Source organism: Nannobrachium achirus (assembly GCF_963921795.1).
Source record: "Nannobrachium achirus genome assembly, chromosome: 18".
Taxonomy (NCBI): Eukaryota; Metazoa; Chordata; class Actinopteri; order Myctophiformes; family Myctophidae; genus Nannobrachium; species Nannobrachium achirus.
Genome location: NC_137825.1, coordinates 54,195,574 through 54,310,583, shown reverse-complemented (window position 1 = coordinate 54,310,583; position 115,010 = coordinate 54,195,574). Strand labels below are relative to the sequence as shown.

At 40.8% G+C, this 115,010-nt stretch overlaps 3 protein-coding genes and 1 long non-coding RNA gene across 4 annotated transcripts; 3 read left to right on the top strand and 1 right to left on the bottom strand.

Annotated features, from left to right (window-relative positions):
- Positions 1–41,983: 41,983 nt before the first annotated feature.
- Positions 41,984–70,685, top strand: LOC308303185 (uncharacterized protein; the record flags this gene model as incomplete). The annotated part of the gene is made up of 7 exons (XM_080747509.1): positions 41,984–42,044; positions 43,951–44,070; positions 44,202–44,270; positions 67,661–67,768; positions 67,918–68,001; positions 70,160–70,273; positions 70,423–70,685. The coding sequence occupies exons 1-7, from the start codon at positions 41,999–42,001 to the stop codon at positions 70,683–70,685; spliced, it is 804 nt and encodes a 267-aa protein (XP_080603635.1). The 5' UTR covers positions 41,984–41,998.
- An 8,060-nt stretch (positions 70,686–78,745) lies between these two features.
- Positions 78,746–85,715, top strand: LOC308302791. The gene is made up of 5 exons (XR_013962967.1): positions 78,746–78,837; positions 80,637–80,756; positions 80,887–81,018; positions 81,802–81,915; positions 83,068–85,715. It is a non-coding gene; the product is annotated as an uncharacterized lncRNA (long non-coding RNA).
- A 610-nt stretch (positions 85,716–86,325) lies between these two features.
- mfsd1l (major facilitator superfamily domain containing 1-like) lies at positions 86,326–100,403 on the bottom strand. Its single transcript, XM_080747748.1, has 13 exons — positions 100,153–100,403; positions 99,508–99,608; positions 97,917–98,026; positions 97,226–97,281; positions 96,312–96,455; positions 96,061–96,219; positions 95,542–95,657; positions 94,899–94,999; positions 93,777–93,888; positions 92,498–92,635; positions 91,583–91,722; positions 88,831–88,942; positions 86,326–87,953 (listed from the first exon to the last, which is right to left on the bottom strand). The coding sequence occupies exons 1-13, from the start codon at positions 100,172–100,174 to the stop codon at positions 87,801–87,803; spliced, it is 1,464 nt and encodes a 487-aa protein (XP_080603874.1). The 5' UTR covers positions 100,175–100,403; the 3' UTR covers positions 86,326–87,800.
- A 702-nt stretch (positions 100,404–101,105) lies between these two features.
- Positions 101,106–112,710, top strand: eme2 (essential meiotic structure-specific endonuclease subunit 2). The gene is made up of 9 exons (XM_080746988.1): positions 101,106–101,380; positions 101,982–102,257; positions 103,418–103,539; positions 104,080–104,175; positions 104,921–105,045; positions 106,462–106,534; positions 106,711–106,826; positions 111,676–111,865; positions 112,489–112,710. The coding sequence occupies exons 1-9, from the start codon at positions 101,170–101,172 to the stop codon at positions 112,642–112,644; spliced, it is 1,365 nt and encodes a 454-aa protein (XP_080603114.1). The 5' UTR covers positions 101,106–101,169; the 3' UTR covers positions 112,645–112,710.
- The last annotated feature ends 2,300 nt before the right edge of the window (positions 112,711–115,010 follow it).

Here is a 115,010-nt window from a genome sequence, read left to right as displayed (position 1 = left end):
TGTGTGTGTGTGTGTGTGTGTGTGTGTGTGTGTGTGTGTGTGTGTGTGTGTGTGTGCGCGCACGCGTGCGCGTGCGTGTGTGTAGGCATGATTCTACTTGCATGCATGTGTGTGTGCCTCTTTGTCTTTTCGAGTGGGTCTGTGGGTGTGTACATATTTTTCTTTGCAGATATCAGTGATTCTACAGAGACCTTTTGGAACAGAACAGCTTCCACTCCAGTACCAAAGCATGGTAAATATGTATTTATTTTTTGATGAACAACTTCACTGACATCTAAGACAAATGTCAGACGGACTACACTTTGGTGTCTCCTGATTGTTTCCAGTTTAGGCCACGCCTAGACCGGATCACACGGCCAGTGGTAAACAAATACCAGGCTTTCCTCCGAGGTGGAAAGACTGGTGACGCGAGTTTAATTGCGACCGTAGGTCGCATTTACTATCAAACCCTGCACAAAGTGTCAGTCCGTCCGTCAGTCCGTCCGTCAGTCAGTCTGTCTGTCACACCTCACACGTCACACTCTTGCCCTGCTCATATCTCCGCAACCGTTGCCCCGATCCATGCCAAATTTTGCACACACGTTCCTTACCTGCCAAACTACAACCTCCAAGGACCCCCGGAGCTCCAGGGACCCCCAGGTCCCTGGGGGACCCCCAGATGTAAAAAATGACCAAATGTGCTAAACTGACCAAATGACCACCCCAACGGGGCTGCTCACGGGGAATTCCCGGGGACCACCCACTCCTGGTGCTCCAGAACGGATGCAAAAGTGGTGGCGCCCCCAGTGGAGGACCCCCTACACTGCAGCTCACATAAAATGCCGTAACTCCGGCTAGGAGCGACCGGGACAGCCGGGGCCGGTACCTATTCGTCCGCCTTGCCGGCGCGGAGACCCCACCCCTCATTTCTCACATGGCCCTCTTCTAGCGCCACCATGAGGCCGATTCTTGCAAAACACATTTTTGGACACTGCTCCTACAATTTTTGCCCTAAAATCACGCAAATCGGTACACAGTATGTCTACACTCATCCCATCAACATGAATCTCTCCCATATAGCGCCACCTCCAGGCCGATTTTTAAAAACACATTTTTGGACACTGCTCCTACAGATTTCGCCCTAAAATCACGAAAATCACTACACAGTATGTCTACACTCATGTCATCAACATGGATCAGGAAGATTTTGGCAAAACACATTTTTGCCCTATTTGTGGAGATAAGTGACCTACGGTCGCTTATCTCCCGATTAGGGAGCCTTACTGGTAATTAAGTGTGTGTGTGTGTGTGTGTGTGTGTGTGTGTGTGTGTGTGTGTGTGTGTGTGTGTGTGTGTGTGTGTGTGTGTGTGTGCGTGCGTGCGTGCGTGTGTGCGTGCGTGTTTGTCTTAGATGTCAGCAAAGTTCCAGTAAACATTTCAACTTCCACTCCAGGACCAAAGCAAGGTAAAAACATCCATTTATTTCCGCTAGTTCTCCCACCGCCCGCCCTTTGTTGAGAGACGTCATCACGTTCACCCAAACATGGGTAAATGTGGAAATCATTGTGGGGCCACATTTCACACAATGCTGTCGTCACTGGTCACGTGAGCCCCAAATCATCACAACTCCGTTATTGGCTGAACAGAAGGGGCACTTATCAACATTAACATATATGTGACTGTTTGTGACTGAGGGGCAGTCATTTCGCATGCCTCAGCTTTTCACTAGAGCTGATATGTTTTTTTTCTCTCTAAAATGTCCTAAAGCCACACCAGAAATCTCATAATATCAGGCTACATTTCACTTAAACGCCAGAGCTTAACTCTGCATGTAAATAAGACAAAATTGAATTAATGTGAAGAGAAAGCAAAAATATTGTATTGGTCCTCCCGGAATTAGCCTAAAATGGTTAAATAATTAAGCTAATTTGTTACCCACTCTTTGTAGCCAAAATACGGAAATATCAGTGCTCCATTACTTAGCGACACAAGTCACATTATTATTCAGTTCATTTTAGTGCCACGTATGTTCCAAACAAACAATTATTAACCACGTTATGTTGTTATAATGACTTAATTTAAAACTAGCATTAAACACTGTTTTCTTCGGTGGTGTGGAAAAGCAGATCGTTTCCTGCATATTTCTTCTTCTGTGGTGTGAATAGTTGAATGCCGGTCTGAGATAAACGTCACATCCGCTTTTAGCGTGGGGGAAAACAAAGCGTTTTTCCCCATTGAGTTAGAACAGCGTACATCGTAAACTATCTTTTAAATCACGTTCAGAGCGCTTTTGTTGGACGATAGAAACATTGTAAGCCAAGCCAAGAATAATCCACCAGAAGGACATCTGGAATGCAATCGTTCACTCGCCGTCGGAAAGTTGACTTATTATTAAGCTAGGGTGACCAGACGTCCTGTTTTACCCGGGACAGTCCCGTTTTCAAGCTGCGTGTCCCGGTGTCCCGACAAATATCTCTAAAACACTAATATGTCCCGATTTTTTGCGCGTGAGCGGTAACGTGCGTATTGCTTTTAGGGTCCCAGTTTTAGGCAACAGTGTTTTGCGTCCCGGTTTGAGTGGCTGGAAATATGGTCACCCTATATTAAGCTAATGAGACTATTATGGATGGCTGGCTAACGCTAGCTGTAACCTCTGGAATAAAACGGGACCCAACTTTGCTCTTTACTTGGACCACCTATTCAGTCTACACCAAATCTATTTTTGCCAATCTTTGAGTGCCAAAAATCTACAAGCTCACAATGTGACGCTTTAAGCCTGTAGATTGTTTGTTTATGTTCCCCTTGGCTTAGAATATAGAAGAGTCCGATTATCCTTGAATCTTCTCCAAGTTACACAAAGCACTGAGATCGGAGATCTGTTTTTCTCTCTCCATCTACTCTACTACCTCTGTTACAAAACATGTTTGCATATGCACTGTTCAATCGCCTGGTAGACACACTATTACCAGTAAGACTCCCTAATCGGGAGATAAGCGACCATAGGTCGCTTATCTGCATTTTATGTGAGCTGCAGTGGAGGGGGTCCTCCACTGGGGGCGTCACCACTTTTGCATCCGTTCTGGAGCACGAGGAGTGGGTGGTCCCCGGGAATTCCCCGTGAGCAGCCCCGTTGGGGTGGTCATTTGGTCATTTTTGCACATTTGGTAATTTTTTACACTTGGGGGTCCCCCAGGGAGCTGGGGGTCCCTGGGGCTCGGGGGGTCCTTGGAGGTTGTAGTTTGGCAGGCAAGGAGTGTGTGTGCAAAATGTGGCATGGATCGGGTCAACGGTTGCGGAGATATGAGCAGGGAAAAAGTGTGACGTGTGACGTGTGACCACATTTGGTCATTTTTTACATCTGGGGGTCCCCCAGGGACCTGGGGGTCCCTGGGGCTCCGGGGGTCCTTGGAGGTTGTAGTTTGGCAGTCAAGGAGTTTGTGTGCAAAATTTGGCATGGATGGGGGCAACGGTTGTGGAGATATGAGCAGGGCAAAAGTGTGACGGACGGACGGACAGACTGACTGACTCACCCACGGACAGCCTGTGGAGGTTTTGGTAGTAAATGCGACCTACGGTCGCAACAAGATATGATCAATTAAACCAACAGCCATTAAGTCATCAATAAAGTTTCATACCGTAGTAGAGAATAGTAGTTTTAATACCGAGGACAGAACCCCTATTGTTTATTGATAATACCAGTGGTGGAAAAAGTACTCACATACTTTACTCAAGTAAAAGTATCAACACTGCAATATAGAAATACTCACAACGCATCGCGATGCGACGCATTGTGAGCTTGTAGATAAAATAGGGGCTAAAGTGGTTTATGTATATTTTATAATATTATATTTTTTATCCGCAAAGTAACTAGTAACTAAAGTTTTCAAATAAATGTAGTGGAGTAAAAGTACAATATTTGGAACCAAGGTGTAGTGTAAAGTAGAAGTAAAAGTATTGAAAATAGGAAACACTCAGGTAAAGTACAGTACATGTAAGTAAATGTAGTTAGGGTTAGGGTTTACACCACTGGATAATACTTACAAACTATGGTGTCCTCCTCCTAGTCAGTTTCATGACGGTACAGTACAGTTCACTGGTACAAGGTCAACTAAAAGGAGATCCTAGTACAAGTATGTAAAGTATGAAAAAACATGATTTGTGAACTGTTGTGATTTATGACAACTCCGTTAGACATACTAAAAAGCCTTTTATTTTAAATTGATCATTTCAACAATAAAGTCTATTAAATACTACGAAGAAAGGACTGTTACAAAGGCTTTCACATCCTCTGCTGGAATAACACATGGATTCCCATACTAATATTACCAGTAAGACTCCCTAATCGGGAGATAAGCGACCGTAGGTCTCGCTAGAAGAGGGCCATGTGAGAAATGAGGGGTGGGGTCTCCGCGTTGCCTTGGCGGACGAATAGGTACCGGCCCCGGCTCTCCCGGACGCTCCTAGGCCGAGTTAGGGCATTTTCGTTCTGGAGTAGCAGGAGTGGGTGGTCCCCGGGAATTCCCCGTGAGCAGCCCCGTGGGGGTGGTCATTTGGTCATTTTTGCACATTTGGTATTTTTTTTACACCTGGGGGTCCCCCAGGGACCTGGGGGTCCCTGGAACTCCGGGGGTCCTTGGAGGTTGTAGTTTGGCAGGTAAGGAGTGTGTGTGCAAAATCTGGCATGGATCGGGGCAACGGTTGCGGAGATATGAGCAGGGCAAAAGTGTGACGTCTGACGTGTGACGGACGGACTGACTGACTGACTGACGCACGGACACCTGGTGGAGCTTTCTGTAGTAAGTGCGACCTACGGTCGCAATTAGTTAAAAACACATCACAAAAAAGAGGAGGGGGACACAGGTTAAAAACAAAGAGTGAATAAACATAAAAGACATTAAAAAGTATTTAAAAGCAACCATGAGGATAATAAAAGTCCTTTGCATAGGCCCAGAAAAACACAATTAATAGTCCAGGTCTAGCGGCTGGCCGTCGAATTAAAAGGTCTAATGGCGCAGGGAATAAAATGTTCTTAAAACGATTATTTAGGGCCACAAACGGAACATGTCCTTACGGCTGCTTTTCTGACCTTGTAAGATGATGTGGAGAGGATGGCTAGCGTTGCTCATTATGGCCATGCTCTTGTTATTTGTGCATCTCTCCACAACCAATTCCAGCCTTCTTCACCAGCTTGTTCAGCCGCTTAGCATCCTTGTCCATCAGAGGCTGCCTCCCCAGCAGACTGCGACGTAGAACAGGACACTTGCCACAGCTGACTGGTAGAACATGTGCAGCATTCTGCTGCACACATCAAAAGAACGGAGCCTCCTTAGGAAGAACATCCTACACTGTGTCTTTTTATAGACTGCGTCAGTGTTCAGAGCCCAGTCCAGTTTCTCATCCAGGTGGACTCCAGTACTTATATGACTGTACCTGCTCGATGGCTGTCCCTTGGACTTCGACAGGCTGAAGAGGAGCAGGCTGTGTTCATTATTTGAGGCATTTTGTTCAAAACGGAACAATCCTGCAAACTTTGGAAGCCAATTGTAGCCAATCAGGATGGAATAAGGAAAGTCGGACTGATCCATGTTGATCACACGACTGTAGAGATGCTGTCTACCGATTTGTAGGATTTGTGGACAAAATCTCTAAGAGTAGTTAACAGAAATGTGTTTTGCAAACATCTGCCTCATGGTGGCGCTAGAACAGGGCCATTTAAAAAATGTGGGGCAGAGGTTCTGAATTGTGTGTGTGTGTGTGTGTGTGTGTGTGTGTGTGTGTGTGTGTGTGTGTGTGTGTGTGTGTGTGTGCGTGCGCGCGTGTGTGTGCATGTTTGTCTTAGATGTCAGCAAAGTTCCAGTAAACATTTCAACTTCCACTCCAGGACCAAAGCAAGGTAAAAACATCCATTTATTTCCGCTAGTTCTCCCACCGCCCACCCTTTGTTGAGAGACGTCATCACATTCACCCAAACATGGGTAAATGTGGAAATCATTGTGGGGCCACATTTCACACAATGCTGTCGTCACTGGTCACGTGAGCCCCAAATCATCACAACTCCGTTATTGGCTGAACAGAAGGGGCACTTATCAACATTAACATATATGTGACTGTTTGTGACTGAGGGGCAGTCATTTTGCATGCCTCAGCTTTTCACCAGAGCTGATATGTTTTTTTTTCTCTCTAAAATGTCCTAAAGCCACACCAGAAATCTCATAATATCAGGCTACATTTCACTTAAACGCCAGAGCTTAACTCTGCATGTAAATAAGACAAAAATGAATTAATGTGAAGAGAAAGCAAAAATATTGTGTTGGTCCTCCCGGAATTAGCCTAAAATGGTTAAATAATTAAGCTAATTTGTTACCCACTCTTTGTAGCCAAAATACGGAAATATCAGTGCTCCATTACTTAGCGACACAAGTCACATTATTATTCAGTTCATTTTAGTGCCACGTATGTTCCAAACAAACAATTATTAACCACGTTATGTTGTTATAATGACTTAATTTAAAACTAGCATTAAACACTGTTTTCTTTGGTGGTGTGGAAAAGCAGATCGTTTCCTGCATATTTCTTCTTCTGTGGTGTGAATAGTTGAATGCCGGTCTGAGATAAACGTCACATCCGCTTTTAGCGTAGGGGAAAACAAAGCGATTTTCCCCATTGAGTTAGAACAGCGTACATCGTAAACTATCTTTTAAATCACGTTCAGAACGCTTTTGTTGGACGATAGAAACATTGTAAGCCAAGAATAATCCACCAGAAGGACATCTGGAATGCAATCGTTCACTCGCCGTCGGAAAGTTGACTTATTATTAAGCTAGGGTGACCAGACGTCCCGTTTTACCCGGGACAGTCCTGTTTTCAAGCTGCGTGTCCCGGTGTCCCGACAAATATCTCTAAAACACTAATATGTCCCGATTTTTTGCGCGTGAGCGGTAACGTGCGCATTGCTTTTAGGGTCCCAGTTTTAGGCAACAGGCGTCCCAGTTTGAGTGGCTGGAAATATGGTCACCCTATATTAAGCTAATGAGACTATTATGGATGGCTGGCTAACGCTAGCTGCAACCTCTGGAATAAAACGGGACCCAACTTTGCTCTTCACTTGGACCACCTATTCAGTCTACACCAAATCTATTTTTGCCAATCTTTGAGTGCCAAAAATCTACAAGCTCACAATGTGACGCTTTAAGCCTGTAGATTGTTTGTTTATGTTCCCCTTGGCTTAGAATATAGAAGAGTCCGATTATCCTTGAATCTTCTCCAAGTTACACAAAGCACTGAGATCGGAGATCTGTTTTTCTCTCTCCATCTACTCTACTACCTCTGTTACAAAACATGTTTGCATATGCACTGTTCAATCGCCTGGTAGACACACTATTACAAGATATGATCAATTAAACCAACAGCCATTAAGTCATCAATAAAGTTTCATACCGTAGTAGAGAATAGTAGTTTTAATACCGAGGACAGAACGCCTATTGTTTATTGATAATACCAGTGGTGGAAAAAGTACTCACATACTTTACTCAAGTAAAAGTATCAACACTTCAATATAGAAATACTCACAACGCATCGCGATGCGACGCATTGTGAGCGATGTGACGCATTGTGAGCGTGTAGCTAAAATAGGGGCTAAAGTGGTTTATGTATATTTTATTTATTTATATTTTTTATCCGCAAAGTAACTAGTAACTAAAGTTTTCAAATAAATGTAGTGGAGTAAAAGTACAATATTTGGAACCGAGGTGTAGTGTGAAGTAGAAGTAAAAGTATTGAAAATAGGAAACACTCAGGTAAAGTACAGTACATGTAAGTAAATGTAGTTAGGGTTAGGGTTTACACCACTGGATAATACTTACAAACTATGGTGTCCTCCTCCTAGTACAGTTTCATGACGGTACAGTACAGTTCACTGGTACAAGGTCAACTAAAAGGAGATCCTAGAAAAGCACTTGGCTTATTTACAAGTATGTAAAGTATGAAAATACATGATTTGTGAACTGTTGTGATTTATGACAACTCCGTTAGACATACTAAAAAGCCTTTTATTTTAAATTGATCATTTCAACAATAAAGTCTATTAAATACTACGAAGAAAGGACTGTTACAAAGGCTTTCACATCCTCTGTTGGAATAACACATGGATTCCCATACTAATATTATTAGTTAAAAACACATCACAAAAAAGAGGAGGGGGACACAGGTTAAAAACAAAGAGTGAATAAACATAAAAGACATTAAAAAGTATTTAAAAGTAACCATGAGGATAATAAAAGTCCTTTGCATAGGCCCAGAAAAACACAATTAATAGTCCAGGTCTAGCGGCTGGCCGTCGAATTAAAAGGTCTAATGGCGCAGGGAATAAAATGTTCTTAAAACGATTATTTAGGGCCACAAACGGAACATGTCCTTACTGCTGCTTTTCTGACCTTGTAAGATGATGTGGAGAGGATGGCTAGCGTTGCTCATTATGGCCATGCTCTTGTTATTTGTGCATCTCTCCACAACCAATTCCAGCCTTCTTCACCAGCTTGTTCAGCCGCTTAGCATCCTTGTCCATCAGAGGCTGCCTCCCCAGCAGACTGCGACGTAGAACAGGACACTTGCCACAGCTGACTGGTAGAACATGTGCAGCATTCTGCTGCACACATCAAAAGAACGGAGCCTCCTTAGGAAGAACATCCTACACTGTGTATTTTTATAGACTGCCTCAGTGTTCAGAGCCCAGTCCAGTTTCTCATCCAGGTGGACTCCAGTACTTATATGACTGTACCTGCTTGATGGCTGTCCCTTGGACTTCGACAGGCTGAAGAGGAGCAGGCTGTGTTCATTATTTGAGGCATTTTGTTCAAAACGGAACAATCCTGCAAACTTTGGAAGCCAATTGTAGCCAATCAGGATGGAATAAGGAAAGTCGGACTGATCCATGTTGATCACACGACTGTAGTGATGCTGTCTACCCATTTGTAGGATTTGTGGACAAAATCTCTAAGAGTAGTTAACAGAAATGTGTTTTGCAAACATCTAACTCATGGTGGCGCTAGAACAGGGCCATTTAAAAAATGTGGGGCAGAGGTTCTGAATTTTGTGTGTGTGTGTGTGTGTGCGTGTGTGTGTGTGTGTGTGTGTGTGTGTGTGTGTGTGTGTGTGTGTGTGTGTGTGTGTGTGTGTGTGTGCGCGCGCGCGTGTGTGTGTGCATGTTTGTCTTAGATGTCAGCAAAGTTCCAGTAAACATTTCAACTTCCACTCCAGGACCAAAGCAAGGTAAAAACATCCATTTATTTCCGCTAGTTCTCCCACCGCCTGCCCTTTGTTGAGAGACGTCATCACGTTCACCCAAACATGGGTAAATGTGGAAATCATTGTGGGGCCACATTTCACACAATGCTGTCGTCACTGGTCACGTGAGCCCCAAATCATCACAACTCCGTTATTGGCTGAACAGAAGGGGCACTTATCAACATTAACATATATGTGACTGTTTGTGACTGAGGGGCAGTCATTTCGCATGCCTCAGCTTTTCACCAGAGCTGATATGTTTTTTTTTCTCTCTAAAATGTCCTAAAGCCACACCAGAAATCTCATAATATCAGGCTACATTTCACTTAAACGCCAGAGCTTAACTCTGCATGTAAATAAGACAAAAATTAATTAATGTGAAGAGAAAGCAAAAATATTGTGTTGGTCCTCCCGGAATTAGCCTAAAATGGTTAAATAATTAAGCTAATTTGTTACCCACTCTTTGTAGCCAAAATACGGAAATATCAGTGCTCCATTACTTAGCGACACAAGTCACATTATTATTCAGTTCATTTTAGTGCCACGTATGTTCCAAACAAACAATTATTAACCACGTTATGTTGTTATAATGACTTAATTTAAAACTAGCATTAAACACTGTTTTCTTTGGTGGTGTGGAAAAGCAGATCGTTTCCTGCATATTTCTTCTTCTGTGGTGTGAATAGTTGAATGCCGGTCTGAGATAAACGTCACATCCGCTTTTAGCGTGGGGGAAAACAAAGCGATTTCCCCCATTGAGTTAGAACAGCGTACATCGTAAACTATCTTTTAAATCACGTTCAGAGCGCTTTTGTTGGACGATAGAAACATTGTAAGCCAAGAATAATCCACCAGAAGGACATCTGGAATGCAATCGTTCACTCGCCGTCGGAAAGTTGACTTATTATTAAGCTAGGGTGACCAGACGTCCCGTTTTACCCGGGACAGTCCTGTTTTCAAGCTGCGTGTCCCGGTGTCCCGACAAATATCTCTAAAACACTAATATGTCCCGATTTTTTGTGCGTGAGCGGTAACATGCGCATTGCTTTTAGGGTCCCAGTTTTAGGCAACAGTGTTTTGCGTCCCAGTTTGAGTGGCTGGAAATATGGTCACCCTATATTAAGCTAATGAGACTATTATGGATGGCTGGCTAACGCTAGCTGCAACCTCTGGAATAAAACGGGACCCAACTTTGCTCTTTACTTGGACCACCTATTCAGTCTACACCAAATCTATTTTTGCCAATCTTTGAGTGGCAAAAATCTACAAGCTCACAATGTGACGCTTTAAGCCTGTAGATTGTTTGTTTATGTTCCCCTTGGCTTAGAATATAGAAGAGTACGATAATCCTTGAATCTTCTCCAAGTTACACAAAGCACTGAGATCGGAGATCTGTTTTTCTCTCTCCATCTACTCTACTACCTCTGTTACAAAACATTTTTGCATATGCACTGTTCAATCGCCTGGTAGACACACTATTACAAGATATGATCAATTAAACCAACAGCCATTAAGTCATCAATAAAGTTTCATACCGTAGTAGAGAATAGTAGTTTTAATACCGAGGACAGAACGCCTATTGTTTATTGATAATACCAGTGGTGGAAAAAGTACTCACATACTTTACTCAAGTAAAAGTATCAACACTGCAATATAGAAATACTCTCAACGCATCGCGATGCGACGCATTGTGAGCTTGTAGATAAAATAGGGGCTAAAGTGGTTTATGTATATTTTATAATATTATATTTTTTATCCGCAAAGTAACTAGTAACTAAAGTTTTCAAATAAATGTAGTGGAGTAAAAGTACAATATTTGGAACCGAGGTGTAGTGTAAAGTAGAAGTAAAAGTATTGAAAATAGGAAACACTCAGGTAAAGTACAGTACATGTAAGTAAATGTAGTTAGGGTTAGGGTTTACACCACTGGATAATACTTACAAACTATGGTGTCCTCCTCCTAGTACAGTTTCATGACGGTACAGTACAGTTCACTGGTACAAGGTCAACTAAAAGGAGATCCTAGAAAAGCACTTGGCTTATTTACAAGTATGTAAAGTATGAAAATACATGATTTGTGAACTGTTGTGATTTATGACAACTCCGTTAGACATACTAAAAAGCCTTTTATTTTAAATTGATCATTTCAACAATAAAGTCTATTAAATACTACGAAGAAAGGACTGTTACAAAGGCTTTCACATCCTCTGTTGGAATAACACATGGATTCCCATACTAATATTATTAGTTAAAAACACATCACAAAAAAGAGGAGGGGGACACAGGTTAAAAACAAAGAGTGAATAAACATAAAAGACATTAAAAAGTATTTAAAAGTAACCATGAGCATAATAAAAGTCCTTTGCATAGGCCCAGAAAAACACAATTAATAGTCCAGGTCTAGCGGCTGGCCGTCGAATTAAAAGGTCTAATGGCGCAGGGAATAAAATGTTCTTAAAACGATTATTTAGGGCCACAAACGGAACATGTCCTTACGGCTGCTTTTCTGACCTTGTAAGATGATGTGGAGAGGATGGCTAGCGTTGCTCATTATGGCCATGCTCTTGTTATTTGTGCATCTCTCCACAACCAATTCCAGCCTTCTTCACCAGCTTGTTCAGCCGCTTAGCATCCTTGTCCATCAGAGGCTGCCTCCCCAGCAGACTGCGACGTAGAACAGGACACTTGCCACAGCTGACTGGTAGAACATGTGCAGCATTCTGCTGCACACATCAAAAGAACAGAGCCTCCTTAGGAAGAACATCCTACACTGTGTCTTTTTATAGACTGCGTCAGTGTTCAGAGCCCAGTCCAGTTTCTCATCCAGGTGGACTCCAGTACTTATATGACTGTACCTGCTTGATGGCTGTCCCTTGGACTTCGACAGGCTGAAGTGGAGCAGGCTGTGTTCATTATTTGAGGCATTTTGTTCAAAACGGAACAATCCTGCAAACTTTGGAAGCCAATTGTAGCCAATCAGGATGGAATAAGGAAAGTCGGACTGATCCATGTTGATCACACGACTGTAGAGATGCTGTCTACCGATTTGTAGGATTTGTGGACAAAATCTCTAAGAGTAGTTAACAGAAATGTGTTTTGCAAACATCTGCCTCATGGTGGCGCTAGAACAGGGCCATTTAAAAAATGTGGGGCAGCGGTTCTGAATTGTGTGTGTGTGTGTGTGTGTGTGTGTGTGTGTGTGTGTGTGTGTGTGTGTGTGTGTGTGTGTGTGTGTGTGTGCATGTTTGTCTTAGATGTCAGCAAAGTTCCAGTAAACATTTCAACTTCCACTCCAGGACCAAAGCAAGGTAAAAACATCCATTTATTTCCGCTAGTTCTCCACGCCCGCCCTTTGTTGAGAGACGTCATCACGTTCACCCAAAAATGGGTAAATGTGGAAATCATTGTGGGGCCACATTTCACACAATGCTGTCGTCACTGGTCACGTGAGCCCCAAATCATCACAACTCCGTTATTGGCTGAACAGAAGGGGCACTTATCAACATTAACATATATGTGACTGTTTGTGACTGAGGGGCAGTCATTTCGCATGCCTCAGCTTTTCACCAGAGCTGATATGTTTTTTTTTCTCTCTAAAATGTCCTAAAGCCACACCAGAAATCTCATAATATCAGGCTACATTTCACTTAAACGCCAGAGCTTAACTCTGCATGTAAATAAGACAAAAATGAATTAATGTGAAGAGAAAGCAAAAATATTGTGTTGGTCCTCCCGGAATTAGCCTAAAATGGTTAAATAATTAAGCTAATTTGTTACCCACTCTTTGTAGCCAAAATACGGAAATATCAGTGCTCCATTACTTAGCGACACAAGTCACATTATTATTCAGTTCATTTTAGTGCCACGTATGTTCCAAACAAACAATTATTAACCACGTTATGTTGTTATAATGACTTAATTTAAAACTAGCATTAAACACTGTTTTCTTTGGTGGTGTGGAAAAGCAGATCGTTTCCTGCATATTTCTTCTTCTGTGGTGTGAATAGTTGAATGCCGGTCTGAGATAAACGTCACATCCGCTTTTAGCGTGGGGGAAAACAAAGCGTTTTTCCCCATTGAGTTAGAACAGCGTACATCGTAAACTATCTTTTAAATCACGTTCAGAGCGCTTTTGTTGGACGATAGAAACATTGTAAGCCAAGAATAATCCACCAGAAGGACATCTGGAATGCAATCGTTCACTCGCCGTCGGAAAGTTGACTTATTATTAAGCTAGGGTGACCGCAGACGTCCCGTTTTACCCGGGACAGTCCTGTTTTCAAGCTGCGTGTCCCGGTGTCCCGACAAATATCTCTAAAACACTAATATGTCCCGATTTTTTGTGCGTGAGCGGTAACATGCGCATTGCTTTTAGGGTCCCAGTTTTAGGCAACAGTGTTTTGCGTCCCAGTTTGAGTGGCTGGAAATATGGTCACCCTATATTAAGCTAATGAGACTATTATGGATGGCTGGCTAACGCTAGCTGCAACCTCTGGAATAAAACGGGACCCAACTTTGCTCTTTACTTGGACCACCTATTCAGTCTACACCAAATCTATTTTTGCCAATCTTTGAGTGCCAAAAATCTACAAGCTCACAATGTGACGCTTTAAGCCTGTAGATTGTTTGTTTATGTTCCCCTTGGCTTAGAATATAGAAGAGTACGATAATCCTTGAATCTTCTCCAAGTTACACAAAGCACTGAGATCGGAGATCTGTTTTTCTCTCTCCATCTACTCTACTACCTCTGTTACAAAACATTTTTGCATATGCACTGTTCAATCGCCTGGTAGACACACTATTACAAGATATGATCAATTAAACCAACAGCCATTAAGTCATCAATAAAGTTTCATACCGTAGTAGAGAATAGTAGTTTTAATACCGAGGACAGAACGCCTATTGTTTATTGATAATACCAGTGGTGGAAAAAGTACTCACATACTTTACTCAAGTAAAAGTATCAACACTGCAATATAGAAATACTCTCAACGCATCGCGATGCGACGCATTGTGAGCTTGTAGATAAAATAGGGGCTAAAGTGGTTTATGTATATTTTATAATATTATATTTTTTTTCCGCAAAGTAACTAGTAACTAAAGTTTTCAAATAAATGTAGTGGAGTAAAAGTACAATATTTGGAACCGAGGTGTAGTGTAAAGTAGAAGTAAAAGTATTGAAAATAGGAAACACTCAGGTAAAGTACAGTACATGTAAGTAAATGTAGTTAGGGTTAGGGTTTACACCACTGGATAATACTTACAAACTATGGTGTCCTCCTCCTAGTCAGTTTCATGACGGTACAGTACAGTTCACTGGTACAAGGTCAACTAAAAGGAGATCCTAGAAAAGCACTTGGCTTATTTACAAGTATGTAAAGTATGAAAATACATGATTTGTGAACTGTTGTGATTTATGACAACTCCGTTAGACATACTAAAAAGCCTTTTATTTTAAATTGATCATTTCAACAATAAAGTCTATTAAATACTACGAAGAAAGGACTGTTACAAAGGCTTTCACATCCTCTGTTGGAATAACACATGGATTCCCATACTAATATTATTAGTTAAAAACACATCACAAAAAAGAGGAGGGGGACACAGGTTAAAAACAAAGAGTGAATAAACATAAAAGACATTAAAAAGTATTTAAAAGTAACCATGAGGATAATAAAAGTCCTTTGCATAGGCCCAGAAAAACACAATTAATAGTCCAGGTCTAGCGGCTGGCCGTCGAATTAAAAGGTCTAATGGCGCAGGGAATAAAATGTTCTTAAAACGATTATTTAGGGCCACAAACGGAACATGTCCTTATGGCTGCTTTTCTGACCTTGTAAGATGATGTGGAGAGGATGGCTAGCGTTGCTCATTATGGCCATGCTCTTGTTATTTGTGCATCTCTCCACAACCAATTCCAGCCTTCTTCACCAGCTTGTTCAGCCGCTTAGCATCCTTGTCCATCAGAGGCTGCCTCCCCAGCAGACTGCGACGTAGAACAGGACACTTGCCACAGCTGACTGGTAGAACATGTGCAGCATTCTGCTGCACACATCAAAAGAACGGAGCCTCCTTAGGAAGAACATCCTACACTGTGTCTTTTTATAGACTGCGTCAGTGTTCAGAGCCCAGTCCAGTTTCTCATCCAGGTGGACTCCAGTACTTATATGACTGTACCTGCTCGATGGCTGTCCCTTGGACTTCGACAGGCTGAAGAGGAGCAGGCTGTGTTCATTATTTGAGGCATTTTGTTCAAAACGGAACAATCCTGCAAACTTTGGAGGCCAATTGTAGCCAATCAGGATGGAATAAGGAAAGTCGGACTGATCCATGTTGATCACACGACTGTAGAGATGCTGTCTACCGATTTGTAGGATTTGTGGACAAAATCTCTAAGAGTAGTTAACAGAAATGTGTTTTGCAAACATCTGCCTCATGGTGGCGCTAGAACAGGGCCATTTAAAAAATGTGGGGCAGAGGTTCTGAATTGTGTGTGTGTGTGTGTGTGTGTGTGTGTGTGTGTGTGTGTGTGTGTGTGTGTGTGTGTGTGTGTGTGTGTGTGTGTGTGTGTGTGTATGTTTGTCTTAGATGTCAGCAAAGTTCCAGTAAACATTTCAACTTCCACTCCAGGACCAAAGCAAGGTAAAAACATCCATTTATTTCCGCTAGTTCTCCCACCGCCCGCCCTTTGTTGAGAGACGTCATCACGTTCACCCAAACATGGGTAAATGTGGAAATCATTGTGGGGCCACATTTCACACAATGCTGTCGTCACTGGTCACGTGAGCCCCAAATCATCACAACTCCGTTATTGGCTGAACAGAAGGGGCACTTATCAACATTAACATATATGTGACTGTTTGTGACTGAGGGGCAGTCATTTCGCATGCCTCAGCTTTTCACCAGAGCTGATATGTTTTTTTTTCTCTCTAAAATGTCCTAAAGCCACACCAGAAATCTCATAATATCAGGCTACATTTCACTTAAACGCCAGAGCTTAACTCTGCATGTAAATAAGACAAAAATTAATTAATGTGAAGAGAAAGCAAAAATATTGTGTTGGTCCTCCCGGAATTAGCCTAAAATGGTTAAATAATTAAGCTAATTTGTTACCCACTCTTTGTAGCCAAAATACGGAAATATCAGTGCTCCATTACTTAGCGACACAAGTCACATTATTATTCAGTTCATTTTAGTGCCACGTATGTTCCAAACAAACAATTATTAACCACGTTATGTTGTTATAATGACTTAATTTAAAACTAGCATTAAACACTGTTTTCTTTGGTGGTGTGGAAAAGCAGATCGTTTCCTGCATATTTCTTCTTCTGTGGTGTGAATAGTTGAATGCCGGTCTGAGATAAACGTCACATCCGCTTTTAGCGTGGGGGAAACAAAGCGATTTTCCCCATTGAGTTAGAACAGTGTACATCGTAAACTATCTTTTAAATCACGTTCAGAGCGCTTTTGTTGGACGATAGAAACATTGTAAGCAAAGTATAATCCACCAGAAGGACATCTGGAATGCAATCGTTCACTCGCCGTCGGAAAGTTGACTTATTATTAAGCTAGGGTGACCAGACGTCCCGTTTTACCCGGGACAGTCCTGTTTTCAAGCTGCGTGTCCCGGTGTCCCGACAAATATCTCTAAAACACTAATGTGTCCCGATTTTTTGCGCATGAGCGGTAACGTGCGCATTGCTTTTAGGGTCCCAGTTTTAGGCAACAGTGTTTTGCGTCCCAGTTTGAGTGGCTGGAAATATGGTCACCCTATATTAAGCTAATGAGACTATTATGGATGGCTGGCTAACGCTAGCTGCAACCTCTGGAATAAAACGGGACCCAACTTTGCTCTTTACTTGGACCACCTATTCAGTCTACACCAAATCTATTTTTGCCAATCTTTGAGTGCCAAAAATCTACAAGCTCACAATGTGACGCTTTAAGCCTGTAGATTGTTTGTTTATGTTCCCCTTGGCTTAGAATATAGAAGAGTACGATAATCCTTGAATCTTCTCCAAGTTACACAAAGCACTGAGATCGGAGATCTGTTTTTCTCTCTCCATCTACTCTACTACCTCTGTTACAAAACATTTTTGCATATGCACTGTTCAATCGCCTGGTAGACACACTATTACAAGATATGATCAATTAAACCAACAGCCATTAAGTCATCAATAAAGTTTCATACCGTAGTAGAGAATAGTAGTTTTAATACCGAGGACAGAACGCCTATTGTTTATTGATAATACCAGTGGTGGAAAAAGTACTCACATACTTTACTCAAGTAAAAGTATCAACACTGCAATATAGAAATACTCACAACGCATCGCGATGCGACGCATTGTGAGCGTGTAGATAAAATAGGGGCTAAAGTGGTTTATGTATATTTTATAATATTATATTTTTTATCCGCAAAGTAACTAGTAACTAAAGTTTTCAAATAAATGTAGTGGAGTAAAAGTACAATATTTGGAACCGAGGTGTAGTGTAAAGTAGAAGTAAAAGTATTGAAAATAGGAAACACTCAGGTAAAGTACAGTACATGTAAGTAAATGTAGTTAGGGTTAGGATTTACACCACTGGATAATACTTACAAACTATGGTGTCCTCCTCCTAGTACAGTTTCATGACGGTACAGTACAGTTCACTGGTACAAGGTCAACTAAAAGGAGATCCTAGAAAAGCACTTGGCTTATTTACAAGTATGTAAAGTATGAAAATACATGATTTGTGAACTGTTGTGATTTATGACAACTCCGTTAGACATACTAAAAAGCCTTTTATTTTAAATTGATCATTTCAACAATAAAGTCTATTAAATACTACGAAGAAAGGACTGTTACAAAGGCTTTCACATCCTCTGTTGGAATAACACATGGATTCCCATACTAATATTATTAGTTAAAAACACATCACAAAAAAGAGGAGGGGGACACAGGTTAAAAACAAAGACTGAATAAACATAAAAGACATTAAAAAGTATTTAAAAGTAACCATGAGGATAATAAAAGTCCTTTGCATAGGCCCAGAAAAACACAATTAATAGTCCAGGTCTAGCGGCTGGCCGTCGAATTAAAAGGTCTAATGGCGCAGGGAATAAAATGTTCTTAAAACGATTATTTAGGGCCACAAACGGAACATGTCCTTACGGCTGCTTTTCTGACCTTGTAAGATGATGTGGAGAGGATGGCTAGCGTTGCTCATTATGGCCATGCTCTTGTTATTTGTGCATCTCTCCACAACCAATTCCAGCCTTCTTCACCAGCTTGTTCAGCCGCTTAGCATCCTTGTCCATCAGAGGCTGCCTCCCCAGCAGACTGCGACGTAGAACAGGACACTTGCCACAGCTGACTGGTAGAACATGTGCAGCATTCTGCTGCACACATCAAAAGAACAGAGCCTCCTTAGGAAGAACATCCTACACTGTGTCTTTTTATAGACTGCGTCAGTGTTCAGAGCCCAGTCCAGTTTCTCATCCAGGTGGACTCCAGTACTTATATGACTGTACCTGCTCGATGGCTGTCCCTTGGACTTCGACAGGCTGAAGAGGAGCAGGCTGTGTTCATTATTTGAGGCATTTTGTTCAAAACGGAACAATCCTGCAAACTTTGGAAGCCAATTGTAGCCAATCAGGATGGAATAAGGAAAGTCGGACTGATCCATGTTGATCACACGACTGTAGAGATGCTGTCTACCGATTTGTAGGATTTGTGGACAAAATCTCTAAGAGTAGTTAACAGAAATGTGTTTTGCAAACATCTGCCTCATGCTGGCGCTAGAACAGGGCCATTTAAAAAATGTGGGGCAGCGGTTCTGAATTGTGTGTGTGTGTGTGTGTGTGTGTGTGTGTGTGTGTGTGTGTGTGTGTGTGTGTGTGTGTGTGTGTGTGTGTGTGTGTGTGTGTGCATGTTTGTCTTAGATGTCAGCAAAGTTCCAGTAAACATTTCAACTTCCACTCCAGGACCAAAGCAAGGTAAAAACATCCATTTATTTCCGCTAGTTCTCCCACCGCCCGCCCTTTGTTGAGAGACGTCATCACGTTCACCCAAACATGGGTAAATGTGGAAATCATTGTGGGGCCACATTTCACACAATGCTGTCGTCACTGGTCACATGAGCCCCAAATCATCACAACTCCGTTATTGGCTGAACAGAAGGGGCACTTATCAACATTAACATATATGTGACTGTTTGTGACTGAGGGGCAGTCATTTCGCATGCCTCAGCTTTTCACCAGAGCTGATATGTTTTTTTTTTCTCTCTAAAATGTCCTAAAGCCACACCAGAAATCTCATAATATCAGGCTACATTTCACTTAAACGCCAGAGCTTAACTCTGCATGTAAATAAGACAAAAATGAATTAATGTGAAGAGAAAGCAAAAATATTGTGTTGGTCCTCCCGGAATTAGCCTAAAATGGTTAAATAATTAAGCTAATTTGTTACCCACTCTTTGTAGCCAAAATACGGAAATATCAGTGCTCCATTACTTAGCGACACAAGTCACATTATTATTCAGTTCATTTTAGTGCCACGTATGTTCCAAACAAAAAATGATTAACCACGTTATGTTGTTATAATGACTTAATTTAAAACTAGCATTAAACACTGTTTTCTTTGGTGGTGTGGAAAAGCAGATCGTTTCCTGCATATTTCTTCTTCTGTGGTGTGAATAGTTGAATGCCGGTCTGAGATAAACGTCACATCCGCTTTTAGCGTGGGGGAAAACAAAGCGATTTTCCCCATTGAGTTAGAACAGCGTACATCGTAAACTATCTTTTAAATCACGTTCAGAGCGCTTTTGTTGGACGATAGAAACATTGTAAGCCAAGAATAATCCACCAGAAGGACATCTGGAATGCAATCGTTCACTCGCCGTCGGAAAGTTGACTTATTATTAAGCTAGGGTGACCAGACGTCCCGTTTTACCCGGGACAGTCCTGTTTTCAAGCTGCGTGTCCCGGTGTCCCGACAAATATCTCTAAAACACTAATGTGTCCCGATTTTTTGCGCGTGAGCGGTAACGTGCGCATTGCTTTTAGGGTCCCAGTTTTAGGCAACAGTGTTTTGCGTCCCAGTTTGAGTGGCTGGAAATATGGTCACCCTATATTAAGCTAATGAGACTATTATGGATGGCTGGCTAACGCTAGCTGCAACCTCTGGAATAAAACGGGACCCAACTTTGCTCTTTACTTGGACCACCTATTCAGTCTACACCAAATCTATTTTTGCCAATCTTTGAGTGCCAAAAATCTACAAGCTCACAATGTGACGCTTTAAGCCTGTAGATTGTTTGTTTATGTTCCCCTTGGCTTAGAATATAGAAGAGTCTGATTATCCTTGAATCTTCTTCAAGTTACACAAAGCACTGAGATCGGAGATCTGTTTTTCTCTCTCCATCTACTCTACTACCTCTGTTACAAAACATGTTTGCATATGCACTGTTCAATCGCCTGGTAGACACACTATTACAAGATATGATCAATTAAACCAACAGCCATTAAGTCATCAATAAAGTTTCATACCGTAGTAGAGAATAGTAGTTTTAATACCGAGGACAGAACGCCTATTGTTTATTGATAATACCAGTGGTGGAAAAAGTACTCACATACTTTACTCAAGTAAAAGTATCAACACTGCAATATCGAAATACTCACAACGCATCGCGATCTGACGCATTGTGAGCGTGTAGATAAAATAGGGGCTAAAGTGGTTTATGTATATTTTATAATATTATATTTTTTATCCGCAAAGTAACTAGTAACTAAAGTTTTCAAATAAATGTAGTGGAGTAAAAGTACAATATTTGGAACCGAGGTGTAGTGTGATGTGTGAAGTAGAAGTAAAAGTATTGAAAATAGGAAACACTCAGGTAAAGTACAGTACATGTAAGTAAATGTAGTTAGGGTTAGGGTTTACACCACTGGATAATACTTACAAACTATGGTGTCCTCCTCCTAGTCAGTTTCATGACGGTACAGTACAGTTCACTGGTACAAGGTCAACTAAAAGGAGATCCTAGAAAAGCACTTGGCTTATTTACAAGTATGTAAAGTATGAAAATACATGATTTGTGAACTGTTGTGATTTATGACAACTCCGTTAGACATACTAAAAAGCCTTTTATTTTAAATTGATCATTTCAACAATAAAGTCTATTAAATACTACGAAGAAAGGACTGTTACAAATGCTTTCACATCCTCTGCTGGAATAACACATGGATTCCCATACTAATATTATTAGTTAAAAACACATCACAAAAAAGAGGAGGGGGACACAGGTTAAAAACAAAGAGTGAATAAACATAAAAGACATTAAAAAGTATTTAAAAGTAACCATGAGGATAATAAAAGTCCTTTGCATAGGCCCAGAAAAACACAATTAATAGTCCAGGTCTAGCGGCTGGCCGTCGAATTAAAAGGTCTAATGGTGCAGGGAATAAAATGTTCTTAAAACGATTATTTAGGGCCACAAACGGAACATGTCCTTACGGTTGCTTTTCTGACCTTGTAAGATGATGTGGAGAGGATGGCTAGCGTTGCTCATTATGGCCATGCTCTTGTTATTTGTGCATCTCTCCACAACCAATTCCAGCCTTCTTCACCAGCTTGTTCAGCCGCTTAGCTTCCTTGTCCATCAGGCTGCCTCCCCAGCAGACTGCGGCGTAGAACAGGACACTTGCCACAGCTGACTGGTAGAACATGTGCAGCATTCTGCTGCACACATCAAAAGAACAGAGCCTCCTTAGGAAGAACATCCTACACTGTGTCTTTTTGAGCGGTGGTCACACCGTCTCCATAGCGTGGCCGTGTGTGTATCCGTGCGTGTGTGTGTGTGTGTGTCTGTCTGTGTGTCTGTAGCCTCTGGTGTATGTAGCCTGAGTACCCTGGGTGACCAGAGAGGTGCTGTTGAGTCTAGCCTGGCCTGTGCATCAACTGCAACACACACACACACACACACACACACACACACACACACACACACACACACACACACACACACACACACACACACACACACACCCCCACCGCTCAGTTCACACGAGTGTGATTTTTATAGACTGCGTCAGTGTTCAGAGCCCAGTCCAGTTTCTCATCCAGGTGGACTCCCAGGTACTTATACCAGTAAGACTCCCTAATCGGGAGATAAGCGACCGTAGGTCACTTATCTCCACAAATAGAGCAAAAATGTGTTTTTCCAAAATCTTCCTGATCCATGTTGATGACATGAGTGTAGACATACTGTGTAGTGATTTTCGTGATTTTAGGGCAAAATCTGAATCGGCCTCATGGTGGCGCTAGAGGGCCATGTGAGAAATGAGGGGTGGGGTCTCCGCGCCGCCAAGGCGGACGAATAGGTACCGGCCCCGGCTCTCCCGGTCGCTCCTAGCCCGAGTTACGGCATTTTATGTGAGCTGCAGTGGCAGGGGGTCCTCCACTGGGGGCGCCACCACTTTTGCATCCGTTCTGGAGCACCAGGAGTGGGTGGTCCCCGGGAATGCCCCGTGAGCAGCCCCGTTGGGGTGGTCATTTGGTAATTTTTGCACATGTGCTCATTTTTTACACTTGGGGGTCCCCGAGGGAGCTGGGGGTCCCTGGAGCTCCGGGGGTCCTTGGAGGTTGTAGTTTGGCAGGTAAGGAGTGTGTGTGCAAAATCTGGCATGGATCGGGGCAACGGTTGCGGAGATATGAGCAGGGCAAAAGTGTGACGTGTGACGTGTGTGACGGACGGACGGACGGACGGACAGACGGACACCTCGAGCAGCTTTCTGTAGTAAGTGCGACCTACGGTCGCAATGACTGTACCTGCTCGATGGCTGTCCCTTGGACTTCGACAGGCTGAAGAGGAGCAGGCTGTGTTCATGATTTGAGGCATTTTGTTCAAAACGGAACAATCCTGCAAACTTTGGAAGCCAATTGTAGCCAATCAGGATGGAATAAGGAAAGTCGGACTGATCCATGTTGATCACACGACTGTAGAGATGCTGTCTACCGATTTGCATCTGCCTCATGGTGGCGCTAGAACAGGGCCATTTAAAAAATGTGGGGCAGAGGTTCTGAATTGGCATCCAGGGAGTGTGTGTGCTCATTTTGGTAGCGACCGGGCCAACGGCGCCGGAGATTAGCTGGTAACAGACGGACGGACGCACACACACACGGACGCACGGACGGACGGACGCATGGATGGACGGACAGGGGCGAAAACATGCCTTTGGCTGGTGGAGACAATAATAAAGTTATGGCTCCTGCTATATGTTATGAACAAATTCAGCATGACGACGAGTGGATATGACACGCAAAAAATAAACAAGGTAAATCAGAATATCTGTTTGGCTAATATTGTTGATGATGTCACAGCGTGCCTATAATGTACTTCACTGGACTGGCCTGTCTCCCCTTGGCTGCACTATGAAAACCAGTCACTTTTTATTACTAAATCTGTGTACATAAAAAGTATATTACCTCTCAGATATCTTAGTTTTAGCAACACACTGTAGTTCATGTCAAGTACTGTAGTTAGTTTATGCTTATTTGTTGAAATGATGGAAATTGCTATATGATGGTGGGTGGATTACCACCCCTGCTGCTGGGCCTGTTGAAGGCTGGATTTCAGCAGGGGAGGAGGAGGGAGCTAAAGATGGACACGTATAGTATAGTGGACTGGTGATGCTTGCTGACTGTGCAGTGCGGTGATAGCGATTTTGATAATTATAATGAATAATCATAACAAAACTAGTTCACATGAACGATATTGATGTAACTAAGATATTCAATTGGGTACCATAGACTGTAAAAAAATATGGACGGTGTTAAGCCATTGGTTTCTATGCTGCGAAAATTATGCTTTTTTGTCCCTTGTACGGGTGCCGCCAACATTGTAGAAATCAACGTTCATTGGTAGAAATGGTACCATCTTGAATGCTGCCAATGGTCACATGCAACTGCAGGGATACTTGGGAGAATGTGGTGTTGAGCTTTCAAAATAAAGCACACAAAGAAGAACCATCACAAGCCTATGATCACAAGCCCCTCCTACAGCATACCCTGCTATAACATCAAATATAACATAAATTGGACCATATTTTCACAAAACGCATATCATGGTGATTGAAACGAGGCTTTAAACTAGCGACAGAAACCGGCATAAAGTACTTATGACAATGTTTATTAAGGTAAGAAAATCAAATGTAAAGGTTTGGGGGAATAGAATGGAATTCTATGGAGAACATGTTGCTTCTGGTACCAGAACAGCGCAACTAGCGGCCAATCATAGGAACTTTCAGTTCCATGTTGTTTCATTTTAAATCCTGATGCCTGCCCCCCTGTTGGGTACATATATTTTCATATGCACAGAATTACGATTAATATACATTTTATGTGGAGGCCACTAGAGATCTCCGGTGCTGTGGGGTTATTCCTGCATGCATGGAGCTCTCCTTCGTTTCACCAGCACTACCTGTGACCCCCTCTTGCTTGATGTATTTTGGCCTTCTGTGTTCCTGCGGGTCTTTTCGCAGTGACACTTCACTTCCAATGCCTCCCTAGTTGATGTTGTTTGGATGACCGTTACTGTTATGTCTGTTATGTCTGACACTTTGTGTTACTTTCTATACTGTAGCTTGAGTTGGTGCCCTCTTGCGAGTGCTGTGCATGAGGTTGCTCCCCCAGAGTTAGTGGCGAAGTGTCCTTGAGCAAGACGCTGAACAACTAATTGCTCCCGATGAGCAGGTTGGTGCCTTGCATGGTTTCCTCTGCCATGGGAGCATGCATGTGTGTGTGAATGGGTGCATGTAAAGACACAATCTCAGTAAAGCGCCTTGGATTAAAGCGCTATATAAATGCACCATTTAATACACTTTCACCCACCTTCACCGACCTTCACCCACCATGAGGTTTAAGAATAAAGAGAATCAAGGTTTTATTGTCACCACTCACTACTCTACAGGGACAATAATAATTAATAATAATAATAAAACTGCCTTATTTCCCAAATGTTTTAAGCTATTGTATTCTACTGCATTTGTCGCGTAATGTTTTTTGCTCCTGTTATATGCAGTGTTTTTTATCTGCGAAGCACTTTGTAACACTGTTTTGAAAGGTTGAAAGGACTAGGTTCACTGATCAGAGCCATGGTCACTGTCTGAGTTATGGCCATTTGAAATGTTAAACACTGATTTAACACTGTTGTACCACCTATAGGCCTATGTGTGCAATTTGGCTTTTTTGCTGCAACTAATCTGTTGTGTGCATGTGGTGCCCAGGTGGGGACTGCCCATAGATCCTACATCTCATTAGTCCTACATCTCATTAGTCCTACTTTGGTTAGGGTTAGGTTTAAGCATAGTTTTACTGAGGTTAGGGTTAGGGTTAAGGTTAGGTTTAGGCATAGTTTTACTGAGGTTAGGGTCCCAGATTCGGACAAATGGGATGTACAGTAGGAACAATGAGCTGTCGGACCAATGCCATGGCACCGCCCAGGTGCCCCCTTTCTCTCAACCCACTCAACAGTGTTCTTGCCATGTTTAGTGCGTATTACATCCGTGGCAACCATTGGCCTCCCAGAGACCACGTCCCCTTCACGGTCAGTGAAGGGGGCGTGGTCAGGGTTCAGTGTTTCTGTGTTCAACAAGATGCATCTGATCACTCACCCTTGGGCTTTTGCTGTTACAAACAGGTAAACCATTTGAGTCTTTTAGCAAGCCTACTTGCACAGTAAATAAGTATATGTAACTTTTAAGTTGTTTTAACATGCAGCAGCATAAGGAAATGCACACATTTCTGACACATTGTGGCTGTGAAGCCTGGTTTAGAATCTACAGAAGGCTATATAGCAATGTTCCCCAAACTTTTTCAGGGTATCAATGTTTTTTTAGGTGACCCATATCTATATCTATTATGTACAGTATCTCTGTCTGTCTGTCTGTCTGTCTGTCTGTCTGTCTGTCTGTCTGTCTGTCTGTCTGTCTGTCTGTCTGTATTTCTGTATGTGTATCTGCCAGTGTGCCAGTGATCACTCCCCAGTGCCAACATGGGGTTGTCTAAGGTCGCCTACCCTTGAACTATACCATTATGGGCTCTAATAGGGGTGAAGCTATGTCACTCTCACCTGTTTAATGCCGATGCGGTAGGTGTATCTGTAGGCCTATGTATTGCGTATTTTTCTACATGGGTGGGTGGGGGGGAGCAAGAAGAAACAGACAAAATGTCTACATCTACACATTATTTACACATCTTAGGCTGGTTGCCGCTGCCCTCTTGTGGTTGAAACTATCAACAACTCCTACCAGTGTGGAAATGTTTATAATACTATCGAGCATCGCAGCGGAAGTGGTTTACTGGTGCCACTTAAAAATCATCATTCATTTTCCCCATAGACTTTTACAAAAATATTTATAACAATTATGTTAAGCCTAGAACCAAGCCATCCAGGATGGCAGTGAATCATGACCATACAACCTTTGATCCTATGTGAAAATATATTTTTATATTAAATGATTTGATATACTACATTTAATAACTACCCTTTGTTCCTGGATGGCTTGGTTATAGGCTTAATTGTTATAAATATTTTTGTAAAGGTCTATGGGGGAAATTAATGGCGATTTTTAAGTGGCACCAGTAAACCACTTCCGCTGCACTTGAGCTGCATGAAGATGTCACATCACACAGTGATTAGGCTATTAACCTTTTTCATTTAAACGACCTGCAATAATATGTATTTCTGGGACCCCATCTGAGTAGGCTACATTTGTATAATTGTTATATATGATTTGGTCTAGACTTCTTGAACTAAAGGTTATTATGTTATTTAAAAAAAAAATGTGTTTGATTTAAGATTAGTTTCAGTTCGTTTATGAGTGTCTGTGTTCTGCAGCAACCCACTGATGGCTGTGTTTATATGGTTACAATCTAGCCTATAAGCCAGTGCAAGGCAACATATGTCTTGTCTTGTCTTGTCTTGTCTTGTCTTGTCTTGTCTTGTTTTCTTTTGTTTCATATAGTATAACAGTATTGTTTTTATTATTGATTACCACAGGTGCAACACACCATGACGTAATGTGTACCCCATGCCAAGAGGGTTTCTTCTCCTCCGAGGCCTCTTCCACTAAACCCTGTCAGAAGATGAGAGAGTGCCAAGCAAACTCCACCACTATACCTGGTAACGCCATGCATGATGTCTTCTGCTCTCACTGCAAGAATGGAACCAAAACATATGCAGGTCAGAATGTAACCCACCCTTACAATATTAGATTTTTTTTGCATGTGTCCTTTGTCCTATACCAGTGGTTTTCAACCCTTTCCATATCAAGGTCCATTATTTATTCAGTAGGCCTATTTGAGCCACGGACCACCATTTGATGAGATTTATCCTCTCATACCCAAGACTTTGAATATTATCACTGGATAAGATTTTCTACACAATTCCACACTGTATTGATGTTGGTACCATAAAAATGTTGATCAAAATAACAGTTCTTCTACATTCTCTAATTGTGTATAGTAGACTTCTCGTAAATTAAGTAATGCTGATTTTAGTCACTCTTGAGAGCGTAAAATGAAACCATAATGGTCCATTTGGGTACCACTACCAACTCCATCATTTAGCTGGGGACCACCTGGAATCCCCTCAAGGACCACTGGTGGTCCCCGGACCACTGGTTGTAAACCACTGTCCTATACGATCCCATTCAAGCCGCTGAGCAAACATCAAATTTGCACAGATATGGAGAATTAGAAATCTTACCATTACTCTGATTTAATGTAATTCTCTATTATTGTTATTCTATACCTCATCTAAGTTAACAAATGTTTCCACATCTTTCCATGCAGAACGAGACTTGTGTGACAGGGAGTTAATGAAGTTCGTGGCCATGCAGATCTTGCCTCAAAGGAAGGAGAAAAGACTACACACGATCCTGAAGAGAAAGACGGGACTTCACAAACAAAATGTATCTACTCTGGACCTCTTGAGGAGCTTAAAAGAGTTGCCCAGAGATGTGTCTTTCTCTGATGATGTCCTCACCATCCTGGGGGATGTCATCCTTCCAGGTTTAGAGCGAAAAGTGAGACAGTGGTTTGTGTGACATTACACTCACTCAATGGTAACTAACTCTATGTTCAAACCTGGAGGGAAGAAAAGATGAATCACTCCATTCTCCTCTCCTGGAGTGGATGAGAGGAAAGTATAAATAGACTTCTTTTGTTACCACCATGCAGTGACTTTCTCTGGTGCGGTATCCTCTTAGATCATCAACATTTATAAAGGCGCACACAGTGGCAAACTCCATTGCCTACATAAAGGAAAGTAGAAACGGTACAAACCAAATGGACTCACTATACATTATTTATATTTTTGGAAAGAGAAGACTCAGGTCAAGAAGGAAGTCAGTCATGTGTCTTTTAGTCCTTGTAAACCTATTTCAGTTTGAAAGTATCATTTAACCAATGTTTGCTGTTCTTTTAAATGTATACTTTTTTATTTTATATATTCTTTTATTTTATGTATCCAATTTATTTGTCCTTTTCGTATGTACAGTATGTATAGAGATATAGGTATAGAAAAAAACACACACACACACACACACACACACACACACACACACACACACACACACACACACACACACACACACACACACACACACACTCTATATAGCTAGAGATACAGTATAGATATTATAGTGAAGAATGACAGGAAACATTCAGAGAGAGCTGTTGGCCTGGGGGAATCGAATCCAGTGTACCATTAACCGCTATACCACTATGTGGAATGCCCTACCGCAAGCCCTAAAGTAGTGTAAATCCCTAACCTCCTTCAAAATAGGTCTGAAAAGTCACCTACAGACGGCTGCTACTCGAAACTTGTAAATAGACTAAGCCTATACTCACCTCCCCTTTTCCTAAATATATGCTTCTTCTGTTTATTATATTTACCTTCTATTTGTATTTTTTCTGCTTTTGTAATTGATGTTATCCTATGCAAAGTACTGTGAGTGTGTTCTATCCGTCTGTCTTTCAATGTTATACAGTAGGAGATGCATAAAGTGGTTCCTGCGTGTAAATAAGCCAGAAAGCTTACTAGGATCTCCTTTTAGTTGAACTTGTACCAGTGATTTGTACTGTCATGAAACTGTACTTTTCCTATGCAACCTTCTAATAAATTCAATCAAACAAACAAAGTACCAAGTTGTTGAGTTTTAAGTCACCCGATATATCAAATATCAATACATTTATAAATTAGGGAAATCTACGTCTGTGTCTGCGCTGACGTCATCCAATGGGACCCTTGAAAAAAAACATGGTGAGCCAATCAGAGAGGGGTAAAGGGTGATGTCATAATATCTAGGCATATAAGAACCAACAGCAACAGAAGAATACATAACAGATATGGTTTCTATGAATTACCGAGAATGGGCTTCCATCTAAAGGCATGAGAGGGGCCGTCTATGCCCGTAGCATAGCATATGCCAGATGGGCATAGATAGGCATAAACGGGCATAAGGAGTAGTTCACCCCCAAAATGACTTTTTTTCTATTGATTAGTCACACCAAGGAGACTGGAGTTCAATAATATTTGTAGGTTTTTGTCGCATTCCTAAGACAAAAATGTGATAACAATAAATGTACCACCATTGATTCCGGATGGGGACCCAAATCGATTCGGGTCCCCATCCGGAATCAATGGGGGTAAATGTACGCAAATCTAATTTTTGTCTTAGGAATGCGACAAAAAAACAAAAAATATTATAGAACTCTAGTCTCCATGGACTGACTAATCAATAGAAAAAAAGTCATTTTGGGGGTGAACTACTCCTTTAATACTTGTCACATTAAACAGACTAGTAGTTTGTTGTAGCCACACAGACATAGAGCTATATTTTCGTTCATCCCTAAACTTCATGGATGAAAATAGGGCCCATAATGACATACTTCTGAGCATCACAAACTACTGAGTAATACTGGTATAATATGACTACTGCAGGCATCTCTGATATTATCACAGATCTTCACCTACAGTAATAGATCTAATTTCATCTAGTGGACAGTGTATCCAATCCTGTGCAGACATACCCATGCCTACACCACTCACCAGAACCAAGAACGGGTGTTTTTGATGAATCTATCATGGAGTATGAAGTGTATAGGAAGGGGCCGTATCTGATAAATGAATATAAATATCTAAATATTGAGTCTCGGGTGTTCCCAAAAGCAATAGAATGACCGATAAAATGACCTAAAGCTATTTTGGAAAGTGAAATATCCCTTTAAAATAATAATGCAGTAATGGGGTTAGGGTTAGAGGGTTAGAGTAAAGAAACAAATGATAAAGATAATATTTCTCAAAAGTCTTATTTCCATGCAAACACTTTTCAACACTATTCCTCAGTGAGGATCATAGCCTAAATCAAATGGTGGTAAAGGTATGAACAGTTAAACTAACACACTGCTCCTAATACACATGCATGATGGAATGTGTTTAATGGTTACATTAGTTTTCTATTGTAAACTGACTGTCTTCTACCTGTTGTCTCAGGATATGCTTTGAGATGTTACAAGTGCGACCCGAAAGGTGGAATAAACTGCACGGATCAAATAAAGAAATGTCCCAACAGCTCTGATAAATGTTTGGCTATAACAGTCAGAGTATATGCTGGTATGTAACAGAAACAGAGGTATAACCTCTGCATTTTATTTTTGTGAGGTAAAACTCTGTCGTAGATTACAGTATCTTTCTGGTATGATTAAGACATTATTTGGCAGAGATTTAAAAACTTGCTTGTTTTTTTTTTAGGTCCAGTTGACTACGTGGATGTTATTCCGAAGAAATGCTTGCCAGATGATGAGTGTGTTACTGGGTCAATGCGTTTCAAACAAGGAATGATTTTTTCCCAGTGTTGTAGCACTGACCTCTGCAACGTGATCAAACGTAAGTAACTACATTATAACCATCTGTTGAGTGTTTTAATCCACTGGTTCCCAAACTGTGGGTCGGGACCCATTTGTGGGTCGCAGACACTTTTTTATGGGTCTTTAAATTTTTTGTTCCCTAAATTTTGTCGACATTTTCAAAATAATATTCCCTCAAAATCTATCAAAAGATTTTCATGAGTTAAAAGATTTTACGAAGTAATAAATTAAATACATAAACAAAGAAATTCCATAAATTAGAAAACAAATCGAATGTTTAACTCAATTAGCGCCGATCCCGAGAATACTCGTGAAAAATACTCGAGTAGCACATGCTGCCGATCCCGAGTATACTCGTGAAAAGTACTCTATTACTGTAACGGCGGTACTCTATTACCTGTTGGTGCGCGGAAGGTCCTGACACGATCGCCCTCGCCGATTCATTGATTGATTGATTGAAGACTTTATCATCATCACGGATCCACGAGCACAAAATAGTAATCCCATAACATTGAGGCAGACAGGGAATCTCATCTTTAATGTCCATTATCTCAAAACAACACTTTCAAAGGGAGGATGGCAGTAGATTCTCGCTTATATAACACATGTTGAAAAGCACGATCCGCCATTACACAACAGTATGTTGATGACGAGCGATTCCGGTGAAGGACGTGATGACGTCAAACCGGAAGTGTTTAGGCTATGGACTTCTGGCCTTCAAAATAAGACAACGGTCGTGGATGCAGCCTGCGGGAGGCACGCTGGACATTTTAATCCGTTAATTTCAGGAGCACTAAATGAGTTAAGAAGTAGTGAAAATAGTCAATCTACAAGCTCATTTCGCAGCATGTTGTGAGCTTGTAGATCTGCTGTTTTCACTAGTTTGGGTCCCGGGCAAACGTCTAATTTCTCTCAACCTGAAAAGTTTGGGAACCACTGTTTTAATCTATGTTTGATAAACTCTATAACCACTGTACATATGAATGATAAACTCTATAACACTGTACATATGAATGATAAACTCTATAACACTGTACATATGAATGATAAACTCTATAACCACTGTAAATATAAATGATAAACTCTATAACACTGTACATATATGAATGAGGAAAAGTCAAGATATTCATGAAGACCCATAGTACCTCCAAGGTGTATTTACATTTTATACATTTAACCCTTACAGCTCCTGTCAACGCTACTCCCAACGGTTTGAAGTGCTACTCTTGTGACGACAGCTTTGACGACTGCTCCCACATTGTTCCATGTGTTGCTGATCAGGATCACTGCTACTCAAACACCGGTAATAAGATGATGAATTTATATGATGCTTGATCCTTTTCACCCAAATAGTTCACATTGTGTGTGTGAGTTTTCTATATCACTGGTTCTCAAACCTCCTTTAATAGTGGAGTATTAAGATGTGTGTGTGTGTGTGTGTGTGTGTGTGTGTGTGTGTGTGTGTGTGTGTGTGTGTGTGTGTGTGTGTGTGTGTGTGTGTGTGTATATATATATATATATGTCACCGGATGTTAGAGAAACAGGACGGCCGAGAAACGGAGCACTCGCGGTGCCGCACGGGGCGGAACAAGCGGTCGCCCACAACAACGTCCTCCAGGCGGAGCCCATCGATTGTCCACGACATTGCAAGCGGCGCGAAGGCCAGGGCCGCGCGGCCGGCGGAGCGCCGCGCGAGTTACGAAGCCGTGGTGAATGCAATCGTTATATTTATGCCCAGGCCGTAAGGCCTGGGCAAGCCCAAGATAAACGCTCATAGTAAGCTAATGGCTAAGCTAATGGCTAAGCTAATGGCTAAACACCGCCCAGCTAGGCTAGTAAATAAAGAAAGGGAGTCGCAAACGAGTGACGTCAGCGCCTGCACTAGTGAATGGCTGTCTATGGGCTGTCGTCGCCATCTGGTGGTGATTAGTGTGTGGTGAACGAAACAAGCGCTCTTACAATGAACGTCCTGAGTTACCCAAACATACTGTAACATATATATATATACTTTTTTTTCTTCCTTTTTTTGTCACAGAGAAGAGCAGCAAAGGAAAGGTGCCGATCCGTGTGGGCTGCATCTCAAAGAGCATTTGTGGAGTAGATGGTTTTAGTTGCTGTGAAGGTGACTTGTGCAACGATGCTGATTTTCGGGCTAAACATTCTTGAAGCACTGCTGTTACCGCTATAGTCATTGTTGTCGATAACATTTTTCATTTATTTTTAATAATTATTGTTTTGTATTTCATTGTTCCACTGTCTCCCTGTTGAAAGTGGAATATCCCTTTAATGCTTTTACTTTTTAATATTTCTGTAGAGACCTGCTTACATTTGGTCATGTGGACAAAATACCATTTATTGGTCTTTAAATATAACATCAATACAATGTATAATATCAATACAGTGTAAATATAATATCAATACAGTGCATTCATGCGATTTTGTTTTGTTCACAGCACAGATGGGCTTACTGTACATTTGGATTCACTATTGGCTATATACTGTATTGTAGTTAGCGCACACACACACACACACACACACACGTGCGCACACACACACACACACGCGCGCGCACACACACACACACACACACACACACACACACACACACACACACACACACACACACACACACACACACACACTTATATAATGTGATGCATTTATGTGACTTTTTATGGTCACAATGACAGGAGATGCCGTCGGCTCTCACACACTTATATAATGTGATGCATTTATGTGACTTTTTATGGTCACAATGACAGGAGATGCAGTCGGCTCTCAGATATGTTCATATTTTCTATTTTCCTTTGATAAACGTTGCCTGAGTGAAGGAATTGGAATTTCCAGTTTCAAGGAACTGAAATGTCAACCAGCATCATGACATCATGCACCTGCTCCTGTGTATATTAGCAGCTTTTGCTAAATCCTTTGTATTTACATTAGGCCTACATTATGTGTTTTGTTCATAAATACATGCTGTCCCTCACACATAAACAAAAAAATGAACGAAATATGTTCTTTTTTTTTTCAAACTTATTTAAATTAATTCTCATAAGACACACCAAGTCAGGGCTGAGACCTTCTTTTTGCAACAGTGCCTAGATTACAACAACGACAAGACAAAACACAAGAAAAAACAGAATACGTAAATTAATAAAATAACACGATTAAGAGAAAGTTTTGATCACATGATTTATCAACATTTAATTAAAACTATGTATATTTATTTTATTTGAACTGTATTTTTTTCTTCGTCTCTCGTCTGTCCTGCTCAACCCTACGTCCTCTCTACAAATGATGGAGCAAACAGTACTTGAAAATAATAATTTCCTCCACTCAACTCAACTCGACTTTATTTATATAGCACATTTACATGACAAGTCAACCAAAGTGCTGTACAGGTTAAAAACAAAAAGCAACATTGCAGTAGCATACAAGACAACAAGACAATAGCATACAGTAGAAAAATTATAATCAAACAGACATTTAGCAGCAATAAAGGAAATCAACTGTCACTAAAAGCCAGGGAGAAAAAATATGTTTTTAACAGGGATTTAAAAATGGCTATTGATTGGGCGGCTCTGATATATATGGGCAATTTGTTCCAGAGCCTAGGAGCTACCGCTGCGAAGGCCCGATCGCCCCTTGTTACTCTATTTGTGGGTAACTCCGACAACAGCAGCTGGTCGGCCGACCTTAAAGCTCTGGCTGGGGAGTAGTTAGAGATGAGATCAGCAAGTGAAGGGGGTGCCATCCCATTCCTAATTTTCGAGGCATACATTAAAATGTTAAAATCAATTCGGTAGCGGACAGCCACTGTTTTTACAACTGTAAACCACACGAAAACTATTCTGATTCTGACAGGCTGTTTTTACAAAGCCAATAAACATAATGTCTTCCTTTATTATCCAAATTAAATTATAGACATGTTACATGTTGAGTTTTAATAATACTAAATTATGTATTTATCCTATGTTTGCATTAAACCAATTAACAGCATAATTAGACAGTGTATGGTGAAGGTTTTCATGAATTATTAAGCCTATATGATTAGACAGAGTGTGGGAACCCTAAAGTACAATAATACACCATTCATGTTATGTCCCGGCCATTCTCTTGAGACAGAGTCTGATAGCTTAAGGAGAGGGACAAACCGAGTGGGCGTTCCCTTTTCTTTGACGATGGCTAGCCGGATTGTGCCCTACCCCGGCATCTAGGAGAATACAGAGCCTTCCTCAAACATAAATAGAGAAGCAGGTCTGTGGTTAACCTGCAGGGGGCAGTGTGGTTAAATACGCTAGTAGAGAAGGCCTGATCCCTTCATGTTAACCTGATCTAAGTTTGACCACATGAACCCTGTCCAGACCACAGCATCCCTATTCTGGAGCAAAACAATAGGCAAAAGTAGCTGATCTACAAGCTCTTGATGTGTTGCCACATGACACATTGTGAACATGTAGATCAGCTATTTCTGGTTAAGAATATGTGTATTTAGTGTAGAGGGAAAACAGGAAGCACAGAGCCCTGGGGTTCTACAGACTTCTTTTTATAGCTTCTCTGAGATGTAAGCAGCAGGAGCTACAAGCACAACCACTGACCACGGGGAGTTAAGTCATCATTATTGTAGTTTGCACCTACTGTCTGCCCCCCTATAAAATCGCCTACGATGGTCCATTTTGTTCCATTTGTAAACTCTCAGAGTAACACACCCGTAAGGGGACATTTGGAACCCACTCAAGGAACCATCAGTGTCCCTGGACCACACTTTAAGACCCACTGGTGTAGCAGAGTGTTTCCAGTGAGCCAACATGCAATAAAATATAAGTTATGTGCGAGTGCGAGTGCGAGTTGCGACCGAGTGCGGGAGGTGGTCGAGTCCAAGTCGAGACTGAGACCGACGCTAGTCTGGGATCACTTCACTTTTCAGGGTTGTATCCGGTCGGGAGCGGAAACCACAACATGTCATGTTGTAGTACCCAAAGAATACAATTTGGCCGGAACTATCCAACCGGAAACAGTTTTAACCCAAAATAATTCCCCTGCGCTCAAGGCCATACTTTTAGGGCCTACCTAATAAACTCCTTGATGTGGAGTAGTTTTGCTTTTCAAAAATGTGTTTGGTATATGCATATTTTAGTCCAACTCGTAGAGACTGGCAAGACTACACTAGGCTACTCGAGCATTTTAATAGGGATTGGGGAAACAAACGGGGAGAACTAAATCAAAGCGACGCCGCTTCTTCTAGTGGTTTCCGCATTAGGCAGAAACCAAGCGGCCTGTTGTGAACGAACACCAGTCTTTCCCCCAGAAAGCCTGGTGAGGCGAGGTTGGACCGACGGTGGTCGAGACCAAGTCAAGACCGAGACCAGATAAAAACAAATAAAACATAAATAGAAAATCCTCATTTGATAGGTACTGAGGTGTGTCAGTGTGGGTATTATCCTGGCCTTTTCATGTTAAATGTATTGCTCTGGTGCACTTTGAGAGCAAACTGAAGAAGTTGGTTCGTCATATAACATCATGGAACCCTCAGGACATAATCTTGAAAAGTTTATAGTTCCTGTTATTATTTGCACTTTCTGACTCATTTTCCAGACTATGGGGTTTCTTGCTAAACCACATCATTTAATACAGGGGTTCCCAATTTCTTTTGGCTCAGGGCGCCCCTATAAATATTATTTTCATCCGAGGCACCCCTACATTTTATTCATAATTTTCACTCCCAACACCTTATATTTGTCATATTTTAGCGACTGAAAACTGACTGAAAATAACTTTTGTACTTCAAGTTTAAAATGATACTAAATAATGTTTTAAGTGTCCAAATTAATTCAAAATATTATCAAATTATCTCGCGGCACCCCAGGGTGCCCCGTCACCCCCTGATCTAGTAATTCATCAATGAAAAGCACCAGACAGCTCTCTTATAATGTTAATACGAATGGGCTCCTCATAATATGGGTAAACAATTATTTCATTGCATTGTCTTAACTCTTGACTCGAATGGACTCGGTGGGGGAATAGTCCCGTGTCCGTTAGTCTGAGACCGAGTCAAGAATCATGGGCGAGACTGAGATGAGTCAATGGAAATTTGGTCATTGACTTGAGTACTACAACTACTACACATAATATCAGATGCAGAGAGACAGTTTAGTGCTGTAATACAGTATATCCATAGCATCAGTCTACTAAACAGTATATAAAACATAAATCTAATCTGGACATTGAAACTATACAAATTATAGGATGGCAGGTCAACAAATGAAGCTGGCATGTCTAAATAACATGCTAGCCTTTGCATAAGCCTGCATGTTCGTCAAGGCTAGGTCAAGTGTTACCGGCTAAGGTGGAGTCTGAAGAAGTGATGAGTCTTTAGGTTAAAGGCCAAGTGGAGTGCTGTCACCCTGCAGGACTTTCTTAATGTTAGAATTAGGATCATACAGTAACTACACCAGTATGTGGCATAAGATTATAGGTTTAGGTCTTCACCACACCAGTATTTGACATACTGTAAGGTTAGGTGTAGGTTCTTCACCACAGCATTGAGGAATATTTTCATACCTTTTTACACAGATTTTTACGCAAAACAAATCTATATAATAGGTGTGTAACGATAAATGTTAACAACGATACGCATCACGATACATGGTTGACGATACGATACATGGACGATATTGGTTAATTCATGGTGATACGATACGATTCGATTCAATGATTTAAAATCGATATAGTAACCATTTAGCAAATAAATTAAATCTGTGTGAAATGTGTCAATAGTGCATGTTTTAAAGGGAAAATCTATTATTATGGATATAAATAAGTAAACACTGATTTTCTAGCAAATACATGGACATTAAACATATGGAAAACCTGTACCTTGACCTGAACACAGAGATTACACACATTTATCGATAGACCAAGAGTAGCTATATGGAATTAAAAAGTAATTAAACACTTCTTTTAAATTTTCCTTCTTGCTAATAAATACAAGGCACAAATACTTAGTTTCCATGCAATCAATTATTTGCACTGCAAAACGATTCGATAACGATTCTGCATCGTAAAACGATACGATGCGATACAAAGCCAAAGTGGTAGAATATTTTGCTTTTGCTAACGATATAGTAGATCATTGCAAATTAAAATTGATTTTTTGATTCAGTTACTTTATCGTTACACCCCTAGTATATAATTATCTACTGGAATGGACTCATTTGGTTATAGTTTGCTCAGATCTGTATAGCTACAGGGTCTTCAGGCCTGTGCATTCTTTTAGTCTCACCTGGGCTATTTTGTGTTTGTCTCTAACCCCGCTGACAGAGGGCTACGGAGAAGAGTTGAGCAGATAAACAGCTGTGAGACAGCAGTTGTTGATTTTATTACCCAAATTGACATTCTTTCACAGTAAAATGTGTGCTTTGGGCCATTTGCTCAAGTAAAGGTTGCACTCTCTGACCCACACACCCAAAGCTATCTGTGGTTTTCCTCAGACACACCTTCAAAGATGGATCCGTTTGCCTGTGGTTCTGGTTTACAGATACACACGTACATACACATTAACCTTATTTTTGCACATTCATTCAATTCATAGATCATCATCCAGGACATTGTGAGTTAAAAATGGAACATCCTTTGTGATTGACACCTCAAATAAAGACTTTAAGTGATTAATCTTTCACTATTTTCTTTAGTTTCTAATAATAGTATGTTCTACTGCTACTTGCAAACAGCAACTCCTAGTCAAAGTTCTATGAAATGCATTGGAGTCAGCTGGACCAGTTTGTCAATATTTATTTTCTGAACGATTGTGTCCTTTGTCAGTTAATCGAACCGTTCAGGAATATAAAAGAAGACCTATCACAGGTTGTTTTCCAATGTGTGTACAAATGGAACCAAACGGACCCTTACGGATCCATGTGATTCCATTTGTACACTCTCAGTGTTACATACCTGTTATGGTCATTCACGGCAATCTCTGTATGTGCTTCTGGTAATATTATCGTCTTGGTGACTGCTCTCCATTCCGACATGTCGCCACTCCGACAGTGACTTCTTATTGTCGGAGTGGCGACACTTCCATAGAGGTTAAGTTTAGGGTAAGGGTTAGAGATAGGGTTAGTGTCGGAATGGAGACATGTAACCTATTGTCTTCTCATTTTGTATCGAAGGGTTACCGGTATGTTGGATTATCACACAGTCAACAAAAATGAGGCAAAGAAATAATTTTAACGAAAAATGTCAGCATGGTGATGACCCCTGTTCCTGTGTTGGACCTTGGGGTCTTGAAGATTGACGTCTTATTGCATGTACAGCTTATGATTGAGATCCTTCCTGTCATTAGGGAAGCTCTTTCAAGTGCTCATCAAGAGCTTGCTTGTCTAAAGTAAAGTCGAGTTCTGTTTGGGACACTTGATAGCCGCCAATTAGGAACCTAAGTATTTTCTGACCCACCTCCACCCTACAAATCAACACTGAGCCCTAAACCCTGTGGACCTTTTTTGTGAACAATGAATGTGGTGTCCACGTCCAATACTTGGCACTACTAGTTGCTGACGGCCAGGCAAGTTTAGATGCATTTTCAGGTAAGGCATTTGAGAATTGTGTGGAGGCAAAAACAAATGACTGGGGTGACTCTTTGTAGCCTAATTACCTTGAGCAGTTTACTAGGGGACAGCCAAGAGACCTAGTACGCTCCATATGCCTCCTGAGAGAGGTTATGCTTCCGCTAAAGAGCTGCTAAAAGAACACTTTGGAAACACTTTGGAAAAGAGAGACGACAACGTTTTGGACATCAGTTTATTGAGCACACGTTTTAACATCAACCCTGGCCATCGGCATCCAGCAGCCAAGTATTGGACACATTGGGCACTACATTGAGGATAAGTCAAGCGAGCTGGCATAGATCTTGGCATAGAACTGTGGATTAATACAATGTGGGGTAGGTTACTTTCATTTTTATTTATTTATGTTTTATTTTTTGTCTTCGTTTTCAGTTTGGATGAGGGTAATGCCCACTATGAGAACACACTGGCAACAAATTATTTGAATTCTTCATTACAACTCTTGTGTTTCATAAGGTACATCAAATATCCACGACCTGAATATGTTTTTAAATGTTGCCACTGTTGACTTTATAGCACTTTTCTGAGTCCCCAAATTCGCTTTACATGTGTGAGGGGGGCTAAGGGGAGAGGGTAGGTAACTTTATGAGAAAAGAAAAAAAAGATAGGACATTGCAATAAGAGATAAAAACAATAAGACAATAAAAACAATTGATACAAGATCAACTGGGGAAGGCAATTGTAAACAGACGTGTTTCCAGGGTTTTGCAAGCATTTGTTTTGCACGAAAAACATTCCTTGATGAAAAGTGATGAGTCATCACTTTTCACACTTTTGTGGGGGTCGTTTTAGCCCAAGGAATGTTTTTCGTGCAAAACTGAACGTTTCCCCTTGGCCGCACTATGAAACCAGGAAGTCACCTTAAATTAAAATGTCTTTTATAAGTAAATCTGTGTATGTAAAAATGATATTACTTATTACTCAGATATCTTAGTTTTAGCAACATTGATGCTTGATGCCTCCCTAGTTGATGTTGTTTGTTCCTTATCTGTGATTAATTCCTGACCGTTACCGTTATGTCTGAGACTTTGGGTTACTGTCTATGTAGCTTGAGTTGGTGCCCTCTTGCGAGTGCTGTGCATGAGGTTGCTCCCCCAGAGTTAGTGTTGAAGTGTCCTTGAGCAAGACACTGAACAACTAATTGCTCCCGATGAGCAGGTTGGTGCCTTGCATGGTTTCCTCCGCCATCGGTGTATGAATGTGTGTGTGAATGGGTGAATGTAAAGACACAATCTCTGTAAAGCGCCTTAGATAAAGGCACTATATAAATGCACCATTTAATACACTTTCACGACCTCCACTCACTTTCCCCAACCTCCACCGACCTTCATCCACCATGAGGTTTAAGAATAAATATAATCAAGGTTTTATTGTCACTACTCTACAGAGACAATTATAATTCATAATAATAATGCTGCCTTATTTCCCAAATGTTTTAAGCTACTGTATTCTACTGCATTAGCTGTGTAATGTTTTATTGCTCCTGTCCTGTCTTATGTCGTGTTTTTATCTGCGAAGCACTTTGTAACACTGTTTTGAAAGGTTGAAAGGACTAGGTTCACTGATCAGAGCCATGGTCACTGTCTGAGTTATGGCCATTTGAAATGTTAAACACTGATTTAACACTACTGTTGTACCACCTGTCCCGCCCCTCTTCACACCCATTGGTTGCTGTGTCTTGGTGGGACACTCGGTGGGACACTCCATCCACTACCATTTTAATTCAGTGGATTTGTATTGTTATTCTGTGTGTTCAATTCTAATTTTAAACTTGGTTTCAGTAAAATGGAGCTGCTCAGTGGCATTATAGTGACTCAGCATGTTTTTAAATGTTTTAATTTCTCCAAAAATGATGTTTTAGCAAATTCAACACAAAAAAGGCGGAACCAGGGCGGGACAAGGCCGATAGAGCCTGCTGGTTGGTCAGTCATAGCCTAGTAAACTGAGTCCTTGGAGGAGGAGTCTGGTTTACGATGCTAGGTCAGTCAGGGACAATCAGAAGGCTAACAAAGGGTGATTTTTTTGCTGCGACTAATCTGTTGTGTGACCGTGGTGCGGTGCCCATGGGAGCCCCCACTCAACAGTGTTCTTGCCATATTTGGTACGTATTGCACCCATTGGCCACCTAGAGACCACTCCCCCTTCACTGACAACAGTCAGTAAAGGGGGCGTGGTCAGGGTCCATGTTTCTCTGTGTTCAACAAGATGCATCTGATCACACTCACCCTTGGGCTTATGCTGTTACAAACAGGTAAACCATTTTGAGTCTTTTAGCAAGCCTACTTGCACAGTAAATAAGTATGTAACTTTTAACATGCAGCAGCATAAGGAAATGCACACATTTCTGACACATTGTGGCTGTGAAGCCTGGTTTAGAATCTACAGAAGGCTATAGCAGTGTTTCCCAAACTTTTTCTGTCTCTCTGTCTCTCTGTGTATCTGCCAGTGTGCCAGTGATCACTCCCACCCCAGTGCCAACATGGGGTTGTCTAAGGTCGCCTACCCTTGGACTATACCATTATGGGATCTAATAGGGGTGAAGCTATGTCAAATATGTATCTGTAGGCCTATGTATTGCATCTGTAGGCCTATGTATTGCCTATTTTTCTACATGGGTTGTGGGGTGGGCAAGGGGCGGGGGAAAGGAGATCAAGCAAGAAGAAACAGACAAAATAGCCTATCTACATCAACACATTTTTACACATCTCAGGCTGGTTGTCGCTGGCCTCTTGTGGTTGAAAGTATCAACAACTCTTACCAGTGTGGAAATGAATTACATCTGCTTTAATTTCTACTCTTTTTCATAGTTTATAATACTATACAGTAAACTAAGTGCACAGAGTTGGGCAGGCAGGAGCATTAGAAAATTGTGGGAATCAAAACACAAGCATGTCTGTCTCGGGACACTAACTTAATACTTGTCACATTAAACAGACTAGTCTCTGCCTTTGATGTGTGTGAGGACCGACTGCTCAGTAGTTTGTTGTAGCCACACAGACATGGAGCTATATTTTCGTTCATCCCTAAACTTCATGGACGAAAATAGGGACCATAATGTCAAACTTCTGAGCATCACAAACTACTGAGTAATACTGGTATAACATGACTACTGCAGGTATCTCTGAATAATTATTATCACAGATCTTCACCTACACACAGTTGAGTAATAGAAGTAATAGATCTAATTTCATCTAGTGGACAGTGTATCCAATCTATAGCCTGGCGTTGCTCATACTAATTCCTCACTGCGTATCGGATATTAGTCTGGACTCGCGGGCAGAATTTTCATTTCCAAGGAGTGGGTTAAAAAAAAATGGCTCTGGACACGATTGGTTAGACCAGACCAATGCTGGGCCCTGATTGGTTCCCCCACATTGTGGGGGAGAGGAAATTGATTCACAATTGAGCATGGCCAGACCCATATTCGCCAAGGGCATGTTTCCCCCCCTATTCATGGGTTGCATTTGTAGTCCTACACCAGCCATTTTGAGGACCAACACAGGTGTTTTGATTAACGTAGAACATTAGTTCTATGCCAATCAGACAAATAGAACACCTGTGTTGGTCCTCAATATGGCCGGTTTAGGACTATTAACGTAGAACATTAGTTCTATGCCAATCAGACAAATAGAACACCTGTGTTGGTCCTCAATATGGCCGGTTTAGGACTACAAATGCAACCCATGAATAGGCGGATTGATCTGGTTCCAGGCTATATCCAATCCTGTGCAGACACACCCATGCCTACAGCCTTGAAGTAATGGTTAAAATGGTGTTTGAAGTGTATAGGAAGGGGCCGTATCTGATAAAATATTGTATCAAAATATTGAGTCTTGGGTGTTCCCAAAAGCCTGATTAGATGTTAAAATGACCAAAGGTTTTTTGGAAAGTGAAATATCCCTTTAAAATAATAATGCAGTAATTGACTGCAGCTGCAGGTAAAGAAACAATAATAAAGATAATACTTCTCAAAAGTCTTATTTCCACACCAACTCTTTTCAACACTATTCCTCAGTGAGGATCATAAATCAAAGGGTGGTAAAGGTATGAACAGTTAAACTAACACACTGCTCCTAATACACATGCATGATGGAATGTGTTTAATGGTTACATTAGTTTTCTATTGTAAACTGACTGTCTTCTACCTGTTGTCTCAGGATATGCTTTGAGATGTTACGTGTGCGACCTGGAAGGTGGAATAACCTGCACGGATCAAATAAAGAACTGTCCCAACAGCTCTGATAAATGTGTGGCAACAACAATCAGAGCCTATGTCGGTAAGTAACAGAAACAGAGGTATAACCTCTTTACTTTTGTGAGGTCGGTATATTACAGTATCTTTCTGGTATGATTAAGATAGTATTTGGTAGAGATTTAATATCTTGCTTGTTTTTCTTTTTTTTTTTAGAACATCGCCAAGTGGATGGTACTGAGAAGAAATGCGTGCCAGATGATAAGTGTGTTAATGGGTCAGTGGGTATGAAAGGAGTAATTGTGTTCAGCCAGTGTTGTATCACTGACCTCTGCAACGCGATCAAACGTAAGTAATTTGTGGGTCACGGACACATCTGGGTCCTTTGATTTATTTGGTCCCTACATTTTGTCAAGACATTTTCAAAAAAACATTCCCCCAAAATGAAATAAAAAAATCATGAATTAAAAAAAAAGAGAAGAAATTCCATAATAAGAAAACAAATGTTTAAGAAGTAGTGAAAATAGTCACTCTACATCTACAAGCTCATTTCGCAGCATGTTGTGAGCTTGTAGATCTGCTGTTTTCACTAGTTTGGGTCCCGGGCAAACGTCTAATCTCTCTTTTGGGTCTTGACCTGAAAAGTTTGAGAACCACTGTTTTAATCTATGTTTGATAAACTCTATAACCACTACATAAGAATGATAAACTCTACAACACTGTACATTATGAATGATAAACTCTATAACTCTGTATATATGAATGATAAACTCTATAACCACTACATATGAATGATAAACTCTATAACCACTACATAAGAATGATAAACTCTATAACTCTGTATATATGAATGATAAACTCTATAACCACTACATAAGAATGATAAACTCTACAACACTGTACATTATGAATGATAAACTCTATAACTCTGTATATATGAATGATAAACTCTATAACCACTACATATGAATGATAAACTCTATAACCACTACATAAGAATGATAAACTCTATAACTCTGTATATATGAATGATAAACTCTATAACCACTACATATGAATGATAAACTCTATAACCACTACATAAGAATGATAAACTCTATAACTCTGTATATATGAATGATAAACTCTATAACCACTACATATGAATGATAAACTCTATAACCACTACATAAGAATGATAAACTCTACAACACTGTACATTATGAATGATAAACCTATAACACTGTAGGCCTACATATGAATGATAACACTGTATATGAATGAGGAAAAGATATTCATGAAAACATATAGTCCAACTCCAAGGTGTATTTACATTTTATACTGTACATTTAACCCTTACAGCTCCTGTCAACGCTACTACCCAATGGTTTGAAGTGCTACGCTTGTGACGACAGTAACTACTGCTCCCACATTATTTCATGTGTTGCTGATCAGGATCACTGCTTCTCAAACACCGGTAATAAGATGATGAATTTATATGATGCGTCTCCTTTTCACCCAAATAGTTCACATTGTGTCTGTCAGTTTTCTATATCACTGGTTCTCAAACCTGCTTTAACTAGCCCTTACCCGTTCAAAGATATGAGCTCCGAAATGATGTGCAGTGTGTGGGTTATGGGACTGTGCACACAGTATATGAGGGATGGAAAGTAACTTTAACTGGTGTTTGCATGATAATATGTAGGCGCATCAATGTAAGAAATACCCGTTTCGTTTAATGGCTACAGAGATACTGTGTTCCACCCCCCCCCCCCCCCCCCCCCCCCCCCCCAATCGGTACACATCCCCCCAATCGGTACACCCCCCCCCCCAATCGGTACACATCTGTGTCATGTCCGGACTTACAAAAGATGTCCGAAACCAAACAGGAAGTCGGCCATTTTGACTTATTTGTGGCGTTTTCACACATCGTACTTTAACGAATCCCTCTTAGGGGGTTAATCGGATCAACCTCAAATTCACTCAGCATACACAAGACACATTAATGATAAGAAGTTGTGCGAGTTTTCGCAAAACAGTGTGACCATAGCGAAGCGTCAAACAGGGGGTGCCCCCTCTTCTGATTGGTCGATACTTGATTGTTCCCTTTTTTGGCTATAATTCATAAACCGTTTGTCGTAGTAACTTGTGGGTGGTGTCATTTGACTTGTTTCAGAGTCCTCGTCCTTAATTGGTTTAACTTAGCCCTGCCCCCTCTACTGATTGTTCAACAGTTGATAGTTCCTATTTGCTATATCTTTTCAATGGTTTGTATAGTGTAATAAGTGTGATAGTGTAATAACGCAATAAGTATACGAGTGTAATATTGTAACAGCCTATTGTAATATTTTAAAGTGTAATAGTACAATAAGTGTAATGGTGTAATATTGCGTGGGTATAGCTGTGAGGCCCGGTAATCGCTGCTTGCAGCTTTCATTTTTTATTAATTAATTTATGTATTTATTTATTTATGTCACAGAGACAGACAGCGAAGGAAAGGTGGAGAACCATGTGGGCTGCATCTCAAAGAGCATTTGTGATCATGACGGAGATGATAGCTGCTGTGAAGGTGACTTGTGCAACAATGCTGATTTTAGGGCTAAAAGGTCTGGAAGCACTGCTGTCACCCCTATAATCACTGCTATCCTGGCATCACTGCTATTGGTCCTTTAAAGAGGTGGTGTCATTATAGTTTTGTTTCTGGTTTTCATGTGTCTAGGACAGGGGTTCCCAAACTTTTTTGTCTCAGGGCACCCCATAAATATATTTTGTTTTAATCCGAGGCATCCCAACATTATAATTTTCACTCCCAGCACCTTATATTTATAGAATATCGTCGTTGTCGGGTGGAAACCTTGTATGTCCAAAACCGTTCGTTTTGTATGTATCATCTATAATGTACTAAACTAGGGAAAACAGCAGATCTACAAGCACACAGTGTGCTTGTAGATCGGCTGTTTTCACTAGTTTTGTGCGACAGTCTTGTATGATGAAGCAGGGCTTTGCTTTATCAAAAGACGTACACATTTGAAACTTGGAGATACAAGGTTTCTGCCCGACAGTGACGATATTTAAAGGACAACTTTAGTTTTTTACAACAAGGGTTCATATTTTAGATTGTAATTAAAGAATATATAAGATGAGTGTTAAAATTATTTCATTTACTTCTTTCTATTGTTTTAGAGATTCTTATTTCAGTAGTTGGGGCATGTGTACAAGTGGCTAAATATGTCATTTTACACAGAATAAGCCCATTCCCAAGATACAACGCAACCTTTCATGGTTGGATGTGACTTATGGGGGCTAGAAGTGTTACTGTAAATAGCAATAAAGAAACTGCTGGCTTATTGTGTCTAAAAAGACATATTTAGCCACTTGTACGCATGCCCCCATGCGTACGCATGCCCCACATTTTAGCACGGTAAACGCGATAAAACAATAGAATGAAGCAAATGAAAACATTTTAACACTCACTTTTTCTTTTCTCTAATCTAAAATATGAACCCTTGTTGTAAAAAAACAAAGTTGTCCTTTAAGTGATTATGTTTTGCGAGGAAAATGTTGAGATAACAGCCATTTTGGTTAGAACTGACTGAAAATAACTTTGTACCTCTAGTTTAAAATGATACAAAATATGTTTTCAAGTGTCCAAATAAATTCCAAATATTATCAAATTATCTTGCGGCACCCCTGGACTGCCGTCGCGGCACCCCAGGGTGCCCCGTCACCCACTTTGAAAACCCCTGGTCTAGGTGGTTAACAGTACTTCATTAGCCCCCCTGGTGTGGTTATGAGCAATCCTTTGCATTATGGATTTTTTTCTCGAGGCTGCCACCTTGTGGGTCAAAAGTGCCTATCCAAAAACACAGATAGAGTGACATCAATCTATCTGGAATCATCCCCTCCCCTTTTAGCATTCACCCAACACTGTGGGTGTGGCTAACTTCAGCTGGGTCACCACCCACCTGGACAACCAGGCATACTTAATGAACTGGTGGATGTGGCCAAATAAAAAACAAATTTTAACTCTTTCTGTACACTTTTTTGGAAAACATCTTCCTCATAGTATAATCATAATACCTGATAATCATGTTTTAGGGCAGGGGAAATCATGACACTTCATCTTTAATCACTGCAGTTACAAGTGTTACTGTTATGGGCGGGGGAAATCATGGCACTTCATCTTTAATCACTGCAGTTACAAGTGTTACTGTTAATCCTGCAAGTACTGCTGTTAAATCTCCAAGTCTGGCCAGGGAGACAATCTTGGAAGATGGCAGATTTCATTCACAATTTTTCAATTCAGGGATTTAATCCTAATCCAGAGAACACATGGGTAATACATCAAATGCATGGAAATCTAGGATCATTGGTGAACCAAGAACCTATCGTCACTCTAACAGTAGAATAATAACCAAATAAATATAAATATTCATTCCTAAAATGTATTTTTTTATGGCTCATCAGTAAAGTCCTGACAATTCATACATGGGCGTGTTTTAAAAAAATAACCTGGACATGTAGGTTTTATCAGTATAATGCATATGCTTGTTCCGTGTTGTTTCATTCTTTATGTGAACAAAAGGCTGTTTTAATGTTTTTACTTTTTATTATTTCTGTAGAGACCTCCTTACATTTGGCTACACTGCCATTTATAAACATACCTTATTAACTTAGAACCAATGTCAATACTATCATGTATACAAGCTATTCAAAAGAGACAGAATCATGTTTTTTTATATATTTATTAATTATTTTTTTTCTCTCTTTTTTAAATACAAATATGTTTTTTTTTTTCTCTCTCTCAACAATTTCGGGCACCCCTGGCCTGCAGTATCTCCGCAGACCCCTAGGCTAGGGGGGGTCGTGGACCCCCTGTTGAAGACCCCTGCTTTAGACATTCAACTCGTGGTTAGACTGAGCTGGTAGATAGTTTCCTATCAGACTCATCTCACCGCTACTCACCAGCTAAGCGTGGGGTGGCTCAGAGTAGATGACAGAGTACAGCATCTTGCAATGGGCCTGGTGTACAATATACACTACACCACTAAGATACCCATGTACCTGACAAAATACTTTTTTAAGCGTTAAGGATGTCCACAATTACAACATCAGAGGCAGCGCCACAGTTCAACCCAGGCAAAGGGTCAAACCTTTTCTCCTGCTATACCACTAAAATGTGGAACGCCTTACCGAAGGCCTTAAAGGAGTGTAAATCCCTAACATCCTTTAAACTCGCCCTGAAAAACCACTTACAGGCGGCAGCTGCTCGTAACTGGTAAAAACAAACCTAGCACCAGCCTTACCCTCCCCCTGACCCCTCTATTGTAAATATCTACTGTATATTATTTGCACTGTTTTTTTTTCTGACTGTCTACTACTGCATAGTACTGTGTTCTATCTGTCTGTCATTCAATGTTATATGAGATACATAAAGGGTTCCTGTGCAAATAAGCCAAAAAGCTTACTAGGATCTCGATTTAGTTGACCGTGTACCAGTGAACTGTACTGTCATGAAACTGTACCTTTTCCTATGCAAACCTCTTTAAAGTCTTCAATCAATCAATCAAAGCCTCCTCTATGTAATTTCATATTGTATCTTAGCAACACTGAAAGCGTCACCTCTCATTGGTTGCGGCGTGGCGTCATGAGTAAAATGGGCCAATGAGCTGCCTGGGCGCATTCTAAGGCACCAGGTTCGCACAGCTGACAGGCAGAGACAGTAACACAACAACGAGGGGGGGAGTGTTGGGTTACCCCTCTCCATTACGAAACCCAGCCATTCCGAAAAAATCGTCAATTTTCGGAATGGCAGTGTTTTGGAAATAGAAAATAGCCGAGCATGTAAATCGTCTATTGTCTTTGTGCGCGGCCCCGTACATAGAAGTAAACATTCACTACTACGCAATCAATCTGTGATATGGTCCCGCCCAGAATACCATGTGACCTACTGTATCATATTCATTTCATAATGTTAATTTTCGCGGCATGACATCACGGCAAACGACCCAAAACCCAGGAAAGCCTTGACTATAGTTACAGACTCAGCGAACACAGCCTTGCAATAGAGAAAGGCCGCCACAGACAGACCCCGCTTCCAAGGGAAGACAGGCTATGTACTGTATGCACCCACCCACGGCACACAAAATGCGGTGGAAACAGAGCTACACTTTCTAACCACTTGCCCACTATACCAAGACATCGACAGAGACACATACTTCCCACAGATAACGCACACCCAAAGTGAGTTTGTAAACATGACCAATGACAAAAACTCCCATATGGAGAAATACAACAATGTGCGAACACAGCAGCAAGATTTGTGAACTGTTGTGATAAAAGGAGGCTAGAGAATGGATTACAACCACTACACCCTAAGGTCTACAAACCATTGAAGGGCATCCAGACCTACTGCACATACAGCATAAACAGAGCTACTAGTACTACCTTTAAACAAGCTTTAAATTTGAGGCTTTTTTCTTTTCCTTCATTTGTATGCTATTGAAATGTTATTGAGAAAGATGTTATTTGTTCCAAAAAGCTTCATACCCTGTATAGGCCAAACGACAATGCTGTACCCCCTCCAACTGTATATATGTTCCCCATTTTTAACAGTTTTTATTGTTTTGAAACTTGCTTTTGAATATAAACGTATGTTTTCTCATTCCAATAAAGCTCCTTTGAATTTAAAAATTGAATTGACATCATACCTTTAAGTACTCAACAACTAGAACCAGCTGGTGTTAGTGTCACAGACAGTTCACACAACTTCCGGTTCCAGTTTTGGCTCCCATGATCGTCAATGGCGCATGCCCGGCCATGTCGGCGACCATACCTTGTTTATAGTTATTATCTTGGGTTTGATCTTTGATGAGGTGATGTAACATGACTGTAATGTAATCACTTCCGTTACGGAAGGACAACACTGTAAAAAATAAAAAGTTGAGAAAACTCAACATTTTAAGGCAACAAACTTCAGAAAACTTTTAAGTTTAGGGCAACTTAGAATTTTAAGTTAAGCTAAAATTATGAAAGCTGAGGCAACTTAAAATGTTAAGATAAACCAACTAAACCAATTTAAGCAAAACTTAAAGTTTTATGTTTGATTATCTAACTTAAAAGTTTTCTAAAGTTTGTTGCCTTAAAATTTTGAGTTTTCCCAACTTTTATTTTTTACAGTGAAGCTACGACATTTCTCATGGTATGCGGCATCCTTCGGTCGCAAATAAACCAACCTGCGTTGTCTCCCCTCATGTCTCAGGTCAGGGAGGTCAGTACTCTGACCTCCCTCCACACATGGGTCAGTGAGGGGGTCTCCTGACAAGCAAAGCTTGACCACCTCTCATTCTGAAAATGAGACTAATAACTCAATGGTTCTTAATAATGGACACCTTCTCTTGTGTGCTGTGTGACTTGAGATGAGATCATGAAGCTACAGGAAAACATATAGCTTCCGTTAGCACACCATACTCATTGTGCTTGACATAGAATGCTGCATCTCATAAGAAAAGGTTTTACACCACACAGCTGTGGGTGTGTGTGTGTGTGTGTGTGTGTGTGTGTGTGTGTGTGTGTGTGTGTGTGTGTGTGTGTGTGTGTGCGTGCATGCGTGTCTGTGCGTGTGTGCGTGTGTGTGGTTTATTTTCATTGGTGGCATGTGAGCTGTGTTGTGCAATATAACAGTAGTGTCTCTAGGTTTAGGGCATTGAGGATACAGTATATTCAGGTGTTGTGAAGAGCTGGACCAAATAACTGCATAAAGAAGTAATTTGTACCTTTATGAATGAAGTCATAAAGGTACAAATGGCTGTAGCTAGACATTCTGATAACATTGACCTCCAAGAGGGAGATCCAGACGAGAATGACCCCACAGCAAGACCAACTGAAGCAGAGGGAGTTTATGAGACCCTTGATCTCAAAAACATAGACGACACAGTCTATGAAGCTCTTCCGACCGAGAAGGAGAAAGATCTACAAAAGTTACTGCAGTCTGGTAAGATTACTGTCGCTAAAACTAAAAAAAGTTGGCTATTCAAATATAGCAGATATACAGTACAGTAGGCAGCAGATATGCAAGCTCTCATCGTGTCACTTCGTGCCACATTGCGAGCATGTAGGCCTACGTACTGTACTGTACATACATTTCTTTTGACATTTTTGATTCATCTTGAAAGTGTGCAAACTACTGGTTTAGAAAGCAAGTGTAGAATCGGCCTCTGGTCTTAAGCACCCCAGGGAGTTTTTAAGTTGCATACTGTCCCCCTAATATGTGGTAAAATCACGCTCTTTCGAACGACCATCATTTCGACCGGAGGGTTAGCGACTCACTCCACGGAGGTTAGGGTTAGGGTGAGGGTTAGAGTCGGGTGGCGAAAAGATGACATGTAGTAACAGCGACACGCTCCCTAATATGTGAGGGGGCCGTGTTTTTTCAATACATTTTTTTATTATTTTCACCAGAAATCAAATACGTTTGTTTTCGACAAATCTAACATGGATAAAATGGAGTATAAAGTTATGAAGGGGCCGTTTCTGATAAAATGAATATTAAATATAAAAATATTAACATACACATACGAGTCATTCCACGAAACCGGTACGATTTGAGGTCCCTCTAATCCTTTTAGCTGCATTTTATCTATTTGGTCACCAAAATTGATTTTTAAAAGCTTTTATCATTAATTGAAATGTTCCCTTTAATATTGTGTAAAACTTACATACATTTTATCTTAATTCCAGAAATTATCTTCCCTTTTTTTAGTAGACACCACCTATTTTGTACATTTTCTCATGTCCCGGATGGCTGCTAAGGAAAGTGGACTTGAGATATAACTACTAAAAATGTAAAATAATCCATAAATTATGCTATTCACATAAAACCAGCAATGTACTCTATTGCTGGTCATGTTTAGTATTTTAATAGATAGATGATTTATCATTAAAATCACATATTATAGCTCCGTCCCCCAATCGCACTCAATCCCGTTACAAAGTCATTCTCCTCTCTGTAAAAAGTATGAACTGCTCCTTTAGTAACATCAACAACATGCAATGGCATTCTACAAGTCTTCTGACCAAGATGCTGCAGAAAGAGGACATTTCCCAACTTTTTACACCTATTTATAGTCATTTATACTTGTGTGGTCGTAAAGCTTAACAACTCAACCCCGTTACATGAAATAAAGATAGAAAACAATCATTTGTGAAAACTATCTTTGTTATTTCAACAATGTATCTGATTTCCTAATGTCATGCATGCCATGTGGTCTCCTCTTAATCACCGCAGGTAGAGTAATTGCCATCTTGAGTAAAAAATCTCAACCCCGTTCCACTTAACCCCGTTATCAATGTCAACCCTGTTAAATGGATTATTCCATATAAAAATATTAATTTAATGCCTGGGATGGGAAAATATGTTTTTCTGCATGTTAAATATGTCCTTAATGGTGTGGGCTATTCAGAAAAGTAATTCATTTCGATCAAATTTTCCCGAAAAAAATGCCCAAATCGTACCGGTTTCGTGGAATACACATTTAATCTGTCTGTGGCAAATTTTAGATTTTCTTCTTTACACATCATTATAATGTTCTTATTTTGATCACAAGCCTCAATTACTGAATGTCAAGTGTCCATTTGAAATAATTAATTTAAAATAAAAAGATGTGGTATGTATAGAAACAAAGAGTCCACACAGCCAATTATATTTTATATAGGAGAAAACATTAACGATACAAAATACAATGATGTAATATTAAAAAGACAAGACTTGTTAAATGTTAAAGGCATGGTTTGATGTCGAACTCCTGGTTCAGAAGACAAAGAGCAATATAATTGAGATAATGAATATAAAACATTTAACGTTTGTAGCAGGTGGCGCTCCAGATTGCCTCATGCTGAAAAATCTATGAGACAAATAGGGGCAATTATAGTATTTTTACTCCTCTACAATTATTTGACAACTTTAGCTAGTAGTTACTTCTTTCCTCCCTTTCCTCCAATGCACACCTCGAGGCTTATGTTCTTCATGGTGCGTGCACCGCCACCGTGCAACTTACTTGTGCAAATTAATTGTTGGAAAACTTGCAATAATAATATAGACACTGTCACTGTCTATTTTAACAAGCGATATTATTTTATTTTATGTATTTTTATTTAACTTTTAGGGCTACATAGCGGCGCACCTATCCGACCTGGCGCCCCCCAGGCAAGCAACTCTCTCGCCTGTACGAAAAGCCGGCACTGTGTGTGTGTGTGTGTGTGTGTGTGTGTGTGTGTGTGTGTGTGTGTGTGTGTGTGTTTGTGTGTGTGTGTGTGTGTGTGTGTGTGTGTGTGTGTGTTTGTGTGCGTGCGTGCGTGCGTGCGTGCGTGCGTGCGTGCATGCATGCATTGTGGACGAGCATGTATTTCTGTATTGTTAGTCCTTACCGCTAAAGCATTGTGCAACGGACCGCAGCCACATACTGTAGCAGCCTGCAAGCTACTTCAGGAAGATAGGCCTCCACTCGAGAGGTTTTCACACACATGTGGCCACTGTGTGTGTGACGTGTCAAGATGATTTGGTGGTCTGTTCTTCCTCTCTTGCTGTTCACTGAGTTCTTCCTCTTCCTGTTAATAGCAGTGAACTGTGTATGTGTTTATTTGCTCCAACCACAACCAGTGTTCTCTGCTTTCCCTGAGAGAAAGTGCTGCTTTACAGCAGAGTCAACGTTTTTTTTATTTAATTTTTTAAAGCTGTACTGTATCACTCACGTTATAAAATGTTGCGTTATGTTACAAATATGGACTCAATGCAGTCTGTTACATTATAAACATTTAACAGACAGCGTGGTAGAACAGGGGTCTTCAACTTTTTCATATCAAGGTCCATTATTTATTCTGCATTTGAGCCACGGACCTCCATTTGATGACATTTAGCCTCTCACACCTAAAACTATATTGTTATCATTGGATAATAATACGATTTTGTCCACAATTCCATGCTGGATTGATGTTGGTATACGAAAGGGGAGATAACAGGCAAACGTTGATCAAAATAAAAAATGTTCTAGTGTAGACCAAATGGACCCATTTTGAGAGCATACAATGAAACCAAATGGACCCTTAAACACCCTTTGGGGTTCATTTTACACTCTCAAGAGTTATTACCGTATGTTGGAGGGTGATACAGTATAGTATAGGCCTAAATGACTGTTAGGGTTGTATGCAGGGGTCATCAATGTGTCCGACTAGACTAAGCCTCATCCGTGGCTACATTTTGAGTTAATTGCACTGTACCTCTTAATCTTTTTTCAACCTACTGTACTATAGGTTAAAGTCTTTTCACCAAAAATAGCAGATCTAAAATCACGTTTTAACACATTGTGAGCTTGTAGGGCTGCTTTTTTTTGTTGAACGTTCCCCCCAGAACAGGGATGCTGGGGTTTAAGTGGTTAAACACCAAACAAAAAAGTTATTTTTGTTCGTCCTATAATGGAAACAGATATTCTGAGGTTCCCAAGTTTTCCTCGTTACATACTCAAAGGGAATGATTTACGTATTTATTTACTGTAATATGACATGATATAAATGTAATGCGCTATAATTCAGAGGTGCCGTGGATGAAAAAGTCTGTGTGTGTGTGTGCGTGCGTGCGTGCGTGTGTGAAGGAATTAGTTGGACATTAACAACTCAGTTTGGTAGAAAAATGGTTAAAAGCAAAACAATACATGAAGTGTCATTTTGATTAATCTAGAGAAGACAGTAACATTCAAGATAGTTTACTGTTTGTATTCAATAGCTAACTTTTCGAGGCTCTCATCTCATCCCAAAATGTGTGGAGATTTATGTTATTCCAGACTTGAAAAAGGAGAGACAGAGAAGGAGACACAGGAGAGATGAGGGACGCTGACAGCTATAGGAGTGATTCTTTTCACGTCTAAAAATATTTATTTAGAGAGAATGTTGGTCATTTAAATCATTTTAGAAGTGTTTTTGTCACACAGAGAGAAGGCGTTCCAGAATTTTTACTGTGTCTCTGGGGATGCTGTGTCTTCTGCTGCTGGGTGGGAACATAGGCCAGGCCGTGCACTGTGAGTATTCCATGTCACTAAACTACCACATCACTCACTGAGTATTCCATGTCACTAAACTACCACATCGCTCACTGTGAGTATTCCATGTCACTAAACTACCACATCACTCACTGTGAGTATTCCATGTCACTAAACTACCACATCACTCACTGTGAGTATTCCATGTCACTAAACTACCACATCACTCACTGTGAGTATTCCATGTCACTAAACTACCACATCACTCACTGAGTATTCCATGTCACTAAACTACCACATCACTCACTGTGAGTATTCCATGTCACTAAACTACCACATCACTCACTGTGAGTATTCCATGTCACTAAACTACCACATCACTCACTGTGAGTATTCCATGACACTAAACTACCACATCACTCACTGTGAGTATTCCATGTCACTAAACTACCACATCACTCACTGTGAGTATTCCATGTCACTAAACTACCACATCACTCACTGTGAGTATTCCATGTCACTAAACTACCACATCACTCACTGTGAGTATTCCATGTCACTAAACTACCACATCACTCACTGTGAGTATTCCATGTCACTAAACTACCACATCACTCACTGTGAGTATTCCATGTCACTAAACTACTACATAACTCACTCAAGGAGTTTGTTGACTGACATTTTGTTGTTACAACTACCGTATAAAAGCCACCACAATATTAACCCAAAATGAGACTTCTTGTGTTGTCTAATTGTCATTGTTGCTTTTTGTGGGTATTATTGCAGGCATCTGCAAAGTATGCAGTGTTGACATGTTCTTCTTCTCAAATCAGATTTCCCTCACAGATGCTTTGACCTCATCATGAACGGTATACAACAACTGTGTTTATCTTCACCATTTCTGTCCTTTGCAGATCATTCTCCCAGTAACAGCATGACCAACTACAACAACTTGATGCAGGAGAAGAACCGTCTTCAGACAGCCTACCATACCCTAGAGCAGGAGAATGCCCAGCTGAAGACAAAAGCAATAAATGGTGAACCTTTTTGAAGGAATATTAATTTGTGTATTATTATTGATATTTTGTTTATTATCAGAGATGTATTGGGTCCCACAATATAGCTGTTACTTATGTAATCATAATGTAAACCACATTGTTTATGCAGTGGGTGCATATAGTCTGTCTTCCCTTGGTCAGGCCTTGGCGGCCTTTCACTATTGCTGAGTCTGTACCTAGTCGAGGCTTTCCTATGTTTTGGGTCATTCACTGTGCTCAGGTATTCTGCCAATGTATATTCTCTTTTAGTGAGAGCATTCCATTTTGCTTTATGTTTTGCTGGTTTAGTCCAATGGGTTTTCCATCTGGTAGTTGTGCTTGTGTTTGTGCGCAGAGACCCTGGGCCAGCTGACTGAGGGAGCCACCCTGTAGGTTTTCTCTGTAACACTTTATATTAAGGTCGCCTTTATAATGCATTATAAGCTCATTTATAATGCATTATAAAGCGCTTATAATATATATATATAATATATATAATCATGTATAACAGCTTATAACAGCTTATAACCACGTTTATAATGCATTATAAGTGCATGGTTATAATGCATTATTGTGCAAAGCGGAACAGCACATTATAACTACCATAACTTACTTAGAGAAGTGCTATAATGTGTCATAATTCCTTATAACCAATGTGTTTATTAAATATAATAATCATCAATAATATGCTATAGCATGACTTTGAGACCTTTAAGTAATGTGACAACATTCTTTTATAGTTATTAGTAATAATATCATACTATAATACCTTATAGCACAACATAGTGACCTTCAAGTAAAGTGACAACATTAATGAATGGTTATTAGCAGTTGTATCATTTTATAATACCCGAAAACATTACTTTTACTTTAAGTTAAGTGACATTAATTATTAAGACAAAGGAATTCCCAAAGACATTTATTTCACGGATTGGCATAGGCTATCTCAAATATGGCATGTGAGGTAAATACAAGTGTCTAAACTACACAACAAAGTGTACTGGAAATAGAGGTAAACAGTTGCTTTTACTAGCTTTGCAGTGTGAAACTCTAAAATGACTCAGAAATGAGAATGATATACAACATTATGCAAATAAAAATTATCCTACGCATGTTGTATCGCTACACAATAACAGAGAAATAGTATGAGTCCTACACAACAGACCATAAGTGTGTCTACATGTCAGCATTACAATGACTTTTAAACATACTAAAACAACAAAATAAAAACAAACTGTAACATGAATTAGCAGGCCTAGTTTGCATGGCTACATAGTTAGCATACTAGTAAGACACCTCAGGGTGACATAAGGGCGAGGTCGCGTCAATATTTGGCCATCTGGCCAGTGATGTATGGGACCAGTTACTCATATATGGAGACCCCTGCATGATAGTCAACAATGTTGTGTCAAAACATGCGCATATATGGGCATTACCAATATGGGCATTCTCAGATATGTCCTTAAAGGTGATACACCATAAAATTTCACTTTTCCTATTTTAAAACCTTTTTTTGGGGTCCCACTAGCACCTTCTATCCTCACAAAGTCCCATTTCTGACGACCGTTGTGTCTTTCTCTGGTTTTGGGAAGGCGGAGGTTAAAAGCATCCCACGGGTTCTCAAAACAGGCTGTTCAGATTTGCTGCCGTCGCTGCCGTCATTGACGGCCGTTTTTGAAGGATTTTTTTTTTTTTTTTTTTACTTTTTTTTTTCAAAAACTTTTTTTTTTTCAAAAAAAAAATCAAAAAGATTTTGGGGGGGCGGCGCAGTTCAGGCCAAAGGTGGTACTGCAGCTGAAAATGCTCTGAGAGCCATTCAAAATGAGAGAGGTGGTAAATTTAGCCTCAAACCTTTTGAAAAACGTTTTTGGGACATAAACAATATGACATAAATACTTTTTAAATGCATGGTGTATCACCTTTAATATTGATAACATAATATCCTTAATAATGTCTTAATGTGTTGATAATATAGGAATCTCCATATATGGGCATAACACGTATGCATTTGCTTCCTTGCTAGTATTCATTTTTCATGTTTATAACTTCAAATTGCAGTACTTGTGAACCCATTGTTAGATTCATAGGCTTTTGTAAAGCTACTGACTGAATAGAATAATTTCTCCGATTTGAGGTATAGTGCAGTATTTTGGCTACAGAAACAGTAATTCTCAAGATGAGAAGATCATCTTGGGCTCAAATTGAAGCTTATGAAGAGGAGAAGCAATTATATTCACAATAAACTGCTTGAAAATGATCATATTTGATGAGAATGTGTCAAGCGGACAGCATTTTCTTTGTGTTTCTGGGGATGGTGATGGTGGGTGATATCTTAAATGACATTGGTAGCAAGCACTAGAATCCTATTTTGCTACTTACCCCTATGTGTCAGGATACTCCAAACCGAATTTCATATGTGTGTGACAATGTATGTAATTTTAGTGAATTATTCTATACATTTACATCATTTCGCCAGTGACAACTAACCCTAACCCAAAAAATGGGTTTGCGGGCCCCTGAGACCAAACGGCCCGAGTTGGGGGTGTTCACTATGAACTTATGATGGCCCAAGGTATATGCTAACATGAAATAATAGTGAAAATAATTTAGCAGAAAACATTATGAGGGCTGGGGTTGTCTCCTGGACTAGTATAGTGGACTGGTGATGCTTGCTGACCGTGCAGTGCGGTGATAGCGATTTTGATAATTATAATGAATGAAATAAGCATAAACACCCAATGTGAAGTGAGCGGTGGTCGTGCTTGCATAACGTAATTGGTGATGTAATATGGCTACACACACACACACACATATTGCTATGGCAAAACGCTAAGGAAAACACATTGCTATGGCAAAACGCTGAGGAAAAGTGCCTACAGATAATAATTGGTGATGTAATATGATGTAATATGGCTACAACACACACACACACACACACACACACACACACACACACACACACACACACACATATTGCTATGGCAAAACGCTGAGGAAAACACATTGCTATGGCAAAACGCTGAGGAAAAGTGGCTACAGATAATAATTGGTGATGTAATATGATGTAATATGGCTACACACACACACATATTGCTATGGCAAAACGCTGAGGAAAAGTGGCTACAGACACACGCACAGCCACTCTATGGAGCGGTTTACCACCGCTCAAAAATATGGACGGTGTTAAGCCATTGGTTTCTATGCTGCGAAAATGGCGCTTTTTTGTCCCTTGTACGGGTGCCGCCAACATTGTAGAAATCAACGTTCATTGGTAGAAATGGTACCATCTCGAATGCTGCCAATGGTCACATGCAACTGCAGGGATACTTGGGAGAATGTGGTGTTGAGCTTTCAAAATAAAGCACACGAAGAAGAACCATCACAAGCCTATGATCACAAGCCCCTCCTACAGCATACCCTGCTATAACATCAAATATAACATAAATTGGACCATATTTTCACAAAACACATATCATGACGATTGAAACAAGGCTTTCAACAGGAACCGGCATAAAGTACTTATGACAATGTTTATTAAGGTAAGAAAATCAAATTTAAAAGTTTGGGGGAATAGAATGGAATCCTATGGAGAACATGTTGCTTCTGGTGCCAGAACAGCGCAACTAGCGGCCAATCATAGGAACTTTCAGTTCCATGTTGCTTCATTTTAAATCCTGACGCCTGCCCCCCTGTTGGGTACATATATTTTTATATGCACAGAATTACGATTAATATAAATTTTATGTGGAGGCCACAAGGATCCGTGGCACCCATTGGCCACCCAGAGACCACGTCCCCCTTCACAGTCAGTAAAGGCATGGTCAGGGTCCATGTTTCTCTGTGTTGTCGGTAAGACGCTTCTGCCGTCGCCCCAACGTCACAATGCGAAAGTCTCGGCAGAAAGAGTCTTAATGTAAGGCTAAACAAGATGCATCTGATCACTCACCCTTGGGCTTATGCTGTTACAAACAGGTAAACCATTTTGAGTCTTTTAGCAAGCCTACTTGCACACTTGCACAGTAAATAAGTATGTAACTTTTAACATGCAGCAGCATAAGGAAATGTACACATTTCTGACACATTGTGGCTGTGAAGCCTGGTTTAGAATCTACAGAAGGCTATAGCAATGTTTCCCAAGCTTTTTCAGGGTATCAATGTTTTTTTAGGTGACCCATATACTGTATCTATATCTATATGTACAGTATCTCTGTCTGTCTGTCTGTCTGTCTGTCTGTCTGTCTGTCTGTCTGTCTGTCTGTCTGTCTGTCTGTCTGTCTGTCTGTCTCTCTGTGTATCTGCCAGTGTGCCAGTGATCACTCCCCAGTGCCAACATGGGGTTGCCTAAGGTTGCCTACCCTTGAACTATACCATTATGGGCTCTAATAGGGGTGAAGCTATGTCACTCTCACCTGTTTAATGCCAATGCTGTAGGTGTATCTGTAGGCCTATGTATTGCGTATTTTCTACATGGGTGGGGGGGAGCAAGAAGAAACAGACAAAATGTCTACATCTACACATTATTTACACATCTTAGGCTGGTTGTCGCTGCCCTCTTGTGGTTGAAACTATCAACAACTCCTACCAGTGTGGAAATGAATTACATCTGCTTTAATTTCTACTCTTTTTGTTTATAATACTATAGAGCATCGCAGCGGAAGTGGTTTACTGGTGCCACTTAAAAATCATCATTCATTTTCCCCATAGACTTTTACAAAAATATTTATAACAATTATGTTAAGCCTAGAACCAAGCCATCCAGGATGGCAGTGAATCAATCATACAACCTTTGATCCTATGTGAAAATATATTTTTATATACACCAAGGAGACTGGAGTTCAATAATATTTTTAGGTTTTTGTCGCATTCCTAAGACAAAAATGTGATAACAATAAATGTACCATCATTGATTCCGGATGGGGACCCAAATCGATTCGGGTCCCCATCCGGAATCAATGGGGGTAAATGTACGCAAATCTAATTTTTGTCTTAGGAATGCGACAAAAAACTAAAAATATTATAGAACTCTAGTCTCCATGGACTGACTAATCAATAGAAAAAAAGTCATTTTGGGGGTGAACTACTCCTTTAATACTTGTCACATTAAACAGACTAGTAGTTTGTTGTAGCCACATACAGACATAGAGCTATATCTTCGTTCATCCCTAAACTTCATGGACGAAAATAGGGACCATAATAACAAACTTCTGTGCATCACAAACTACTGAGTAATGCTGGTATAGGACTACTGCAGGTCTCTGATATTATCACAGATCTTCACCTACACTCTAAGAAAGAATTCTGTGACCGAGTAAATAGCACTATTAGAAAAAGTTATATTTACTCAATAAAATCACTGAATATCATGTATGTGATTGTTTGAGTAGGTCACACCAAACAAAATGAGTAAAAATCCAACTGTTCTTTTTGAGTTAGATGTACATATATTATTTGAGTTAATTTCATGAGAATAAATTAGTATTTGACCAACTGATTTTATTCATGAATTATACTCAATTTGTTTTGGTAATTTTCCTTCATAATATTTGAGTATGGAGTACTTATATGGATCAATTTAAAAAGACCCTTAATTATTATTCATTCCAACTTAATAATCTTTCATCTCTCACAACAACTTAAACAATTGAGTAGATATGACTAAGATTCAAAATTGTACACAAGGGTTCATGGGAAAGTTCTACTGGAACATTCTGTCAACAAACAGCAGCAGCACACATCTTCTTCAACAAGAAACCTGGAGAGTGTTTGCAAATATTGGTAAGTAGATTTACTGTATCTTTGTGCATATAGGCTACACAAATGTATTGGGTATAACTTATGTTCTTTACAAAGGTTTGCAGCTAGTTAAGGTTACAGTGAGAGGAATGTGCAAGCCCTCTAGTCATTGTGACTTTTTGCATTTATTACAAGCTATGCACAGCTGCATACAATGGTGTGTACAATGAAGATAAAATGCACAGGTATAGGCCTACATTATTATCTACATGTCTTCTTTTTTACTCTCTTCCCCTCATCTCTGTCTTCCAGGTTAGTGCAAAGTTCAGGATGATCACCACACTGAATCTTGAGCCAAAATGTATGGCAATGTTGGACTTCTATACCCCGAAACTACTGTCCATGTTCCAGTCCAAGAAGGGCAGTTTGGGCACAAATGAGTATTGTACTTCAGGTATGAAACTTTCATTTACTCTAACTGCTTTAATTATATTTCACCTGGCTAATGACAATAATTACTATATTAATTTATGCTAAACTCATCTTTATCCCCTGCAACTCTCTCTCTCCTGATTATTCATTTCTAAATGTATGTCTTAATAGCTACTAAGGACAGTCTCCCAGCTTCCGTTGCTAAAACTGGGTTGTGGAAACAATTGTATTGCCAAAGTTTATGTTAGTTATGAAAGTGCAGTCATACTTTTTCTTTATTGTTCAAATAATTATTTTTCTATTCTGCAGAGAGGAATCCCCAATCAACGAACACGAGAGGTCATCATCCGATGTCTCATCGACCATCTGGAAGAAGATAGTGTCAAGATCAAGGACTTTCAAGTTAGTAAATTAAATGTTTTGACGTTTTAATGTCATCGTGGATGAGACCATCACATGCAAAGGAACAGCATAGTGATGTCCAGAGAATGAGGTTGTGACATTGGCTGAATGGCTGTTGCATCCGTTGCATGTCTGGTCCAACTGATTCAAGATTATGCCCAGGGCTGCATGTGTGGAGACAGCTAGGATTGCTCAATGTGTGTCTGTGTGTCTTGTAACATTTAGCCTGAAAGTGAGCTCTAAACAATTATCTTCACAATGTGTGCAGGAAGGAAGCTGCTGGTGCACCTGTCAGAGTAGAAGAGAAGTTGACAGAGGAGGTGATGATGAAGATGAAGATCTACCTGCTGCAGAACCAAGAGGACTCAATGAATGAACCTACTGATGTAGGTATTGTGATTAAGGGCATCACTGCCCTCAACAATCTTGGGGGTCTGCTGCTATCTGTTGGGACTGTTCTATGCCTTTAATCTGAGATACCCCAAGAACCTCAGATATGGTCTTGAGATGTTCCAAAAAGTACTAGTTGAGTTGGATCCTGGACACCTTTCAGCCAAAGTTCAGAGACTGAAAAAATTTCTGCTTGCCGACTACTGTTCAGCAAGATGCTCTCAGAAAGTGGGTATAACCTACTGAAAGTGGATTTATTGTCAAAACAGCATTTTTGCAATGGTATTTGTTGCTGATAGTAATTAGTTAATGTAAAGTGTTTGTTTCTGGTGCATTCGAGTCATAATGCAAACAGGTCAGTTTAGCATATAGACATTACACGTGTGCATAGTCAATATGTTTAAATGTTGAGCTACTGTAAATGCTTATTTATTATTTCATATTCCAAGTTGTGATTTTCTTTCATGCCAAATGGCCTCTGACTGTCTTTAATGTATTTTGTGGTTATGACTTACTGTTCATTTGATGGGCTCATTGTTCTTATGGTGCATAATGTTTGACAGACTGCTTACTTACAGTATGCACAGTTCAATTAGAGGTACTTATATACAGTATTGTGAACACACACTGCTCTTTAGTAAACAGAATTGTCAGGGAAAGTGTCAGGGATACCCCTTTCCTGATCATTATCTTTAAACATATTGTTTTTGCAGGCATTGTTGCATGTCATTTACATACTAAAGTATGTTGAATGTTCATACTTGATGTGGTGTTACACTGGTCAAAATTAGTTGATTAAAAACATAATTATCTGCATAATTATTTCATGTGTATTCATTTGACATCATGTACTCCTGGAGTAAAAGGTAAAGTAAATGAAAGGGGTAAATGGTACTATATGAATTAAATCAATAAAAGTAAATGAATAAAGTAAATGTGACATATTTGTTTTGTTAAATCATACTCTAATATTCAATTAGATCTACTTAATATTTCAATGTATTTACTTGTAGTCTTTTGTGGCATTGACTGAATAATTTAATTATATCTACTCAATTTCTTTAGGTCATTGTACTCAATTTTAGTTGTTAATAAGTACGTAAAAGTTTTGGTTACTTTTACTCAAATTAATTGAGTATCATCTACCTGATTTCATAACAGTAATATTTACTCAATATTTTTGAGTGTAAAAATGTTTCACCAATAAAATTGAGTAGAGCCTAGTTTTTGTTTTTAGAGTGTACAGTAATAGATCTAATTTCATCTAGTGGACAGTGTATCCAATCCTGTGCAGACACACCCATGCCTAGGCCTACACCACTCACCAGAACCAAGAACGGGTGTTTTTGATGAATCTATCATGGAGTTTGAAGTGTATAGGAAGGGGCCGTATCTGATAAAATGAATATAAATATCTAAATGAGTCTCGGGTGTTCCCAAAAGCAATAGAATGACCGATAAAATGACCAAAAGCTTTTTTGGAAAGTGAAATATCCCTTTAAAATAATAATGCAGTAATGGGGTTAGGGTTAGATGGTTAGGGTAAAGATAGCCTCGGAAACCCAGACTTTTATTTTGGCAATAGGAAGAAAAAATAAAGGGTAAAGATAATGATAAAGATAATACTTCTCAAAAGTCTTATTTCCACACAAACACTTTTCAACACTATTCCTCAGAGGTGAGGATCATAGCCTAAATCAAAGGGTGGTAAAGGTATGAACAGTTAAACTAACACACTGCTCCTAATACACATGCATGATGGAATGTGTTTAATGGTTACATTAGTTTTCTACCTGTTGTCTCAGGATATGCTTTGAGATGTTACGTGTGCGACCTGGAAGCTGGAATAACCTGCACGGATCAAATAAAGAAATGTCCCAACAGCTCTGATAAATGTGCGGCTATAACAGCCAGAGTCTATGCTGGTATGTAACAGAAACAGAGGTATAACCTCTGCATTTTATTTTTGTGAGGTAAAACTCTGTCGTAGATTACAGTATCTTTCTGGTATGATTAAGACATTATTTGGCAGAGATTGCTTGTTTTGTTTTTTTTAGGTCCGGTTGACTACGTGGATTGGACTGAGAAGAAATGCGTGCCAGATGATGAGTGTGTTACTGGGTCATTACGTTTTAAACAAGGAATACATTTCTCCCAGTGTTGTAGCACTGACCTCTGCAACTTGATCAAACGTAAGTCTACATTAAAACCATCTGTTGAGTGTTTTAATTCACTGGTTCCCAAACAGTGGGTCGGGACCCATTTGTGGGTCGCAGACACTTTTTGATGTGACCTTTAATTTTTTTGATCCCTAGATTTTGTCGACATTTAAAAAAAATATTCCCTCAAAATCTAAGATTTTCATGAATTAAAAGATTTTTCGTAGTAATTAATTAAATAAATAAACAAAGAAATTCCATAAATAAGAAAACAAATCGAATGTTTAAGAAGTAGTGAAAATAGTCAATCTACAAGCTCATTTCGCAGCATGTTGTGAGCTTGTACTGTAGATCTGCTGTTTTCACTAGTTTGGGTCCCGGGAAAACGTCAAATTTTTCTCAACCTGAAAAGTTTGGGAACCACTGTTTTAATCTATGTTTGATAAACTCTATAACCACTGTAAATATACATGATAAACTCTATAACACTGTACATATAAATGATAAACTCTATAACACTGTACATATGAATGATAAACTCTATAACACTGTACATATGAATGATAAACTCTATAACACTGTACATATGAATGATAAACTCTATAACACTGTACATATGAATGATAAACTCTATAACACTGTACATATGAATGATAAACTCTATAACACTGTACATATGAATGATAAACTCTATAACACTGTACATATGAATGATAAACTCTATAACACTGTACATATGAATGATAAACTCTATAATACTGTACATATGAATGATAAACTCTATAACACTGTACATATAAATGATAAACTCTATAACACTGTACATATGAATGATAAACTCTATAACCACTGTACATATAAATGATAAACTCTATAACACTGTACATATGAATGATAAACTTTATAACACTGTACATATAAATGATAAACTCTATAACACTGTACATATGAATGATAAACTCTATAACACTGTACATATGAATGATAAACTCTATAACACTGTACATATAAATGATAAACTCTATAACACTGTACATATGAATGAAAAACTCTATAACACTGTACATATGAATGATAAACTCTATAATACTGTACATATGAATGATAAACTCTATAACACTGTACATATAAATGATAAACTCTATAACACTGTACATATGAATGATAAACTCTATAACACTGTACATATGAATGATAAACTCTATAACCACTGTACATATGAATGATAAACTCTATAACCACTGTACATATGAATGATAAACTCTATAACACTGTACATATAAATGATAAACTCTATAACACTGTACATATGAATGATAAACTCTATAACACTGTACATATGAATGATACACTCTATAACACTGTACATATGAATGATAAACTCTATAACCACTGTACATATAAATGATAAACTCTATAACACTGTACATATGAATGAGGAAAAGTCAAGATATTCATGAAGACCTATAGTACCTCCAAGGTGTATTTACATTTTATACATTTAACCCTTACAGCTCCTGTCAACGCTACTCCCAACGGTTTGAAGTGCTACGCTTGTGACGACAGTGACGACTGCTCCCACATTATTTCATGTGTTGCTGATCAGGATCACTGCTACTCCGGTAATAAGATGATGAATTTATATGATGCTTCTCCTTTTCACCCAAATAGTTCACATTGTGTGTGTCAGTTTTCTATATCACTGGTTCTCAAACCTCCTTTAATAGTGGAGTATTAAGATTTATATATCTTTTGGTTTGTTTTGTCACAGGGACAGAAGGAAAGGTGGATACCATTGTGGGCTGTGCCTCAAAGAGCATTTGTGATCATTATGGAGATGATAGCTGCTGTGAAGGTGACTTGTGCAACAATGCTGATGTTAGGGCTCCTCTTTTTTGTTACGCATGCGACCTGGAAGTTGGATCACCCTGCACTGAAATAAAGAAATGTCCCAACAGCTCTGATAAATGTGCGGCAACAACAAACAGAGTATATTTTGCCGGTATGTAACAGAAACAGAGGTATAACCTCTGCATTTTATTTTTGTAAAGTAAAACTCTGTCGTAGATTACAGTATCTTTCTGGTATGATTAAGAAATTATTTGGCAGAGATGTAATATATATCTTGTTTTTTTCTTTAGGTCGTGGATACTTGGATATTACTCAGAAGAAATGCGTGCCAGATGATGAGTGTGTTACTTGGTCAATGCGTTTTAAAAAAGGAATATATTTCTCCCAGTGTTGTAGCACTGACCTCTGCAACTTGATCAAACGTAAGTTACTGCATTATAACCATCTGTTGAGTGTTTTAATCCACTGGTTCCCAAACAGTGGGTCGGGACCCATTTGTGGGTTGCGGACACTTTTTTATGGGACCTTTAATTTTTTGATCCCTAGATTTTGTGCATTGCCGGGCCTCGACCCGACCCGACGCACGGTTTTCCGAAACCGGCGCAAAACGTTCGGAATCTCCTTATGCGGAGCTGATTGTTGACATCAGGCTGTTCCGGAGGAAATCGGCGCAAACGCTGACTCATTGTGACATCACTTCATAACCCACCGGCTTCAAATTCGGCATACGCGTTTCCCGCCGCAGCAGGGAGTGCAGTGCCTGGCCTCGACCCCACCCAATACGCGATTTTCCGGAACCGGCGCGAAAGGTTTGGATTCTCCGTATGCGCTGATGTCCGCTAGGCAATAACCGAACAACGGGTATGATGGGTATTGCCTAAGAACCGGGGGGCATCATTCCCCACGGGTGGCAAAGCAAGCAGGCTGCGTATTATTGCAGGGTCCTTAGACAGACGGATACAGAGATATCCATATATAGGCATAAAATGGACGCAGACAGAAATATATCTTCATATATGGGCATAAATGGACACAGGCAAACAGATAAATGGGGTTTGCGTTAAAGAGCGGGGCATTCATTCCTATTATGACGATTGGCTGCCCGAAGGGGCAGAGATCTCCATATATGGGCATAAAATGGACGCAGACAGACAGATATCTCCATATATGGGGATGATATCTCCATATATGGGCATACATGGACACAGGCAAACAGATGGTCAAAACGGGTCCTATGACAACAGGTATAATGGGGTTTGCATTAAAGGATGGGGCATTCATTCCCTATTTACATTGTTCCTGAGGAGGCCGGCACCGGACTAGACGCTTGGCCGCCCGAAGGGTAGAGATCTCCATATATGGGCATAAAAGGGACACAGAAGACAGATACAGAGATCTCCATATATGGGCATAACATGGACGCAGACAGACAGATATCTCCATATATGGGCATAAATGGACACAAGCAAACAGATGGTCAAAACAGATCGTATGACAACAGGTATAATGGGGTTTGCATTAAAGGGTGGGGCATTCATTCCCTATTTACATCGTTCCCGAGTCGGGCGGTCCTCGACTAGATGCTCGGCCGCCCGTCAGGCAAATACAGGGATCTCCATATATGAGCATAAAATGGACGCAGACAGACATATATCTCCATATATGGGCATAAATATACACAAGCAAACAGATGGTCAAAACGGGTCCTATGACAACAGGTATAATGGGGTTTGCATTAAAGGGTGGGGCATTCATTCCCTATTTACATCGTTCCCGAGTTGGCCTGTGTGTGCTCGGGCCCTAAATAAACAAAGAAAATCCATAAATAAGAAAACAAATCAAATGTTTAAGAAGTAGTGAAAACAGTCAAACTACAAGCTCATTTCGCAGCACATCATGAGCTTGTAGATCTGATGTTTTCTCTAGTTTGAGTCCCAGGCAAACGTCAACTTTTTCGACCTGAAGTTGGGAACGACTGTTTTAATCTACGTTTGATAAACTCTATAACCACTGTACATACACATGATAAACTCTATAACACTGTACATATGAATGATAAACTCTATAACACTGTACATATGAATGAGGCAAAGTCAAGATATTCATGAAGACCCATAGTACCTCCAAGGTGTATTTACATTTTATACATTTAACCCTTACAGCTCCTGTCAACGCTACTCGCAACGGTTTGAAGTGCTACGCTTGTGACGACAGTGACGACTGCTCCCACATTATTTCATGTGTTGCTGATCAGGATCACTGCTTTTCAAACACCGGTAATAAGATGATGAATTTATATGATGCTTCTCCTTTTCACCCAAATAGTTCACATTGTGTGTGTCAGTTTTCTATATCACTGGTTCTCAAACCTCCTTTAATAGTGGAGTATTAAGATTTATATATCTTTTGGTTTGTTTTGTCACAGAGACAGACAGCGAAGGAAAGGTGGATACCAATGTGGGCTCACTGGGCTGTGCCTCAAAGAGCATTTGTGATCATGATGGAGACGATGTCTGCTGTGAAGGTGACTTGTGCAACAATGCTGATGTTCGGGGCCCTCTTTTTTGTTACGAGTGCGACCCGGGAGACCCGGGAGATGGATCACCCTGCACTGATGAAATAAAGAAATGTCCCAACAGCTCTGATAAATGTGCGGCTATAACATTCAGAGAATATGCTGGTATGTAACAGAAACAGAGGTATAACCTCTGCATTTTATTTTTGTGAGGTAAAACTCTGTCATAGATTACAGTATCTTTCTGGTATGATTAAGAAATTATTTGGCAGAGATTTAATATCTTGCTTGTTTGTTTTCTTTAGGTCCGGTTGACTACGTGGATTTTACTGAGAAGAAATGTGTGCCAGAAGATGATGAGTGTTTTACCGGGTCAATGCGTATTAAACAAGTACTGTATTTCTCCCAGTGTTGTAGCACTGACCTCTGCAACGTGAAATGTAAGTAACTACATTATAACCATCTGTTGAGTGTTTTAATCCACTGGTTCCCAAACTGTGGGTCGGGACCCATTTGTGGGTCGCAGACACTTTTTTATGGGACCTTTAATTTTTTGTTCCCTAGACTTTGTCGACATTTTCAAAAAATATTCCCTCAAAATCTATCAAAAGATTTTCATGAGTTAAAAGATTTTTCGAAGTAATAAATTAAATACATAAACAAAGAAATTCCATAAATTAGAAAACAAATCGAATGTTTAAGAAGTAGTGAAAATAGTCAATACAAGCTCATTTCGCAGCATGTTGTGAGCTTGTAGATCTGCTGTTTTCACTAGTTTGGGTCCCGGGCAAACGTCTAATTTCTCTCAACCTGAAAAGTTTGGGAACCACTGTTTTAATCTATGTTTGATAAACTCTATAACCACTGTACATATAAATGATAAACTCTATAACACTGTACATATAAATGATAAACTCTATAACACTGTACATATGAATGAGGAAAAGTCAAGATATTCATGAAGACCCATGGTACCTCCAAGGTGTATTTACATTTTATACATTTAAACCTTACAGCTCCTGTCAACGCTACTCCCAACGGTTTGAAGTGCTACACTTGTGAAGGTGACGACTGCTCCCACATTGTTCCATGTGTTGCTGATCAGGATCACTGCTACCCCGGTAATAAGATGATGAATTTATATGATGCTTCTCCTTTTCATCCAAATAGTTCACATTGTGTGTGTCAGTTTTCTATAATATCACTGGTTCTCAAACCTCCTTTAATAGTGGAGTATTTATTACATTTTGTTTTGTTTTGTCACAGAGACAGACAGCGAAGGAATGGTAGAGACCGATGCGGGCTGCATCTCAAAGAGCTTTTGTGATCATCATGATGGAGACGTTAGCTGCTGTGAAGGTGACTTGTGCAACGATGCTCATTTTAGGGCTAAAAGGTCTGGAAGCACTGCTGTCACCCCTATAATCACTGCTATCCTGGCATCACTGCTATTGGTCCTATAATCACTGCCGTTACAAGTGTTACTCTTAATCCTACAAGTACTGTTGTTAAATCTACAAGTCTGGCCAGAGAGCCAATCCTGGTAGATTAAACAAAAAAGTCTATTTCCATGCATTTGATGTATTATACATGAAATGCATGGAAATCTATAGGATCATTGGTAAACCAAGAATCTATCATCAGTCTAACAATAGAATAATAACCAAATAAATATAAATATTCATTCCTAAAATGTATTTCTCATGGCTCACCAGTAAAGTCCTGAAAATTCATACATGCATGTGTTTTTTTAAATAACCTGGACACGTAGGTTTATCAGTATAATGTGTAAGGATTTCTAACTGCTTGTTCCTTGTGTTGTTTCATTCTTTATGTGAACAAACGGCTGTTTTAATGCTTTTATATTTTATTATTTCTGTAGAGACCTGCTTACATTTGGTCATGTGAACAAAATACCATTTATTGGTCTTTAAATATAACATCAATACACTGTATAATACTGTAACACTGTAATCAATACAGTGCATGCATGCAATGTTGTTACTAGGCTAATATACTGTAGCATTGTAGTTAGCACACACACACACACACACACACACACACACACACACACACACACACACACACACACACACACACACACACACACACACACACACACACACACACACACACACACACACACACACACACACACACACACACACACACACACACACACACACACACACCTTTGTATTTACATTAGGCCTACATTATGTGTTTTGTTCATAAATACATGCTGTCCTTCACAAATAAACAAACAAATGAATGAAATATGTTTTTTTTTTTTCAACCTTTATCTAATTCTCGTAAGACACACCAAGGGCTTGGACCTTCTTGCAACGGTGCCTAGATTACAACGACGACGAGACAAAACACTAGAAAAAACAGAATACGTAAATTAATAAAATAACATGATTAAGAGAAAGTTTTGATCACATGATTTATCAACATCAATTAACACTATGTATATTTATTTTATTTGAACTGTGTTCTTTTTCTTCTTGTCTCTCCTGCTCCACCCTACGTCCTCTCTACAAATGATGGAGCATACTTGAAAATAATATTAATCCCCCCCCCCCCTTTACTATCCAAATTAAATTATAGACTTGTTACATGTTGAGTTTTAATAATACTAAATTATGTACTTATTCTATGTTTGCATTAAACCAATTAACAGCCTAATTAGATAGTTTATTTTGATGGTTTTCATTCATTATTAACTCATTCCCTGCCAGGCCCGATAGTCCCGAGATTATTCCAATGTCTTTCCCCGCCAGGCCCGATAGTCCCGAGAATTAAAAAAAAAAAAAAAAAATCAAAAAAAAAAATTTTCAAAAAAAAAATTTGACCCCCAAAAATGGAGTAGGCATGATAGCAATCGCGAAATTGCATGTTTAACCCCCATAGCAACCCCATCTTTCAAGCATGGCAGCCATTTTGGCAGCCATCTTTGTTAAACATAGTGGCTGTTATCTCATGAATGCCTGAACGGATTTCCATTCGGATTTTTTTGTTTGAAAGCTGTGAGCAATGTGGACACACGTGGTGCATTATCTAGGCATGGGTGTGCATGATCCGTGCACACCCAATTACATGGAAGTCTATGGAGACGAATGGCAGGTGGGAGTACGGAGGTATGTTAAAATGGCGGTCAATGTGTTAAGCCTATATGATTAGACAGAGTGTGGGAAACCTAAGGTACAATAATACAGCTTTCATGTTATGCCCCGGCCATTCTCTTGAGACAGAGGCTGATAGCTTACGGAGAGTGACAAACCGGGTGGGCGTTCCCTTTTCTTTGACGATGGCTAGTCAGATTGTGCCCTGGCCTCTAGGAGAATACAGAGCCTTCCTCAAACATAAATAGAGAAGCAGGTCTGTGGTTAACCTGCAGGGGGCAGTGTGGTTAAATACACTAGTAGAGAAGGCCTGATCTAAGTTTGACCACATGAACCCTGTCCAGACTACAGCATCCCTATTCTGGAGCAAAACAATAGGCAAAAGTAGCTGATCTACAAGCTCTTGATGTGTTGCCATTATTAAGTAAGTCATCATTATTGTAGTTTGCACCTACTGTCTGCCCCTCTATAAAATCGCCTACGATGGTCCATTTTGTTCCATTTGTAAACTCTCCGAGTAACACACCCGTAAGGGGACATTTGGAACCCACTCAAGGAACCATCAGGGTCCCTGGACCACACTTAAGACCCACACTGGTGTAGCAGAGTGTTTCCAGTGAGCCAACATGCACAATATCAACTGGACTCTGTTTGACCAGAATAGAACAGAGCAGCCATTGGTATCATTACTAGTAAAAGCCTTTTAAGGACGTAAGTAAGGCAGGGGCCCATTTTCTTTCCAATATGGCTGCTGTGCATATGCCCCTAAACAATCGAGAAGGTTTTACATCTTTAGTCTTCTTCATAATTTCGAGTTGCTAAGTAATACTTGTGTGTTGAAGGAGGTGGGGAGGTGCTCCACAGCCGCCAGAGTCCGCCTACATTCATGCAGAGAGGCAGAGAGGCAGAGAGGCAGTTTAGTGCTGTAATCTATCCATAGCATCAGTCTAGTATAATATAAAACACTAATCTAATCTGGACATTGAAACTATACAAATTATAGGATGGCAGGTCAACAAATGAAGCTGGCATGTCTAAATAACATGCTACATTACATTTTAGCCTTTGCATAAGCCTGCATGTTCGTCAAGGCTAGGTCAAGTGATACCGGCTAAGGTGGAGTCTGAAGAAGTGATGAGTCTTTAGGTTAAAGGCCAAGTGGAGTGCTGTCACCCTGCAAGACTCTTTCTTAATGTTAGAATTAGGATCATACAGTAACTACACCAGTATGTGGCATAAGATTATAGGTTTAGGTCATCACCACACCAGTATTTGACATACTGTAAGGTTCTTCACCACAGCATTGAGGAATATTTTCATACCTCTTTACACAGATTTTTACGCAAAACAAATGTATATAATTATCTAATGGAATGGACTAATTTGGTTATAGTTTGCTCAGACCTGTATAGCTACAGGGTCTTCAGGCCTTCTTTGCATTCTTTTAGTCTCACCTGGGCTATTTTGTGTTTGTCTCTAACCCCGCTGACAGAGGGCTACGGAGAAGAGTTGAGCAGATAAACAGCTGTGAGACAGCAGTTGTTGATTTTATTACCCAAATTGACATTCTTTCACAGTAAAAGGTGTGCTTTGGGCCATTTGCTCAAGTAAAGGTTGCACTCTCTGACCCACACGCCCAAAGCTATCTGTGGTTTTCCACAGACACACCTTCAAAGATGGATCCGTTTGCCTGTGGTTCTGGTTTACAGATACACACGTACATACACCTTAAACTTATTTTTTCACATTCATTCAATTCATAGATCATCATCCAGGACATTGTGAGTTAAAAATGGATCATCCTTTGTGATTGACACCTCAAATAAAGATTCTAAGTGATTAATCTTTCACTATTTTCTTTAGTTTCTAATAATAGTATTTTCTACTGCTACTTGCAAACGGCAACTCCTAGTCCAAGTTCTGTGAAATACATTGGAGTTAGCAGGACCAGTTTGTCAATATTTATTTTCTGAACGATTGTGTCCTTTGTCAGTTAATCCAACCGTTCAGGAATATAAAAGAAGACATATCACAGGTCGTTTTCCAATGTGTGTACAAATGGAAACAAAGCGACCCTTACGGATCCAATTGATTCCATTTGTACTCTCAGTGTTACATACCTGTTATGGTCATTCACGGCTATCTCTGTATGTGCTTCTGGTAATATTATTGTCTTGGTGACTACTCTCCATTCCGACATGTCGCAACTCCGACATTGACTTCTTATTGTCGGAGTGGCGACACTTCCATAGAGGTTAAGTTTAGGGTAAGGGTTAGAGATAGGGTTAGTGTCGGAATGGAGACATGTAACCTATTGTCTTCTCATTTTGTATCGAAGGGTTACCGGTATGTTGGATTATCACACAGTCAACAAAAATGAGGCAAAGAAATAATTTTAACGAAAAATGTCCACCACAAGCCAGCATGGTGATGACCCCTGTTCCTGTGTTGGACCTTGGGGTCTTGAAGATTGACGTCTTATTGCATGTACAGCTTATGATTGAGATCCTTCCTGTCATTAGGGAAGCTCTTTCAAGTGCTCATCAAGAGCTTGCTCGTCTAAAGTATACCTGAGTTCTGTTTGGGACCCTTGATAGCCGCCAATTAAGAACGTAAGTATTTTCTGACCCACCTCCACCCTACAAATCAACACTGAGCCCTAAACTCTGTGGACCTTTTTTGTGAACTATGAATGTGGTGTCCAAGTCCAATACTTGGCACTACTAGTTGCTGACGGCCAAGGCATTTGAGAATTGTGTGGAGTCAAAAACAAATGAATGGGGTGACTCTTTGTAGCCTATTACCTTGAGCATTTTACTAGGGGACAGCCAAGAGACCTAGTACGCTCCATATACCTCCTGAGTCCTGAGAGAGGTTATGCTTCCGCTAAAGAGCTGCTAAAAGAACACTTTGGAAACACTTTGGAAAAGAGAGAAGACAACGTTTTGGACATCAGTTTATTGAGCACACGTTTTAACATCAACCCTGGCCATTGGCATCCAGCAGCCAAGTATTGGACTTGGGCACTACATTGAGGATAAGTCAAGCGAGCTGGCATAGATCTTGGCCGAACAGAGTTCGGCGCTTGGCCCTGGGGACCTCAAGGAGCGGAGGCCAGCCTCACTTGACCTATAGTCCATGGGCCATACGAGATGTCGGTATCCGAAAGGTGGCAAAGGTTACCATGCATTTTTGAAAAGCTCTATATCTGTAGATTATATTTTGGTATGATAGCCCTTTCTGAGAATTGGTGTTATCAGCCACTAGAGTTGGTGTCCCATTAACTTTACTATACAGGAAAAAAAAATCAAAAAATGTATCTGCTTTAAGTAGCATATAAGAGGTCTAGGGTTTTTTCATGATTCTGAATCCATTGCAAGCATTTGTTTTGCACGAAAAACATTCCTTGATGAAAAGTGATGAGTCATCACTTTTCACACTTTTGGGGGGGTCGTTTTAGCCCAAGGAATGTTTTTCGTGCAAAACTGAACGTTTCCCCTTGGCCGCACTATGAAACCAGGAAGTCACCTTGAATTAAAATGTCTTTTATTAGTAAATCTGTGTATGTAAAAATAATATTACAGATATCTTAGTTTTAGCAACATTGATGCTTGATGCCTCCCTAGTTGATGCTGTTTGTTCCTTATCTGTGATTAATTCCTGACCGTTACTGTTATGTCTGAGACTTTGTGTTACTGTCTATACTGTAGCTTGAGTTGGTGCCCTCTTGCGAGTGCTGTGCATGAGGTTGCTCCCCCAGAGTTAGTGTCGAAGTGTCCTTGAGCAAGACACTGAACAACTAATTGCTCCCGATGAGCAAGTTGGTGCCTTGCATGGTTTCCTCCGCCATCGGCGTATGAATGTGTGTGTGAATGGGTGAATGTAAAGACACAATCTCTGTAAAGCGCCTTGGATAAAGGCGCTATATAACGACTTCCACTCACTTTCCCCAACCTCCACCGACCTTCATCCTCCATGAGGTTTAGGAATAAATAGAATCAAGGTTTTATTGTCACTACTCTACAGAGACAATTATAATTCATAATAATAATGCTGCCTTATTTCCCAAATGTTTTAAGCTACTGTATTCTACTGCATTAGCTGTGTAATGTTTTATTGCTCCTGTCCTGTCTTATGTCGTGTTTTTATCTGCGAAGCATTTTGTAACGCTGTTTTGAAAGGTTGAAAGGACTAGGTTCACTGATCAGTGCCATGGTCACTGTCTGAGTTATGGCCATTTGAAATGTTAAACACTGATTTAACACTACTGTTGTACCACCTGTCCCGCCCCTCTTCACACCCATTGGTTGCTGTGTCTTGGTGGGACACTCGGTGGGACACTCCATCCACTACCATTTTAATTCAGTGGCTTTGTATTGTTATTCTGTGTGTTCAATTCTAATTTTAAACTTGGTTTCAGTAAAATGGAGCTGCTCAGTGGCATTATAGTGACTCAGCATGTTTTTAAATGTTTTTGATTTCTCCAAAAATGATGTTTTAGCAAATTCAACACAAAAAAGGCAGAACCAGGGCGGGACAAGGCTGATAGAGCCTGCTGGTTGGTCAGTCATAGCCTAGTAAACTGAGTCCTTGGAGGAGGAGTCTGGTTTACGATGCTAGGTAAGTCAGGGACAATTAGCCCTATTCACGGCCCGCCCACCTACTTCCGTTTCTCAGTTTTCCCCGGGTGCTGACTTCAATTTAGAAGGGGAAACTATACTGGACTTAAAGCCAACAAATCGTTATTTCTAACGGTAAAGTAAATTATAATGCTTTGTGCCGTTTACTATCTTGTGTTCTTGATCATGCTAGCCGTATTTTATACTTTACTGTTCGGAAATTGCATTACATTTGCGATTTCTGTGCCAACATAGGCTATAGTAGAATTTACCCCTTCAAAACGGGACTTCAGCACCCGGGGGATGCTGAGTGGGCGGGTCGTGAATAGGGCAGAAGGCTAACAAATGGTGAATTTTTTGCTGCGACTTATCTGTTGTGTGCCTGTGGTGCCCATGGGAGCCCCCACTCAACAGTGTTCTTGCCATATTTGGTACGTATTGCACCCATTGGCCACCCAGAGACCACACCCCCTTCACTGACAACAGTCAGTAAAGGGGGCGTGGTCAGGGTCCATGTTTCTCTGTGTTCAACAAGATGCATCTGATCACACTCACCCTTGGGCTTATGCTGTTACAAACAGGTAAACCATTTTGAGTATTTTAGCAAGCCTACTTGCACAGTAAATAAGTATGTAACTTTTAACATGCAGCAGCATAAGGAAATGCACACATTTCTGACACATTGTGGCTGTGAAGCCTGGTTTAGAATCTACAGAAGGCTATAGCAGTGTTTCCCAAACTTTTTCTGTCTCTCTGTCTCTCTGTGTATCTGCCAGTGTGCCAGTGATCACTCCCACCCCAGTGCCAACATGGGGTTGTCTAAGGTCGCCTACACTTGGACTATACCATTATGGGATCTAATAGGGGTGAAGCTATGTCAAATATTGTATCTGTAGGCCTATGTATTGCATCTGTAGGCCTATGTATTGCGTATTTTTCTACATGGGTTGTGGGGTGGGCAAGGGGCGGGGGAAAGGAGATCAAGCAAGAAGAAACAGACAAAATAGCCTATACACATCTCAGGCTGGTTGTCGCTGGCCTCTTGTGGTTGAAAGTATCAACAACTCTTACCAGTGTGGAAATGAATTACATCTGCTTTAATTTCTACTCTTTTTCATAGTTTATAATACTATACAGTTAACTAAGTGCACAGAGTTGGGCAGGCAGGAGCATTTGAAAATTGTGGGAATCAAAACACAAGCATGTCTGTCTTGGGACACTAACTTAATACTTGTCACATTAAACAGACTAGTCTCTGCCTTTGATGTGTGTGAGGAGGACCGACTGCTCAGTAGTTTGTTGTAGCCACACAGACATGGAGCTATATTTGTGTTCATCCCTAAACTTCATGGACGAAAATAGGGCCCATAATGTCAAACTTCTGAGCATCACAAACTACTGAGTAATACTGGTATAATATGACTACTGCAGGTATCTCTGATATTATCACAGATCTTCACCTACACACAGTAATAGAAGTAATAGATCTAATTTCATCTAGTGGACAGTGTATCCAATCTAGCCTGGCGTTGCTCATACTAATTCCTCACTGCGTATCGGATATTAGTCTGGACTCGCGGGCAGAATTTTCATTTCCAAGGAGTGGGTTAAAAAAAATGGCTCTGGACACGATTGGTTAGACCAGACCAATGCTGGGCCCTGATTGGTTCCCCCACATTGTGGGGGAGAGGAAATTGATTCACAATTGAGCATGGCCAGACCCATATTCACCAAGGGCATGTTTCCCCCCCTATTCATGGGTTGCATTTGTAGTCCTACACCAGCCATTTTGAGGACCAACACAGGTGTTTTGATTAACGTAGAACATTAGTTCTATGCCAATCAGACTAATTGAACACCTGTGTTGATCCTCAATATGGCCGGTTTAGGACTACAAATGCAACCCATGAATAGGTGGATTGATCTGGTTCCAGGCTATATCCAATCCTGTGCAGACACACCCATGCCTAGAGCCTTGAAGTAATGGTTAAAATGGTGTTTGAAGTGTATAGGAAGGGGCCGTATCTGATAAAATATTATATCAAAATATTGAGTCTCGGGTGTTCCCAATAGCCTGATTAGATGGTAAAATGACCAAAGGTTTTTTGGAAAGTGAAATATTCCTTTAAAATAATAATGCAGTAATTGACTGCAGCTGCAGGTAAAGAAACAATGATAAAGATAATACTTCTCAAAAGTCTTATTTCCACACCAACTCTTTTCAACACTATTCCTCAGTGAGGATCATAAATCAAAGGGTGGTAAAGGTATGAACAGTTAAACTAACACACTGCTCCTAATACACATGCATGATGGAATGTGTTTAATGGTTACATTAGTTTTCTATTGTAAACTGACTGTCTTCTACCTGTTGTCTCAGGATATGCTTTGAGATGTTACGAGTGCGACCTGGAAGGTGGAATAACCTGCACGGATCAAATAAAGAACTGTCCCAACAGCTCTGATAAATGTGTGGCAACAGCAATCAGAGCCTATGTCGGTATGTAACAGAAACAGAGGTATAACCTCTTTACTTTTGTGAGGTCGGTATATTACAGTATCTTTCTGGTATGATTAAGATAGTATTTGGTAGAGATTTAATATCTTGCTTGTTTTTCTTTTTTTTTTAGAACATCGCCAAGTGGATGGTACTGAGAAGAAATGCGTGCCAGATGATAAGTGTGTTAATGGGTCAGTGGGTATTAAAGGAGCAATTGTGTTCAGCCAGTGTTGTATCACTGACCTCTGCAACGCGATCAAACGTAAGTAATTTGTGGGTCACGGACACATCTGGGTCCTTTGATTTATTTGGTCCCTACATTTTGTCAAGACATTTAAAAAAAAACATTCCCCCAAAATGAAATAAAAAAATCATGAATTAAAAAACAAAGAGAAGAAATTCCATAATAAGAAAACAAATGTTTAAGAAGTAGTGAAAATAGTCACTCTACATCTACAAGCTCATTTCGCAGCACGTTGTGAGCTTGTAGATCTGCTGTTTTCACTAGTTTGGGTCCCGGGCAAACGTCTAATCTCTCTTTTGGGTCTCGACCTGAAAGGTTTGGGAACCACTGTTTTAATCTATGTTTGATAAGCTCTATAACCACTACATAAGAATGATAAACTCTATAACCACTACATAAGAATGATAAACTCTATAACCACTACATAAGAATGATAAGCTCTATAACCACTACATAAGAATGATAAGCTCTATAACCACTACATAAGAATGATAAGCTCTATAACCACTACATAAGAATGATAAGCTCTATAACCACTACATAAGAATGATAAGCTCTATAACCACTACATAAGAATGATAAACTCTATAACCACTACATAAGAATGATAAGCTCTATAACCACTACATAAGAATGATAAACTCTATAACCACTACATAAGAATGATAAACTCTACAACACTGTACATTATGAATGATAAACTCTATAACTCTGTAAATATGAATGAGGAAAAGATTTTCATGAAGACCTAGTAACTCCAAGGTGTATTTACATTTTATACTGTACATTTAACCCTTACAGCTCCAGTCAACCCTACTCGCAACGGTTTGATGTGCTACGCTTGTGACGACACCAACTACTGCTCCCACATTATTTCATGTGTTGCTGATCAGGATCACTGCTTCTCAGAAATCGGTAAAAAGAAGATGAATTTATATGATGCTTCTCCTTTTCACCCAAATAGTTCACATTGTGTGTGTCAGTTGTCTATATCAATGGTTCTCAAACCTCAGGGGCCCCACCATGAATTTCACATTTTTCTCTTTTTTTTGGTCTTCCCAGTGTCTCTTCCAGGCCCCCCCCCCCCCCCCCCCCCCCCCCCCCTTCTTGGGTTTCTTGGGTGTGTCTGAACGGTACTCTTTTGAAATCTTCCCACAGCCTAGGCAGTGGGCTCATTTCCTATTGGGCCCCCTCGAGAAGGGGGCGTTACTTTCTCGGAGGCTATATTCTATTGAGACTATATACAGTATATATGAGGTAAAGTGGTACTAAAATTGGAACGATACAGAGAAGATTACGATTTTAAAATGCGCAAAAAGGGGCTTGACATAATGGCCCCTTACAAAATGTCAACGGCGCAGCCCCATACGGTTTCACCTACTGTACATGTTCGGTCTTGTGTAAAAGACAGTTTCATCGCTCACGGAATCGTGAAAAAAAACACTATGGGCGCAGCCATTACGGAGAGGCTCCTCCTTCCCCCTCGGTTTGCACCACTTTTCAGACATAGAAATAGAGAAAGTAGATCCAGGCTGAGAAAACCACTGAAGAAGTGATACCACCGCCATTGTTGTTTATGTGCACTACAGATTTGAGACTAACGTAATGGGAGCTGCTGCTACTGTACACACCCGCGTCACCCCTCATCTGCTTACAGTGCTCAGACACGTAAAAGAACAAACGCTCGTTATGGCGCGGCAGACACGTGAAACACAGAACGAGCGCTCGTTCCGTGGTAAAAGAGTTAATTGGTTTAACTTAGCCCTGCCCCTCTTCTTTTTGGTCGATAGTTGATAGTTCCTATTATTTGCTATATCTTTTCCACCGTTCGTCACTCAGACTTGTGGGTTGTGTGCTGTGCTTGGGTCATTGGACTTGGTTGAGAGTCCTTGTCCTTCATTGGTGTAACTTAACCCGGCCTCTCTTCTGATATTTTATATATATATATATATATATATATATATATTTATATATATATATATATATATATATATATTTATATATATATATTTTTTTTTTTTTCAAATATTTTTTTATATATAATATATATATTATTTGTTTTCACAGAGACAGACAGCGAAGGAAAGGTGGAGAACCATGTGGGCTGCAGCTCAAAGAGCATTTGTGATCAAGATGGAAACAGTGGCTGCTGTGAAGGTGACTTGTGCAACAATGCTGATTTTAGGGCTAAAAGGTCTAGCCTCGTAAATCAGACTCTCAAGGTAGATCTGGGGTCTGGAAGCACTGCTGTCACCCCTATAATCACTGCTATTGGTCCTATAATCACTGCTATCCTAGCATCACTGCTATTGGTCCTATAATCACTGCTATCCTAGCATCACTGCTATTGGTCCTATAATCACTGCAGTTACAAGTGTCACTGTTAATCCTACAAGTACTGTTGTTAAATCTACAAGTCTGGCCAGAGAGCCAATCATGGCAGATGGCAGATTTCATTTACATTTTTTCAATTCAGGGATTTAATCCTAATCCAGAGCTATTTACAATAAGCAAAGACAGCACAAGTCAGGTATGAAATGCATGGAAATCTAAGATAATTGGTAAACCAAGAACCTATCGTCATAACCAAATAAACATAAATATTCATTCCTAAAATGTATTTTTTTATGGCTCACCAGTAAAGTCCTGACAATTCATACGTGTTTTACTTTTTATTATTTCTGTAGAGACCTGCTTACATTTGGCTACACTGCCATTTATAAACATACCTTATTAACTTAGAACCAATGTCAATACTATCATCAATCTACAGTATCACCAACAATCTGTCAATTGCACAATTATCATGCATACAAGCTATTCAAAAGAGACAGAATCATGTTTTTTTTTATATTCAAATTTAAAAAAATCTTTTTTAAATACAAATACGTTTTGTTTTTACCAACGGCCTTACCAAAGGCCTTAAAGGAGTGTAAATCCCTAACATACTTTAAAATCGCCCTGAAAAACCATTTACAGGCGGCAGCTGCTCGTAACTGGGAAAAACAAACCTAGCCCAGCCTTACCCTCCCCTGACCCCTCTATTGTAAATATCTGCAATATTATTTGCACTGTTTTTATTTTTATTTTTTTAAAGGCTGGGACTTTAACTGATTAATTGCGATTAATTAATTACAGAAAATTAACGCGATTAAAAAAATTAACACATTTTAATCGCACTTAGTTTTTGCACCACAGAACCTTCAGTTTCGGGCATACCGATCATAGCGATGCACCAACCAAAAAGAGACAACAAACACAAAGGGAGAAGTAGCCGTTCAGAGCGCTTTGCTTGGCCCAGTGGATGAGAAATTTAGATTTAAAAAACTCACTCGTTGATTCACTCGTACAACAAAATGTGTTTTACTTGAAAAAAATGCTTCTCAGGTCAAATAGCGATGTGCGATTGAAATGCGATTAATTGCGATTAATTAATCACAGAGCCTGTAATTAATTAGATTAAAATTTTTAATCGCATCCCAGCCCTAATTTTTTTCTGACTATCTACTGCATAGTACTGTGTTCTATTCGTCTGTCATTTAATGTTATATGAGATACATAAAGGTTTCCTGTGCAAATAAGCCGAAAAGCTTACTAGGATCTCGATTTAGTCGACCTTGTACCAGTGAACTGTACTGTCATGAAACTTTTTCCTATGCAAACCTCTTTAAAGTCTTCAATCAATCAATCAAAGCCTCCTCGTTACCTCTATGGTAGCCTCTATATCATTTCGTATCGAATCTTAGCAACACTGAAAGCGCCACCTCTCATTGGTCGCGACGTGGCGTCATGAGTAAAATGGGCCAATGAGCTGCCTGGGCGCATTCAACGAGGGGGAGAGTGTTGGGTTACACGTTACACCTCTCCATTACGAAACAGGAAACCCAGCCATTCAGAAAAATGGAAGTCAATCTTCGGAATGGCAGTGTTTTGGAAAAAGAAAATAGCAGAGCATGTAAATCGTCTATTGTCTTTGTGCACGGCCCCGTACATAGAAGTAAACATTCACTACTACGCAATCAATACCAGAATACCATGTGACCTACTGTATCATATTCATTTCATAATGTTAATTTTCGCGGCATGACATCACAGCAAACGACCCAAAACTTAGGAAAGCCTTGACTATAGTTACAGACTCAGCGAACACAGCCTTGCAATAGAGAAAGGCCGCTACAGACAGACCCCGCTTCCAAGGGAAGACAGGCTATGTACTGTATGCACCCACGGCACACAAAATGTGGTGGAAACAGAGCAACACTTTCTAACCACTTGCCCACTATACAAAGACATCAGAGACACATACTTCCCACAGATAACTCAAACCCACAGTGAGTTTGTAAACATGACCAATGACAAAAACTCCCATATGGAGAAATACAACAATGTGCGAACACAGCAGCAAGATTTGTGAACTGTTGTGATAAAAGGAGGCTAGAGAATGGAATACAACCACTACACCCTAACGTCTACAAACCATTGAAGGGCATCCAGACCTACTGCACATACAGTATACAGTAAACAGAGCTACTACCTTTAAACAAGCTTTAAATTTGAGGCTTTTTTCTTTTCCTTCATTTGTATGCTATTGAAATGTTATTGAGAAAGATGTTATTTGTTCCAAAAAGCTTCATACCCTGTATAGGCCAAACGACAATGCTGTACCCCCTCCGACTGTATCTATGTTCCCCATTTTTAACAGTTTTTGTTTTGAAACTTGCTTTGGCAATGTAAACGTATGTTTGCTCATGCCAATAAAGCTCCTTTGAATTTAAAAATGTAATTGACATCATACCTTTAAGTCTTCAACTAGAACCAGCTGGTGTAGGTGTCACGTGACGTTCCTCTCACCAGTGTTGTAGAATAGTCACTGAGGAGGACCATCATTCACCTATGAATCCCTGGGATGTGTCCATAATGATGACTGGCAGCCGGTAGACATGCTCTGGATGGATTCACTCTGTATTCACTGAGCAAATATATTCATACGATTTAAAAAAAAATTATTCAATTCTGATACATGGATATCATTTATTTTAAGGATTAATGTTGTGGTCAATATCTCAGAGTGCTTACCTTGGATCCTCTTCATAATGATGGGGAAGGCTAACCTTTTTTATAGTTCACTTTGTACATGTAATTCTGTGAACAGCCACAAGAGGGCAATGTTGAATCATTTAGTCTTCTGTCATGTATTAGACATGCTTAGCCTTAGACAGTTGAGAAATGAATTTGCTTGCATGATACTTGCTATTCAGACAGTAGGAAGAACAGCATTTTATTTTTGCTATTTTAACAATATAAAACAGTTCAAATTCCCTTATTTGTACATACAGAAACCGAAAAACAAATACAAAAGTTTCATTCATTGTAACATAGACATGCACAATACTGCACCTAAAAGTGTTTCTCACATGAAATGAATTACAGGCAGAAACCTGTAACTATGACAATAAAATCACACCCAGTGTGAAGTGAGCGGTGCCTTTTATGATATCATTTCATTAAGCGTCCTGCGAAGCTTGGCCAATGAGCCAAGTGTGGGACATACACACAGTATATACATACAGGCAAAGCCAGAAGTAGGAGCGGTTAGCACCGCTCAACAATTAGCTGTACTTTAACACCCAAGGGGCCAAAATCGTTCAGTAACGAGATACGGCCACTGGAGGTCTCTGTGCCAAAAGGAGTTGTCTCGTTCAGGAACGAGACAAAGGGTTAACTTGGTTACATGCAGCTGCATGCATCCTGTGTTGTCAGTGAAAGACCCTGGTCCATACGTCATAACGTGGCTCGCAGAGAGACAAAATGGCGTGTCTCTAGGCTGCATTGATTTCTATTCTATGCTGAAACATAAAAAGGGCTTTATCTATGAATAAGGTGCAAAGAACGCCAGGGAAGCAGAGATCTGCCTGTTTTCACGGCGACACTTTATGGTCGGCCCCGATTTGGATTTTAGTTTCGCGAGCGCTTGTAAACAAATGGATTATCCTCCTCAATCGTCAGTGGACACTCACGTGCACACGCACAAAGCTTCCGAGGCTCTTCAAAATTAAAGCGTAAGTGAACGACGGAATGTTAGAAACCTTGGCTTCCCATGTGTTAAACAATTGATTTAAAAAACAATCAAGCTAAATGTGTTAAAATCCGGTTAAGATTTGGTCAACAAGCTCACAGGCTAGTGTAAAATAATGCATTTCTTCCAGAACAGCAGCCATTTAGAATCCTCAACAGAGCTTCAAAACAACAACTTGTATTAGCTGGTTCACGGCGAGTGTTGTCTGTAAACATAATTAATACATTTAAACATAGTATGATTCCTAAAGTGAACGTGAAAACTGTCCATTGAACTGACCCAAGATAATGTCGGAATAAGGTGTGCAAACGATCAAAAACGCAGAGTCATAAACTACCCAAATAAGAGCAGAGACCCTGACGTCGAATTTAAGCTCCGTTGTTTGATGTGCCACAAATAACCGATCTACACACTCCCAACGCCTCGCAGATATGATGCGTTGGGAGTGTGTAGATCCCCTATTTTGGCCGTACAGCAATTGGCTTGAGGAGTTTAAACTGTGTGGTGTATTTTAGAAGACTGCACCACATGTCAGTTTCTTACACAAAAGGCCACCACGCCCTCTCAGATTACAGGCACGAAAAAAGGAGTTGAGATTAGGTGAGGTATGAGTTTCCCTTGCATTTCCTGTCACAATATTCTGAGACAATGAGAGAAAGACAGAGACGGAAAAAAAGAGACCTTTTCAGAAATGGCAAAGGCCACAGATGGGACACTGTGGATCTTAGGAGCTGACAGAGCGAGAGCGGACTGTGCTATTGTTGTCTTGCTCTTCCTCACTGTGTCCTTCCTCTCCGTCTACCAGAGGTTCTCTGTCTGTAGGGCTGCTGACGGCCGCGGCTCCAGACCTTTTGGTCGTCTTGTTCAGAATGCCACCCTGGAGAGAGAGAACAAATGAAACCAAAGAAACATAACAAACTTAGTCAAAGTAGCATTGATTTACACAACATTACATTGAAAATGACATCTGGCTTTGTCCGGTACGAAGCGTGGCCTACATCTGGCCTACATCTTGGCACAAAGCCCTAAAATGTTGTTGTGTGCCCAGGGTCACATTGGCCAGAATGGCCACGCTTAATGAAATTATCTCATAAATAGCACCACTCACTTCACAAAAGGTGTGATTGTTTTATCGTTTTTGAAGGATTCTGGGTATCTCTCAGAGTCCAGACTATAAATAAGCTTAAATCAATGGACCATTCTTTGTTCACCGATAATCAATCACTTAATACTCCACTGGCAAACAAGACACAGTTCCTGACCAATTCCTAATCAGTCTATACATTCACAGAAACTGTGTATCTGTGTTCCCGACTTAGGTGGTCCCCGAGTCTATCTTTGTTTTGTTATGCCCGGGACAGACAGACAGTCTAGTATCTAAAGGTTATTTTTAGAATTAATTCAAAGAAGACACAAATAGACAGGCTGGAAAAATAATACATGAATACATGTTACAACTCTTGCCCCCTTTGTCTTGATCTTCCATGCTTAAAGGTGGTTGCACACTGCTGCGTTTTTCGGGCCGAATATCGGAGTGAATTTCGGAGCACGCAAATAAAAAAATCAACCTCACGTTATGTCAATCACGTTTGCACACTACCGCCCGTTTCGCGCACCACTCTGTCCCTTGCTCTCTCTATCTCTCTCTCTCTCCTTGCCCTGAAAAACGCATTTCGCAACGAAAAACGCAGCAGTGTGCAACCACCTTAAGTTGTGGAGATTTCAACCATAAAAAATAGATCAACGGGACTAACCTGTCGGTGGTCAACGATGTTAAGCAGCACTGAGGTGACGATGCAGCAGATGGTGTTGGCTAACATGAAGATCATCATTCTCTGCCAACGCCAAAGCGGGATCTTCGTCTCACTGCACAACAGAATGGACGACACACAATGACTGAGCATATATGTATAATACAGATAGATGGGTAACAAATTAGAGGGGAAAAACCTGAATGGATTAAAACCAGGACATCATCTGTGTCATTACAGATCTTTGCGATCTTCAAAAATAGCAGATGTACAAGCTCACAGCGCATGTAGTTTTGAACATTTTTGATTTAGAGGGCATTAGTAGAATTGAGCTAGAAAGACTGAGCAAGATGGCAAGAGGAAAATACATAAGTGACTATGATAAGGGGGTTCATTATTTCATAATTTAGGCCAGGGGTCTTCAACGTTTTCAGACCAAGAACCACTTAGCTGAGAGAGAGATGAAGCAGGGACCCACCGATTCCATATAGTATCATCGTTTGACAGCACAATCATCAGTGTATTTTGGATTCATGTCAATTTGTGTTATCAGATATGTAACCAATTGAACCATCAATACTTAATAAACTTGACCTTTCACTCTGTACTTAGTGTGCTCTTTTTTCTCAACTACACCAAACCTCTTTGCCGAAAATAGCCGATCTGCAAGCTCATAACGCCTTGCAGAGTGAGGTGTTGTGAGCTTGTAGATCTGCTATTTTTGGCTAAAGTTCGCAGAATATGGACGTTAGGGTTCAAGTGGTTAATATAAAAAAGGAGAAAAAAAGTTTCTATCAAACAAAGGTTTGAAGGACCCCCTGTAGTGACTCTGAGGACCCCTTAGGGGTCCCGGACCCGCTGTTGAAGACCCCTGATTTAGGCATTTAGCAGACTCTCTAATGCAGAGCGTTATTTTGGCACAGATGGCAGGAGCTTCAATCACAGAGACTGCTTTACCCCTTCATTAACATCTGCATTTAGATCTGTGGACATTGGAATTTGTGGTCCAAAGTGCACATTCAATGACTGTGACACTTGCACGTGCATTAGTAAGGAAAAAACAGAAGTAACTTCCCCATGACACAGCAGAATGTGATCAAACCGTGTCAGCAAGAACAATCCGTAGACAACTACGTAGTGGGGAGTGTTATAGTAGAGTTGCACGGCATAAAGATGCAAGTTTGTGAGCTCAGTGGTGCAAAAACCATAGGCACTGGTTAGAGTTGTGGGAAAATCCTTTATCATATTCTCACGTCATATGCGGGCGAGTGCATGTGTGGCATCGCCAAGAGAACGGTGCGCACCTGAATGCTGGAGCCCTACAGCCAGGCAAACTATCACATCAAAGTAAATGTAACTGATTTGTTTCCCCCCGTCATACCTAATTATTGTCACAAAATAATATACAACGATGGTGACACATAACAAACTTAGTTTCTAAGTCACCAGAACACCATCCTAAAAGTCCTAAGAAATCCCAGTCGCGGAAATAGGTTTAATTTGCATCAATCCGAGATGTCTGCTAATTACGGTATTGTCAATAAGCTATATAAAGTTATGAGTCCAATTTTCATTTGTCTGATATTTTAATTGTCTGCCAAATACATTGTGAGGTGAGGAATGTACAGTAGATAAAATATAAAAAATACATTTTAGCCATGTTGTAAGCCACCTGGCATGGTTTGGGTCAACTTAAGGGTCTCAGCAAATCAATACTATTCTGTGTATTCAGAGTTATTCTGAGAGACCATCTTTATTCTATGATTAAACATTTCTATAGAGGGTATGCGCATGCATACAGTGAATGGCAAATCGAGTGGCAAAGTGAGTTTAATGTTGTTTAATGCCGTTTAATGCAATTAGGTAGGACTTTTCTGTTTGCATGTATGGGCATTCAACGCCAGAAAGTAGTGTAGTTTTTGCCCCTCAGTAGGCATTCCCGCTTAACTTCCGTCCCGGGTATGATGATGATGTCACGCCGCCTCACGCGCATACCCTCTATCCTGGTCTCTTTGTGTTCTCTTTACAGGAATTACAATGCCTTCATCCACAGGGCACGAGGAATCACAGAAGAATGGTTTGTGGAGTATGAAAAATGACAATGTGTATGAAAAAGTGAATCATATGCCATCACAGTCTTGCACAATGTACACTGAAGCGGTTCCAGGGACGGACTGGGACTAAAATTCAGCCCTGGCATCTTGGCCAGACCAGCCCCCACAACCAGCGCGCGCGCAGATACTATACCGACTCGTCGGGTCGAGGGCGGCACATATAAATACACAAGCTTTTAATATCACAACTTTTCCGACAATCCATAAATTGTATAAGTTAGCGTACAGTTCTCACCACCAACAAGCAGAGTATGAACACGATTAGTGACAAAATGTGTCAGAACTTTGGCTAGTTAGCTAATGAATGGAAAAGAAGCATATTGATCTGAGAATTGGACAAACAAGTTGTATTTGATTGCTCAATATGCAGTAGACTATAGGCTACTGTATGTTACTGTCTTTTTTTTTCTTTCTTTTTTTTTTGACCACCAGCCCCCCAGCCCCCTAGCCCACCAGCCCACCGGGCAAATGCCCTGTATGCCAGAAGGCCAGCCCGCCCCTGAGCGGTTCTGGTGGCTTGTGATGGCCCAACAAACTGTCCTCCGTCTGTATATATGCACAGTATATTCCTTAAGAGGATATCGTAGACATGTCAGACCACACCAACGCATTGCCATGGAGACATGAAGCACATACTGTACCTGGACTTGGTACCCAAGATCTGTCCGACAATCAGATTGGACAGTCCGATGCCAATCATCTGTATGGAGGTAGCCAGCCCCATGGCGGTTCCTAGAGTTGCTTGAGGGACCACCAGCGGGATCGAGGGCCACATACTGGACTGATAAAACAACACTGGTCATTAGACTTGATAGACGACAGATATACTGTAGAACAGTGGTTCCCAAACTTGTCACGCCAAGGAGAGATTAGACGTTTGCCCGGGCGTTGCAAGCTTGTAGATTTGGCTATTTTCACTGCTTCTTAATTATTATTACTTTGCATCTATGGCATTTCTTAGATGTGTGTGTTTGTTTCTTTTAATCCAGTCGCGACACCAAAAAATTGGCTTGTGACCCAAATGGGTCCCGACCCACTGTTTGGGAAACAGTGCTGTAGAATGTACAGTATATAAAACACAACATTACAAGAAACACCATTTTCCCTTTCAATTGCCATTGAGGTATTGATCCTCAGGAAATATGTGATGTTTAAGGAGTAGCTAGTTCACCCAAAAAACTACTTTTTTTCTATCGATTACTGGTCGCATTCCTGGGCCAATAATTTGATGATAAGAATAAAGACCCTAATGTATCTGGTAGGAGACACAAAGACTCTCTATAATTGTGTCTCCAAAGGGAACCACTGCTGGTCAAATTATTGGCTCAGGAGCGCAACAAAAAACTAAAAGATATCCATGAATTCAAGTCTCCATGCGAGTAATCGATAAAATAAGTCATTTTGGGGTTAAACTACTCCTGACGGGGGTCTTGAAAGGGTTCCAAACGAACCATCATGTGCCTGTAACTCTGAGAGGGAACAAATGGAAGAGCTGGGTGTCCTTGAAATAAATACCGTATATAAAAGTTTGAGAACCACTGATGTAGAAGACTTACAGCAGCGAAGGAGTAGGTGATCCCCAGCCAGATGGTGGAGACCAGAGGAGGGACAAAGGTGAACGCCAGCAGTCCAAACACAGGCAGGGTGAGGACGGCACAGGCCAGCGCAAAGACCCCACGCAGACCAACGTAGTCCTGCAACACATTCATTCACACAATGAGACGTAGGAGAACGTAGCCATGTAGTTCACAGTAGTAGTATCATGGTAGCCATTAACACAGTGGTTGCCAGGTATATAATTGATTAATTTGGTAGCTTCTGCCGGGGTTTTTCAGTGGTTTTGCCTGATTTTCGTGGCTCCTTGAACGCACCACTGGTCCGGAAGTAATCCAGTTACATTTTGGACGAATGGCGATTCGAGAACAATGATAACCGCAGCCATCCGTGCTTTTGTTATGGTCCATAGAGAATTGCTAGTTTTAAACAGCTGCAGATCATTACATTGCTTCCAACGGTGGATTACACTTCCTGATTCCAATTTCTCTTATGGCGATTTGAGTTTTTGCTTCAGTGCCGGGTGCGGGGTGCCACACACCGCACGCTACGGGTTACTATAGGAAACGTTATATCCCGAATTAAAGGTGATACACCATGAAATTTCACTTTTCCTATTTTAAAACCTTTTTTTGGGGTCCCACTAGCACCTTCTATCCTCACAAAGTCCCATTTCTGACCGTTGTGTCTTTCTCTGGTTTTGAGAAGGCAAAGGTTAAAAGTATCCCACGGGTTCTCAAAACAGGCTATCCAGATTTGCTGCCGATTGTGACGTCATCATCGGCCGTTTTTGAAGAAAAAATAAATAAAAATTCAAAAAAAAATCTTTTTTTCAAAAAGATTTTTTTTTTCAAACAGATTTTGGGGGGGGTGGCGCAGTTCAGGCCAAAGGTGGTACTGCAGCTGAAATGCTCTGAGAGCCATTCAAAAATGAGAGAAGCTCTCTATTCAAGAGTGGTAATTTAGCCTCAAACCTTTTGAAAAACGTTTTTGGGACATAAACAATATGACATAAATACTTTTCAAATGCATGGTGTATCACCTTTAAGTCGGGAAAAGCACTTGACGGTCGGATTTAAAATCCCGACTAGTCGGGATAGGCACCCTGTGTGTTAAAGTGGAATACATGGCAATACAAAAGCAGTACAAAAGTGAGGCAATGGGTATAAGGTGTAGCCAACTTGCTTTATGCATTGTTGGACTTCAAACACCACTTATTACATAAAGCATTAGAAAATTAAATAAGTCTTTGTCAGTGTTATAATAATGTCAGTGACTTACAATGAGAATGCCCACACTGGCCGACAGGACCAGTGAGCTGTCGTACACGGCACCTGCGATATAGGCAGCCTCCTTCTGGCTGTAGCCGCTGTACTTGTCCTGAATGAACTTACTGGACAGGGAGAAGGAAACATTCTTTAACATTCTTTGTGGAACGCCCTTCCACAAGCCCTAAAGGAGAGCAAATCCCTAGCCTCCTTCAAAATTGGTATGAAAAGTCACCTTCAGACAGCAGCTACCCGTGACTTGTAAATAGACTAAGCCCCCATGCTCCCCCCCCCCCCCCCCTTTTCTTTGTATTCTGCCTTTTGTATTTGATGTTATGCTTTTGAAACTGATATTATCCTAGATAAAGTACTATGCTCTATCCGTCTGTCTTTCAATGTTATATGAGATACTTAAAGTGTGGTTCCTGTGGAAATAAGCCTCGGCTTTCTAGGATCTCCTTTTAGTTGACCTTGTACCAGTGATTTGTACTGTCATGAAACTGTACTTTTTTCTATTGCAAACTTCTAATAAATTCTTCAATCAATCAATCAATCAAACGGACACGCTGAAGAATCTTGAACGCACAGTTGTAGACGCTGTTGAGTCAAGTGTGCACTAGGCGACTAGGGCATTCACGAATAGCGATTTTTAGTATTCTAATTATTCGACCTCAAAGTATTCGAATAGTCGAATATTCGACAGGACTCGCCAAACTGACAATTATTGAGTAAGCAAGAGGCACACATTGTGAAAATAGCCGATCTACACGCTCACAACGCCTCGCGTAGATCTGCTATTTTCACAATATTTATCTGTGGAACCGAGTCACATTAAATGCAATACTGTACCTACAATTCCAAGTGCTTGTCAGGGTTAAAAACATTTGAGAACCCCTGGTATAGAGCATTAACAAATTCATCCACCAGGGGCATTGACAACTCATTCTTATGACTTCCTACCTAGCTAAGCTTTATAAAAGATATATATATTTTTAAAGAGAAAACAATTAAAAAAAATAATAATAATAATATTCGACTTCGGTGAACAAGGTTGAATAGTGACTTTGATATTCGAATATTCGAATCGTTGGTGAATGCCCTAGTGTGCACGCATGTCTGTTGTCGGTGCTTCTACCTGGCATCAGCGATGAAGGGGAATATGCCGTTGTAGAAGAACATGATGGTGAGAACCAGCAGCCAGTATCTGAGAGAGAGGAGTTTCACGTCCTGCACCCTCTACACACAGAGACACACACACAAAATAAATAGTTCAGTTGATTGATAAATAGTTCACTTTGAATGAAGGATAGTCTTGCGTGGCCAGACTGTTGACTCCGCGATTTGCAAATGCTCTCGTCATACAGTCTGGAATATCGTAAGAGGAACGATGAGTAACCGGTTAAAGGGGAAGTGAAGCCTCCTCCTCACTTCCGTTTCCGTCTCACATCGCACACATTCATCATTATATAAATAAAAATCATCTAAGCATAATTAGCTTGCTGCTTAGCAGAAATGACAATTTAAAATATATTTTCATGAACGGAAATGCCAGCTTCCATTACTCGCTGTTCAGGAGCTGTAGTTCCAGTCAGACTCTATATAGCATTCGGAGATTGTGGAATTGTTGTCTGGCTACGCAAGACTAAATGAGGGATGGTAAGGGATGGTAAGGTATCGCGATATAGCTCTGAGTCTGTGCCACATCAGCGACTGACCAATCAGAATCAAGCATTCATCCAAGCTGTGTAATATGTTATGATAACTGATACTATCCCTACCACTTTGCGGGACTCTTCCAGCATGGCACCATCCAGACCCAGCTGCCTCATCCCCACCTTGTCCAGAGCGCTGACTGTGATGGCAGCCATGAAGCCCAACACACACAGCAAGGCACCTACAGCACAACACACAGTATCACGTTTGCTATGTGTAGCACTGCAACATTGATTTCTTAGTTTAGGTGTACTTATGTTTGCTTTCTCACTTATTAATGGCAGATCAAAGTAGTAAAATGGTGAGGAAAAAATAAAACGGCAGATCTACAAGCTCACAACGCATAGATACATGTAGGTTATTTTTGGCTTAAGAGATTTGGTGTAGACTGAAAAAAAGAAGAAATGTGTCCAAGTAAATTTGCAACTGAGGTCAGTTTTTAGTCAAGAGGTTTTAACTGGTTAAGTAAGATCTGAGACAAATTACAAAGTTCTCTTTTTTATTCATAGGCACTAAGAAACTATAATGTATCTCATCCCTATAAGACCATTTGTTTTTGTTGTGCTTCACCACCTGTTCCCTACCTCCCCAGAGAGTCCACTGCATCCCAAATCTTTCCTCAAATCTTTGGGTGAAGAAGAAGTTGAGGACAGATCCCAGGCGAGAAAAGGCCAGGGTTATACCGAAGGCCAAGGCCAGCTCCTTCCCTTTAAACCAGAAGGCTGTGATACGATTTTGAACAACTGCAGAGAGAGCAAGAGACAGAGAGAGATCACTTCATTCCCCACGTTTTGCAAACCAAAATCTACGTTCCTTTCCTTTCATGAGGTCTTACTTGTCAGGGATCCGTTGCCTGAGCCAAAGATCAGACGCCCAGTGAGCATGAGGGGCAGGAGGTATGGAGTTCCCTTGAAGTGGGAGCCCAGTGCAAAGATTGATGAGCCCAAAACACACAAGAAAGAGAAGAGGAACACCCCGACTGAATAGGGAGAGAGTGACAGAGAGAGAGAAAGAGAGATCCATTTAACCCATTTAGGCCTAGAATTAGAAGGATTCAAAAGACACTTATAGAATCGGGTCAAAATTCTAATGTTCACGACTTTTCAAAAATAGCAGATCTACAAGCTCGCAGCGCGCTGTGAGCCTGTATATCTGCTATTTTTCAATAGTTAAAGCATAAAATAATGATACACAAAATGTGTACCCGTTCTAAATGGGTTAATGTATTCTGCTTGTTTTGCTATACCTGCAGAGCTGAAATAAGAAAAAAATGCAACAAACTAGGATAAGTGCAACAAGAACATTTTAACCGAAAAACCCTTTCAACTTTTTAATTCGTTATTTCTTGTTCCTTAACAGAAGTGATACCGCTAACCTTGATGGATAAGATAGGATCATTATCATTTTGCCTTTTTACTTTGTTATTGTTGGGGAATTAATACTGTTTTATGTATTTCTTCTTCTTCTTTTGTTTTCTTATTATTTATTTCTTTTCTTTTTGGTGTAGATATTCACCCATCTACATACTGTCAAGCACCAAACAATGTGTACATGATGTTTTATGTCATAGCCAATCAATGTAGGTATACTATAAGAAGTTATATTTGTATCTGTGTCCTTTGTTTTTGCAAAAAAAAAATATCTGAGCTGAGCTGTCGGCGTTTGTTTGATTTGCCTTTTTTATACAATGTAAAAATCAATAAAAATATTATTTGAAAAAAATGTTGTTGGACATGCCGATGGACTTACAGCGATTGCCCAACTTGTCAATCATGAACCCAGCCAGGATGACCACTACTGCATTGCTGTTGGTGAGAGATAGGCAAAATAAGACATCCAACAAATCACGTCACCAACAAATGCAGATTGTGGGATAATATGACACCAATGCCACTTTATACTTATACACAGGGTTCCCACACATCTTTACCAATTCATTTCCAAAACTTTTCCAGAATATTTAACCCGAATTCCAGGACTATATAACAATAATTCAGCTCAATAACGAGTCGCTTACTCCTATGCGCAATGCCCAAAGACAGGTAGTGTATGCCAGTGGTTCTCAACCTTTTCTGGCCGTGACCCACAAAATAATCATATTTGAACTGGGGACCCGGGCACCCTGACGAGCACTAAGAGTTGAGGAATTTTGTATAACCCGCCGGTTTTATTGTGAAAATAGACGATCTACATGTAGAACTGCTATTTTCACAATTTCTGCCTGTAATTTTGACAATTTGGCCAATGTTTAATTTGTCATTTCAGAGGTATTAACAAAATCAATAACCAAAGACAATGCATAGCTATTTTTCCAGGACCTTCCAGGACCCTTGATCAATTCCAAAACGTTTCCAGTACTGGAAAAATATTTTTCTAATTTCAAAATATTTCCAGGAATTTCATGACCGCGGGAACCCTGTTATACATTACACATACTTACGTCCATGCATAGATGGCATACAGCAGATTATACTCCTCAGGAGTCATGCCGAGTCCCAACACACAGTCCACCGTCCCATTGATCACTGTTGTATTGGCACATGTCAGGTTCTGTCACAATGGAGAGAAGTCATTGACAATACGTGTTGACTAGCCTGTTGTCACTCTTGCTGAGGAAAGCATTTTAGAATGTCCCCGACACCATGTCACAATTGCTGATTAACAGCAATTGCAACCAAAACTTGGTTCTTGTAGAGATAGATGTCCGGCATGAGATAAGTTAAGATGCGATTAGTTACATTATGCCAAATAAAAGTGGAATAACACTTTTTAGTTGACACTTACTGTAGGCTATTGGTTTTCTTAAAGCAGCTAAATAAAACGTATTACATTTTCATATAGTAGAGTTTTGTGTGTGATCACGTTCTCAATTTTGTCTAGTAAATTTTGAATTCCGGACTATTACTTGTAACAGAGCGTTGGGCAAGTACAGGTCATGTTCTACTTGCCGGAAGGTCATGCCCACTTGCCCGAAAAGTAAATCGTCCATTATAAAATTATAGGTAGGATTTGAATTAACGCTCAATTTAAAACTTCTTTATTTTCTGGGGCTGTGCGATAAAAAATGTCATACATCAATACCTCCAAATCCCTACATAGCTACAGTATGATTGAATATGGTTTCACACTTGTTACATTCCACAGACCATAAGACTGGCCACGTTCAGGTCATGTTAGACAGATATCATCGTGTTGTGTTTATAGACGGTTGCGTACCCTCTCAAATGAGCACTTGCCCGGTCGGGCAACCTGAAAGCACAAACTTCATCTCCCAGGCCGCAATCACACATAAGCGTGAGACATCTTCTCTGTATCGTTTGAGAATGAGGGGCGGAGGGGGAGGTCACGTGGTTTCATGTCTCTTCCAAGTCTCTTGCTCAACAGAAGGCTGTCTTTTGGCCAAGAGATTTGCAAGAGACAAAAAAACACGTGACCTCCATTGAGAATGAATTGGACCCAACCTCCACCCCTCATTCTCAAACGACACGGACACGATATCTCTCGCAAATGTCTGTACGGAGCCCCAGAAAGTTTTATTTACCGGGGCAGGTGGGCAACCCTTAGGCGCCCTACACACAGTTGCGACAGCTATCGTGTCCGTGTAGACTGAGATTGAGGGGGGGAGGGGCAGATCCAATGCATTGTCAATGGAAGGTTGTTTTTTTTTTTTGTCGTTGCCGTGTCTCTTGGCCAAAAGACAGCCTGTGGTTGAGCTAGAGACACGGCAACGACAAAAAAACAAACAACCTTCCATTGACAATGCATTGGACCTCCCCTTTCCCCCTCATTCTCAGACGATACAGAGAAGATGTTTCACGCATATGTGTGAGTCCACTGTCCGGCCTAAGTGTCAATGCCTGCAGAGTATTTCTACATACTTTTACTTAAGTACAAAATGTGAGGACTTTTACCACCACTGCACATCTCGCAAAACGTTACAAATGCGTTGGTGGTGGTGGTGGTATATTAGCCTACATTACTTTGGTGGTGGCTCTTTTTAAAGCACACCAACCCCACTGACATGTACTTACTCCCTGGAACTGGTCCTGTAGAACACTTGGTATGTCAAAACAGAAGTAGGAGCCAAATGTCAACAAGCAGTTGAAGAACAGCACCACAAAGCGATAATATGCTGGTAGACAAAACAGAAGAGATAATAGACATTATAATAGACACACTAGATAATAGACATACACAATAAAAGGAAGGGGGGGGGGGACAACACTCATCTGAGTGGAGAATGAGGTCAACTGATTTATTTTTCTTTTATATGTAGATCTCAGTAGCTGAAATGTATTTGTGTACAGCTAAAAACGCCCCCAGCTTTGGGGTTTAATATAAAATGTCTGATATTCCATACATTGTATATATGGAATACAAATGAACACAAAGGTTCAGCCTGCAGCTCATCTATGGGGTGGATATACACGTCGATTTCAGAAGGAAAACAAAGTATAACATAAATTTACGTTAATAAATCATGTCAAGAGCACTTCTGCTGTTAGTTTATGTATTATTTGTTAATTTTATGTTACCCCTAGTCATCACCCTAATAGACGATAGCTAAAAGCAGAAAATGTTGAGTGTGCACTGCACACTCAACATTTTCTGCTTTCACTGTGCACTTTTGCAATGTGATGACAAGGAAAATCAGAATAGAAACAAGTCACACGTACCATTCTCAGCTGGTTGCGCCATGGTGAAATAAGGAAAGAACTCTAGTAATGTAAAGACCCTTTAAAAGTCCTAATTATTTTGTTTACATCAGTAGAATAACAACATGTAGCACTAAACTCCAATATCCAGACTTGCTGGTTGTTGTTGTGTGTATGGTGTGGTTTGTACCCGGTGTGCCCGACCATAGATTCCTAAAACATATGGATGGATATTACCAGTGTCCTCTCACTAACGCTGCGGGTGGAGGTGGTTGTCAAATCTGCGCACAGGACAACCGAGGACAACTATGAGGACAACACTTTTATAACGGGACAACCTTTTATATATACTCTATGGGGACAACACGGCGCAACACTTGACGTGCACCGACGCTCCCCTAAGCGCGTGCCGTACCGTCACATCCGTGCTTACATGGTTCTTCATTCTGATTGGCTGGCCTACACTGGTTCCCAAACAGTGGCGCGCGTACATTTTTATGGGTACCTTTATTTATTTTTGTTTTAATTATTATTATTTCAGAACATTTACAAAATATATTCCCATAAAATCACAAATAAAAAAAATATGAATTTAAAAACAAATTACATTTTTCAGAGATTTTCTTAATCCATCCACCTGGAACGAACGCTTGGTGTCGCTATTTTGTCTTCAAATGACAGTATACATGCCATGCCTTTACTGTTTCTGTAAAGATTCTTCACTCTCGAGTCTCTACTATCGTATTTATAATTAGTAGCATGTATACTGTTTTCTGTAAAGATAGTTTTAGATGAAGATGACATGTCATGTGGCATGTTTTTTATGATTATCCAGTAGTATTTCTGTCTGTTTAGTGGATGACTGAAGAACGCGTTTTGACTTGTCCCTCTCAGGACACCATCCGTACGTTAACCCAGTTTTAAAGGGCTTGGATATCATTGATTGTAAACAAGTCCACGTTGTACATCTTGCAGACGTTGGATCTGGTTATATTATTATACATTTGAATCATCGGTATTTCAGCAAGACATTATGTTATGTCTTCTTTACGCAGGGCTAAAACATGGGAAATCTCCGAATCTGAGGACGAGAGTGATGCTGAAACAAAGCCCGATTTAAATCGTGATGCTGCTCAGTGCAATGATGATGATGAGGATAGGCCTATATCTAAATCTACCAATTCAGGTTGTTGCAAAAATGAAAGTTCAGACAAAGAGTGCAAGACCCTGTCGACGTCTACGACTGAAGGTGAATATATCCCAGCTGGTGTAAAGTAGGCCTACATTTACTTATACAGTTTTGAGGCACTTTCACTCTACTGGAGTATTTCCAAATTTCACTACTTTTACTTCTACTCCACTACATCTCAGGTCCAATTATTGTACCTTTACTCCACTACTAGACCACTACATTTATTTGAGCACTTGTCTTTAGTTACTTACTTGTTACCTTGCTTTTTGATAATTATTACATACATTAATCACTTCAGCTCTATAGGCCTATACATTTGAAAATAGCAGAATCCACAAGCTCACAATGTGTTGTGATGCGAGGCATTGTGAGCTTGTAGATCTGCTATTTTCAAAAGATTTTTATACATTTGACATTTTGAAATGGGACATTCTGCACAATGAGTAGGCTACTTTCTTCTTTTTGTACATTTGTACATTTTGATACCAATACTTTTGTACTTTTTACTCAAGTAAATGTGAATAGGCCTACAGGACTTCTACTTGTAACGGAGTATTTCTACATCACAGTATTGATACTTTTACTTGAGCATTTCTACATTGCAGTATTGATGCTTTTAATTAAAGTATAGAATGTGAGTACTTTTTTTCCACCACAGGTCAAGCCACTTTGTTGTGTCCTCCTCCGGGACCAACTAAGTCTGGTTCCCCGGCTCGTTCCCCGGCTAGGAAACGTCGCACCAAAGAGGAGATGGAGGAAGACGCGCGTAAAGCCAAGGAGAGGAAGGATGCCAGGGAGAAACAGAGGATAGCGAAAGCCAAGGGGAACGAGGAGAAGAGACTGGAGCAGCAGAAGAGGAGAGAGGAAGCTGAGTACCTGAGGAGTCTCAGACCAGAGAACTGCCTGAAGCACATGACTGTGTGCATAGATCCAGGTTTGGAGAGAGACAAATTCTGGGCCCTGGGTACAAGGATTCACTGCGGGCCCCCCATGAATGTTCGTGGGGGGCTCTCCATTCCGACATGTCGCCACTCCGACAGTGACTTCTTATTGTCGGAGTGGCAACACTTCCATAGAGGTTAAGGTTAGGGTTAGGGTAAGAGATAGGGTTAGTGTCTGTCGGAAAGGAGACATGTCGGAATGGTGAGATGCAACCCAATGTTCGTCATGGGGGTTCAACCCATTTAGACTGGGAACGCATTATTATGCATTATTTTGTGCTTTGGTAGCTCAGTCGGTAGAGCTCTCGCCTTTGTACCGCAAGGTCATGGGTTCGATTCCGGGCACCACCAACTCAGCGTATGAGTAGCACGACTTGGCAAGTTGTGCGGCAAGTACTGGGAGCTGATGGTAGGTGTGGCGCTCCACCTCAGCAGTCCATCTCCCAGGGGTCTAGCGCATTGTAACGGGGACAGACTCCCGCGTGTTACCGGCTGATACCGACAATAAGCCACTCCCGACCTACTTACTATTGAAAAATAGCAGATATACAAGCTCACAGCGCGGCACCGAGTGCCACGCTGCGAGCTTGTAGATCTGCTATTTTTGAGAAATCTTGAACATTTGTGCAAGTCTTTGAATATTTTCAAATCCTTCTGTTTTGAAGGCAGTGGTGCGCAAACATTTATATGTGAAGGACCCCCAAAATGATATGTATTTCGCCACGGATCCCCATCTCAAAATATTTAGTTCGAGGGACCTCCCAGAAGCAAAATTTGAGTTACAATAGCAGATCAACAAGCTCGCAGCACGGCACTCTGTGCTGCGCTGTGAGCTTGTATATCTGCTATTTTTCAATAACTAAAGTATAAAATCTTTAAGGCCCCTCCACCTTGGGCCCTAGCAACTAGTTTTAAAATACATGTAGTGGAGTAAAAGTACAATATTTGGATCTGAGATGTAGTGGAGTAGAAGTAAAAGTACTGGAAATTGGAAACACAAATAGGCCTACCTCAAAATTGTACTTATAAGTTATAAGTACAGTACATGAGTAAATGTGCTTAGTTACTTTACACCACTGGTTGAAATAACAAATAACGTTTATCTCATGATAAACTCTCTCTCTGTCATTAATAACACCTGTCATATTAACAGCTGTTCTACAACACGACGGCTCAGACATCTTGGTGGGTGCCCTGGAAACGTACGAGTGGAGGTTTAGCATTGAGAGCCAGAAGGTCCCTCACAGCATCACGTGGACCAGAGACGTACCTCAGGTTGACACTCATTCTTTAAGATTTCCAGAGTCACTTGTGTGTAGGCCTGTCACAATTACTACTACATAATCGTCTAATCGAAATTATTTGACATAATCGCAATTATTTTGTCATAATCATTTAAATTCCATGTTGAAAAATTTCAGAAATTTTCAGAAATAGTGGAAATGGCAAATCTACAAGCTCACAACGCACCGCGATGCGACGTGTCGTGAGCTTGTAGATCGGCTGTTTCCACAATCAATGTTCTTTTTAAAGTATAAAGTTGTCAAATATGTCAGTAATTTCTTTGTATAATTAGGTTATGTGTCAAATCTGCCGTGTGCATCTTCAAAGCCTAAAAGCCAAACAGAAATGTAATTGTCAACGACGAAAGAACTATTACGTCGTTGATCGCAATTATTTGAGTGACAATTAATCGTCATGTAAAACGTCATAATCGTGACAGCCGTACTTGTGTGATGATTTCAATGCAAAAGTTGTTTACCAAGACATAATAGCCCAATGTGGCTCCTGTGTTTTTCTGTTTGGTCGTATCAGCATGGGGAGGACAGTGAAGGGCTAACCGAGGAAGAGCAAGTTGTCCTGCTCCTGGGGCTCAGTGACTTCATGGACATGGTGATCTGTGTGAAAAAGGTGAGCCGCTTTTGTGTTTAGTTAGTCGATTAAAAGAGAGCAGCCCAGTTTGTTGTCCAATTGTATTGCTTTTCATTCAATGTTGTGCTCTACGTCAGGGATTTTCCAAGTGGGTGACGGGGCACCCTAGGGTGCCGTGATGCCAGTCCAGGGGTGCCGCGAGATAATTTGATAATATTTGGAATTCATCAATATCACTGCATCAATATCACTTCACTGTGTTAGCAAAACACACCTGATTTGCACTGTACTTGATGAGTTCTTTTTCTATCTACGACAACACTCTTCACCAAAAATAGCCGATCTACAAGCTCACAACGCGCCACGTTGTGAGCTTGTAGATTGGCTATTTTTGGTGAACCTTCCTCCCAGAATAGGCATGCTGGGGTTCAAGTGGTTAAACATAAAGTATAATGTTATTTTCAGTCAGTTCTGATGGAAACAGATATTTCTCCAATAGGATGTAAGATTCTACAAATTAACAGTGTAATTCAGGGGGGTGCCGTGGATGAAAAAGTTATTTACAGGGGTGCCCTGAGTCAAAAAAGTTTGAAAACCCCTGCTCTACGTCCTTGCACTTGCATGTGATGCCCTCTTATCCATGTGTTGCAGTCTGCAATGATGAAAGTCTGTTATTAGCTGACCTTGATTGCATAGATTTTTATTCTAAACCTTTTCCTGGTGTTTGATGATGGTCTTGCCGTCCACCATGCATTCTTTCCTGTGTTGTTGTCATCCATTGCAGATACTGGAAAGTGATGGGGAGGACTCAGGAGCTCAGTCTGTCCTCGGCCCTCTGTTTGAGTGTCTTAACCTTAACGCAAAAATGACAGTCACTGTTTTAGTGATGGACTCACAGCTGGACTACTGGTCAGTATACTGTATCTGGGAATGACGTCTTTCCTACTCTCTTGTGTGGCAGATGAACTTGAGGTCACTTGCCAACTGACTCTTAAGTCTCGCATAGCCAGTCGATCAGAGATCTCCGTCTACTGATATGTCTGGGGAATTCTAAATTCATTGGATGGGCTTGGACCACAGGGAAAACCACAGGGTTCCCACAGTCATGAAATTCCTGGAAATATTTTGAAATTAGAAAAATACTTTTCCAGTACTGGAAAAGTTTTGGAATTTATCAAGGGTCCTGGAAGGTCCTGGAAAAAATAGCTATGCATTGTCTTTGTTTATTGATTTTGTTAATACCTCTGAAATTACAAATTAAACATGGGCCAAATTGTCAAATATTAGAGGCAGAAATTGTGAAAATAGCCGATCTACATGCTCACAACGCCTCGCAACGCGAGGCGTTGTGAGCATGTAGATCGGCTATTTTCGGGGGTCACGGCCTGAAAAGGTTGAGAACCACTGGCATACACTACCTGTCTTTGGGCATTGCGCGTAGGAATAAGCGACTTGTTATTGGGCTGAATTATTGTTATATAGTCCTGGAAATTGGGTTAAATATTCAGGAAAAGTTTTGGAAAAGTTTTGGAAATTAATTGGTAAAAATGTGCGGGAACCCTGTATCTGGGAATGATGTCTTTCCTACTCTCTTGTGTAGCAGATTAACTTGAGCGTTTGCCAACTGACTCTTAAGTCTCGCATAGCCAGTCGATCAGAGATCTCCGTCTAGCCTACTGATATGTCTGGGGAATTCTAAATTCTTTGAATGGGCTTGGACCACAGGGAAAACCAGCGCTAACAAACCTATGCCTACGGCTTACTGTTATTTTAGCAGAGTGGCTCAGAGCCTCTTCCTGAAGACCATAATCTCCAATACCTCCCCCGACCAGGATTACCCATTAGGCTAGTGCAGGGTTCCCCAATAGGCGGCCCGCGGGCCATTTGCGGCCCGCGGGGGGCTACTGTCTGGCCCCCACCAACCCCAGTAATAATGGTGGTATAAGAGCAGCAACAACATACAACACTAGTATATCGTCGTTGTCGGGTGGAAACCTCCTATCTCCAAATTTGTATGTCATTTCGCAAAGTAAAGCCCTGCTTCATCATACAAGGCCGTCGCACAAAAGTAGTGAAAACAGCCGATCTACAAGCACACCGCGAGGCGTTGTGTGCTTGTAGATCGGTACAACATCTGAACTGTCGCTGGAGTAGCGGGAACGCCACCGTCGGCCCTTGGGGAAAACTAATTGGGGAAACCCTGGGCTAGTGCATAAGGTGTTTGGCTTTCATTGAATTTAGATGATACCAGATGTATCAGTAGGAATAGATGGAGATTTATGATTGTCGGCTTCACAAGACTAACTACCGGTATTCACTTCACAGGAATAAGGCATGGGACACAATATATGAAACACTGCAGTCACAGCTGGGGATGGATGACCTAGACATTGAAGAGGTCAGTTGATTTTGCAATAGTCTAGTGAGCCATAAGCCATATACAGAGATAAACAGTTGTTTTATGATTTGACCACAATATTCTTTGCCTTTGGCACCACTTAAGCGATATCGGTTGGTGTCTATCCCCTGAAAATGAGGACATCTCTTTATGAGTGTGTCTGTCCTTTTGTTTAGGTGATTGTGTATCTGCAACTCTACAAGAATATTTCATTGGCCTTCCTATATGGCTGGCAGGAAGTCACTGAGCATGTGTGTTCAGTCACCAAGGCTTTGGCCAAACGCCCATTCAAGTAGGTACCCACTATCATTAAAAGAAGAAAAGGACCAGACATGGGCTCACAACAAGCTTATTAACATTGTGCTTTACATTTCATTGTTTGTTTTGTTTTGTCATGAGGTATTCGCCAAAGTAACCATCCTTCACATTCTTATCTTTGTAAATCCACAACCACATCTAGCAGTAGCTGAATGGGAAACACACAACGTTGCTATTGATAGGTAATTTAATTAATAACATTGCCCTACCTGCTATTAGTTTACACGGGGACAGGTTTCCATTTCGACCCCCCCCCACTTCGAAACCCCCCCACTTCCCCTCCCTCCCACTTCGACCCCCCCCATTTCGACCTCGCCTCACCCCCCCACTTCGACCCCCTCCCACTTCGACCCCCCCCCATTTCGACCGCGCCCCACCCCCCCACTTCGACCCCCCCCATTTCGACCCCCCCCCCCCACACACACACACACACACACACACACACACACACACACACACACACTTCGACCAACCCCCCCCCCCCCCCCCCCCCCCCCACCGTGCCTGGTGCGTAATAGGCTACTAATTACTAATTCCTGCTCTCATTCTCTCTCTCCATCTCTCTCCCTCTTCTCTCTCTCCAGACAATTAAAACATTTATATACATTGAATGAATATAGACACTTCACAGATATACAGTAGCCTACTTAAAATTAGAAAAATCCCTTGAGAATTGACCGAGCAATAAGGCTTTGTGCGTCCACCGAGGCGGCGCCAACACCCAGGCAGCCCCGGAGCTTCCTCCGGGGGTCCCCGGGCCCCGCGGACCACCGCCTGTCACCCCGCCGTTCAGTGGGCACCTGGGCCAGCCTGCCAGGCCCACCGGAGCCCCGGGCAGCCGCCTACGCCCTACTGGAGCCACTGACAGCAACGACGCGTCATTCTCCATTAATGATTGAATAATATCCTACAGAACAGATGAAATCACGTAGCTGTAATGTAGGCTATATTGCTGGCTTAATTTGTTAATTATTAGGAGCAATAAATATAGTCTATATATGCCTACTTGATTTAACAATAAATAGGCTCAAGAAAGTTGCAAAAGTACAATTGGTCACTATGACATGGCTTATTTATCAAATCTAATCAAAGCTTTATATAGGCTATGGCTTTGGGTCGCTCACCGAAAGATCTGCAAACTCGGCAAGCATGTTGTGTAGAGTCTACACCTCGTTGTGTGCCTATAGATCGTCTATTTTTCGCTGTTTGGCGACCAATCCCGACCCTCCGCGGGTTCTGGCTGCACGGGGTCTGTCTTGTTATCAATCGTCGGTCAAAAACTGAAGGACATGGAATATAGGCTACTGACAAGGCGCACCTTCGCACGACGCTAATAGGCTCTTATTAATCAGAGCCTCTGATTAATAAGAGGCTATAGCGTCGTGCTCTATATCTCCTCTGATTCAGAGGAGATAGAGTGTGTGCGTGTGGGGACTGAACTGGACCCTCCTGTCTATAGGCTACTTTCCTGTGCGTCTTTGACCTACTGTACCAACCACAGAAGCCTACCACACACACAGACACACTCCCTGGGTATAGGTCTGTTATTGAGCTGGCCATATAACAGTAACGCATTGTCCTTTTTCTTGGAGTAGGCTATTTGCTTTATTCAATCATATATGCATTTTGCACCAGTGCTTATTACTGCCTATTTTGCTTAGGCCTATTTAATATGCAATGAATTAATTAAACGGGTATAGGGATTAATGGCATCAATGTACTGTTACTGTATCATAGGCCTACAGTATGGACACAGCCTTAAGCGGAGGACACATTTCTTTATGGCTGCTTTTCAACCAGTGGTCCTTGAGGGGATCCCAGGTGGTCCCCAGCTAAAGAGTTGTGGACCACCTTATATCTGTAACTAAAATGAAACCAAATGGACCCACCCGTTAACTGTAAGCGTAAAATTTATTGACGGTATAGCTGGCACGGAGCGCGACGCGTCTGTCTGTCTGGAGCGTGACGCGTCTGTCTGTCTGTCCATCCATCACAGCGGCGCTTGCACCCCCCCCCCCCCCTCCCCTCGCTATTTATCTATCCATCCAGAGCGCGCGCGACAGACAGACAGACAGACAGACAGACAGACAGACAGACAGACAGACAGACAGACAGACAGACAGACAGACAGACAGACAGACAGACAGACAGACAGAAAGGCAGCGCGACAGACGGCCAGCGCTTGTCTCTCTCTCTCTCTCTCTCTCTCTCTCTCTCTCTCTCTCTCTCTCTCTCTCTCTCTCTCTCTCGATGGATGGATGGAAGGATGGACTCATGCATGTTAACCTGGGGGTCCTAGAAATTAAAACGTTTGAGAATCACTTTTAGAGCCTGGTGGTCCCTGGCATACAACCATTGCTCTACACAGAATGGAAACGACAGTTACCAGACTACCAGTAACGACTCATCGAGAGAGGGAGAGGTTCATAGGCCTATATAGAGGATACAGCCAAAAGCGACCTGATCATTTAGTTGACAGCGCCATGCAGCCGTTAACTGCTGCTGCTTATTTATTTAGGAAAAGAAACAAATGACAGAAAGAGAGAGAGGGAGAGAGCGATCGATCCACTCCCAGCCAGTGTGCATATGCATAAAGTTCAAGTTCATTTAGGCCTACGTGTATATTCGTTTTTCCCCGAGGGGCGATTTGATTGCAGCAATAGGCCTACATAACTTAAGAGCGCAAATGTGTGCGTGTGCGTGTGTGTGTGTGTGTGTGTGTGTGTGTGTGTGTGTGTGTGTGTGTGTGTGTGTGTGTGTGTGTGTGTGTGTGTGTGTGTGTGTGTGTGTGTGTGTGTGTGTGTGTGTGTGTGTGTGTGTGTGCGTCCAGAAACGTTTTGGAAACGCCAAACGAAACCACCAGCAAAATATCCTATATCCTTCATCAGATAAATGAAGGGGACTGGAGTAAAGGGATATAAGAAATTGTCCATTTTAGAAGTATTTAAGCCTTTTTGTTCATTTAATGCACTTGTATATGGAGCGATTGGAGCCTATTAGGCTATCTTATAGGCCTATGGGCCGTCAGGCGCACAAATATGGATTGTTTATGTGATGATGATAATGATATAGGCCTAATGCAACAGCGCGACAATAGGTGCATTTACATGACCAATCTGATCTAAATAAAGACAGACAGACAGACAGACAGACAGACAGACAGACAGACAGACAGACAGACAGACAGACAGACAGCGTCGTGCACAACTGTGCGACTTGTCAGTAGCTATAGGCCTATATTCCATGTCAATCAGTTTTGGGCCGACGATATCATTTGATAACAAGACAGACCCCAACCAAACTGCGAAAAATTGCCGATCTACAAGCTCACAACGAGGTGTGTCAGACTACACAACATGCATGCTTGCGAGTTTGCAGATCTGGTGAGCTACCCAAAGGCATACTATAAAGCTTTGATTAGATTTGATTAAATAAGCCATGTCACAGTGACCCATTGTAATTTGGCAACTTTTTTGAGCCTATTTATTGTTAAATCAAGTAGGCGTAAAGACTATATTTATTGCTCCTAATAATTAACAAATTAAGCCAGCAATATAGCCTACATTACAGCTAGGCCTACATGATTTCATCTGTTCTGTAGGATATTATTCAATCATTAATGCGGGGAATGGCGCGTCGTTGCTGTCCGTGGCTCCAGTAGGGCGTAGGGGGCTGCCCGGGGCTCCGGTGGGCCTGGCAGGCTGGCCCAGGTGCCCACTGAACGGCGGGGTGACAGGCGGTGGTCCGCGGGGCCCGGGGACCCCCGGAGGAAGCTCCAATGCTGCCTGGGTGTTGGCGCCGCCTCGGTGGACGCACAAAGCCTTATTGCTCGGTCAATTCTCAACGGATTTTTCTAATTTTAAGTACTGTATATCTGTGAAGTGTCTATATGCATTCAGTGTATATAAATGTTTTAATTTTCCCTCCATCAAACCATCAAGCTTGAAGTACAGAAATAATAGACCTACTAGCCCGTTACAAGATTGCGTTGAGAGAGAGAGAGAGAGAGAGAGAGAGAAAGAGAAAGAGAAAGAGAAAGAGAGAGAGAGGGGGGGGAAGAGAGAGAGAGAGAGAGAGAGAGAGAAAGAGAGGGAGAGAGAGAAAGAAAGAAAGAGAGAGAGATGGGGGGAGATGCACATAAACTCATTCCTTTTTTTTTTCTTCTTCCATCCCTATGAACTGCCGCTCTACGCACAGCTGAATCGTTCGCTTATAGAAGCAGCGGCCGCGCATTGCTTTTGCAAAAATAGAAGGTCTTATAGGGTCGGAGTGGTGATGTCTATAGCAAAACGGGGACACCCTGCCTTTCCGACAGGTTTATTCGAAATGGCGTTGTTTCTAAATCGAGACGTTTAGGGTCGTAAAGGCGATGTGCATAGAAAAGAGGGAGCACCCCGCCATTTCGACCCATAGAAGTCAATGGTCGGAGTGGCAGGGCGTCGGTATGGCGGGGTGTAACCAGTTTACACGTTGATTTGTGTGTAACAATAAAGCCCAAAGAAGGACCAATAAAGCAGAAAATGGTGCATTTTGTTATCATTTCCTACGCAGCTGAGAAGCACGAGACACCGCCATGAAAACCAACCAATCAAAACACTGCACTGACGCACCACACTGCCAAACCCCATCTTCTGAGTAGGGTCGTTCAGTTTGTGCACTCAGCACACCTGGTGCACAGTGCACTGGATTTCCGAACGACAATGCACCAAGTGCACCGAATAAACGAACGACAACATGGCACACCAGTGCGTTGAGTGCGCATTTCCGAACGCACCCATTGGTTGACCTTACCGATAAATGTTTGTGCCTCCGTGTCCTCCCAGACTGCTAACGGAGCAGGTGGAGCTGCCCTTCTGTGTGGACGGCTCGTGGGCCAGTGGGGCACGAGTGGAGAGAGATGGTTCTGGGTTGCGCCAGGTGTGGAGCAGGCAGATCCAACAACTGAACAGAGTCAGCCCAGCCGTGGCGTCTGCTGTGACCACAGCCTACCCATCTCCACAACTACTGCTGCAGGTAGATTGTGTATATAGTCAAACATTATACATTGGGGGTTCCAGGAGACAAAGCTATAGTGCACAAATCACATTCTTGGTGCACCTACCGCATTCTCCTTGAGTTGCCAAGACCAGAGTTTGAATCCGACACATCTTGTATGCCCACCCTCACTACACTTTTAAATCATAAAATGTAAGCACAAAAACGTATAGACTGCGATATTGACTGATCACCAGGGTGTAGCCAAGGGTGGGCCTGGATAGGCCTAGGCCCACCCATTTTGTTTTTGTACCCACCCAAAAAGAACAAAAAAGTGTGGCGCGATGTGTGGCTATCTAGGAAGCAAAGAAAGACACCACAGTTTAATTTGATCATAGCTCAGTCAATTATGAAGTGATTTCTAAAATTAAAACGTCTCCATATATTAAATTACTGTATCGTGTCCCTGTAAATGTTTGCTATTTTAAAATCGCAGATGTACAAGCTTGCATCTGTGCCCAGTGCCCACCCACATTGTGCCAGGCCTAGCCAGTTGGTAAATCCTGGCTACACCCGTGATCACCCCAATGATTTGTGTCCTAAAATGGGTTTATGGCCTTACAGAGTTATCACTTTTCATATTGTTCAATGTTGTACCTCAGACCTACCAGACCCTGGAGTCAGAGGAGGAGAAGAGGGGGCTGTTGGCAGACATCTTGGTGAAAGGTGGAGGAAAGGAGAGGCGGATCGGACCCGACATCTCAGCCAGAGTCTACCGCTGCCTCACAGCCCAGAACCCCCAGCTGGTTCTAGATTAACTTGTCCTGTGACCAAATTGGATGACCCCTGGAACACCTTGGCTAATAACGTGAAAATGCAGATGTTTATACGTCAATTATATACCTGTAATTTGCTTGGATTTATAAATAAATGATGTATTTGTAATTTTGATCACTACAGTTGAAATACATTAATGTATGCATGAATGCAACTGGCTTGATTACATTTTAGTCAGTAATTTCTCATTAAAGTTATTGAGATGACTACAGTAAGTCACTGAGCGATTAACTCAATCACCCAAATTTAAATGTCTTTTATTAACAAACAGCATTTCCACAAAATCAATTAAGACAACATTTTTGTATAACGTGTATAATCAAGATTTACATAATGTGGTTGCCAGATTCTAATAAATCAAACACGAGGCCCTCCAAAGACCCAGATGACCTTCCCAACACTTAAATCGCACAATGTGTGCTGAACCATTTTGTACTCTTTCATTGGATAAAGACAGTCATATTACACAAGACATTGAAAGTATAATCTCAAATCGTGTCAAAGAATCTTGCGTTGAGCACATTCTCTCCAACATACTGTACTCAGAAGGTGGTGGCAATGGTAGAAAAACATACATAAAGTGCCCAGAATGTTCAGGTCCAGCAACACCTTTTGTGCTGGTAATCTTCTGGCTCAGAACAGCAGCTCTCATAGTCACTACTAGAGGGAGTGCAGAGGCAGACGCAGGCCTGAGCCTCGGATGAGAGCAGACGGGGGCACTGAAATGGGTCCGGGTTGGGGACTGGGCTATTACAGGGGCTTGGGGAGGCCCAGACTCATCTCCTCGTGCATAAACTCCTCAAGACGAGTCTCTGGGCTGCTCTGAGTGTTACAGGTTGTCGCGGAGGGTGAACACCCAACCTAACCGCGAGTGCAGGACGTTGCTCAGGCCGGGCAGCACGTTCAGGACACCCAGGATGTCGGGGCAGTCTGGCAGCTCGTGCCGTAGCCGAGCACAGCAGAAGTACTGCAGGGTAGACCAAGCACCTTCTTAATAAGTCAACTTTCCGAGGGCGAGTGAACGAATACGTTCCAGATGTCCCTACAATGGATTATTCTTGGCTGTCAATGTCCAAAACAAAAAAAGTCGCTCTGAACGTGATTCAGACGATGGTGTACTACTGTATGTATGCTGTATTAACTCCAGGGGGAAGAGCTGTTTGTTTTCCCCCCAGGGTAAAACCGCAAACCGGGCATTCCTTTCTATCTCTGTGTGTACAGTATGTATGGAGAAAAAAATCACACCCGTGTGAAGTGGAGCTGTGTGTGTGTGTGTGTGTGTGTGTGTGTGTGTGTGTGTGTGTGTGTGTGTGTGTGTGTGGATCATGTGTACCGATTTTTGTGACATTTGAAGAAAATATGTAGGAAAAGGAGCAAAAAGTGTGTTTTGGAGAAAATTCAAGATGGCGGACAATCTATCATGGCGCAAATGGGCGTGGCCTATATGGGGAGATGCGTCATGGCCCAAGGAATCCAGGGAAAAAATATTTTTAATTTTCCGACCAACGGTTCAAGAGTTACAGGCCAAAACGTAAAGTGGGGTGTTATGGCGCCACCATGCGGCCAAATGACACAATTATTTTTCATTTAATCCTTGAAATCATTATGAACCTCCTCTCCAAGTCTTGAAACTCTAGCCCCTATGGTTTGCGAGAGACAAATAATTGAATGTGAGTTTTTGCGATTCCCATTATAAGTCAATGGGGAACATTAATTCACTAATAAATTAATATCAATTAAACTATAGAACCTTTCTCTTAGAAAAGTAATAGCCCACGATTCCCGAGTAAGCCGGTCGATTTGACATATGGCGCGAGTGTGTGGTGGCAAAACTGTGGGACTAGTGGCGTGCCGAAGTTTAGGAAGTTCAGGCTACATACACACACACAGACACACCCACACAGCCACGTATAGGGAGCCTGTGCTTCACACAGCTCCAAAAAGGGAGGGGGTGATTATTGTATTGTTAACTCCATACACATACAAAACAGAAAAAAGTACAAAATTATGGCACCACCTCTCTAAGGGTAAAAGAAAAATCTAAATAATGCGCTTCTTATTATTCCATTGATAAAAGAAAATCACTACTGGTGATTCCAGGGCCATCTCTAATGGAAACACAAAGATAAACGTTGACAGGTCTCATTTTTCAAATACTAGGGAAAAGAAAAAAAAAGGAAAGGTAAACAAGTGCATCAGACCTTAGGAGAAATATTAGGAATGCAACATTGGTCAAGCACAGTATACATAAATGATCAAAGGCATTAATGGAAAATAATAATCTTATATTAATAAAAAATAAATGTAGGCCTGTGATAACAAATACCTATGTATATTTAAGTAAAAC

Excerpts from the sequence above, each read along its gene's own strand:
- mfsd1l (XM_080747748.1), bottom strand. The coding sequence starts at position 100,174 with ATGGCGCAACCAGCTGAGAATG. Across the intron at positions 97,282-97,916 it reads TATGCCATCTATGCATGGAC|CAATGCAGTAGTGGTCATCC; the intron begins GTAAGTATGTGT and ends TCTCACCAACAG. Across the intron at positions 96,220-96,311 it reads AGGCAACGGATCCCTGACAA|TTGTTCAAAATCGTATCACA; the intron begins GTAAGACCTCAT and ends CTCTCTCTGCAG.
- eme2 (XM_080746988.1), top strand. The coding sequence starts at position 101,170 with ATGTCTTCTTTACGCAGGGCTAAAACATGGGAAATCTCCGAATCTGAG. Across the intron at positions 101,381-101,981 it reads GTCGACGTCTACGACTGAAG|GTCAAGCCACTTTGTTGTGT; the intron begins GTGAATATATCC and ends TTTCCACCACAG. Across the intron at positions 105,046-106,461 it reads GACTCACAGCTGGACTACTG|GAATAAGGCATGGGACACAA; the intron begins GTCAGTATACTG and ends TTCACTTCACAG.